This window comes from Rhinolophus ferrumequinum, chromosome X (genome assembly GCF_004115265.2).
Source record: "Rhinolophus ferrumequinum isolate MPI-CBG mRhiFer1 chromosome X, mRhiFer1_v1.p, whole genome shotgun sequence".
In the NCBI taxonomy this organism is placed as follows: domain Eukaryota; kingdom Metazoa; phylum Chordata; class Mammalia; order Chiroptera; family Rhinolophidae; genus Rhinolophus; species Rhinolophus ferrumequinum.
In genome coordinates this window covers 104,228,029-104,372,207 of record NC_046284.1, presented here as the reverse complement: position 1 = coordinate 104,372,207, position 144,179 = coordinate 104,228,029, and positions in this window count along the sequence as shown.

Below are 144,179 nucleotides of genomic sequence, written 5' to 3'. Positions count from 1 at the left end.
TCAATAAAAGGTGTTGGATCAACTGGGTGTACAGATAGGGGGAAAAATTACCCCTACCTCCCATCATTCATAAAATCAATTCCAGGCATATCATAATCATAAAAGTCAAAATTAAAACAATGGAGCTTCTAGAATATATTATGAGAAAACATCATCATGATTTTGGAATAGGCAATGGTTTCCTAAAAACCATTAAAAATACTAATCAAAAAGAAAAAATAATAATTGATAAATTGTTTCATTAAAATTGAGAACTTCTCATAAAAAGACTTTTTTTGTTGTTGAAAAGGCAAGCCACAGAATGGGAGAAGATATTTGCAATGTCAATCCAATATAGAACTCATATTCAGACATATAAATAACTTTTCCAAATCAACACAGAAACACTTGACAATGCAAATTGAAATTTAGATAAAATATGTAAGCAGGTACTTCATAAAGAAGAATATAATGAATTGGATGTTTGTGTCTCGCTCAATTCATATGCTGAAGGCTGAACCCCCCAAAATGACTGTATGTATGGAAATAAGGCCTATAGGGAGGTAATTAAGGTTAAATGAGGCCATAAGGGTGGGGCCCTAATCTGACAGAATTAGTGTCCTCATAAGAAGAAATATGAGAGAGCTCTCTTTCCACCATGTGAAGACATATTGAGAAGGCAGCCATTTGCAAGCCAGAAAGAAGGCCCTCACCAGAAACTGACTGTGCAGGCACCCTGATCTTGGACTTTCAGCCTCCAGAATGGTGAGAAAACAAACTTCTGCTGTTAAAGTATGCAGTCTGTGTTATTTTGTTAAAGCTGACCATGCACACTGATACAGAGGATATCCAAATGGCCCATAGCATATATAGAAAGGTGCTGGACACCATTAGTCATGAGCAAAATACAAATTAAAAACACAGTGAGATACCATTGCACACTGACAATAATGTGGGGGGAAAAATGACAATACAAAATGATGGAAAGGATGTGAAGCAACTATAATTCTTGACCACTGCTGGTGGGATTTTAAATTGGTTCAACAACTTTAGACAAGTGTTTTTCAGTATCTATTAAAGGTGAAAATATGTACCCAAGATAAATGAGTATGTCCATTAAAATACATGAAGCTTAAATGCAACATATTTTAAGAAAAACATGATTTACTTTCAAGGTAGTATTATGAAAATAGTGTATCCACTAAGAGGCAATTAGAATTCATTTGTCAGATGCCCGCTTTTCTTAATATAATGCCCATGTATTATGATTATCAAATGATAAGCATCAACCAGGTTTTACTAAATTTTATTCATTCATCAATTATATTTCTAGACCTTCAATACTATGATCCTGATTTCTGCAACTTACAGAATCATCTTAAAAATTGATGAATTTGAGCAACACATACACAAACAGATGGACATGGAAGAGTTAAATAACAACATACTTCAAAGCAAAAAGTAAGTGAAGGTATAGGTGAGATGTCACTGAGAAGAAGGTTTATGCTCACAAAATGAGAAGGTGCATAAGATGACTCAGAGAGGTCCATGTCACTCAGTGAAAGAAGCCCCAGGTGACATGAGCGGTTTAATCTCCTTGGTAGTTCTATCACCATTAAGAGGCTGTCTGGTTGTAGGCTAAGAAACCTAAGTTTTTGAGCATGCTGAGGGAAGCTCCACCCTCCGTTATCTATGGGGGCACATTCATATTTACAATGGTTACAAGACTAATATGTAAAATCCGAATTCTAATATATTAGCTTAAAACAAGTTATTATCACAGAAACTGAAATGCTCAAACATGCCAAGGGAAGCCATATTGTTGGCTAGATTGATTGAAACCAAAGTCATTTCATATAGCTGATGTTGAATGGCTCTAGCTAGGATACCCAGATGCATACAACTTACAACTGAAAAACACCTTGATGATGGAATAGAATTCTTAATCTCAATTGATATTTCTTTCTTTCCCCTCAGTGTACTACCAATAAAAGCCTCAGTATCTTTCTCTCACTCCCTCTTTTTTGTTTTAAATTAGTTTCAGGTGTACAAAACAATGTAATAGTTAGACAGTTATCATTTACATCCCTCACACAGTGATAAACCCTCTGCCCCAATCTACTACCCCTCTCACATTGCATACAGCCATTACATTCCCACTGTCTCTATTCCTAATGCTGTACTCCACTTCTTGTAACTATCTATTTATCTATCTATCTATCTATCTATCTATCTATCTATCTATCTATCTATCTATCTATCTATCTATCTATATGTATACACACACACACACACACACACGTATATATAATTATAGTTGACATTCATTATTGTTCAGCTTCAGCTTCAGGTGTACAGTGCAGTGATCAGGCATCTACATCATCCTGAGGTGTCTCTCACTCCCTCTTGCTCTCTCCCTTACCCCTCTCCTCCTCCCCCTCTTGCTCCCTCTCTCCCTCACCTCTTCCCCCTTCCTCTCCTGTTTTATACTTTCATATCTAACTAAATTCCCTTTGGAATGACTCTCTTTAAATACATTAATATACTGAAACGTGTTGAAGTCAAGTTTCAAGCTGGATGTGTCTGTTTCATTGAAGTGACTGGTCTGACCCATTCATTTTATGTTGATGTTGAAAATCATATTTGTCTACTTTTCAAATTTTTAAGGAACCCTCCTCAATATATTGACTATATTAACTAAAGTTTCTCAAAAATTAAGAATAGAATTACAATATGACCCAGCAATCCCTCTCTTGGGTCTCTACCCCAAAAATCTGAAAACATTTATCTGTAAAGATATATGTGCTCCGATATTCATTGCAGCTTTATTTATGGTGGCCAAGACATGGAAACAGCCAAAGTATCCATTGATAGATGATTGGATAAAGATGTGGTATATATACACAATGGAATACTATTCTGCCATAAGAAAAGATAAAACAGTGCCATGTGCAACAACATGGATGGATCTTGAGATTATAATGCTAAGTGAAATAAGTCAGACAGAAAAAGTTGAGAACCATATGATTTCACTGATATGTGGGATATAAAACTGAAAGCAACAAAGGAACAAGACAAACAAATAAACAAAAACTCATAGACATAGACAATAGTTTAGTGGTTACCAGAGGGTAAGGGGGGTGGGGGGTGGTAGATGAGGGTAAAGGGGATCAAATATATGGTGATGGAAGGAGAACTGACTCTGGGTGGTGAACACACAATGGGATTTATAGATGGTGTAATACAGAATTGTACACCTGAAACCTATGTAATTTTACTATCCACTGTCACCCCAATAAATTTTAATTAAAAAAATTTTTTAAATGAACTTCAAACTTCTGAAAATTTGTTTGATAGTTTGTGGATTGCGCAATGATCTTGTTTACATTTAAGTCCTATTTGTTGGTAATAATAACCCTTGATACCACGTTTGTTTGTATTTATGACACAAGTATCAATGCCCTCTAGCTAAAGACCACCAGGAACATAACCATAGTGGAACAAATTGATTTTATTACTGATTGTAGTGAGGGAAAATATACACCATGGGGCATGTGTGATGTCTCAGTAAGAGGGTGTTAGAAAAGACTTACTATAGTATTTGGGTTTTGGTTAGGAAATCTTGGGGAAAGTCATAGGAAATAGAGACTTGTTGCTGTCAGTAAGCCAGGACAATTCTATGATTGGGTATCTCAAATATCTTATGTATAAGGAGGAAAGACTGGAGAGGGGATGAAACAAAGATTCAATAGTCACTCATATTAGCCTAGAGGGGGAGATGTTTGGTATTCTGTGGTTGACATAGTGACCTTGTTTATCTCACTAATCCATGGTCTCAGAGTGACCTTGTGTGACATTGGTGTTCTGTGAGGTTGTTTATGTCCAGCAAGAGAACAACATGACCTAGCAGTGAGCCTCTGGCCAGCTTGTAATAACATGGAGGCCGATATCATTCTAGTTCCCAGATGCTAGACTGCTGGTGCTTCCTGCCCCTTTCCCATCTGTGGAACTTGTTAAAAATGAAGAATTCCAGATCCACCCCACAATCAGAAACGCAAGGAAATCACATATTTATCAATGTTAAATACTTGCTTCTTTGTGATTACTGTCTTTAGTAATGGTTTTCTGAGATTTAAATTTTTTTCATTGATAATTCACAAACTCTGGGCAAACTTATATTTATGCGTGACCCTTTGTTAGATATTCCTTGAGAATGGCTGAGCGGTGTCTTCACAAAAACCAAAAATCGAGGTGCATTTTTAAGTAGTTTTAAACTAGGCACTAATGATGCTTGTGTGGATTTCACATCTATAGTTCAATCTTTTTCTTTCATGATTTGCTCTTATGTTGAGTGGGTATCACCTGAAATCAGCACTGCGAGAAGCAGCAGGATTGAACAACCGTTCCTGTTTGGGTTCTGAATGCACACTTTCCCATCATCTCTCTGCATCATCTTCCTGTTGACAGGCTTTCCCGTGTGCTTTAAACCTGAAACCACATAAGCCTTACAACCTCACTCTGATGAACATGCCCTTTAAAAGCTAAGCTAAAGGTGCTTTCCTAGTCCCCACATGACATTGTGAGGAATGCGGAGCCTACAGGATGGAATCTGTGCCTTCAAAATAGTACCCATGAGATTCATGCCTTCTTTGTTCTTTCTTCCTTTTCTTTCCTTTCTTTTCTTTCTTCCTTCCTTCCTTCCTTCCCTCCTTCTTTCCTTCCCTCCCTCCCTCCCTCCCTCCCTCCTTCCTTCCTTCTTCCTTCCTTCCTTTCTTCCTTCCTTCCTTCCTTCCTTCCTTCCTTCCTTCCTTCCTTCCTTCTTTCCTTCCTTTTCTTTCTTTGCAACAATATAAACAGGAAGACAAAGTTAAAAGCAAATGTACTCTCTTCACTACAATCTAAACAACTATTAATATTAACTCTAAAATATGGCTCCAGGTCTTCAAAGTACATTTTTCTGAAACAGTAATAATTTCAACATCATACCTTAAATATGTTTGTATGTTTATAGGTAATTTTAGAAAAATGAATGTTTACAGAGAACATGCTAAAGCTCAACATAAATTAAGGAAGATAAGAAAGTTAGATATATAAAGTGTGTATTTAGCCATAATTTATTGCAACTTGTAATTCCAGAAGAAAATCAGAATTTAATAGGCATGCTGGAAGAGTGGCAGTGAAAGATTGCTGCATTCTAAAGTGTCAGTGAAGTGTCCCATACTACTAGTGTTTTTCAAATATTCTCAGCAAAGGACCTGTATTTTATTTATTCATTGACTTTTTGAATATCATGACCAGTTTCTCCCAGATGGGTAATTTTAATGGAGTAAAAGATTTATAAAAAAATAATTGAAAAGAAACATACAAACTACAAACCTGTCCTTAAATTATTATTAGATCCACAAGCACATAATTACTCTGTCAAATTGCTAAAGAAATTTCTAAAAGTTTAGTGTCAATTTCTGTACTTCATTGTGTATCAGTAAAAAACACACTCACAGATCTCCACACTTTGAGTGCTACTGTCTGATATTATATTTAAGCACTGAATTTTTCATGTTTATAGTATAATAATTTGTTGAAGCTATAAGGGAGCTTAAGTTAAGAAATTTAACCCCAGATTTATTTTGATGACACCATTGAAAGAAGTGAGAATGACATTATTGTTCAGGGACTTGGCAGGTCCCAAAGCAAAGAGAGCCAGTTAATGAATGAATAGGAGAGGCTAATGGGCAAGAAGGAATGAATATTATTTAGTTTATTTTGTATATTTAAAAAAAATAAAGATGAGAGAGTGGTGCTATTTATAATTTTTGAATGATAGTAGGAATGAGTTAATTGCCGAAAAGATTCATTTGAGTTTTTGATATACCAAATGTAGAGGTTAGCAACAAAGCTAAACAGAACTGTGATCCATTTTTACTTCTTCGCAGAATACTATTCTTGCTACTGTGACTGAGCTCATTCTCCATTTGTCTTTTCCTTCCCCTCCCACTTCCACTGGGTCATCAAGTCCCACTGAGATGGCTGTCTAATGATACTTCAGATCTGTAATCATCTCTGCTTTATCCCTGGGACCTTCAATGGTGCCTGACACATAGTAAGTGTTGAGGAAATACCAGTCAAAAGATCAAATGAATGTATGTTCCCCAATACATGCCACGATACCATGTTTTTCTTTTTGTGATTTTGAACATGGGTTTCTCTTCGTATATAGTGTTCTTTTCTAAAATCGTGAAGACAGTCTCCATCCACATGGCACAACTTCTCTGAACTACTCCCCCAAAATCCCCAGAAATAGACCTCCTTAACTCTGCTCTGAGCCTTGATGTATTATTTCATTGCAATCATCTTTTTTTAAAGATTTTATTGGGGAGGGGGAACAGGACTTTACCAGGGAACAGTGTGTACCTCCAGGACTTTTTTCCAAGTCAAGTTGTTTTCCCTTCAATCTTAGTTGTGGAGGGCGCCGTCCAGCCCCAAGTTGTTTTCCCTTCAGTCTTAGTTGTGGAGGGCACAGCTCAGCTCCAGGTCCAATTGCCATTGCTAGTTGCAGGGGGGGCAGCCCACCATCCCTTGCAGGAGTCGAACTGGCAACCTTGTGGTTGAGAGGACACGCTCCAACCAACTGAGCCATCCGGGAGCTCAGCGGGAGCTCAGCTCAAGGTGCCTATTCAATCTTAGTTGCAGGGGGCGCTGCCCACCATCCCTTGCGGGACTCAAGGAATTGAACAGGCAACCTTGTGGTTGAGAGCCCACTGGCCCATGTGGGAATTGAACTGGCAGCCTTTGGAGTTAGGAGCACAGAGCTCCCATCGCCTGAGCCACCGGGCTGGCCCTCATTGCAATCATTTGCTTGTATATCTCCTCCACAATCAACTAAATTATCTTGAGTATAGAAATTATATCATTTTTCTAATTATCTTCCTCTGTGCCCAAGAACAGAGCCTGGAAATCCTATGTAATCAATAAAAATGCTATGGATGAGTAAGTGTATTAGTAAGATCAAGAGAAACTATAAATGGCTTTAGCTCTATTTATAGAATTTTTGTATTTTGCTTCTCTACTTTGTATAAAGCTTCTTACTCCTAAAGTCTAACAGTTATAATTTTCAATTTGATTGATAACAAGTTTACAGAATCCTCTACCTCAATCCTTTTGTGTTGTTTATTTGTTTGCTTACTTTTCAGAAACAGGAAGAATTTAACCAAATACACATGACATACTTTAATTAATATTCTAAAATATACAATCCACTCTCCTGGAAATAATTATGGAGGATGCACTATCTACTTTGATGTTTTCTATGGCCTGGGATACTTTTCTAAACCAAAGATTTCTTGCTTGTGCATTGACCCCAATTTTATCAGAAGTTTATAATTGGGGGCACACTCAACTGATCCCTAATCTATGTCAAGGTTACTTCCCTTAGGTTAATTACCCTGTACTTAACTCTTGCATTTGACCTTCATACAAGAGGATTTCAACCTGTCTGAAGTAATGGATTGCATCTTTTCATAATTCTCCACTAGTTGGATAAAGTAATTTGCAACAAAATCTAATCCCTTGTCAACTTTATCTAATTCTTTGCAATGTCAACAGATAAAACTTCTTTGAAGATGACTTATATAACGTCACACCTTTTGTGGCAATCAGTTTCACTAATTTATAGTCCTAATTCCCTTACTTCTATTTTAGCTTCTGCTGAATGAATACAAAAGGAACAAAATCACAGTACTCTGATTTACTCCAGCTCTTTGACTGTGAAAGTTAGGAGGTGGGAAAGGAAAAACCACCAATAAAACAAAAAGGGATCCTAATGAATGGGAGAAGATATTTGCCAATGACATATCTGATAAGGGGTTACTATCCAAAATTTATTTAAAAAAAAAAAAAAAAACTCACTCAACTCCAAAAAAACAAACAACCCAATTGAAAAATGGGCAGAGGACGTCATCAAAACAGCGGCATGAGGTGAGCCTCTGGAAATCTCCCCTGGAATTTACAACACATTGGAAAACTGTAACTCCACAAAGGACTCCCTGCATAGCAGACAGGCAAGACGGAGAGTCTCACTACTGAATTCACCTAAAGGTGAGCAAATTGTGCGACCAGGGGAGGAAGAAAGGGAGAAATGTGGAGACGGAGCCACAGGGGTGCAGGATGCAGACCTAGCTCAGTGCTCCGAGCTCGCTGCATCCTGGAACTACCGCAGCTGCGGGAGAGGGAGGAACTCGGACTGCTAGGGCTCCATTTCTGGCCCACAGGGCTGAGGGGACACCATATAACACAGCTGAACCCAACACTAATGGCAGAGACCTCAGAGCAAAGACTGAGGGAAGAAGGCTGATAACGGTGTTTAAAGACCTCACTGCAGCAGAGAACAGAAGCCTTAGGCACTGAGACTAGCCGCCCCCTCCCTACCCTCCCAGAGCTTGCCCCGCCCCCACATGCCTGGTGCTAGAAGCAGAACAGTAGCAGTGTCATATCAAAAGAAGAGAATATTTGCTGTTCTGAGACTGTGGACCGCAGACACAGATTCGCAGCCCAACTAGTTCCGGCAAAGGGGAGGGAGCTGTGGAAGCAGGACCGGCTGTGGTGGTGGTCACTGACATTGCTCTGGACCACCTCTCACAACTCACTCCGCCCCTGTCCCCACCTATCTGGGCGGATCCCTGCAGGAGTAAACAGAACTGCTGAAACATACGGCTACTGAATCTGGTGCAGGAAGAGCTCTGGAACTTCAAAATCTCTCCGCATCCCCAAAGGGACGCAGTACACTATGACCCAGGTGAACTGTTAACACAGCAGAAGCCCGCCTCCAGGGAATGCCCCCACTGTGTAAGAAGCTAGAATAGTGCAGAGAAAACATAACACTACAGTGTGAGAGAGAAAAAATGGCTGCAGTAGGAGAGCAAATAAAACATTCTATAAACACGTACTGGAAAACAAAAGAAAGAACTCTTCCTATCAACCTGTTGCAGAAGCCACTCCTGTAGATGTCTAGAAGAGAAATAATAAATCAGTAATTGCCATGAATAACCAAGGCAACAAGACAGCTCAGAAAGAAAGTGAAAAGTCTCCAGAAAATGAACTTAAAGATATGAAAATATGTCACTTCAATGACAGAGAATTCAAGATTGCAGTTCTGAAAAAAATTCAACGAGATGCAAGAAAGGCAGTTTAGTGAACTCAGAAACACAATCAAAGAACAACATGAACATTTTACCAAAGAGATTGAAATTTTAAAAAAGAACCAAATAGAATTTCTGGAGATTAAGAACTCAATTGAAGAAATTAAGAATGAAATAGCCATCTTAGGAAGTAGAGTTGAGCAGATGGAGGAAAGAATCAGTGACATCGAAGACAGAAACCTGGAAATTACACAGATGGAAGAAGAAAGAGACTTGAGACTTAAAAGAAATGAAAGAACTCTACAAGAACTTTCTGACTCCATCGGAAAAAGCAATATAAGAATAATGGGCATACCAGAAGGAAAAGAAACAGAGAAGGGAACAGAGAGTGTATTCAAACAAATAGTCGATGAGAACTTCCCAAACTTATGGACAGAACTGGATCCTCGAATCCAAGAAGGAAATAGAACACCTAATTATCTCAACCCCAATAGGCCTTCTCCAAGGCACATTGTATTGAAGCTGTCAAAAATCAACGACAAAGAAAGAATCCTCAAGGCAGCCAGGGAAAAGAAGACAGTAACCTACAAAGGAAAGCCCATTAGATTATCACCAGATTTCTCAGCTGAAACTCTACAAGCCAGGAGGGAGTGGAACCAAATATTCAAACTATTGAAAGAGAAAAATTATGAGCCAAGAATAATATACCCAGCAAAGATATCCTTTAGATATGAAGGAGGATTAAAGACCTTTCCAGACATACAGAAGATGAGGGAATTTTCTAATACACGACCTGCACTACAAGAAATACTAAAGGAGGCTGTTCGACCACCATCAACAGGGACAATTTGTGGCAACCAAAACATAAAAAGGGGGTGAGTAAAGGCCTGAACCGGAATATGGGAATGGAGAAAGTAGGCATGCTGAAGAAATTGGAATACTCTAAATATCAAATTTTCTTTTACATGAACTTAAGGGTAACCACTCAAAAAAAAATCCAGAACTGAAGTATATACTGTAATAAAAGAAGAAACAGAGGGAAACATCATAGAATACCACCACACGGAAATAATAGGGAACAACAAAAAGTCAAAGAAACAATGGAGACACAGTCTTACCAGAAAACTAAAGATAGAATGATAGGAAATCCTCACATATCAATAATCACCCTAAATGTAAATGGACTGAACTCACCAATAAAAAGGCACAGTGTAGCACATTGGATCAAAAAACTAATCCCAACCATATGCTGTTTCCAAGAGACGAATCTCAGTTACAAGGACAAGCATAGACTCAAAGTGAAAGGGTGGAAATTGACACTCCAAGCAAATGATATCCACCTGTGTAGCTATACTGATATCAGATGAAACAGACTTCAGGGTGAAAAAGGTAACACGAGACAAAGATGGACATTTCATAATGATAAAGGGGACTATACAACAAGAAGACATAACAGTCATCAATATCTATGCCCCCAATCAGAGAGCACTGAATTATACCAAGCAACTACTAACAGAACTAAAGGGAGAAATTGACCAAAACACAATTACACCAGGGGACCTAAATACATCATTGACAGCTATGAACAGGTCATCCAAACAGAAAATAAATAATGAAATAGCAGCCCTAAATGACACATTAGATGAAATGGACATAAATGACATATATAGAGCACTTCATCCTAAAACATCAGACTATACATTTTTTTCTAGTGTACATGGAACATTCTCAAGGATAGACCATATATTGGGACATAAAACTAACCTCAGCAAATTTAAGAAGACTGAAATCATACCAAGCATATTCTCTGATCACAAGGCTTTGAAATTGGATATCAAATGCAAAAAGAAAGCAGGAAAAACCACAAATATATGGAGATTAAACAACATACTTTTAAAGAACGACAGGGTCAAATAAGAAATTACAAGGAGAGATCAAAAGATACATAGAAACAAATGACAATGAAAATACATCCTACCAAAATTTTTGGAATGCAGCGAAAGCAGTTTCAAGAGGGAAATTTATATCATTACAGGCCTATCTCAAGAAACAAGAAAAATCCCAAATAAGTAACCTCACGTTACACCTTAAAGAACTAGAAAAAGAAGAACAAATGAAACCCAAGGTCAGCAGAAGAAAGGAAATAATAAAAATCAGAGCAGAACTAAATGAAATGGAGAACAAAAATACAATAGAAAAAGTTAATGTGACAAAGAGCTGGTTCTTTGAAAAGATTAACAAAATTGACCAACCCTTGGCTAGGCTCACTAAGATAAAAAGAGAGAAGACACTAATAAACAAAATCAGAAACGAAAGGGGTAGTTATCACGGATGCCACACAAATACAAAGGATCATCCAAGAATACTATGAAGGACTATATGCCACCAAATTCAATAACCTAGAAGAAACGGACAAGTTCTTGGAAACATACAACTTTCCTAGGTTGAACCATGAAGAACTGGAAAATCTAAACAGACCGATCACCAGTAAGGAAATTGAATCAGTTATCCAAAACCTTCCCAAAAGCAAAAGTCCTGGACCAGATGGCTTCACTAGTGAATTCTACCAAAACTTCAAAGAGGATCTAATACCAATACTGCTCAAACTCTTCCAAAAAACTGAAGAAGAGACAGTATTCCCTAACTCATTTTATGAGGCCAACATTACCCTGATACCAAAACCTGGTAAGGACAACACAAAAAAAGAAAACTACAGACGAGTATCTCTGAGGAATACAGATGCAAAAATCCTAAACAAAATTCTAGCAAATCGAATGCATCGATGCATTAAAAAGATTATTCATCACGACCAAGTGGGGTTCATCCCAGGGGCACAAGGATGGTTCAACATATGCAAATCCATCGATGTGATATATCACATAAACAAAATAAAGGACAAAAATCATATGATGATATCAATTGATGCAGAAAAAGCATTTGACAAGATACAACATCCATTTATGATTAAAACACTTAATAAAATAGGTATAGAAGGAAAATACCTTAACATAATAAAGGCAATATATGACAAAATCTCAGCTAATCTCATAATTAACTGTGAAAAACTGAAGCCCTTTGTTCTACATTCAGGAACACAACAGGGCTCTCCCCTATCACCTCTGCTTTTCAACATAGTGTTTGAAGTCCTCTCCAGAGCAATCAGGCAAGAGAAAGAAATAAAAGGCATCCTTATTGAGAATCAAGAAGTTAAATTGTCACTCTTTGCAGATGACATGATGCTATATATAGAAAACCCTAAAGACTCCACCAAAAAGCTATTAGAAACAATCAACGAATACAGTAAAGTTGCTGGCTACAAAATCAACGTACAAAAGTCCATTGCATTCCTATATACTAATAATGAAATCTCAGAAAAAGAAATACAAAAAAAAATTCCTTTTGCAATTGCAGCAAAAAGAATAAAATACCTAGGAATAAACTTCACCAAGGATGTGAAGGACCTATATGCTGAAAACTATAAGACATTTTTGAAAGAAACTGAAGAAGACACAAAGAAACTGAAAGACATTCCATGCTCATGCATTGTAACAATCAACATAGTTTAAATGGCCATATTACCTATTTTATACAGATTTAATGCAATCCCCATGAAAATCCCAATGGCATTTTTTAAAGAAATAGAACATAAATCATCAGATTTGTTTGGAAGCACAAAAGACCCCGAATAGCCCAAGCAATATTAAGAAAAAAGAACAATGCTGGAGGTATCACACTCCCTGACTTTAGCTTGTACTACAGGGCATCAAAACAGCATGGTATTGGCAGAAGAACAGACACGTAGACCAATGGAATAGAATTGAGAACCCAGAAATAAAACCACATAAATATGGACAGATAATTTTTGACAAAGAAGCCAAAAACATACAATGGAGAAAAGACAGCATCTTCAATAAATGGTGCTGGGAGAATTGGAAAGCCACATGCAAAAGAATGAAACTGGACTGCTATCTGTCACCATGTACCAAAATTAATTCAAAATGGATCAAAGACTTAAGCATAAGACCTGACACAACAAACTGCATAGAAAACATAGGTACTAAACTTATGGACCTTGGGTTCAAAGAGCATTTTATGAATTTCACTCCAAAGGCAAGGGAAGTAAAAGCTAAAATAAATGAATGGGACTGTATCAAACTTAAAAGCTTCTGCATAGCAAAAGAAACCATCAACAAAATAAAGAGGCAACCAACTGAATGGGAGAAGATTTTTCAAACAGTGCCTCCGATAAGGGGCTAATATCCAAAATATAAAAGGAACTCATGCAACTCAACAACAGAAAAACAAACAACCCAATTGAAAAATGGGCAGACGATCTGAAGAGACATTTCTCTGAAGAGGACATACAAATGACAAATAGATATATGAAAAACTGCTCAACATCACCAATAATCAGAGAAATGCAAATGAAAACCACAAAGAGATATCACCTCACCCCAGTCAGAATGGCTATCATCAACAAGACAAATAGTAACAAGTGTTGGAGAGGCTGTGGAGAAAAAGGAACCCTCATACACTGTTGGTGGGAATGCAGACTGGTGCAGCCGCTATGGAAGGCAGTGTGGAGGTTCCTCAAAAATTATGAATAGAATTACCATATGACCCAGCAATCCCTCTCCTGGGTATCTACCCCAAAAATCTGAATACATTTATACATAAAGACACGTGTGCTCCAATGTTCATTGCTGCTTTATTTATGGCCAAGACATAGAAACAACTAAAATGTCCTTCGATAGATGAATGGATAAAGAAGTTGTGATACATATACACAATGGAATACTATTCAGCGGTAAGAAAAGATGAAATAGGACCATTTGTGACAACATGGATGGATTGAGCTTATAATGCTAAGTGAAATAAGTCAGACAGAAAAAGCAGAGAACCGTATGATTTCACTGATATGTGGTATATAAACCAAAAAGAACAAAAGAACAAGACAAATAAATGAAAAACAAAAACTCATAGAAACAATAGTTTAGTGGTTACCAGAGGGTAAGGGGGAAAAGGGTGATAGATGAGGATAAAGGGGATCAAATATATGGTGATGGAAGGAGAACTGACTCTGGGTGGTGAACACACAATGGGATTTACAGATGATGTAATACAGAATTGTACACCTGAAATCTATGTAATTTTACTAACAATTATCAACCCGATAAACTGTAATTTGAAAAAAAAGGGGCAGAGGACATGAAGAGACATTTTTCTAAAGAGGACACACAGATGGCAAACAGATATATGAAAAATGCTCAACCTATGCTCACTAATCATTAGAGAAATGCAAATAAAAACCTCAATGAGATACCACCTCACCCCAGTCAAAATGGCTATCATCAATAAATCAACAAACAACAAGTGCTGGCGCGGATGTGGAGAAAAGGGAATCCTCGTGTACTATTGGTGGGATTGCAGATTGGTGCAGCCACTATGGAAAACAGTATGGAGATATCTCAAAAATCTGAAAATGGAACTACCTTATGACCCAGCAATTCCACTCCTAGGTATCTATCCGGAGAAATCCAAAACAGTAATTCAAAAAAATGTATGCACCCCGATGTTTACTGCAGCACTATACACAATAGCCAAGAAATGGAAACAACCAAGATGCCCATCGGTAGATGACTGGATTAAGAAACTGTGGTACATTTATACAATGGGGTATTACTCGGCCATAAAGAAGAATGAAATCTTACCATTTGCAACAACATGGATGGACCTAGAGAACATTATGCTAAGTGAAATAAGTCAGACAGAGAAAGACAAATACCATATGATCTCACTTATATGTGGAATCTAAAGAAAAGAATAAATGAACGAACTAATCAGAAACAGTCTCAGAGACATAGAGGAAAAACTGAGGGTTGCTAGATGGGGGTGGGAATAAGGGGGAAGGTGAGGGGACTAGAAAGCACAGTCAGTAAGCACAAGATGGCCACAGGGTTACGAAAATCAATTTGGGGAATCTAATCAATAATGTTGTAAAGATTTTGTAGGGCATCCGATGGACACTTGTCTCATTAGGGAGACCACCTCAGGGAAGATGTAGATGCCTGATCACTGCACTGTACATCTGAAGCTGAAGCTGAACAATAATGAATGTCAACTACAATTTTATATATATATATATATATTTTATATATATATTTTATATATATATTATATATATATTTTATATATATATATTTATATATTTATATATATATAAATATTTATATATATAATATATATTTATATATATATTATATATATATTTATATATTATATATATATATATTTTATATATATATATATATATATATATATATATATATATATATATATAAAATAGTGCCAGGTGGGTACTAGACTAGTAAGGGGGATCACTTCTTAAATTATACAAATGTGTAATCACTATGCTGTACACCTGAAATTAATACAAAATAATACTGAATGCTAAGTGTAATTGAAAAATTAGAAAGGGGGGCAGAAAGTTGAGGGGAAATAAGAGGTCCAAATTTCCAGGTATAAAACAAATAAGTCATGGGTATGTAACATACAGCACAGGGAATATAGTCAGTAATATTGTGATAACGTGGTACGGTGTGAGATGGTTGCTGGACTTATGGTGATCACTTCTTTAGGTATATAAATGTTGAACAATGATGGTGTACACCTGAAACTGATATAATATTGTATGTGAGCTATATTTTTAATGAAAATCTTTAAATAAATAAATAAATAAATAAATAAATAAATAAATAGGCAAAAAAATAAAGAAAGGGGAATTCCCTTTATTTCAAATAAAGGGGAATAAAATAAAGGGGAATTCCCTTTATTTTATAATATATTGCTAGGCCACCAGTATCATCAAGTCACACACTTGAAGTTTTCGGTTTAATTTACCCTTAGAGAGTACTCTTCCAAAGTAATGTGGAAGCAGCTCAAACTATTTGAACAGATGAACAAAACACAAAATGCAAATTATCAATTTAACTATAGCTCTTACACTCATTTATTAATGTACCTATCCAGCAACTACCAACTTACTATGGAACAGGCTCTGCTTTTAGTCTGGGGGTTCAGTGTGGAGAAAAACACACACGTTTCCCACATTGGATCTTTTATTCTAGTAGTTAAAGATAGATTTTTAAAAAGTGCAAAACTGCATAAACAAGATAATGGCTCACCATTATGTATTATGTAGCATATACAGGGAGACTGGACATTTCCTTTATACAGGGTGTTTGGCGAAGGCATGTCTGAAGAGGTGGGCTTTGATCTGATGCTTGAGGGATGAGAACAGGCAACTGCAGACAAAGAAAAAAAATCTTCCAAGTAGAGGAACCCTGCAAATGCAAAGGCTCTAAGGAAGGGACGCCCTTGGCATTCAAGGTACTTCAAGGTCAATGTGGCTAGGATATAGCAAGCAGGGTCGGCAGGGAAAAGAGTATATGAGTTGCTATCTAGGGTTAGGCAAGCATCAGACCACACAGAGACTTAAGAGTGGAAAAGGAAGCCATAGAATGATGTTAAGCAAGGAGATGACACAGTTGGTCTATTTATGGTTTTTAAAATTTGCTCATACTGCTGTAAGGAGAATGGATTTTAGATGGTGGCAGCAAGAATCCCAGATAGCAGATTATGGCAATAGTCCTGGAATGAGATGATGGTCACCTAGACTAGCAAAGATTGGACTGATTTAAGAGAAATGCTCGAAGTAAAACAGACAACATTTGCAGATGGATTAATTTACTGGGTGGATAAAACATAAGAATAAAAAAAGACTGCTAAAGTTTTTACTTGAGCAATTAATTAAAGAACCCTGTCTCTTACATACACATGTACTTGGGGGAATATAAAACATAACTTATTTTTTTCCTGTTCAGCTTTCATTCATACTTCCAAATATAGCATCCTGATTTTTCATTGGGAATTCTCCCTCCTCCTACTCAGTCATATTGTTTGTGTGAGACTTCCTCCAATTCCTAACTTAAATATGGGTATAAAATGCAAGCTTGGCTGATACACATTTTCAGCCCCATGCCCGAAGCCAAATCAACTCTGGGACCATTCCGTTAACCATCCCAAAAAATTAGCTTTCACATACTTGGGACAATTTGAGTTGTTTTTCTTTCCCATGTGACCAAGAGTTCTTATTAATACAGGTGAGAAATTTGTTTTAGGCATATTAAAATTGAAATTCCTATTGAGGTTTACAAGATTAACAAATGGGATGCTCAGCTAAATTGGAATTATTTCAAATAAATGATAATGAATTTTTTAGTATACGTGTGCCAAATATTGCTAATTCTGGGGAGCCTATGTCTATTAGACATCCAAATGGAGATGTCAAATGGTCCATTGCGTCTACAGGCCTGGCACTCAGGAGGGAGCTCAGGGATTTTGATGACTATGTGGAAGTTGTCACAATGGTGATAGCATTCAGAGCCATGGGACTAGAGAATTACATCTTGAGAAACCAGGCAGATCGAGTTGAGAAAGTATTCAGGCCTAAACCTGAGGGCAACCCTTTTTATCGAAGTCTAACAGAACAGGGAGAAATTTTGAAAGATTGAGAAGAAGGTGTAAATAGAATGTCAAGGAAAGCAAGAAATAAATGAGTTTCAAGACTGGAAACCCAACAAAGGTTAGCAAACTTCCCTGTCAAAACAATGAGCGCCCTTTCCTCCTTTCACTTAACTACTGAACCCTCTCATAACATTTCCATCATGTCCTGTACCTATTCAGATGTTCAGGCCCCTTTCGCCATTGTTGGACACGTCTAGAAACTCACCCCTTTCTTAGTGGGGCAGAGATGTGCCTTCTCTGCTACCTTTGATATTTTTGGTCTTAAAAATCCCTTTTCTGTTGCTGTGAAACAACTTGAGACTTTAAAGTTTTAAAGATAAAGGAGAGTTATAACAGATACGTACAATAACTAATTAGTAACTCAGAGTACTCTATGCAGGGATGCAAACAGGGAAACAGATAGCTCTACTGAACAATTCCTCATGGCCAGAGTGTAACCAACATGGCAGAACCTACTGACTTATTTTTTCATCAACCGCACTAAATCTGGCTTGACTTTCATCTTCACTCTATCCAGCTGTCCTTATAGGGCCATCAGTCACGCTCTCTGTCTCGCCCCAGTACCTTCATTTCCTTCCTTTAACTTCTCCCCTAATTAACTGGGGAATAGAAGTATATTGTGGGAGGAGTTTTTCTTTGTTTCGTTATTCTCTTTATTTTTAACCAACTGGCTATAAAGTAATAAAAACTTACACAAAAAGAATTAAAATAGTGCATATAAAGGACAAAAATTGAGAACTGAAAGTCCCCTTTTTTCTTTCTACCACCCCATGTCCTTGAGATAATTATTAACACTTTTTATCTATCTATCTATCTATCTATCTATCTATCTATCTATCTATCTATCTATCTATCTATCTATCTATCCATCTCATCTATCTAATTACTTACACTTATTGAGTGCTCACTATGTGCCAGAAACTATTAAAATGCTTCAAATACACTAATTTATGTAGTCCTCACAAAAGCCCTTTGGCAAATAAGGAAAATGAGCTACAGAAAATAGATAACTTCTCCAAAGTCACAAATCTAGTGAGTGTATAATATACATGCTTTAATATGCATGATGTAAAATATTCTTTGGCTAAAGTAAAATGTGTAGATGTTTGCAGTGAAATCTATTTGGAAAACATGCCTTTTTAGACATACTGTTTATTGATACCAACACTAATACAACTTTTGGGTCTGCAGAATTTCTTTTGTAGCTTTGGACTCCACATCTCTCTTTCTCGTCTGTGAGCTCAACTTCCACTAAAGTTATCCTTCTACAGACGTTTTCCTCCTTGTGTGATCTGTGTGGGAATCTTCTCTATGGGAGTAGTTTGAAATACCTCGAAATTTAATTTTTAATATTCAGTCCAGGGTTTCCATACAAGTGGGCAGCACTTGTTGGGCCACACCCAGAACATTGTCAACAAGCTTAGGATGCCCATCTTTCAAAGATAACTTTTTCCACCCCACCCATGATCTGGAGCAGACAGCTTGTGACTGGCAAACAAGCCACTCAGCTAGCTGGCAGATATTTGCAGGTTTCTTCTCAGGAGCAAGAAGCATAGTTCAGGCTTCTGGCTTACTTCAGGGAATTCTGTTCTGGCTTCCATCAGCACTGGGTCTGGTGGTCTCCATTCTGTCATGAAGCAGGCATGAACACCACAGCTTCCAATTTCTGTTTTGTGTTACCTTGTTATTTCCAGCACTCTGAAAATTCTTATTGTTGCTTATGCATTCGTCTATATATTTTTATTTAATATTCCCTGAATACTGTATACAGCATTTTTAATGTATTTGGATTTACAGATAAATTAATACAGAGGCTGCCAAAAAATATATACAAATTTTAAGAAAGGAAAAAAATTATCAAAGTTGTAATACTCAATATATACTGATAACAAAAGATGAATACAAGTCACGTGTGACTTCTGCAATTACAAGAGGTGCTCAAAGTGGTTCCCATCAGCGTCCAGACACTTCTGATTATGGCGAACTACTGCTTGAGCAACACTGACCTAAGTATTCACTTGTATACATTTTTTGGCATCCCCAGTACATGTGCTCAGTCATCCACTTTGACTCAAAAGTTTTAGTACCACTTTTATCTTGGAGACACATAAATCTTAAAAGAATGTGATCCACTCAATCTTTTTTAATTACTCCTTGATTTGATAAGTTATCCTGTATTTGATAAGTTTCAAAAATTGTTTCACAAACCCCTTCCGTTTTTGCCATCCAGCTCCATTCACAACCTCTCAACTTAATGTTTTAACTTAAGCAAAACTGGGAAGACTTAAACAAAAGGGCTGATTTCTTTGACTTCATTTTGTTTATAAGTATGATTACGGTTTTGGTTATGCAAAAAATATCTGTCTATGGCAGGACTGCATATATTTCCTCATTTCTTTAACTAGGAAGAGAACTAAAACTGAAGAAAGTCTGCTTACATTGAGAGAATGTAGCAAGTAACATATTTCAGAATGAAATAGCACATAGAAAGATTTTGCATGCTTCAGAAATCTTGCTATGCTTTCAAGGTCAAATGAATTTCTAATACAACTTAAAAGTTCTTGTCCATGAAGAATAGGGGATATAATTGTTTGCTTGTGTTGAGCAATGAGAGAGAAGCATAAACCTCACGGAAGACACGCTTGATAAACTTTCTACAGGCAGACATCTGATTTTAAGTTGGGCAAGTTGATTGCATAGCACCATGGTCAGGTGGCATTAACGTATTTGTTTTTAAACTAGCTTTACCAACTGTGACATTTCACTTGAGTCTCTCAAAACTTAATTTGTTTGAGAGACTATGAGGGCAAAGTCAGAATTTTGGTCACTCTTATTTAATACCTAATGTTTTCGCATGATGATAAAGAAAAAAGATATTTTTGAGTCTAATGCCTTCAACAGTTAAAAACATTGGCTGAGTGCTTACTACAGGAAAAGACATTAAGTAATTTCAATTTCTTTCTTACTAGCCTTTCCTATTTTGAATTTGCCTTTGATCCAGGATTTTTGCTTCTTAAAGATTGTGACTTTCAATAAATGCCTCCTTACCACTTTCTCGGTTGTGGCAAATGATTTTATCAACACTAATTTTCTATAGGTACAAACCAGATCCCTACTTGCTGTGATATCAGAAAACCAACAAAAAAAAAGGGAAAAGTCAGTGGTCCTAAAATGGAGCTAGAGAGAAGCAGTGAAAAGAACCACAGTGATTCACAATTATAAAGCATGTCAAATAATTTTACTGACAAATTTCCTAGAAGTGGACTCCTTAGTTAGGCAAATTTCATTTTTTTAGGGGGGAAAAAGAGAGCTGTATGTGTTTTGAGACCATGAAGCCTTGGCATTCATTGTGAGAGACTTCCAAAAACTTCCACACAAAGACATACAGGTTGTCCAAAAAAGCCTCTTATTGACCTTAAGATTTACTCATGATATATCTTTTGATTTGTTTTGAAAAATTAAGCACCTTCCTGTGCTAAAGCAAATATTGAACAATACATATCTGATTTGATTTTTTTGTGTCCAGCTAAACTTAGTAAGTCAATAATGTTTTTAACTTTTGTGCATATAATTTCAATATTTACACGGTTTTATTGTGTCCTAGAAGTTCTCGAATGGTTATTAGGTGGTATTTTTATAATAATGTTTTCCAGGGATTTTGATTGCTTCTACAGTGAGCAAACAAATATGTACTTTCGTTTGAATTGATGAATACTACTGTGGGACTTGGCCTTTTCTATATTTCACAGACTTTCCTATCCTTTTCTTACAATTGCAATTTTTGATGATTCTTTACTAAGATTGTCCTTCATTCTAACATAACACTAAGGTAAAAACACATACAGTGTTCCAAAGTCTAAGTGTCATAGTTCTCCAGGATGACTTGATTCCTGTTCCTAAATATTTCCATTCATTTCAGGACTCAGGAAAATTGCCACAAATAATGGCTGCAATTATTACAGTACATTTGTTCCGTAAATCGACTTTAGGGAGAAAATGTTACGCTGTTATTTTTAGCGATGATATAAACTAGGCTGTTGAACTGAGGGATCACTTCCGAACTGACCTGGAAAGGAGACACAGCTACTGCTGCTTCAATTACATTAATATGGAATACCCAACTATTTTAAGACCTATTTAGTCTTCTACTTTTGGACTAGGAATCACAAAATCGCCACTCCTTCAGCAATTTAAATGCCCAAATGTAGAAGGAAATATGATTTATTTATTTTATATTTTTCTTATTTTTCTTATTTTAACATAACCCATTTTAATTGTTTATTAATGTGGAAATTTTCTTTGAACTTTTGCAGACATAAAACTAAGTGAATTTGGGATTTAAGTCATGGAATTAAGGTGTGGTATTTTTTTTTAGAGATTATTTTGTAGTGATAAAATCAAGCCCTTCTAAAATCAACTGAAATTGTGTATCTCTTTCAGTGACGTTCCAAACTAATAGTTTTATTGGCTGTGTCAACCCCTGGAAGAGTCAACCCAAGAAAAAGCGTGATAATAATTGGACTTTAAAATTGACTTTAGTATATTCTTGATTATAATCTTAAATTTCTATTTCCCAATGGACTAGTGTATCTAAGTTAAAACATAATATGAGTGGTGTTTACATATAAATCACCTTTAAAGTTTTCTTTCAATTTTGCTTTTGTCACCCTTCCTTTCAATTGCTATTTTTTGAGGAACAATTTTTTGTTTGTGTGTTTGGCTGATTGTTTTGTTCCTCTCCTCTCCCCAAATGATGTGTATGAAACTGAATTATCTAGCTTAGTGGCTACAAGTCAGTTTTCCATTTTTGAAAGAGAGTATTTTCAGAAACATAATAAAAGCCTAAATTAAAAAAAAAAAAAGGATAATACCAAAATGGAAGTGGAATAGTGATTTCTGTGGTCACACTAGTAAATAGCAACAACAATAAAAATAATAGTATTCCTTAGTGCCATTTATACAGCATTTATCATGAGGTCTATACCGTGCTAAGTGCTTCACGTTATCCTCACAACAGTGGGAAAAATAAAGACAAAAAAAGATCGAATGATTTGTTAAAGGTCACAATGGCAAGGTCACAAAGGAAAAATGGAAAAGTCCAGATGAAACCAGAAGATTTAAATAAAACAAATTTCAGGAATGTGCAGCTACTGAGAAATGTAGGAATGAAAAATTATAAAAATCCTGAGATATCAGGGGAAAAAATTATCTAATTTTCAAGGATTTGAATGAAAAAGAATGATCATATCATAAATTGCTAGAAGTAAATCAAATTAACCTGTCAATGGATCTTATATTGAAAGACCTGATTTTTGAGACTCAATTTTGATCCCATGTTAGCTAGTTTCATTGGGCAATTCATGTTATAAGTCTAGGCCTGGATATCTTTCACTGTACCAAAAGGATTTGATGAATTTCTAAAGACTCGTCCCTTCAGATCAAATAGAAGTTTATGTAATACTTTACCAGTCATGGATTTTTTGGCCGAAAACAATTTTAAGAGCAGGGTTGCCTAAGCATAATGCATTGGAATGAAATTGAAGAATTCATAGTCTTGAAGGGAGAGGCAAAGAACCAGGTGTGGTCCAGACTGGAACCTGGCAGCTTTAGAAGACTGATAATGTTTTTTATGGCAATCCCACCATCTTTCACCACCAGACCCAATGAATCCTAAAGGTTTCTGAAAACCTTGGATCACACACACTCTAGGACTAGGAAAGAGTCATGTTGGCCAAGGGTTTGTCCTGTATCCTGATAATGAGAATACCGAAGCAGTTAGAGAAAATAACATGGTGGAAGGAGTCATATATAGAAGAAAGGCAGGTTCATCCAATGGAAGAGAGGCAATCCTTTTGTCTACTATGGTTTAATAACTATGGGTGTTACAGGACTCCTACAATACATTTTTTTAAATGTGGGGCTTTAACATGTAGGTCTTATTTTCCCTTGAGATAATATCTAAATTGGGACAAATATATTGATAATGAAAAAGATGCTACGAATATCCTATATTTTTACCACTACAGAGTTGTATAGAAAGATTTTAAAACAGACAAGCAGTGTCTCTTAAAAAACGTCCCCTTCAATTTTTAAGTCTAAGCATATAATTATTTATGCAAACTTTTAAGAAAGTTTTTAATCTTACAACTGACAGGCAGAACATAATTACTGATTTCTTCCCTGAATTTATATCTTTGATAAATTTATAAGAGCTTTTCCCCCCTCAATAGACAGATACCTGATTGAAAAATCACAGAAAAAAAAATACATTTTTAAAAGATGAAGATAATATCACAGTGGGAAAATGATAAACTTTAATTGAGAATTTTTATATTATTACAAAGTAAGTGAATGATTAAAAATGCCAGGGAACAGAAGATTATTTCATATGGCTCTCCGTTCGATGTGGATTGCCAATGTGGGAGAAAATCCTTGTAAATCTTAGCATTGCTCCCACACAACCACCTACACAGATGATCGCTTGACTTTCATGCTAACAATAGATGTGTTAGAACTCTCACCATCTGCAAACTGAAGTGCACTTAAAAAAAAGTAGCTGCAGCAGACAGTAGTAATTGCTTATATATTGTGATTAGCATTTTCTATTTACATTTAAAAGGTAAGAATTTAAGCAGTGATGACTCCCAGTTTAAATAAGGTCAGTCCTAGATACCAGATACATTTATGTTAGAAGACTTGATTTTGAATTTCTTTCTACTTAAAATTTATCTGTATCCAAGAATGCAGAATAAAATGTAAATCAAATGAATTCTGATATACTCATTTCTCCTCCAGTAATAGTACTTAGAATCATGTACACTAGTTATAAACCTCTTTACAAAGCCTAATTGTCACAATTGTCCAAAATTTTTAGTAGAATTCCTTCAAAGGCACATTTATTTGGGTTTCCCTACTCATATCTCTTATCAGTGCAGAATGAGTATTACAGAAAATAAGCTTTTTATATCATTGGAAAATACAGTTTTGGGCCTCTTCTCCCTTATTGATTTTTTGTCAAGTATGGAAGGGTCCGTGACTCCATTACCGGGATTTAGTGGAGAATTTTAAGGCAAAGTGTTAGGAAATGAATTATCTGGATTCTTCATAGGGAACAGAGCAGTTTAAAGACTCGTGTGTAGGCCCTGTTCATACTTAGAAGGCTGGATGTGACAGAGAAGAGAGCAGACACACGGCTGATGAAAGGTGGGAAGAGACCCACTTTTCTCAACCCAACACAAACAGGTACAATACCAGTTTGTAGCGGCAAAATTCCCGTGTGTTTCCAACCCATGCGTTGCTAACATTTGGCTTCAATAATCTTGTTTTTTCGTATAGATTACAGACACAGTGTACATGAGCTATGAGAGCTACTGTAACCTCAAAATATCATCCTAAATACCATTACCTAAAATTCTATGATGAAATATTCATTTCTTTATGATAAACATGGCCTTTTCGAAGCCGACTTTAATGCAGATTATTTTATTTTTTATTTTTTGAGAGAACTAAGCAGGATTACTTTTATTATTATTATTTTAACATTTTTTATTAGTTTCAGGTGTACAAAACAATGTAATAGTTAGACATTTATCATTTATATCCCTCACACGGTGATAACCCCCCTCCCCCCATCCACTACCCCTCTGACATCGCACACAGCCGTTACATTTCCACTGTCTCCGTTCATAATGCTGTACTCCGCTTCTTGTAACAATATATATATTCAGCTTCAGCTTTAGGTGTATGGTAAAGTGATCAGAATGCAGATTATTTTAGAAAGAACAGTACTTTAAGGCAATAATAACGTAGTATGATTTAGTTTTATCTAATTTATTCTCTTAAATCAATTATAGTTTTATAAATTTAATATTAGAAGGAAATTTAGGATTAGGAAAATAGAACATCTAGTCAAAACACTTCATTTTACAGATGATAAAACCGAGGCTCAGTAAAGGCTCACACACCTAGTTAAGCACAAATCCAGAACGAAGCCCTAAGACTCCTGACTCTGTTCCAGTGCTTTTTCCGTTACGCTATCATAAAACATTAAGACAACAGTGGTCCCTTGGGGTTAGGATGAGGGGGTGCTAGAAAGGAATAGAAAGCAGAAGAAGAGTAGAGAAAAGGAGGTATGCTGATCCCATGCAGTTTTTTTTCTATGGTTGATTCACATAACAGAATCATTATGAGGATTGAATTTAATTAAATCCATGTTAGACATGTAGGTCAGTTACCCCACATCTCAATGGTACCTTTTTGCTAAAGTTTAGCACTAAGAAAGTATCGTGTCAGGGCTGGAGAAATTTGTGCTTGCATCATTCCCATCTAAAAAGCTGTGAACTTAGAATAAGATAGAAGCAGTTGTTCAAATATCTTGTGTATTAGCCAGTTCTGCTGCAAAAGTAAATTGCTTAGGATTGGGAAGTATATAAAAAGATATTTTCTAAGATTGGATTAGGGTTAATATTTCTCTTCTAAGTCAGAAAATAAATAAATATAAAGAATCAGGCTCAAAGGTATACAATATAACCAAAAAAATTAAGTTCTTATAAGTACATACTTTATTCATTTTTTAAAAAATCTATATAGTAAGTTCAATGAATAAGAATAGCCAGAAAACTTGAAGCATGCAATAACTAATCTATATCATATATTTGGTAAGCCTTAATACATTTGAAGTGACAAAATATCTTTTTTTCAACTCATATTTTTCATGTTGTATTATTCTGTTAATCAATTTTTATTCTGACACATGAGGTGGACCCATGGGACTTTAGGAAATTAATTTCATCTTCAGTGGTTAGTTTCAGTTGTACACTATGTATGTGATGAAAAATACACTCATAAATTGAGTAAAACCAGTTAATCAAAACTGCATTGTTGGTAATAGGTAATTAATAAAGACTTCTTAGGTAAAATGTACTTGAAAGTTGAAAGGAAATTTACTTTTTCTAACAGTTTTTTTTTCCTTTTCCTAATTAGAAATCATATTTCTAATTGATTTTCTGCTTAGGAAATTGACTTCTAATAAGATAATGGAATCAGAATCAGAATAGTCTAGGCTAAGACAACAATTTCAAAATCTCAGTGGCCCAACTTTAGCCAGGAAGGTGTGTGTCATTGGAGTTCAAGGGGGAAGCTGACCTATACCCATCTGTAATGAGGCACTGTGAGGCAATGCCCCACTTTTGTCAGGGTGGTGTCAGTGGGGTTCAGTGAGAAATTGAACATACACACCGACCCCACCCTCATGCTACACATCAACAGGAAACTGTTTACGTGAAAAATAAAATTAAATAGAATCCAAAGCATCATAATATAGTATCTCAGATGTCCAGAGTGCAATAAAAATACCACTCATTATACCGAGAACCTTGACAGCCACAACTTGACTGAGAAAAAACATCAACAGATTCCAGCACTAAGATGAATCAGATATTGGAATTATTTAACAAGGAATTTACAACAGCCATTATAAAACTGTTTCATTGAGAATACCACTTGATCATCTTAGTAGATGAAGAAAAAGCATTTGACAAAGTTCAACATCCATTGATCCATATGATTAAAACTGAAAACACAGATATATAAGGAACTTATCTCAACACGATAAAGGCCATATATGAAAATCCCACAGCTAACATTATAATCAATGGTGAAAAACTGAAAGCTTTCTTTCTGAGATATGATACAAAGCAAAGATGCCCACTGTCACAACTTCTATTCAACACAGTACTGAAAGTCTTAACCAGAGAAATTAGACAAGAAAAAGAGAAAAAATGCATCCAACTCAGAAAGGAAGAAGTGAAATTATCTCTGTTTGCAGATGTCATGATCATATATGTATAAAATTCTAAAGATTCAACAACAAAAAACTGTTAAAACTAATAATTGAATTCAGTAAAGTTGCAGAGTACATAATCAACATAAAACAGTAACATTTCTTTACACAAATAACAAACTATTCAAAAAGGAAATTAAGAAAACCCCATTCACAATAGCAACAAAAAACAATAAAATACTTGGTAATAAACTTAATTAAAGAGTTGAAATACTTGAGAACTGAAAAGTATAAAACATGGATGAAAAAATTTAAAGATATAGATAACAGAAAGTTAGTACATGTTTATGGATTGAAAAAAAATAATATTAAAATGTCACTACCCAAAATGATCTACAGATTAATGCAATCTCTATCAAAACCCAGTGGTATTCTTCACAGAATTTTTTTAACCCTAAAATTCATATAGAACCACAAAAGATGCTGAATAGCCAAAGCAATCTTTAACAAGAAGAACAAAGCTGGAGGAATAACTGATTTCAAAATATATTAAAAAGCTACAGTAATGAAAACAGTATGATACTGACAGAAAGACAGACATATAGACTGATGGAACAGAATAGAGAGCCTAGAAATAATCCACACATCTATGTTTAATTGATCTTCAAAAAGGGTGCCAAGAACACATGTGGGGAAAGAATAGTCTCTTCATTAAATGAACTCATAAAAGAGTGGAATGGTAGTTGCAAGGGACTTTGGGGAGAGAGAAAAGGGGAAAACTGGTGAAAGGGTACAATTATTTAGTTGTGCAGGATGAGTAGGTTCTGGAGATCTACTGTGCAGCATGGTGACCACAGTTAATAAGACTAGGTTGTATATTTGAAATTTCCTAAGAGAACTGATCTTAAGCATTCTTACTCCCACCACACACACACACACACACACACACACACACACACACACACACACACAATCATAACTATGTGAAGTGTTGGATATGTTAATTAGCTTGACTGTGGTAATCATTTCACTATATCAAAACACATTATACCCTTCAAATATATAAAAAATTTTTATATCAACACTACTTCATTAAAGCTGGGGGGAAGCTGCTTCAACAAGCAATTCCAACTTCTCTTTATAGAAATAAAACATCCTAGCCTAGAAATAGAAGTTATAAAAGAGAACCAAATGGAAATTATAGAACTGAAAAGTATAACTGAAATGAAAACTAAATCAATGTAATTTACTTAATCTGAATAACAGATAAAATAGACTAAAAAGAAAAAAAAGAACAGAATTAAAGTGACCGGTGGGACAATAAGACAAGAGAGAACATTTGAATCATCAGAATCCCAGAGGAGATAAGAGATAGAGAGACACAGACAGACAGACAGACTGATTGATACTCCGAAAAAGTACTCAAAGAAATAATGGCTGAAACTTCCCCCGTGTTTAGAAAAGACAAACTTACAGATTCAGGAAGCTGAGAGAATTCCAATAGGATAAACAAACAAACAAAAACTAACTTCAAGCCACATTAGAGTCAGACTTCTGAAAACTAAAAACAAAAAATAATCATGAAAGCAAGACAGAGAAAAATGACACATTATTTATACAGGGAACATCAATTCAAATGACAGTAGATTTCTCATTGGTCTACATCTACACCTAATCACGTGTTTCCGCGACAATAAGCCCCAGTTAAGATCGCCAGCCAGACAAAAATAAGACATCCCCTGAAAATACGCCCAAATGCGTCTTTTGGAACAAAAATTAATATAAGACTCGGTCTTATTTTCGGGGAAATGTGATATAAGATCCAGTCTTATTCTCAGGGAAACACGTTCTTATATAGACAGAGATCAAGCATCCTATCTTATGTTAAGAAAGAGAGAGAGAATATTTGTGTCCATCCTAATAATGACCACAGATTACTAGAGAGCAGCATTTTCCAAGAGAAATAAAATGTGAGCCATACAAGCAAGCCATATATGTAATTTTAGATTTTCTAGTAGCCACATTTTAAAAAGTAAACAGAAACAGGTGAATGTAGTTATAATAATTATTCTATTTAAGCCAATACGACTAGAATCTTATTTCAACATTTAATAAATATAAAAAAGTTAATGACCTATTTAACATTATTTTTCATACTAAGTCTTCAAAATAGGATGTTTTACACTGACAGCACATCTTAATTCAGACTAGCACTTGCACCTGACTTTGCTTTCCCCAGGCATTCAGATAATGATCCCTTCTTCACTTTCCTTTGACCTAGAAATGTGATTTAAAAAAAAAAAAAAAAAGGCAACTTCTCTCGTTGGGTATTTGGGCTGGATTCTTGGCAAAATAGAAAAGAAAGAAAAGAAAAAAAACTATACTCAAGGAAATGCACACTCCACTACGGAAATCTGACATCCTGTGTCTATTCCAGAAGGGGCAGTTACCATTCTATCAGAGGACTGAACCTTAAAGAAAGTAGTAAATTATGGTGGTGACAATTTTTTATACATATTACAAATATTTTCTTAGGTTTTCAAGGCAGTGTGGGTTGTTGACGATTACCAAGTTATATTTGAAATAGCCCTGTAGTTGAACCAAGAAGATTAGATTCCAAACACTCACTAGCTATATAACCTTAAACAAAACAAATCAACTATTTGATCTTCATTTTATTCTCCAGCAAAATGAGGATACCAAATTACAAGATTTCAATAGGATAATACTTATGTGAATATGACACATGTGTTGTTGGCACTGAACAAATCTAGTTGAATATAAATCAGAGAATTTAATATTAGTGCTCATTTTTCATGTTAGGGGAAAAAAATTCAAGGACTGTATTGGAAATTAGCAAACTAATAAAAAGAAATTGAAACAAAATTATTTCAAATGAGCTGAAACTGCCCAAACACTCCTGCTAAATCTTACTAAACACTCACCTAGGGCAAACACTTTATCAGGTCACTGCCAGTGATCTTAGTCCTGAAGTCAAGAGACTGAGTTTGCCTGTTATTGTGTATTTGTTAGGAAAGATGCTTCAATTCAAAGCGTATTTTCATCCATGCAAAACTGACCACAAGGAACTCTTTCTCTTTGAACATAAATAGCAGTAAATATCTAACATGGAAAAAAAAACATCAGAATTTTAAGCACAGAAGAGAAATCAAGAAATAAGTTATTCTGTTACATTAAAAAATGAATAACTACTGTGTGACCTGGAACTCTTGACATTATGCTTTGTAAAGTGGCAACATTAACTTGCGTGATCTCCAAGTTTCCATTCTGTTAATAATCAATTAGATCATAATATCTGCAATGTATGTTTATTGAGTGTGCACATTGATCAGAGAACTACAAGGTCACACAGTTCGTGAGTGGTAGAGACAGAATTTAAACTCTTAACCATTGTGATATGATGACTGGGGAAATGTTTGTTGATAACTATTTTTATTTTATAACAATTTTTACATAGTTAATGTGTTTATAATTCTAAAAGCACTCTTAAACAACTTTCTAATATTCTCCAACACCATGGAAACTTTTGGCTCCTCCATCCCTCCCTGTTTGACCTGGCTGCCACCAACCACACAACTGGTTTGAAGTGATAAGCCCTATTCATGCTGGGTCTTGCATCAGTCCCCTTTAAACCACTTTGACCAGCATTCTCAATGTAGTCACTTCTTCGTTTCTTCCTTGTACGTGCCCTTCTAAATTTCACCACTATATCAATCATAACTCTAAATATTTGCTTTCTTTACTATTGCTCCAGGACTGCCAAGCTTTATGAAGATAAAACATCATGTAATTGCTCATTGGCACCACTAAACCCACGATTTCCTGTCTTTTCTGGCTCTTCAACACCACTTAACAATAATTTCATTTGACCCTAAACAATTGCTTCCACTTTCCTTGTGTTGACTGTGCCACGCCTTTGCCACCTTCCTCAGGCCTCTTTTTCTTAAGTAAATGGTTTGCTACTTCAGAAAGACATCAATTTACTGAACATTTTACATTGATATGGTCTACCACCAAAAATATCTATAAGAATACTCTTACCTATTTCCATCTGTTCTGGAAAATATGTCTGTTCTCCTCACCAAAGCCAAATGTTCTACCTGCATTCCATTCACTCTTGCCTCTTGGCGCCATGGGTTATCACTTTTTTCTTTAGCATATCAAACACCTCCTTTCTCCATTCAGTCCTACACTACAAAATGCCACTGTGTATCTTCCAGGAACCAATACCTCAAAATATATGTGACTAGGTTCACTACATTTATTTCCAATTTGTCTTGCTTCTGTGAATATTTAGACTACCTTGTTTAGAGACTTCGTTTCAACTTAGTCTCCCAAAACAGAAAACTTGGCCTAATCCTTCTATCTTCCTCCTTCTCCTCACCACAAGGTGAGTTCTAAGAAGGTCGGGAAATTGTCTGTTCTACTTACCACTGTATCCCCATAGCCTGGAACAGTGCTTGCCATTTAGTTGGTGCTCAACAAATACCGGGGGTTTGGGGGGCAAAAAAATGTATACAAGTGGACACTTTGGTCAATGTTGCTCAAGCTGTAGTTCGCTGTAATTGGAAGTGTCTGGATGCTGATGGTAACCACTGCGAGGACCTCTTGTAATTGCAGAAGTCAAACGTGACTTGTATTCATCTTTTGTTATCAGTATATCTTGAGTATTACAATTTTAATACACTTTTTCTTTCTTAAAATGTGTATACTTTTTTTGGCACTCTCTGTATTTGTTGAATGGATCTAAACTTTCTTCCAAAGGAGCCCTCTACATGAAATAGTTATGTCAACTCTATTCCCACAATTTCTCAAATGTTTTCCCTTTATAACCGTTCTCTACCTTTTGTGATCAGGTCTTAACCATCTGTCATGTGGATTATCCACTAGCCTACAAACAAGGCAACTGCCTCAGGTTTTTTTCACTTCTGCCATCTCTCCAGAGTTGGTTTTTGAAAGCACGAATATGACTACATTCCTCAATACCAAGAAATATAGTCAATGATTTTATACATCTTTTTCCTTCTATCCAAAATGGGTTTTTCCTTCCTCTAGAAAGATCAAAATCTCAAAGTTTTTTAGATAATTGTATGAATCTAGAGTTTCCTTAGTGAATATTTTTACCCTCTGAATTCATTTACTTTTGCTAACATTTACCATACTTTTACAAAGTTTTAATTAATGTGCGTATTTTATTTTGTCTCCAGCTTTTTAATTTTTACCTTAACATTATTTTATGTGCATTACCAACATAGCTCGCTTATGGCTCAATATTCTATCCCATTAACCTTCTAAAACATTTCAGAAAGAGATTATTATCAGAGTCAAATAATATCATTGTGTAATACAAATATATATTTTAGACTAAAAGGTAATTTGCAACCACTGGCAATGTGAATTGAGATAAATCACCAGGGAAATAGTTGATCAGCATTGGGACTACAGATGTTCTTCAATTTACAATGGGGTTACTTCCCAAAAAGCCCACCATAAGTTGAAAATATCTTAAGTTGAAAATACATTTAATGCACCTAACCTACTAAGCATCATAGCTTAGCCCAGCCTACCTTAAACATGCTCAAAACACTTACATTAGCCTGCAGTTGGGCAAAATTATTTTGCTGTCGCTGCCCGGCACCATAAAAGTGTATTATACTGTGCATCACTAGACTGGAAAAAGATCAAAATTCAAAGTACAGTTTCTATTGAATGCGTATCGCTTTCACACCATCGTAAAGTCAAAAATTCATAAGTCAACCATTGTGAGTCGGGGACCGTCTGTGCATGCTTAATCAACAGAATCAGTCCATGAAATAAAATAATTCCCTTACTTTGGAGCACTATATTGTGGTTTTTATACGTCATTTGACTAAATTAAGAATTTTTCAACTGTGTTTTCCTACTGTGCAGATGTCACCTAATTCATTTACAGCATTAAAGCCACAATCTTTTACAAATGGAGACAATACATATAAAGAGACGATAATTCGAACTCTTTGTGCTTTCAATTGCAGCCAATAGTCTTTTTATTTTCCATATGGTATAGACTAGCCTTTAACAGTACAATATTGTTTTGCATTATTTTTTTGGTGGTTGCCCTCCGGATTAAAATGTGCATAGTATTAGCGTCATAATTTAAAACAACCTAATTCAGATTAATACTAACTTAATTTCAATAGTATTCAGAAACTCTTCTCCAATAGAGCTCCACTCCCTCCTCCTCCTTCATGCTATTACTGTCATACAAGTTATACATATTATTCACATATTCTTTGTCATACACATTATTCATATATATTTACTGTACATTATACTTACTATACCTTATAAACCCATCAACACAATTTTATAATTACTGCTTTATGCCATTGTCTTTTAAATAATATAGGAGAAGAAAAGAGTTACTAAGAAAAAGACACGTATACTGTCTTTTATATTTACTTACATAATTACCTTTACTTGTGCTCTTATCTTTTTTATTTAGGCATGACTGACATACAAAAAACACTGTACATATTTAATGTATACATCTTGATGAGTTTGAAGATAATTATACACCCATGAAGCCATCACTTTATACCACACCATTAACTGAACCATAATCTCTAAAAGTTTCCACCCTTTTTCTCTCTCTTTATTTTTTAATAAAGATAAATGAACTATGTACTCTGACCAACACATCATGTGGATTTGAGTTACTGTCTAGTGTTCTTTCATTTAAGCCTGAAGAACTCTTTAGTATTTCCTGTAGGTGAGATCTGCTAGTGATGAATTCTCTCATTTTTTGTTACCTGAAAATGTCATAATCTCTCCTTCATTTCTGAAGAATAATTTTACCAAATATAGGACTCTTGGTTGACAGTCTTTTTCTTTTGGCACTTTGAATATGTAACCCCGCTATCTCCTGGCCTTCATGGTCTCCAAGATTTTTGACAAGGCTTGACAATCACTCTTTTAAAGATAGAACTGGTATGAAATCATTGCCCTACAGTGGGAAGCATGCCTGACTGCTGGGAGATTAAGTCCAGGGCATCAGGTAGTAATCTTCAGATGTGATTTATGCAAACTGTAGTCTAACGTCAAGTAGAAGGGTGTTCCTTCAGGTATTCAACTCTACCTGAATATGTCAGAGAACATTCCCAAAGCAATGAAATATTTTGAAATGAGAAGGCATTCACCAAGGAGACACGTTAGGGGTAAAAGAAAACCAAGGTGGTGTCAGAGTCCAGGAAGGCCATGGTCTAATTAAGAAATTCAGCTACCATGCGGGAGGACTGCAGGAGTAGGAGAACATGGTGAGAGGTTGGTGGTGACCACATTATAGGGGGCTGTTCTAATAAACCCACAGGAAGTGGACAGAATACTGATGTACATGGCAAAAGATACAAATCAGATTTGGTTTCCAGGTACGTGTTAAAGTAAGGGAATTAGGGACACCTTTGCAGGTCCTGTTATCAGCACTATGGACTCAATCCTAAATCAACCTAAGGAGAGCCTGAGGAAAGACATGAGGGATGTATACAAACTCAGGACTCACACGGGTAAGCACATATTTGTCCAAGAAATGGGACAGGATTTGGTCTCCTTGTGGGAAAGCAGCAGAGCAGTGAACCCACACAATGAGGAAGACTTATGTAGAGGAAAGAGTTCCCATGTTTTGTCTCATCATTGACACTACAAGTTACCGGATTAGGGAAATAGAACTGAGCTAAAATTTTAAATGAAGGTGAGATAACTATAGATTTGAGGAAGATGGTCATAAAGGGAGGCTACAGAGTAACAAACCCTTGTGGGGAAGGAATCAGCTTTGAGATCAGATTGGACTGATTTTTTACCATGGTACTTTGTCACTTTATTAACTTCCTCATAGGGGTGAGGATTAAATTATTTTTAAAATAGTACTTGTGGATAACACATAATGCTATGTTTGAATCGTAGACACTCAATAAATTATTATTGTGATCATTCTTCAATCTTGATTGTCTCATTGGAATAAGGAATGAAGTAAAAGTTTTGCTCAAACAAATTATTTTTCTCCAGCATTTATTTCTAGAACCTACAAGGGACTTTCTGCTGAATGATGAACAGAAACTCCTGCAGGAATCAATGTTGGTGAGTCACCACACAATTAAATTCAGAATCGTGGTGGGAAAGGAAGTCAAAGGAATACATAATACAATTACTGAGTATACAAATGTAACTCTGACAAAAGGTAATAGTAAGTCAAATTTTGAAGATAAAAGGTAAAAGTCAATAACCCACAGGAAACCAGTAGAGACTTTAAAACCATCTTATTAAAAATTTGAGACAAATGTTTTTAAAAGCAAAGCAACCAGCCATTCAAGATAGCTTTCTGGATCCTTCATCTCTTTCTATTATTATGTTTGATACCCTAGTACAAGATCTTATTCTTCTCACATGAACTATGGCAATAGTAACCAAACAATTCTTGTCATCAAATCCCTCCCCACCCCAGACTATCCACCACCCTGCTGCATCTATCTTCCTTTTCATCCATCCATTCAAATATTTATCCATCCACTAGGTGCTGTGTTCAATATTGAGGATTGATTTAAAAACAGATCTATTAAAAACAAACAAATACCTCTAAAGTTCTTTATTCTCAATACTCAGTCGTGTGAGAAGGGCACATAAGTCATAATTATAATATAATATAAATAACCACTTCTAGGGGTTGCTTGAATGAATTATAGTACACCTGTACATTGAATTACTCTGCAGCTATGCATGTTAGTAAACGATAAGGGAGGTAACAAAACAAAAAATAACGTTGATAGCATATGATGTTGATATCAACATATGTCTATTTGTATATGAATTAAACAAACATATTTTAGATAACTTTCTGTATGTATATACCATGTTTCCTTGAAAATAAGACCTAGCCAGACCATTAGTTCTAATGCATCTTTTGGAGCAAAAATTAATATAAGACCTGGTCTTATATTATATTAGACCCAGTATTATATTATATTATATTATGTTATGTTATGTTATGTTATATTATATCATATTATGATCCGGTCTTATATTAAAATAAGACTGGGTCTTATATTAATTTTTGCTCCAAAAGATGCATTAGAGCTGATTGCCCGGCTAGGTCTTATTTTTGGGGAAACACGGTATGTGCATGAAAACATCAGGAGTGATGTTCTTCCTAGTGCTAACAGTTTTCTGCTGAACTGTCAGAATTGGAGGAATTTTCACCTAGCTCTTCACTCTTTTGCACATTGTTTGAATTTTTTACAATAAGCATGTATTGCATGTGTAACTAGATTTATAATTTGAAAGATGTGCTAGAGACAGTATCAACTTGTAATTGACTTGAGGTTGAAGTGAATCTCAGCCCCACCTCTTCCTAGATATGTTACCTAACCTATCTCTGCCTCACTGCTTCATCTGAAAAATGGAAGAAATTATGGTGACTTCTTCCTAGAGTTGTTGTTAGTATGAGATAATATAATCCAGTTAAAGTCACATCCAGTGGTCTATGGCAAAGAGTTAGTGTTAAAAATAATTTGGTGATAGAAGGAGTAAGAGAAGGAGAAGAAGAAAAATTAATTCGTTTAAAATCCCTCCTACCATAAACCTGTCTCAATAAGGAGTCTCACAGTCAAAAAAGCAATAGACTAGAAGGACTTATCCTCTCTTTTGAGCTAGATTAAGTGTTTTCTCAGATTTGCCAGGTGGAAGGCTCTGTTGCTTTATTAGCACCATTTAGGTAGTTCTCATGATTGTTCCCTGTGAACCAAGACCAAACCTAGCCCAGGGAAAGAATGGAGCAATAGAAAATGGATAACAGGAGTTACAAGAGCTGTCTCACATCATAGGGCCCCATAGGTCAACCACCAGCTTTACACATGAATGGAAGTAGGTGTGCATGGAATACATTCCCAGTAAGATGCCCTGCTTTGAAGTCTGGTACCAGTGGATGTTCATTGTGTGGGCTCTTAAAGCTCCTGAGGGTAACCAAGTGTTCTATTTTAGCCAATGAAAGCAGTATATCTGGAGTATGAGGACAATGGGGAAATAACGAGAACAGGGTCAGAGCTGTAGTGAAAGGGGACTGTGAAAGTCAGTGTTGCAGTGTGACTCATTTTAGTTAGATTTGCTATGAAGACTCAGAGGAAACAGTAATGCTGTTGAAAGCAAAATAACACACACATATTCTCAACCCTATTGATATGGTTTTCCGATCTTTGTGGAAGTTGAAGCATGCTTTCGAAATTTGAAATACATTCTTGAGAAAAGATGTGCACCAAACATGGAAAGAAGGCAGAAGAATTTTTTGACCTGAGGCAGCTTGTGGAGTCAGGACATGAGCATCTCAAAGGTAAACTATGTGGAGAGAGGAGGCTGATTATATCTTGTTGTCATGTAAGACCCCAAGGCTATTGAACATTTCTGTTGGGGGAATGGCTGAGACTGAATATTCCAACAGTGATGAGATGGAGACTTAACTAGGAGTTACAATTTTGTTGATGCAAAAGATATTAAGGAATTTCCTATTTTTTTAATGCCCCTGAGTTTGTGGATTGAGACTCCTGTACATCACATATGGGAACCTCAGTCAGGCTTACTAAGAGCTCTTATACAGTAGTCCCTCCTTGTCCGCGATTTTGCTTTCTGCAGTTTCAGTTAGCTGTGGTCAACCACAGTTCAAAAATATTAAATGGGAAATTTCAGAAATAAACAATTCATAAGTTTTCAAATGCATACCATGAAGAATCTGGCACCATCCTGCTCCATCCACCCGAGCCGTGAATCATTTCTTTTTCCAGCTTGTCCACACTGTATAAGCTACCCTCCCACGAGTCACTTAGTAGCCATCTCAGTTATCACATCAACTGTCGTGGTATCGCAGTGCTTGTGTTCAAGTCACCCTTATTTTACGTATTTATTTAATAATGGTCCCAAAGCTCAAGAGTAGTAATACTGGCAATTTGGATATGCCAAAGAAAAGCAGAAATGTGCTTCCTTTAAGTAAAAAGCTATGTATGTATGTATATACATATATATGTATGTGTGTATAGGAAAATACATAGTATATATAGGGTTCGGTACAATTCACAGTTTCAGGCATCTACTGGGAGACTTGGAACGTATCCCCCATGGATAAATGGGGACTACTGTATGGCACTTGTATGCAACATGGACCAATTTCAACGCCCTAGCATTGGAACTTACTCATTTTGAGACAATAATCATGATCATGTTTTTTAAATGGTACATAGAAATAACTACAGTCATCCCTCAGTATCCACAGTGAATTGGTTTTAGGACCCTCCGCGGATCTCAAAATCCACTAATGCTTAGTGCTTTATATAAAATGGCATAGGACAATGCATACAGTCAGCCCTCCACATCAGTGAATTCTCAACCACGGATCGAAAATACTGTTATTGATCCACGATTGGTTCAATCGTGGATGCAAAATCTGCAGATACAGTGGCCTAACTATAAACTCTCAGAAATCCTTTTAAAAGTGTATGATAACAAGAACCCCGATGAGAATACGTTTGAAAGGATACTAAATATTTCTTTAGAACCTCTGATAACATATAATATAATTGTCACAAGGAAGATAGAGAGGGGAAATGAAGCTTTGTTTGAATCTTTGGAAGAAATTCATTTCTCCATGATTCCCAGATGATATCTAGAGATGGAGTCACCTTAAGAGATGGTAAAACTTAAGATGCCTATTTTAAATTAATAAAAAACAAAACAAAAATAACAAGACCTGTTTCTAGAGCTGGGGAGTTACAGAGTGGACAATACTACCATAGTAGTACTAAGACATCAAAATAACCTCAATAAGCCAAGGCATGGCTAAAATGATAAAACAGAATATAGGTAAATCTATTTTTCCAGTGATGGAAATGATGACCCATCGAAATTTAAAGGTGTTTTCTACTGATGATAAACCTCCTCCAGAAAACACATTTGAATTTTGTTCGAAACAATATAATCGATGGTGCCAAATAGCAGGTACCTGGGACATCCAAATATTTGCAGATAATGGACATTAGTAATCTCAAAGCAAACAGTACTACAGGAACTATGAATTGTTGAACATCAGTGTTAGAACAGGATAACAGCCATTCACATCAGAGAACATACTTAGTAAATTTGTTAGATTTTCCAGGAGGCCAGAGTACAGTTGTACAGAAATGGAAGATTTGGGCTCAAAAGATACTAGTCTTTGGGAACTTAAGACGCAGAAATCCTGGATCTGGCCCTTTTAGAACATATCCAGGCAAGCACGAAATTGAACTTGACTACCTGCAAGCTTTTCCCAAATAATAATGCTATATTATAGGAAGAGGAGAAGGTTAAGGTAATTGCTCGCCTCCATAGATCCAGATAGGCCAAGCATGGAAAGTAGATTTCAGTGATACAATATCTCCTTGAGGCACCCTCTGCCTCAAGGAGAAGCAGGGTCTGCTTTATGGGTGTATAACCTGTGCAGTTGCATGGGGCACTGCTCTGAGAAGCGCCCCATACTTTGTTTCACTCTCTGCTATCACTACCTTGAAATTCTTAATAATATTCTAACAAGGGGCCTTGCATTTTCATTTTGTGCTAGGCCCTACCAACTGTGCGATCTACTTTGAGGGGGGTTTTATGTTCCAGGGGCTAAAGAGGGTTTCTAGCGAGATAGTTCTCTTCCTGGTGCATAGCACAGAAACAACAGAGCTTCACGACTAAAGGGACCACATTGGTTGGGACAACAGACATCACGTTGGTGTTAAATGTGGCAGGCATTGATGGTTTGGGACAGTGTAAGGCTCTAGAAATTTTTATGAAAGCCTGACCAGGATGAAGGAATTGGATTTCAGACATTACTGAATTTGCCACATCCCAGAAGGATGGGGACAGAGTCATAAATAATTGATTTAAGGAAGTAAAAAATCTTACTCTCTTTTGCCTAACTGACTTTGTAGACTGAGATTCAATGCCATTATAAGACAGTGAAAAGGCTTTTGCAGTAGGAATCCTGAACGCAACACCACATAGTAACTGTACAGACTTGAACAAACCACTTACAAATTTCATGCATCAGTTTGAAAGCAGGATTTGATCTGCATGTCAGAACTCACTCACTTCATTTTAGAGTGTAATGAAATATATTGTAAATGTGCTTTATAAATTATAAATAATGATATAAAAATAAGGTGGTGGTTTGTTATCATTAGTCTGATTCTTACTGCCACACTTGAAAGATAAAACTAGTGAACATTAAATTGCTAGAAGGGCAGTGCTGTAATAAAGTTAAATTAAAACACCTTATTTTGGAAAGACAGACTAAAAGGATGTGCTCTGAAGTCTATAACATCATAAAAATAATGACATAAAAATAATGTGATTTATTCATTACATTCTTGAGTGATAGAGCAACGAAGCATTCTTTGAAGCATGCCAGAGGTAAAGATTGTACAAATGGAGAGAAACAGTAGACAGTAATTCAAACAGTAGACAGTAATTTATGGAATTCACCAATCCTAGCAGATGTAAAGCTGAAAGATGAAAAAGATTAAAACTGATAGAAGGTGAGTGGTGATAAACTACTAATAATACTATAGAGACCCCAGAATATTTAGGTGTATATTTTTAAACCATGAAGATAACATACGAAAGGAAAATCATTGGCTTCTGCTAATTTTGCCTAGCACTTAACAGAGAGAATACTTGCCAAAAGAGCTATAGGCATGTTTGATAATTCTTAAACTCTTAATTTGTGCTCCCTCAGAATAAAGGTATGCTCAGTAAACTCGATTTCAACCCAGCTATGAACACTTATCTGCCCCATATTTAATTTTAAGCAGAAAGTAGTTTTTCATCCTAAAGGAGCCAGGGATACAATCATCAAAACAAGAAGCTCAGGATTAGAATTTCTAATCCAACAGTAAGTGATATTTATACATTGAGTGTTAGTATGTAGCAATATCTTATAATCTGTATAACCCAGACAAACATGGCAATATGTTTTCATTCTTTTTACAGAAAAAGAAAACAAAGCTCAGAAAAGGTTAACTTATTTTCTCAAGCAACTTGTGCCTTCTGACTCAGAGCCAAGTACTCTAAAGTGCTCATTAAAACCTATAAAATGGGTTTTATCAACCAGTTGAGTAGAAATTACATTGTCACTTTTAGTGGCCTTGTTTTAGTCTTTTCAGCCCCTTTTCTGCTCCTCCCCCATCTTCTAGGAAGAGGCCTTGCCTTCCTTAGTGGACGCTATGCTATTCTTCTGTCCAGATCCCTATCCCTCTCCCCTCCAGAAATGGAGAGCCCATTCATTGCCCCCAGCTCATGGGAGTGTTGACAGCTGACCACTCAGAGCTGAGTAACCCTCCAGAGTATCCTAGCTGAGGAAAACCACAGCCTAAGGCCACACCCTTCCCCAGGAGCAACACTTAACTAAAGATTAGTGGATCCAGGGGTAAAGAGCTCTGGGTCCGTCCTCCAGTTCAGAATAACTCTACCGAGACATCCCCCCTCCTTGCTCTCTCTCCAAATGGATGAGGTTTTTGTTGTGATCGCAGCCCCCAAATGCCTCCCCCCATTGTCTCCTGTAGCGTGATCCCTTCTAAACTCTCTCACAGGTACTGATTTTCAGAGCACTTTTGAATAAACTGCCTGCATGCAAATCTCTATCTCAGAGCCTGCTTCCCAGGTAACCCAACAGGAAACAACACTCTTACAAGAATGACCGCAGACTCAGGCCAGTTCCAATCATGGTGTCTCTGGCACCTATGCCAGCATATGACTGAGATGAAGCCAATGGGAGTTTCTCTTAGAGAAGTTTTTCAAATTTGGGCAGGTAAAAGGCATCCTTATCCCTCCGACACAGCCTCTGAGGGAGGGTGTGGGACTCGATCTGCATATACTATGCCTACGCCCACTGCCCTGTAGTCTGAGGGAATCAAAGAAGCAGAGAGAAGGGACAGAAGGAATTCTGCACCCTGCCCTTTTATCAGAGAGGCTAACTGAGCCCATGCAGTAGTCTTTATCTTAACCTTTTCACTGCATTAATTGATTTCAAATTTGTTCTCCAAAATGTGTCAAAATCCACAGAAAATAATTACAGTATTTATATTTTTAAGTGAATAGTTAAGGTGCTACATTTTACTAACATAAATGATTACTTTAAAGTAGAAAATTTCCTATTGTTACTCATTCTTGAAAAACACAAAAATACAGAAAAATGTACATTTGCTTTCTCCTAAACTTCCTTTCTGGAACACTGAGCTGGTGGGGTAAAGTCGAACACAGCAGTCAGTGGAATGGAAATATCATTTGACTATAGACGAATGTCGCAGCGAAAATGTTAGGTTAAATCAGTTGAATTTCTGCACATAAAATCAAAGGACTCTGATCACTGAATACTGTATCTTCAATATTTATAAAATAATAAAAGATGACTCATTTATTAAGGTGGTTGGAAAATTTTAGGTTTCTTCATATATTCACCATTTGAAGGAAAGGAAATAGCTCTCGTTCTCTAGAAACTATTAGAAAAAGTTCCAGAATGAATTGATTTCAGACTTCGGAAAGCTGGAAACACATGGTTGTAATATGAAGGAATGAATATAAGCTGCAGGCAGATGAGATAATTAGGCCCTTTCTCTTCTGGTTGGGGATTTATCTTAGTATTCATTTGAGTAGTAGCTGTTGCGCAAATGATTATCTCTTTGCAAATGTATGTAAACCTTTATCAAATCCCTTTTAAAAATCAAATTTCCTTTCCATGAAAGGCTTTCCACCTATGAACTAATAGAAACATATGCCTCTGAAACATTAGCCATTTTTGTGTGCTTGATACAAAAGAGATTTTGGTGTTTGGGGCATTTGATATTCTTTCATTCTTCTCTGTAAATCTCACAGACATTTTCTCTGGCTGAAATCTAAATCATTGTGTGTATCAAAGTCATATTGGATCAGGGGATAGGAAGACACCAAGGAATATGCAAACATGCCTCTTTTAGGCTGTACTTTTTGTCCCTATGCTTTCAATCCCAGAGCTTTCCAGTTCCTCAGCACTCTTTCTCTATCAACAATTGCTACCTTGGTTTACATTAGTTTAGCAAGTATTTACAGAGATTATTTATGGATATGTCAGAGATTGTGGTAACTCCTATATAGCATTTAGCATCTCCCAGACTTTTTATCCCCCCTCTAATGTGAGTCTTTTTGTGACAAATCGTCTATGGCTTTTTTAAAATGCCTGATGATATATTTATTACCCTCTCACATATGAATGCCAACTTGACTGGTTACATATATCAGGATGAAAAAGTCTTTTCCTTCAGTGCTTTAAAAACGTCATTCCCTTGTCTTCTTGCATCCAAAGATATATTGGTGTCAACCTGATTCTTGTTTCTTTGAAGTTCATCTGCACTCTCTGGAATTTCTTATCTTTTTTTTTTTTTTTTTTTGTTTTTTTTTTTTTTTTGGCCTTTTATATGCCTTTTCAATATTCCACCTTTAATTTGGCAATTTTATCTTTATTATTTCTCAAATCTCTCTTTACCTCCTTCTCTCTCCCTCATTTCCTTCCTCCCCTCCTCCTTCTCCTCTCCTTTCGTCTCTTTCTCTCTCAGAACTTTGCTCTGCTTCTCTAAGTATGTGTTGCTACTATTCTGTATTCTATATTTGTAAGTTTTTCTGTTACACATGTTCCCTATTGTTTCTCTCTGCTTTCAGGAAGGGTAATTCCATTTGTTGTTCCACCTCACAAACACACCTATTGTGTTCCTTATTCCAATGATCATAGGTTTTATACCCTAATACTTTTACTGAATTCATGATTGTTTTTCTTGTTTCATATTGTTAATATCTTTACTCATTTACAATTAATTTACATGACCCCTTTTTGCAAGTTTTTAGGGTTTTGTCTTTCTCCTAGAATTCTGAACATTCCCAATGATTTGACATGATGTAGGTAACTTTTATTCATGTTCTAGGTTCCTGGTAGGTCATTTTTTAAAATTACCTTCAGGTGTACAAAATGACATAGTGATTAGACATTTATGTACCTCAGAAAGTGATAACCCCAATAAGTCTATTACCCATCTGACACTGTACATAGTTATTAGAATATTATTCACTATATTCCCTATGTTGTATTATATACCGGGGGTGCCAAAAAATGTGTATATATGACTTGTATTCATCTTTTGTTATCGGTATATATTATTACAATTTTAATCCAGTGTTTTCCTTTCTTAACGTGTGTATACATTTTTTTATTAGTTTCAGGTGTACAAAACAATGTAATAGTTAGACCTTTACACACCTGACAAAGTAATAATCCCCCTCCGCCAATCTACTACCCCTATGACATCGTATATAGCTGTTAAAATTCCATTGATTCTGTTCCTTATATCATTGGCACCCTCTGTATATATCCCTGTGACCCTTTCTTTAAGATTATAGTTGGCATTCAATATCATTTTTATTAGTTTCAGGTGTACAACGTAGTGGCTGAACATTTATATAATTTATGAAGTGATTCCCCTGATAAGCCTAGTACCCATCTGACATTATAGTTTTCACACTATTATTGACAGTATCCCCCATACTGTACTTTACATCCCCATGACTCTTTTTTAACTACCAATTTGTACTTCTAAATTCTTTCACCTTTCTCACCCAGCCCCGAACCTCTTGGTAGGCCATTTCAGTCTGGAGATTTATCATTCAGTTTGAGAAATTCTTTGATAATTTACTTCCATTTGTTTTCTCTACTCTCTCTTTCTGGTACTCAATTAGTCATCAGATGTTGGCATTAGTCAATTGTTTACCCATTTTTCTTAATTTTAGTCTCTTATTTTCCATCTCTTTATTTTATTCTACTTTTTGTGAGATTTTTCTCAACTTTATCTTTAATCCCATCAGTTGAATTTTCAATTCTGAATATCTTATTATCAAGAACTCTCTGACGTTCCCTAAATTTTTTTCTATTTTAATACAGATTTCCCCCTTAGCCATGGTTTCGCTTATTGTGGTTTCAATTACCTGAGGGCAACCATGGTCCAAAATATTAAGTGGAAATTTTTCGGAAATAAATAATTTATAAGCTTTAAATTGTGTACCGTTCTGAGTAGTGTGATGAAATCTTGCTCCATCCCACTCTGTCCCACCAGGGATGTGAATCATCCCTTTGTCCACTGTATTCATGCTGTATATGCTCCTCACCCATTAGTCACTTAGTAGCAGTCTTGGTTATCAGATCGACTGTCATGGTATGGCAGTGCTGTGTTCAAGTCACCCTTATTTTACTTAATAATGGCTCCAAAGCTCAAGAGTAGTGATGCTGGCAATTCAGATATGCCAAAGAAAAATGTAAAGTGCTTCCTTTAAGCGAAAAAGTGTAGATATATAGGAAAAAACATGGTACAATAGGGTTCAGTGCTATCCACGGTTTCAGGTAGCCACTGGGGGTCTTGGAATGTATTCCCAATGGAAAAGTGGGACTACTGTAGAATTCTGTTTTTATTTCTTGGATGAAATATCTGCTCTTTTGCTCTGTAGGTATTAATGGTTTCAATTTTCTTTTACTGTATATCTTGTCTGTGTTTCCTTCAGTTTCCTCTTTGTTTCAAGTTTGAGGCTCATCAAATGCCTACTAACTTGGGACTGTCCTTTTAAATTAAGAATGAGACACTGCAAAAGCCTCTCTTCTGGTTGTTGTAACTCTAGGGTGATCAGATGTCAAATACAGCTTTTACTAATGGATCTCCTAAGTATCAGTTTTAGGACACTTTTTTCTCTGAGGACATTAAGAAAATAATCTTCCACTCTCCTGCCTGGTGAATATATGCCTAAGTGCTCACGTTCTGGGAACATGAAAGAAGAAGGAGGCTGAGAATACCCATAGTTCCACGTGTAGACTTAGACTTAATTCTGCAATTATCAGCCCTGTATCTCAACCATGAACCGTGTTCTCCACTGAGACTAATGTCCCCAACCAGACCCTCTCTGGTCCAACTTCTCCAGAGACTAATCCTCCCTGACCCCCAGTTGGCAACGGGGAATAATAATAGTCAACTGATTTTGCAAGATGGAGAAGGGACACAGGAAGGAAATCCAGTACCTCTGGATCCAGGATTTCCAAATATCCTCATAATACCAGGGATGTTTATCAGTCCCACCTGCCAACATATGTCATTTCCAATTGCTGAGCCACTCGGGATTCCACAGGAAGACATGGCCTCCTTTGACCCATGAAGTTCCATTGTCATTTCTTTTGCTCTGCTTAAGCCAAGTACCCTTCTTCTATCTTTTTGCCTTCCAACATCTTTGAAATTGCTTCTGTGCTATATACAGTCATGTTGTCAGTGATCTTGTTTGTTAATAATACCTTTTTACCAAAATTAATTCACTGCCAGTTTGGTGCAACTTTTCAAGGAAGAGGACATATACACATCCAGTAAGACCAACAAGATTAATTAGAATTTTATATTTGTCAGCCTGTTGCATGCTTCATGATTGTAAGCTTCTTTGATATTTATTTCTGTTTCATTTTTCCTCTGCTCTTTAAAAAATATACACAGAGGGTGCCAAAAAACGTATACACATTTTAAGAAAGGAAAAACTGTATTGAAATTGTAATACTCAATATATACGAATAACAAAAGCTGAATACAAGTCATGTTTGACTTCTGCAATTACAAGAGGTGCTCAAAGTGGTTCCCATCAGCTTAATTTTAATAGTTTTTTCTTTCCTAAAATGTGTATACATTTTTTTGGCACCTTGTGTATACTGACCAAATGTTCCTTACTATGAGATTGTGGAAATCAGTTGTTTGTATTCTGCTATTAGAATGTCTATTTTTCTACCAATACCTATAAAGTATCCATATTCTACCCCTCAGTAGGAGGAGACAAAGCATAATTTTACTACCTGCGACCCCTTCATTTGATTGAAATAATCTTATTTTTGAAAAGGAGACTTTTTAAAAAAATCTTTTCACATTATTAATTTGTTTCTTACAAAAGACGTTTGAATTACATGTATGAGCCTATTACGGCCCTTATTTAGACGTGTGTTATTTAGTTTTAACAAATGAATAGTTACTGCCACTTATTCCATCTTCCTCGTGCTTGAAATATTTAGCTGTAGCCATTATTCAACTGGCTGAAGCACTTCTATGATTTCTTTTTTCTTTTGGAAGGGGTACATAGATTGGTTAATTCTTAATTGCTGATGAGATGGTTTCTCATTGCCCTCACATATAAACATAGCTTTCCTGCAAGGTAGATTCATTGACAATCTACACCTTAAAATTCTGTGTGAATTGAGCTCTCCTGGACCATCTAGGATATGTAAATGGACTTCAAGGAGTTTGTGAGCCAACTCCTTGGATGAATGAGTATATGCGCATTTTTCCAGGGAAAGGGTCCATAATCAGATTGTTGAAGATAGCCAACTCTCCAAAACCTTATTTATAGACTTTGTACCAGTGTATAGTGCTATTTAGTACTATCAACCTATTTTTTTTCCCTCTGTTGATAACTTGACTGGAAGTTTATAGGAATTTTACTTAATGTTTTAATTACAGAAATTTCACCCTAATCTGTCTACGTGTTTTTCTTTTTCCATTAATTTTGCGAGGTATTTGAAGACTTCCTTTAGTTTGAAAGCTAGGCTTGTATAAATCTGGGAATTTTTAAAAATCCTATTATTTCTTTATATAGTGCATTCTTGCCATCATCTTTATTCTTCTGACATTTTTGTAACGCATATAAAGCATCTTTCCTTCTCTTTCTCCCTCTAATAACCCTTCCTTTTTGCAACATATTTAACCACTGTACCCTTTACCTCAAGCTTTTGAAAACAGTGGAGGTGTTAAGGTAATTCTCTGTTAAAGCCAGGTGGGTTTTTTGTTTCCTTTTCTTTGTATTTACTTATTTATTATTACCTTACTTAAATATTATTTATCCATTCTCAGCCAGCCAGCAATCCATTCCCTACTTGTTTCTTTTTAAAAATAATATTCTCCTAATCTTGTAGCGGGCTGAATTTAACTGGAACAATACACACTCTATCAGGCACAACTACATGCCTCGGAATTGTGCTACTTTCATAACAGTACCCATTTTCTAACAAAGCCAAATATTCTAAGGGAAAGAAAAATAGGGCCAGTTTTAAAGGTGAGTTCATTGTGGTAGAATTATGATGGCCTGCAATGGTATAAAACACATTCTTTCCCCTTCTCGATTCAGCCCATCCATTGACAGTCCACTGTTTTGGCAATGGAGTAATTCCCTCTGGTTTATTTATCTCTGTACATAACAGGAATCCAAGGACTGAGTGGATTTGCAGATACCTTGTTTTAGCCTTACTGGATGCATAGACTGGCCCTCTAGTTCCCTATTCTTAGAGGTCAGGGATTTTCCCAGACTTTATTGTCACACACTTGCTGGAAGTTTACCACTGTTTTTCTGTTACTGAATTGGAGACTGATTCACCATGATTATTCTTCACAGATTCAGATACCATCAGATTCAATTAAAAAAAATTCTGAAGACTTTCTATTTCCATTTCTATTTCTATTTCACTTTTAACATGATTATGGATTGTCCATGGTAGGATTAGGAAGGAATTAGGAAGGATTAGGCTAAGATTATAGCCTAAGGGTTAAGAAGTAAATACTTGGGCTCAATTCACCACCTCAAAATTTAAATCTAAAGCCACTTTCTAAAATGCTGTTTATTGGAATAATAATTCACTCTTACTCCAAACCCTCTGCCATATCCTAATTTTTACAGTGGTCAAAAACTTTTAATGGCTCTGCATTTTCCCCCATATTATAAAATACAAGAAACTTTGCATTTAATAGATCCCTAAATCTAGCTACTACCCATTTTTCCAACAAAGAAATCATCTATGTCTTTCAACCAAATAAACCTGTTGTTTCCCAGATAGCACTGTCTCTTATACTTTAGTTGGAGTAACCTCAGGTCCAGCATGCCCTCTTCTATTTACACCTGTATAAATATTAAAGAACTGATTAGACACCCAGGATGCTACTTTAAGATCTAGGTCAAGGAAGGAGTTGATAAAATGATGTCTCTTGCATTTGATTTGCAGTCCAACCTTGATGGAATTAGAGGTTTGGAGAGGAAGTAAAAGAAGTTCTTACCCTTCAAAGCTGTCAATAAATTTCAAGAACACAAAGGACTTTATCAATACCTAGGGACTATTTAGATAGACACAAAGCCTAGAACTTGGAGTTTTAGCAGCATAAACTGATACAATTATTAACATCTCCTTGATCACATGGATGGCCCAAGAAGCAACAAACAAAAACCCCAGAACTCATGTAGCTAAATTCCCACGAGCTTAGACAAAATTCCACTGGATAGAACTCATTTCTACATTAAAAAAAAACCTGCTAACACTATAGTTTTTATCTAATTTACCTAAAAGCAAGCAAGCAAACATAACCAAACACTGTTTTTGTTTTTTTTAAGGTGCCATAATTAAAGTGCTTGTAGCAAACTGCAAAATTATCATTCTTTTCCTCTAGCAAAATTCCAAATTAATCTATGCAAGTTCCCCTGGGATCCTTGATGATAAAACTCTAATGGAATATGGTAAGAAAGGAACATGTGGAAAATTACAAGTATACTACTCTTTATCGAATCTACAGTGCCATCAATTTTAGAAATATTTAAAAGGAAAATAAATATGGCAATGGTAAGATGGTATCTACCGTGTTTCCCTGAAAATAAGACCTAAGTGGAAAATAAGCTCTAGCATGATTTTTCAGGATGCTTGCAATATAAAATAAGCCCTATGGTATTTCCCCGAAAATAAGACCGGGTCTTATATTAATTTTTGCTCCAAAAGATGCATTAAGGCTTATTTTATAGTACAAGCATCCTGAAAAATCCTGCTAGGGCTTATTTTCCACTTAGGTCTTATTTTCAGGGAAACACGGTATTATAAGATAATTTCCTACTTCTGAAACATTACAATCTGGGAAAAAATGAATTTTATAGAGTTAATGAAATACAAGGGTGTTCCAGGTGTCACCAAGGAGCACTGTTGTGTCAGAGCTTTCAAAAACATTCTTTGTTGAATGCCCCTTTCCAATGAAATACCTAGAATTGATATTCCCGTATGTACTCATTTTTTTTTTTTTGAAAACTACCTTAGCTGCTTCTGATCACTTTGATCTGAACTAAAAGAAATTGGAGTATAAATTTTATGTAATATTATATCAAACATCTGCTAAACCATTTGGAATTTCTTTCCAAACAGGATATAGTTGTGGTTACAGCTGCTATTTACTAAATAAAGGTACAAATAAGATTAATATTGCTATACATTTGACACTACCATCAAAAGAAAAACATCTGCCATCATATCTGAAGTGTATCTAATGTTAGATAGGAATTATCTATGACTATTGTGCTTATTAGAGCATTCGGGTAACTCAGAATTTAAATAAAACCCAAGGTACCAAATTTGGAAAAAGCACTGCATGGTACGATATAATGTTTGGTAGGCTATAATGTTCGAGGTACTTTATAAATTATTATTTTTAATTAGCTTCTTTGTATTTTTTTGGTGTGGTATATAACTTTACTTTTTTTCCCATTTCTTAAACTTCGTTGAGGAATAATTGACAAATATAATTTTATATTTTTCAAGTCTACAATGTGATGATTTGATACACATGTACATTGTAGAATGATTGAGGTTATGGATGCATGAATTATCTAGCTTTGGTTTTGATCTACAAAAGATATACGTGACATTAGTAAATCTTATTGTAAGCTAAAACGAATGAATCATTGAGACATGCTTAAAAATTAAAATTTTTCATACAACAGTGAAATAAGACTTTTAAAAAATCAGTTGCAACAAAGGTATATACAAATTCAGTGAAAAAATAAAATCTGCTAAGCTGTAATTATTTTAGTCAGTGGCATGGAAGATATTAATAATTGTTAGCAGTGACAATCAGAATTGATAGACAAATCAAATTAAAATGAAAAGAATCATGATTTTAATGTGATGACTTTAAACACAGTATTTAAGTTAGGAACTTGAGATGTCACATAGAACATGATTCGGTAATTTTAAATAGGTTACTCAAAATATTTTGGAGAAAGAAAAATTTTTTGCCCAAAATGTCAATGAACTTAATTCCAAATGTATTTTGTTGCTTCTGAGATAAGTTTATATCTCTCCATTCTTCATATCACCCTTGGGTCTTAACCTCCTGCTCCCTCATTTATCTTTACTCTTCACTGAGCATTTTTTTATTATAACTAATATTATAACTAATATAACTAATATTATAACTAATATAACTATATATTATAACATATAACTAATATGATGAATTTTTTTATTTTACTTTAAAAGCATTTTCCAGTTTTATTGAGCAATAACTGACATATATCACTGTATAAGATAAACAGCATGATGGTTTGATTTACATGTATTGTGAATTGATAGCTACAATAGTTAACATCCATCATCTCATACAGATACAATAAAAAGAAAAAAATTTCCTTTTGCTGAGAGATCTTAGGATCTACTCTCTTAACTTTCCTTTATATGATATATCAGTGTTAACTATAGTCATCACGTTGTACATTACAACTCCAGTACGTATTTATCTTATAACTGGAATTTTGTACATTTTGACCACCTCATCTCTACCCCCTGCTCTGGTAACCACAAATCTGATCTCTTTTTCTATGAATTTGGTGGTTTTATTTTACTATTTTTTGTTGTTTTTTATTAGATCACACGTATAAGTGAGATCATACAACATTTGTCTTTCTCTGATTTACAAGTATATAGCAGGAGGATTGAGGACAAATATGTCTATTCCATCTTTCTAGGAATGCAAGTCCAGATTTCTTCCTGACTTTTTTATCTTCCAAATTTTGCTATTTGTGATTATGTCACGGTTTTTGTACTTTATCAACATCTTGCTATATTTAGTCTCTCATTTTCTGTTTATCATTCATTAGTTCTGTCAGAATGTTGGTTTGCATTGCCATTTTGTTCTTATCACAGAAGTCCATCATTTTATCGTCTTTTTTGTGTGTGTTTTTATTGTCTTTTTTCACTGAATGCACTCATTTAAATTCCTCTGTATCTTGCCTATTGTGAATGATACTGAAATTAATATTGGAGGGCAGATATCTCTTCAAGATACAGAAACAACCTAAAGAAAATGTGATACACACACACACACACACACACACACACACACACACACACACATTATTCAGCCATAAAAAAGAAGGATATCCTGCCATTTGCAGCAACACGGAGAAACCTGAAGGGCATTATGCCAAGTGAAATAAGCCAGACAGAGAAAGACAAATACTGCATGGTATCAATTATATGTGGAATCTAAAAAAAGAAAGAAAGAAAGAAAGAAGAAAGAAAGAAAGAAGGAAAGAAGGAAAGAAGGAAAGAAGGAAAGAAGAAGGAAAGAAGAAGGAAAGAAGAAGGAAAGAAGAAGGAAAGAAGAAGGAAAGAAGGAAAGGAAAGGAAAGGAAAGGAAAGGAAAGGAAAGGAAAGGAAAGGAAAGGAAAGGAAAGGAAAGGAAAGGAAAGGAAAGGAAAGGAAAGGAGGAAGGAAAGAAAAGGAAAGGAGGAAGGAAGGAAAGGAAGGAAGGAAGGAAGGAAGGAAGGAAGGAAGGAAAAAAGAAAGAAAGAGAGAGAGAGAGAGAGAGAGAGAGAGAGAGAGAGAGAGAGAGAGAGAGAGAGAGAGAGAAAGAAAGAAAGAAAGAAAGAAAGAAAGAAAGAAAGAAAGAAAGAAAGAAAGAAAGAAAGAAAGAAAGAAAGAAAGAAAGAAAGAAAGAAAGAAAGAAAGAAAGAAAGAAACAGAGTAAAATGATTGTCAGGGGCTAGGGGTGGGGGAAATGGAGAGATATTGATCAAAGGGTACAAACTTGCAACTGGAAGATGAATATGTTCTGAGGATCTAATATACAGATGGTGACCATAGTTAATAATACTGTATTATATAAATTTTTTTAAATTAAAGTTTATTGGGGTGAAAATGGTTAGCAAAGTTACATAGGTTTCAGGTGCACAATTCTGTACTACATCATCTATATATCACATTGTGTGCTCACCACCCTGAGTCAGTTCTCCTTCCATCACCATATATTTGATGCCTTTTACAGATCTTAAGCATTCACATACAAAAAAATGGGAACGTCTGAGGTAATGAATGTGTAATTAACATGATTGGTGTCAATATTTCACAAGATATTTATTCTGGGAATTTTGTTTGGTCGGTTGGTTATGTCATAATTTCTGTTTCTCTGTCTTTATTTTCCCCACTCTTTTTCAAATTATGCTCTTGTATTTCTGGGGGTTTTTTCCTGTGTGTTTTTGCCTATTTGTCATGATATTTCTTTTCACTCTATTCAGAAGTAAGGTGGAAAGGTCCATGAACACCATTTATTTGCTCTAGTTTAGTGTGTATTAATTATCTTTGAGTCTTTCCCAATATATCTGAGAACTGCTTGTCTCAGAGTTTCTATATGAGAGCTGTATACTAAGTGTAATATGCACATTTTGTTTTCTAATCCAATTATCTTTTAAAACAGGTAGTAGCCAGAAAAAGAGGGACAGAAGTTTCCACAAATTGATATATGTCCTGAGTGTATTTATCTTTTTCTAGATGGCCTTAGCAAGTAGTAGTATTTTGGGGGGTTGTGGGGAGGTTAATATTATAATGCAGATCATTTCTGAAGAAACATAATTTATGGGGTTGTATTATTTTTATTATTCTGGAGCTTTTATAGACATGATTTATTTCTTTATTTAACTTTCTTTAACTTAAAAGAGAGTAAGTCAATTAATAAGTGATTTAGCCTTCCTTTAATTAGCTCAGCCAATTGGTAGCTCTAACAACTGCTGTGTGAGGGGATTCCTCACAGGCTTTAAATGGTTCCTTCAAATCTATGTGGAACCTTAGGAACTTTGCTTTAGATAGAGACAGTGCTCTAAGTTCTTACGCCCCATGCTTCATAGATTCTCTCCTGAATTGTATTAACTCTCTCTCTCTCTATTTTTTTGTTGCTATTTCTTGCATCCTCACATGTGGGGTTTTTTTTTACATTAAAATGTATTGGGGTGACAATGGTTAGTAAAGTTACATAGGTTTCAGGTGTACAATTCTGTAACACGTCATCTATATATCACATTGTGTGTTCACCAGCCAGAGTCAGTTCTCCTTCCATCACCATATATTTGATCCCCCTTACCCTCATCTATTAACTCTTTTCTTAACCAGTGAAGGTAAATATAGGTGAAATCTGTCAGAAAAATTATCTGAAATTTGGAAATGGGAAGAAGATGTTACTGGGCTTGCCTTTCCATTGTCTGGGCTATTTTACGGTTTTGTAGGGCAGAGGTTAAATTGTAGATTTTTTTCACCCGGTAGAGATTAAAGTCATTTCTGTCCACTGAACAAATAACCCCTAAAGGTTTACGGCCCTTTTTGACATTGACCAGTTTTGTATCTCACCCAACAATCTAACTCTACCATTTCTTTGTTATATTGCCTATATACCTAACTCTTCAAATGATTTTTGGGCTTTTCTTTTTTTTTCTTTCTTTTTCCTATTGCTTTGTCTTTATGAACTAAATTACATTTGTTTCTTAAAGTGGCAATTTTACAACCTAGAATTTTATTGTTTCTAATTTTTTATAGAAATCAAAAATTCCCTTTACCTAAAAACTAATTTGTGTGTGTAACATTTCTGGGTTTGGTCATAAAATGTAACATAATGTTTTCCATTCCAGTAATATAATTTCTATATTTCCTGAGATTTCAAGCGACATGTATTTCAGTGTTTTGTACCCATATAAAATTGTTGTTTGCTGTGCCACTATGACTAAGCACCCATATAAATATAGTTTTCAGTGAAAGCTGCACACAGAACAACATCTTTTGGCACACTGTCATATTTTGCAAACAGAATTTGAGACATGTGATCTAACACGTACCAGTACCAGCGTACTTATGGAAGCAGTGGCTGGTATGTTTGATGGTAGATCTATATCCTCTGTATGCTTCTTGCAAAGCAAATGCTAGCATACTAGTAGTGGATGAGTAGTGGATGAGTATACACATATGGTCTGTGGATTTATATTGTCATTCATTCATTTATTCATGTCCCACCTGAGGGGGGTGCGTCATACCACTAGTCTATGCCACTAGTAGTAGCATAGACTAGTGGTGTGATGCCATGTGCTTGAATGAAACTCAGCTTCCTCTTCTGTAAGACTATTCTTAACATACAGCTCATATAAGCATTGTGAATATTAAACTAATACATGTAAAGCACCTGAAACAGTGTCAGGTATTTTGTCCTTACAAGTGTATTAATTGTTGATGTTAAATACTTTTCATCAAAGGAACATTGTTTATAAAAAATATATTAATCCAGAAATATTACCAGTGATACGTATATGTATATACATATACACAATACTATGAGGTTATATATTCTTATCATGTATTTTTACCTTTGCCTAACATTAATTTACAAACACTCATTTCTACTCTGTGTGTTGACTGACGCCACACTGTCTGACATCAAAAAGTCATTCTATGGCCTTTTTAAATACTCCATCATCCAAATAACATCCAAATAGTTGTTGGTTATCAAAACTGCCATGCTGAGGTGCTATGTAGATATTCTAGTGTAAAATCATTTCCCATTCCTCCCCCCACCAGGATACAGTCCTAGAAATGAAATAAGTGAGGCTTACAGGGTTCTTTTCTTCTGTATCTATAGTCATGGATTTTTGGATTTTTCTTTTTTCTTTTTTTTTTTTTTTGTCGATTCCACATAGAAGAGATAATGCAGAATTTTCTTTCTCTGTCTGACATATTACATTTAGCTTAATGCCCTTAAAGTCCATCCAAGTTTTCTCAAATGACAAGATTTCTTTTTATGGCTGAATAATATTCCACTGTAGATATATACACCGCATTTTATCAATTAATCCATTAATGTACGCTTAGGTTGTTTCCATGTCTTGGCTATTGTAAATAGTGCTGCAATCCACATGGGGATGCATATATCTTTTCGAGTTGCTGTTTCCATTTTCTTCAGATAGATACCCAGAAGTGGAATACCTGGACCCTATGGTAATTCTATTTTTTATTTTTTGAGGAACCTCCATACTGCCTACCATATTGGCTGCACCAATTACATTCAAACCAACAGTGCACAAGGGCTCCCCTTCTCCATGTCATCACTAACACTTGTTACTTCTTGATTTTTTGGTAATAGCCAATTGTGAGGTGATAGCTCACTGTGGTTTTGATATGCATTTCCCTGATGGTTAATGATATAGGACATGTTTTCATGCACCTATTGGTCACCTGTATGTCTTCTTTGGATAAACGTCTATTCAGATCTTCTGCCCATTTTTCAATCAGATTGGTTTTGGTCTTTCTTTGTTATTGAGTTGTATGAGTTCTTTATATATTTTGGATATTAGCCCCTTATTAGATATATGATTTTGCTATAAACTTTGCTCTTATTACTGCTTTTGCTGTATCCCAGAAATTTTGATATGTCATATTGTCACTCTCATTTGTCTCCGTGTATCTTTTGATCTCTTATTTCTTCTTTTACTCAGTTGTTGTTTAGTAGCATGTTATTTAATCTCCACATTTTGGTAGTTGTTTCGTCTTTCTTTTTGCAGTTGATTTCCAATTTCAAAGCATTTTCTTCAGAGAATATGCTTGGTATAATTGCAATCTTCTTAAATTTTTTGAAACTAGTTTTGTGCCCCAACATATCTGTCCTTGAGAATAGTCCATGTGGGCTAGAGAAGAATGTATATTCTGGTGTTCTGGGTTGAAAAGCTCTGTAAATATCGATTATGTTCATTTGCTCTAATGTGTCATTTAAGGCCTATATTTCCTTATTGAATTTCTGTTTGGATGATCTATCCATAGCTGTCAATGGCATGTTTACATCCCCTGCTATAATTGTGTTTCTGTCAGTTTCTTCCTTTAGCTCTGTTAGTAGTTGCTTTATATATTTTGGTGTTCTCAGGTTGGGTGCATATATATTAATACATGTTATGCCTTACTGATGTACTATTCCCTTTATCATTATAAAATGTTCATCTTTGTCTCTTGTTACCTTTTTATCTTGAAATCTGAAATCTGTTTTCTGATATAATTATGGCTATACCTGCTCTTTTCTGGATGCTATTGCTTGGAGTATCATTTTCCACCCCTTCACTTTGAGTCTATTTTGTTTTTACAGCTGAGATATGTCTCCTGAAGGCAGAGTATAGTTTTGTCTTTTTGATCCACCCCACTACTCGGTGCCTTTTAATTGGTGAGTTCAGTCCATTTACATGCAGGGCTTTTATTGACATATGAGGATTTTCTATAGTCATTTATCTTCTGTTTTCTGGTAGCTCTGTGCCTCCATTTTTCATTTTCTCTTGTGCTTCTCTCTGTTATTTTAGGTTGGTGGTATTCTTTTTTTCCCTCTGTTTTCTCTTTCTTTGTTTTATGTGTCTCAGTTCTAGATTATTTTTGGTGGTTACCATTAGGTTTATGCAAAAGAAAGTTTTATATATACAATAGTTCTTTTTTTTTTCCTGATTACATGTTATCTCCATTTACCTATGCAAGTTAAATCCTTTCCCTCCTCCCCTTTTATGTTTTTGTTGTCACAAATTATCCCTTTTTATGCTGTGCCTTCATTTCCAAATTACAGTAGCTATTGTCTTTTAATGTTTTTATCTCCTTTAACCTTTATGTTATATTTAAGTGTTTAATAACTTATTCTGAACAAGGGTTACAATTTCCTGCTTTTGTCTCTCTGTTAGTCATTCTACTTATAGTTTTGTATCCTTTTGTCTTTTTATTTCAGGTAGAAGAGCACCTTTTAGCATTTCTTATAATGCAAGTCTTCTGGTGGTAAATTCCCTCTTCTATATATCAGGAAAAGCCTTTATTTGTCCTTCCTATCTAAATGATAACTTTGCTGGATATATTATTCTTGGCTAGTGATTTCTCCCTTTCTATAATTTGAATATTTGATTCTACTCTCTCCTAGCTTGTAGGATTTCTGTTGAAAAGTCCAATGATAATCTAACGGGGTTTTCTTTATAAGTTATAGTCTTCTTTTCCCTGGCTGCCTTGATAATTCTTTGTCATTGCTTTTTGACAGTTGTAATATGATGTGCCTTGGAGTAGGCCTTTTTGGATTGAGATAATTAGGTGTTCTGTTGGCTTCTCGGATTCAAGGATCCATTTCTTTCCATAGGTTTTGGAAGTTTTTATTGATTATTTGTTTGAATAGGCTCTCTGTTCCCTTCTTCTGCTCTTCTCCTTCTGGTATACCAATTATTCTTACATTTCTCTTTCTAGTGAAGTCAGATAGTTCTTGTAGAGTTCTTTAATTTTTTGTTTAACTCTCAATTCTCTCTCTTCTTCCACCTGAGTCATTTCTAGATTTCTAACTTCTATGTCATTAATTCTTTCTTCCATCTTGTCTGCTCTATATCCTAAGCTCACTAGTTCATTCTTCCTCTCATTTATTGACTTGTTCCACTCCAGAATTTCTGTTTAGTTCTTTTTAGTTTCAGTCTCTTTGGTGAAGTACTCCTTTTTTCCACCGATTTTTATTTCTGAGCTAGTTGAATTACTTTTCTGAGTTTTCCTGTATCTTGAGTTATTTTCAAAGCTGCAATCTTGAATTCTGTCATTTAAATCACAGTATTCCGTGTCTTTAAGTTTATTTTCTGTATATTTTTCATTTTTTTTCTGAATTCCCTTGTTACCATGGTTAATGATTATGCTTGATGGATTATTTCTCTGCCTGGGCATTTGTGGGAAAGAAAACTTTTGCAAGTATTTGACACTTCAGTGTGTAGCAGGTTGATATGTAGAAGTCTTTTGTTGTTGTTGTTGTTTTCCAGTAGGTGGTGCTGAAGTGTAAGTTATTATTTTCTTTTACTTGCACTTCTGGAGCTTCTGAGATCTCTGTAGGGCAATATTCCCTGAGGAGGTGGGCTTCCCCTTTATAACCCAGTTGCCTGGGTCTGAGGAACCACTCCCATGGATTGGAGGTGGCCGGCTGTGGATGTCCTGTGTGTTCCCAGTGCCATTTTCCTGTCTTTAGGAGCTGCCCTGTCTGAGTTGAACAAGCTAGCTCTACCGGGCTGTGCTGTGATGGATGGGGGAGGGGCAGGTAGGGTGAGTGGTTTTGTAGTCTGTTCCTCTGTTCTCTCCAGTGGGTTTAGCCACAATGAATATAGACCACTTAGGTTGGAAAGTTGCAGGTTGTTTTTTTTTTATTTTTTTCAGCCCTTTCTGATGTACTTAGTGAAGATTTTACTGCAGGTCGGGCCACACAGAGATGGAATGGGTGGGTTCCCTCATCTGCAGAATCCCTTGTCATTGCTAGCAGGCTGTGGAATGCTGTGACCCTTTACATTGCTGCTTTGCCCCTGACCCTGGCCCAATTGCTGTCACTACCCCTCCGGTTTGCCCAGTGGGGGTTGCAGCCCTACCACACTGCTTGCTGCTTCCATCTCTGTCCTTCCCCCCCACCCCAATCTGTCTCCACTATTCACTCAGATACACACACCTTCAGATGTCTCAATGCATGGATCTCACACATGTTTGTGTGTTGAGCAGGGAATCTTTTGTTAAATTATAGCTTTCCAACTTGTAACTTCCAGGGGAGAGACCTGGAGGTCCTCTCATGCCACCATGCTGCTTATATCACTCCAGTTAGGATGTTTTAAAATGAGTTATTTTTAAAAAGAAAGAAGACACAAAGAATAGAAGAATGAAAGAAAGGGAAAAAGGGGGTGGTAGAGAGGGAGGGAAAACTATTTTATAAAATTAAGTAGTTGTATTATAATCTGTTCTTGCTTGACTGCACAAATAATATTGTAAAATACTAACTGCCATATTTATCAAGAGACGTTGAAAACCTGGAATGCATTCAGAGGTTAGTGACCCGGATGTCATACTCTTGAATTGATTGCCTTAAAACTATACCTAAATTTAAATCTTACAGTGTAGTTTAGTAGCCATTCTCCTGTGGATGGTGAAAACTAAAAGAACAAAATAATTTCCACACCTGAAAATTGTTGAATTTCAAGGGAGGATAAATCATCTACTTTTACTCATAGTCTATGGCTTTATATTTCATTTAATTGATCAGTCTTTCTGTGATTATTTATATGACACAGTACCAGTTCAGTGTTCCCCAAGATGTCACTATGCATCATGTAACAAAAGGTCCTCTGACTATAGGAATATTTTGAAACTCTAAGTAAGCTCAAACCTTCTTTACTGTATTATTTCTCCGGGTGTTTACTCTGTCTATACAGTGACACTCTAAGAAGAGGATGAGGTTTGCAGCATTTTCTGCATGGATATGACCATGGAACACTTAATTCTCTTGAAAGTTTGTTAAGTTTGGATTAGAGTCACTTCTCTAGTCCAATCTTAAAAGGATTTTTAGTTTGTTCACATTTTTTAATAACTCAGAATCCCTTGATTATTTTATTTACACATTTTCTTTATACTTTGCCAACATTTATCATTCCAATCTGATATATTCTTATCATGAGGTAATTTAAGTTCCTGGAAGTTGGAACTGCCAAATACAATTGAATTTTCTTAGAATGAAAAAACTAATTTTAGGGGCAGCCAGATGGCTCAGTTGGTTAGAGCGCGAGCTCTGAACAACAGGGTTACCGGTTCGATTCTCGAATGGGCCAGTGAGCTGCACCCTCCACAACTAGATTGAAGACAACGAGCTGCCGCTGAGCTTCCAGTGGGGAGGCTGGATGGCTTAGTTGGTTAGAGTGTGAGTTCTTAACAACAAGGTTGCCGGTTCAATTCCCACATGAGATGGTAGGCTGTGCCTTTTCAACTAAAGATTGAAAAAGGGTGACTGGACTTGGAGCTGAGCTGCACCCTCCACAATTAGATTGAAGGACAATGACTTGGAGCTGATGGGCCCTGGAGAAACACACTGTTCCCCAATATTCCCCAATAAAATAAAAAATTTTAAAAAAACAAAAAACTAATTTTACCTTGACTTTAAAATATAGCCTTGTATGTCATTTTTCCTACCACAGCCACTTTGCTCTGGGTAAAAGGAAGAAAGTGACCAGGTTTGACCAGGGACAGGGGCAGGGGAATTTCAATCATGGTCAGCAGTTTTACAGAGCAGTGAGCACAATCCCAATGGCCTCAGGGTTTTGATCTGTGGCCCAAACTCCCTTCATAAATGCTGTCACCAATCATCCCTATGCCACTATATTCAAGTGCTAATAAGAATGCTTCTTAGAGTGGAGTTCTCCACCACTATATATTCTCCACGACTATATAGGTGGAGAATAGAAGCCATACCTACCAGCTCCCACTCCTGTCAAACTTCTCCTCCAAAATGATCAGGTCAATACTTAATGGAATACCATGTTTCTCCAAAAATAAGACCTAACCAGAAAATAAACCCTAGCATGATTTTTCAGGATTACATCCCCTGAACATAAGCCGTAATGTGTCTTTTGGAGCAAACCTTAATATAAGACCCAGCCTTACTTTCGGGGAAACACGACGTCACATACAGAGCCTAGACTAACCTTGATTGCACCTAAGATGGAAAAGAGGGCCCTGAGCCAGGGAGTTCTCTTCTACAGTGAGAGAGTCTCAGCAGGTAGCTGATCAACTCACATACCTTAAAGCCTTTATCATCTCATTAGTTTCCAATTGTCTGCTCCTCAGTGCTCTCACACATCATTTAGCTAAAGCCTCAGCTGGTCTTTGTCAGCTCTCATCAGGAGATCTGCATCCTGGGGATATCAAATCGATTTTATATCACAATATAAGTCAATTGCAAGTTTGCTTGGCTAGCATCTATGAACTACTGTATAATAACTGAAATTCAGCATTTCTAAAACCTGTGTTTTGAAAATGCTGCCAGGTGAAGGCCCATAATGGACTTAGGAAGACCAATTAATTATGATACTGTTTCATCTGTCAGGATTGTTTAGCAGTATTCAAGTTAACAGCCTTTTGTTGCTTCCAGGTGTATTGCTCAATTTCCAAACTTTCTTCTTGGTATTTTTAGAAGATTTTAAAGTATCTCTCCTCAACCTTAGCTTCATATTAGAATCATCTAGGGAGCTTTAAAATATACTGATGCCTAGGCTCCATGTCCAGACATACTGATTTAACTGATCTGGGGTGAACCCCTCCATTGGCACTGTTTAAAAAGTTACCCAGCTGATTCTAGTTTGAAGACAGGGTAGAAAACCACTGCTTTGTAGTAACAGCAGTTGCTGGAACGTTTCTACGCTTCATAATAAACTTCTGCTAGGTCAATTAAAAAAATTTTCCATCAAGAAAAAAAGAAATTAATATTTAATTGAGTGCTTTAGTCTTTTTTTAATGAATATGTTTCTATACTGCCTCTAGAAAATTCATATTTGAATACTCTCTCTTAAGCCTAGACTGCTTTTTATCCTTGATAAAACAGATTATTTATTAACCTCTAAAGTGACATATACATTAAGTAACTGCTGATTATTTATTGAGCACCTACTATGAGTAAGTTACAATCTACGAAAAAATTAAGATATTTAAAACATGTATTAACTTCAAAACATTTTATCTGTGAAGGCATATTTATCTGAAATAATGACCCATAACACAAGAATTAAGTGATGCTTGTCAAATTAGAAGTAGAGACTGGTATTTACCAACCTAGCTAGCCAACAAACTATTGAAACTATTGCCTTGGGGGTGAGATAACTCTGGAAGGGATGAGGTGAGAGAAACCCCAATCTAAACTACTATAGATGAAGTGGGAAGGGATGTGATATGACAAAAATTGGCTTTATGTCCAAAGACCAGTGATTAGGGAACAGGTACAGACATAAATTATCGGTAGATTGCAAAACTAGCCCCAATTATTTCCTCTTCCTGTATCCACACGTTGTAATGCTGTTCTCCTTCAATGCTGAATTTGGCCTTATGACTTTCCAGCTGTCATTATGCCAGTTCTGAGTCTTCCATATTTCTGCTTGCCTCCTGGGCCTGTGTCATGCAGGGTGGCGTGAGGAGTCTCTGGTCCCGCTCCCCACGTAAGAACGCAAGACATGGTGAGGCCAAAAAGGAACACCCACGGAGCCATAGATAGGGGAGTCCTACCACTATATTCTCGCTGGTGGCTGGGTTGGAGACACAGGAAGCAGGAGCCACACCTGCTGTCCACTTCTCTCTGCCAACCAACCCCACTTGGTAGCTGCAATCCGCCGTGCTAACTGCAATCCACTCTTGCTAGCTCAGCCACCATCTTCTTGCTAGCCCCCATTTCCTGCTAGCGTAGCCACGGCAGTTATATTAGTGGCCAATGGCTCACTGGTTACAGCTGACGGCCAACTAGCCACAGCTGATGGCCATCCAATCACAGTTGATGGCCATCTACTACCTGAGCCAGCACCTTTCCACGTGAGGCCGAGCGCCTGGAACCTGCACTCCTGGCTCTGTGCCCACAGCCTGTTATCACCAAGGGAACCTGTTGAAGGATGAGGCATGTGGATAAGAACAGTTTCCCCAGTTAACAGTCAGCTGACTCCAGACATGGGAGTAAACACAGCCAAGTTCAACAGAGCCACCTAGCCAGGCTCCAGTGGACCCTGCACATGTGAGCAATGTGCTCAAAAAGAAGAGGAAGAATCCAGTAAGTGGAGTGGAGAATTGGTATGAATAAAAGCATATGTCTATGATGTTATTCATCTCTGGGTTTTTAAATGTGAAAAATCTCCAGAATAAAATTACTTTTCTAATTCCTACCTACACTGATAGTTACTTCACAAGTGGTTTTAGGAGTGTTGCTGAGTATTCTGTAGAAACCCATCTACCTTTGTATATTATCTGCCAGAGAACTACCTAAATCTTTTCAAAGACAAAGCCTTATATTGAAACACACACTTTAAATTTGCTTCATCACCCAGGAAAACGGAGGGAAGATGAAGTATCTGATTCCTCCTTAGTCTAGGAGTTTCACTTGGTGGGGGGGAAAAGGTAATAATACCTTCTAAACTTAATTTGATCTTTCCTCCTCCAGGGTTTGTAAACCATGCCCAGTTGCTCTTACAGACAGCTCAAAACATCCAGGTTTATTAAAGTGTTGATACTCTCAGGAATAGATCCACCCACACAGCCAGTAGATTTTTGCAGAAATTCGAAACCAAGTGATACTCAATGAACATTATGGAATTAATATGGAGAAAAGTATCAACAAAGAATTTAAGGAAGTACACAGTAAAGACACAGAACTACTTAATTCACTCCCAGTATTCTTTGAAGGTTGCCATTGGACTTTCTCTGTAGGCCTACTGCCTATAGTAATCATATGGGCTTCATACAGCAAATGCTTTTACTAGCTGATCACACAGGCATAGGACTGAGGATTAATCTCTTGGTTATAACACACCCTCATGGTTGGTCCAGGCATGACCCTCTTTTATTATTCACTTACTTAGATATGCATACGCTTGCATTTGTCTATCTATGTTCATAATATAATAAGAACCTGAGAAATCACCACTCAATATGAAAAACAGAATTTTGATAATAACTTAAATTAACATATGGGATCCTATACAAACCATTCTCCTGCCCACCCCTCACCTAATGGAATTGCCATGTGAATCCTGTGTTCATCATTTTCTTAGGTTAAATTGCATACAGTTTTAAATTATCTATATGTATTACTGAACAGTGTATGCAAAGATATATAGACATAGTTATAGATATATAAATATAGATATACAAGCTATATGTTATCTTTTGGGATTTTTTAACTTAAAAAAAATTTAACATAAACAGATACCATTATATCTTGCTACAATGTATTTATTTTAACTACTGCACAGTATTTCTTTGTGTGAATATACACAATTGTTGTTTCCAGGTTTTTGCTCTTAAGAAATGGTATTACTAGATATTCCTATAAATGTCTCTGAATGTAAATATATGAGTTTCTCTTGGGAGTGGAATTGTTGAGTAACAGGGAATGTATACGTACAACTTATGAGATAATACCAAATGTTTTCCAAAGTAGTTGTACCAATTTAGACTCTGACCTGCAATGCTATGGATCTATATTCTCTAATATATGGTATTATTAGATATTTTCATTTGACCCTTCACCAATCCAAAAAAAGAAAAATTAGAAAAATTATGCACCACTTGGAACTTGATTTGCATTTCATTTATCAGAACACGTATTTTCAAATTTATTAGCATGAAAATTTTTATCATCTGTCAAATGACTGTTCTTTCTTTCCACTCATTTTTCTATTAACTTGTTTCTGGGTCCCTTAGAAATGTATACAAGACTTTTACATATTCCTAATATTTACTAATTGCTATTTGTGTGACAACAAATATATATATATTTTTTTGCTTTTCCAAAATTTATTACATTTAATTTTTAAAAAATTTTTCAATTATAGTTGACATGCAATATTATATTAGTTTCAGGTGTAAAACAGTGATTAGAAATTTATATAACTTATGAAGTGATCACCTTGATAGTACTCATCAGACACCAATATATAGTTATTAAAATATTATTGACTATATTCCCTATGCTATACTTTACATCCCCATGACTGTTTTTATAACTGACAATTTGTACTTCTTAATCCCTTCACCTTTTTCACCCATCCCCCCCAACCCACTTTCAATCTGGCAACCGTCAATTTGTTCTCTGATACCTATGAGTTTGTTCCTGTTTTGTTTATTTTGTTTTTTAGATTTCACATATAAGTGAAGTTATATGCTATTTGTCTTTATCTGTCTGACGTATTTCACTTAGCATAATATCCTTTCGGTCCATCCATATTGTCAAAAATGGTTAAGATTCCATTCTTTTTTTACGACCAAGTAATATTCCATTGTGTGTATGTACTACCTCTTGTTTATTCAGTCATCTATTGATGGGCACTTAGGTTGCTTCCATATCTTGGCTATTGTAAATAATGCTGCAGTGAACATATGGGTGCATAATATATTTTTGAATTAGTGTTTTGGATTTCATCAAATACCCAGAAGTGGAATTACTGACACATAAGGTAGTTCCATGTTCAATTTTTTGAGGAACCTCCATACTGCCTACCATAGCGGCTGCACCAATTTGCAATCCCACCAACACTGCACGAGGCTTCCTTTTTCTCCACAGCCTCTCCAACACTTGCTGTTTGTTGCTGATAGTCATTCTGACAGGTGTGAGGTGATATCTCACTGTCGTTTTAGTTTGCATTTCTCTGATGATTAGTAACATTGAGCATCTTTTTATATGTCTATTGACTATCTCTATGTCCTCTTTGGAGAAATGTGTATTCAGGTCCTCTGCCCATTTTTTAATTGGAATTTTTTTGGTGTTGAGTTATATGAATTCCTTATATATTTTGGATCTTAACCCCTTATTGGATGTGTAATTGCAAATATCTTCTCCCATTCAGTAGGTTGTCTTTTAGTTGCATTGATGGTTTCCTTTGCTGTGCAAACAACTTTTTAGTTTGATGTAGTCCCATTTGTTGATTTTTCTTTTGTTTTCCTTGCCTGAGGAGAGATATCCAAAAAAATATATTACTAAGAGTAATGTCAGAGAGTTTACTTCCTATATATTCTTCTAGGAGTTTTATGGTTTTGGGTCTTACATTTAAGTCTTTAACCCATTTTGAGTTTATTCTTGTATATGTTGTAGGAAAGGGATCTAGTTTCATTTTTTAGAATGTATCTGTCAAATTTTCCTAACACCATTTATTGAAGAGACTGTCTTTACCCCATTTTATATTTTTGCCTCCTTTGTCAGATTAACTGACCATATAGGCTTGGGTTTATTTTGGGCTCTCTATTCTGTTATACTGATCTATATGTCTGCTTTTATGCCAGAACCATGCTGTTTTGATTACTATGGCCTTGTAGTATAGTTTGATATTAGGCAGCATGATACCTCCAATTTTGTTCTTCTTTCTCAAGACTGCTGTGGCTAATCAGGGTCTTTTGTGGTTCCATATAAATTTTAAGATTATTTGTTCTAGTTCTGTGAAAAATGCCATTGGTATTTTGATAAGGATTGTGTAAAATCTATAGATTGCTTTGGATAGTATGGACATTTTAATGATGTTAATTCTTCCTGTCCATATGCCTGGTATATGCTTCCATTTTTTTATATCTTCTTCAATGTCTTTCTTTAGTGTCTTATAGCTTTCTGAGTACAGGTCTTTTACCTCCTTGGTTAATTATTCCTAGTTGGTTATTTTTTGTTTGTTTGTTTGTTTTGGTGCAATTGTAAATGGGATTATTTTCTTAATTTCTCTTTTTGATAGTTCATTATTGGTATATAAAAATGCCACCAATTTCTGAATATTAATTTTGTATCCTGCTACTTTCTCGAATTCATTTCTCAGTTCTAATAGTTTTTTGGTGAAATCTTTAGGGTTCTCTATATATAGTATCATGTCATCTGCAAAATAATGACAGTTTTACTTCTTCCTTTCAAATTTGTATACCTTTTTTTCTTTTTCTTGTCTGATTGCTGTGGCTAGTACTTCCAATACTATGTTGAATAAAAGTGGTGAAAGTGCCCATTCTTGTCTTGTTCCTGATCTTAAGGAGAATTCTTTTAGCTTTTCCCCATTGAGTATGATGTTAGCTGTGGGTTTGTCATATATGGCCTTTATTATGTTAAGGAATGTTCTCTCTATTATCACTTTACTGAGAGTTTTTATCATAAATGATGCTGGATTTTGTTAGATGCTTTTTCTACATCTATTGACACATGATTTTAAACTTCATTTTGTTTATATAGTGTATCATGGTAACTAATATACTGATATTAAACCAACTTGCATCTCGGGAATAAATCCCACTTGATCATGTTATATGATCTTTTAATGTATTGCTGAATTCAGTTTGCTAATACTTTGTGAGGATTTTTGCATCTCTGTTCCTCAGGGATAATTGCCTATAATTTTTGAGCTGCTCTCCTTGCACTGGAGCCCAATGCGAGTGAGTTTGTGAGCAAGTCTGTGTGCGGGCCCCTCCAAAGGAATGACTGGGACTCCAGTCGCCCTCTGTCTTACTCTGATGCAATCCCTGCTGGTTTTCATGGCCAAAAACTATGAGGACTCCTTTTCCTGGCACTGGTGTCCCAAAGTGGGGAGACCAGTGTGAGGCTCAGAACCCCGCTTCTCTGGGGGTTTGTCTATAGCTGAGATATCCCTCCTGATTCCTAACAGGATTCCTAATTGCTGTGTTAACATATATGTTTATGTGCATATTATTATGCTAAACCACTTGAAAAAAAATTGTAGACACCATGATATTTTATTCTTAAGAGAATGGTGAAGCAGTTAAAGATAAGGACACTGTCCTATATAACTACAGCCTCATTACTAAATTTAAAATAAAAATATTTCTATATTATATAATATAGTGGCAATATTCTGATATCCCCAGTTGTCACGAAGTTGTCTGCTAGAGCTATCAAACATCTAAAATTCACAAATTTATTTTCATTTTTATGTCATTTTAATCTCAAACAGTTCTGCCATTTTGTTTTTCTAGTTGCTTGTTTTTTATTTACATGTTCCTATTTCTCATGGCATTAAGTTTTTGAAGAATCTGTTCTATCTTTTATAACATCCTCCATTCTGAATTTAGTAATTATTTCTTCATGATTAGAATTAGTTCAGACATTTTTCACATAAATGATTTATAGAGAATGTTTCTGCCTTCTTACTCTGTCAGAGAACTATAAAGTCTGGTTGTTCCACTGCTGGTGATGTTAAATTTGATCACCTAGTTAATGCAATGTTGACCATATAACTCCCTTGTAAAGATACAGTTTTTTCTTTGCCTATGTTAAGTAATCTGTGCAGTGGTACTTTAGTACAAAAGACCTGAATGGTTTTGACATCAATCTGTTCTTACAATTATTGCACTAGATGATGCAAATTGATTTCCTAATTGTATTATTCCTTCTAAATTTATTAACTACGAACTGCTGTTAAAAAGAATAGCTTTACCCAAACCACATTTTTAAAAGATATATATATATATATATCTTCATATGAATAAAGCTGATACACACATCCATGTGCAAGTTTTTGTGTAGACATAAGCTTTCAGCTCCTTTGGGTAAATACCAAGGAGCATAATAGATGGATCATATGGTATAATTATATTTAGCTTTGTAAGAAACTGCCAAACTGTTTTCCAAATTGGCTGTACCATTTTGTATTCTCAAAAGCAATGTGTGTGAGTTCCTCCTGGTCCATATCCTCACCAGCATTTTGTGTTGTCAGTGTTCCAGATTTTGGCCATTCTAGTAAGTTCACAGTGGTATCTCATTGTTGTTTTAATTTGCATTTCCCAGATGATATGTGATGTGTATTATCTTTTCATATGCTCATTTGCCATCTGTTTTTCTTTTCTAGTGAGGTGTGTCCCTTAAACTCTTTGGCCCATTTTTTAACAGGTTGCTTGTTTTCTTATTGCTGAGTCTTAAGAGTTCTTTGCATATTACAGATAACAGTCCTTTATCAGAAATATTTTACAAATATTTTCACCTATTGGGTGGCTTATTTTCTAATTCTCTTGATATTGTCTTTCCTAAAATAGAAGTTTTTAATTTTAATGAAGTCCAGCTTATCAATTTTTTCATCAATCTTGTCTATAGCGTTGTATTTAAAAAGGCATCACCATATCCAAGGTCATCTATGTTATCCTATGTTATCTTTTAGGAGTTTTATAACTTTGTGTTTTACATTTAGGACTATGATCCATTTGGAGTTAATTTTTGAAAAGTATAAGGATTGTGTGTCTATGTTCATTTTTTGCAAGTGGATATCCAGTTGTTTCAGTATCATTTGTAGAAAAGACTGTACTTGCTCCATTGTGTTGTCTTTGTTCTTTGTCAAAGATTAATTATATTAATGTGGGTCAATTTCTGGCTCTCTGTTTTTTCCGTTTAATCTACTTGTCTACCTTTTTTTTTTTTAACCAATACCACACTGTCTTGATTACTGTAAGTAATTCTTGAAGTCCAGTAGCGTCAGTTGAGCATGGAATCACTGTTCATTTATTTAGTTCTTTTTATATTTCATTCATCAGAATTTTGTAATTTTTTCCATATACATTTTGTATATAATTTGGTAGATTTATACCTAAGTGTTTCATTTGGGGGGATGCCAATGTAAATGGTCTTGTGTATGTAATTTCAAAAGTCATAGGTTCATTGTTGGTATATAGGAAAGCCATTGACTTTTGTATATTAACCTTCTATTCTACAACCTTGCTTTGAACTCTTATTAGTTCCAAGAGGTTTCTTTGTTGACTCTTTTCAGATTTCTACATATGACAATGTCATCACAAAGACAGTTTTATATACCTTTTATTTCCTTTTCTTGCCTTATTGCATTATTAGCAAGGGCTTCTAATGTGATGATGGAAAAAAGTGGCGAGAGGGGACATCTTTTCACCTAATCTTAGTGGGAAAGCTTCAAGTTTCCCATAAGTATGACATTAGCAGTAGGTGTTTTGTAGTATAATTTATCAAGTTGAGGAAGTTCCCCTCATACTATATATTATTGAGAGATTTATTATGAATGGATGGGTTTCTTCAGATTTTTTATGCATATATGTTGATATTATCATATGATTTTCTTTTTTAGTCTGTTGATATTATGGCTTACATTAATTGATTTTCAAATGCTGAACCAGCCTTGCATACCTGGAGTAAATCCCACTTAGTTGTCACATATAATTCTTATTATACCCCTTTGGATTTGATTTATTAATATTTTGTTGATTATTTTTGCTCCTATATTCAGAGAGATATTGGTCTCTTCTTGTAATGTCTTTGTCTAGTTTGGGTACTAGAGTAATGCTGTCCTCATAGAATGAGTTAGGAAGTATTTCCTCTGCCTAATATTCTGAAAGAGACTGTAGAGAATAGGCATAGTATCTTCCTTAAATGTTTGGTAGAATTCACCATTGAACCTGTCCAGGCCTGGTTCTTTCTGTTTTGGAAGGTTAATTATTGATTCCATACTTCTAATAGACATAGGCTTATTCATATTGTTTAGTTCTTGTGTGAACTTTGTCAGATTGTGTCTTTCAAGGAATTGATCCCTTCCATCTAGGTTATTAAATCTGAGGGCATGGAGTTGCTATTATTATTCCTTTATTATTCTTTTAACTTCCATGGAATATTTAGTGATGTGCCCTCTTTCATTACCGATAGAAGTAATTTGTGGCCTCTTTTTCTTATTTAACATGGTTAGCCTCTTATTTTTTTATCAATCTTTTCAAAGAACAAGCTTTTGGTTTTGTTGATTTTCTCTACTGATTTCCTGTTTTGTTTTTTAATTTTATTTATTTTTTAAAACTTTTTTTTATTAGTTTCAGGTGTTCAAAACAAGGTAATAGTTAGACATTTATCATTTACATCCCTCACACAGTGATAGCCCCTTCCCCCCATCTACTACCCTCTGACATTGCACACAGCCATTACATTTCCACTGTCTCTATTCCTAATCCTGTATTCCACTTCTTGTAACCACATATATATATGTAAAATTATAGTTGACATTCAGTATTGTTCAGCTTCAGCTTCAGGTGTACAGTGCAGTGATCAGGCATCTACATCATCCCTGAGGTGGTCTCCCTAATGGGACAAGTGTCCATCGGATACCCTACAAAATCTTTACAACATTATTGATTACATTCTCCAAATTGACTTTCATATCCCCATGGCAATCTTGTGGTTACTGATTGTGCTTTCTAATCCCCTCACCTTCCCCCTTATCCCCACCCCCCCTCCCATCTAGCAACCCTCAGTTCTTCCTCTATGTCTCTGAGACTGTCTCTGATTAGTTCATTCATTTATTCTTTTCTTTAGATTCCGTATATAAGTGAAATCATATGGTATTTGTCTTTCTCTGTCTGACTTATTTCACTTAACATAATGTTCTCTAGACCCATCCATATTGTTGCAAATGGTAAGATTTCATTCTTCTTTATGGTTGCGTAATACTCCATTGTGTAAATGTACCACAGTTTCTTAATCCAGTCGTCTTCCTGTTTTCAATTTCATTGATTTGTGCTCTAATTCTTCTTATTTTTTTCCTTCTGCATACATTGAATTTAATTTAGTCTCCTTTTCCTAGTTTCCTAAGGTGGAAATTTAGATTATTGATTTTAGATCTTTCTTCTTTTCTAATGAATTCTATAAATATAAATATAAATATAAATGCTATAAATTTCCCTCTAACAACTGCCTTCGCTGCATCCCATAAATTTTGTTTCATTTTCATTTAGTTCAAATACTTTTTAAATTTCTCTTGAGATTTATTCTTTCACTTGTGTTATTTAGAAGTGTATTGTTTAAATCTCTATGTATTTGGGGATTTTTTTCAGCTGCCTCTCTTACTGATTTATAATTTAAATGTATTGTGGTCCAAGAGCAGTCATTGTATGATTTCAATTCTTTCAAATTTGTTAAGGTATATTTTATGGCCCAGAATGTGCTCTATCTTGGTGAATGCTCCGTGTGAGCTTGAGAAAAACTGTGAATTCTGCTGTTGTTGGATGAGGTAGTCTATAGATGCCAATCATGTCCAGTTGATTGATGGTGTCATTAAGGTCAGCCATGTCCTTACTGATTTTTTGCCTGCTGGATCTACACATTTCTAATAGAGAGGTGTGCTGTCTCCAGCTTTTATAATAGGTTCATCTGTTTCTCCTTACAGTTCTATCAGTTTTTGCCTATGTAGTCTGACACTCTGTTGTTAGGTCAATAAATATACTTTTCAATTTTCAAATTGTTCCAAATTAAGTTAGTAGAAGCCCATCCAAATCACTGTGTGACTTTGACACAACTCCATTAGACGTTGAACATTTCTTTGCTTTTTGGCTAAAAAGGCATTCTAGGCGTATCTTACACTTCCTTGTTCAAGACCTATAAGAGCTCATTTCCCACAAAATTCCTGATTTCTTTACGTGGAGAATGGTATGTAGAAATCAAAATCTGGATATTAATTGTACTCTGTGCTACTTGGGGGTGCATTGCCCATGTACATTTCTGGACTATTTTTTCCCATTAGTCTTTCTATTCATGTACCAGTACCATGCTCTTTGATCATGTAGGCTTGTTATATTTTCATTATCTGTCACAGCAGTCCCTTATAATCTCTTCACTTGCAGAATTTTAACAATATATCTTAATTTTAACATATATTTGACATTTGTCAAATATATAGTTAGTAGTGTTTGCGGAAAACTACATTATTTTCACAAATACTCAACGCCCCTAAAGTGAAGGGATTATACACCATTATCCTGTTGAATTTACTCATTGCAATGTGATTTATTTTAGCCAACTGGGAGCAGAAATGACATTTGTCACTCCAGGCAGAATATTTAAGAAGCAGCATGGAATTAAATTAAACATGTTTTTTGTTTTCCTGCCCTTATCACCATGAAGTATTATTCTTTAAGATGAAGATTTGGTCAGTCTGGGTCCTTGACTAGTGAGTGCAGTTCTTTGGCTGCAATGGACACACAGTGTATTGTTTAAAGCCTAGTGTATGCTGATTGAAAAATCTTATTTTTATTGTTGTGGTGAACTATTTACAAACAGATCCTTTTCTTTACCAAGCTCTAATAAATTATATTTTACTAAGGGCTATAAAGTTTTATTTTGAACATTTAAATCCCTCATCTGTGTGGAACTGATTTTTCTTTCCTTTTTAATGGCCTTGATTTTTTAAAAGATTTTTACTAAAATGTATAGCTAACACAATATATATTCATTTCAGGTATATACTATAGTTATTCACATTTAAATACCTAAAAAGGTGATCACCGTGATGAGTCCAACAACCATATGACATCATATCATGCTATCAAAATATTATTGACTGTATTCCCTACGCTGTACATTACATCCCCATGACTTAATTGTTTTATACCTAGAAATTTGGACCTCTTATTCCCCTTCACATTTTTCTGCCCTTTTTAAATTTTTCAATTACAGTTGACATTCAGTATTTTATATTGATTTCAGGTGTACAGCATAGTGGTTAGACATTTACATAATTTAAGAAGTAATCCCCCTGACTAGTCTAGTACACACCTGGCACTATACATATTATTGACTATATTCCCTATGCTTTACTTTATATCCATCCCCATGACTATTTTGTAACTACCAATTTGTACTTCTTAATCCCTTCACGTTTCTAACCCTGCCCTCCCATCAACCTGATAAATCTAGTACCCATCTGACACCATACACAGTTATTACAATATTATTGACTATATGCCTTATGCTATACCCTACATCCCCATGACTACTTTGTAACAACCAATTTGTTCTTCTTAATCCCTTCCCCTTTTTTACCGACCCCAGTCCCCCTTCCAGGTGGCAACTATCAAAATGTTCTCTGTATCTATGAGTCTGTTTCATTTGTTTGTTCATTTTGTTCTTAAGATTCCACATGTAAGCAAAATCGTATTGCATCTGTCTTTCACTGTATGACATACTCCTCAGCACAATACCCTCCATGTCCATTCATGTTGCTGCAGATGGCAAGAACCCATTCCCTTCCATGGCTGAGCAATATTCCATTGTATGATTGTATATGTACCACCTCTTCTTTATCCATTCTACCATTGACACACACCCAGGCTGCCTCCACATCTTGGACATTGTAAACAATACTGCAATGAACATATGGATGCACACGTCCCCTCAAAGTAGTGATTTGGGTTTCTTCGGATAATTGCCCAGAAGTGGGATTCCTGGGTCCTTCTTTGTCTTGTTACAGCCTTTGTTTTAAAGTCTATTTTCTCTGGTATAAGTATTGCTACCACATATTTCTATTTTCGTTTCCATTTTCATGAAATATCTTTTTCCATCCCTTTACTTTCTGTCTGTGTGTGTCTTTTGATCTGACGTGAGCCTCTTGTAGACAGCATACGTAAGGGTCTTGCTTTCTTATTCATTCTGTGACCCTATGTTTTGATTGGAGCATTTAAGCCATTTACATTTAAAGTAATTGTTGAGAGATATGTAGTTATTGCCATTTTATTATTCATATTTTTTATCTTTTTTTCATCTTCAAGAAGTCCCTCTAAGATTCCTTGTAATACTGGTTTCGTGGTGATGAACTCCTTTAGCTTTTGCTTGTCTGGGAAGCTCTTTATGTGTCCTTCAATTCTAAATAGCTTTGTTGAGTTATCTTGGTTGTAGGTCCTTGCTTTTTATCACTTTGAATATTTCCTGCCAACCCTTTCTGGCCTGCAAAGTATCTATTGAGAAAGCAGTTGACTGTCTTATGGGAGCTCCCTTATATGTAACTAACTGCTTTACTCTTGATGCTTTTTAAGATTCTTTCTTTGTCTTTAACCTTTGGCATTTTAATTATGATGTGTCTTAGTGTGCGCCTCTTTGGGTTCATCTTGTTTGGGACTCTCTGCACTTCCTAGGCTTATATATCTATTTCCTTTTCCTGGTTAGGGAGGTTTTCCATCATTATTTCTTGAAATAGGTTTTCAATTCCTTGTTCTCTCTCTTCTCCTGCTGGTACCCCTATCATGCGAATGTTGATATGCTTGATGTTGTCCCAGAGTCCCCTTAAATTATCCTCATTTTCTTGGATTCCTTTTTCTTTTTACTATTCTGATTGGGTATTTTCTGCTACCTTATCTTCTAAATTTCTAATTCAATCTTCTGCTTCATCTAACCTACTGTTGATTCCCTCTAATGTACTCTTCATTTCAGTTATTGTATTCTTTATTTCTGACTGGTTCTTTTTTGTGTTTTCTATCTCCATTTTTATGTTTCCTATCTCTTTGTTGAAGTTATCTCTGAGATCACTGAGCATCCTTATAACCAGTGTTTTGAACTCTGCATCTGGTAGATTGCTTGTCTCCATTTTTTTTTTAGTACTTTTCTGGAGCTTTGTTCTGTTCTTTTATATGGGACATTTCTTTGTCTCCCCATTGTGGCTACCTTCCTATGTTTGTTTCTATGTATCATGTAGGGCTGCTATGTCTTCCAGTCTTAGTAGAGTGGCCTTATGTAGTATGTGTGCTGTGGGGTTCAATGGTGCAGTCGACCTGGTTCAATGGTGAATGTGTCTATCCCCATGCCAGTGATACACTTAGTATAGTTTTTCAATAGCTAATGATATGTAGAAGGATGTCCTTTCTTCCTTCTTCTTTTTCAGAAATGTCTTTTTCCATAAATATTATAATCAGGTTATTATATTCTGTGAAAATCTCTGAAAGAATTTATTTGAAATTGCTGGTAGGATATGGTGGGTATTCCACTGAATCTAGAGATCAAATTAAACTACAACTGTTTTTGTTAGTAACTTGTCTTCCTATTCATGAATACATCATACCTCTGCATTTATTTAGGTCTCATTTAATATCACTTAATAATAGTTTTATAATTATTTCCTGTAAAGGTTATGCACATCTCTTTTTGTTCTTCAATATGTGATATTCTATCAAACTAGTACACATTTTTGAATGTACATTTAAAAAATACATTTTTAATTATTTGGTTTTGCTATATAACAATGTGGTTAATTTCTATAAAGTAACCTTATAGCCTCCTAAACCGTCTCCTAAATTAACCTATTTCTAAATTGCCTGAAAATTTTTTTGAGGTTCTTTTTTTTTTTTGTAAATGATTATATTACTTCTAAATAATGACAGTTTTATTTCTTTCTCTCTAAGCCTTTTCTCTGTAATATATCTTGCTGACTACACTCTATGGCACAAGATTGAAATGATAATAGTGAGCACCCTTGTCTTATTTCTGGTTTTAAAAGGACTGTTCCCAAAATTGTCCCACTTAGATATTTTTTATCAGGTTATCGAAATTCCTTTCCATTCCTAATTTACTATGAGTTTTTATTAAAATTTAATGTTGATTTTTATCAAGTATATTTTTCTGCATCTATTTAAATGATCATAGTATTTTTTTTTCATTTTCAATCCATCAATAAACTGATTGTCCAAAATTAAACCACAAATATATATGTGAGGTAAAGCCAACTTGAACACATAGTATGTATATATTTTTATACACTGTTGGAATTGATTTGTTGTTTTATCTTTTAGGACTTTGCATAAGAAAAAGACCTAACAACATTTATTACTTGTAATACCTTTGTTTGGTTTTGGCATGAAGATTGTCCTCATTTTATAAAATTAGGTAGGGAGTAGTAATCTTCTACTCTCAAAATATTTTGTTTAAGATTGACATGAATTTGGTGTCAGATGGGTACTGGACTTATCAGGGGGATCACTTCATAGATTATATAAATGCCTAACCACTGTGCTGTACACCTGAAACTAATATAGAATATTGAATGCCATATATATATATATGTATGTGTGTGTATATATATATATATATTAAAACTATTATATATATAATATTATATATTATTATATTACTATATAATATATATATTACTATATATATTAAAACTATTAAAATTGTAATACTCAATATATACTGATAACAAAAGATGAATACAAGTCATGTGTATACATTTTTTTGGATATATATTACGAGAAGTCACGAGAAGTAAAGTACAGCATAGAGAATATAGTCAATGGTATTGTAATAGCTGTGTACAAGGTCAGAGGGGTAGTAGACTTGGGGGTGTTATCATTTTGTGAGGGGTATAAATGTCTAATCATTTATGTTGTTTTGTACACCTGAAACTAATTTTTAAAAAATAAAGTATTTAAAGTCAAAACTTAGAACAAAAAAATATATTGACATGAATTTGAAAGTTTTGTAAAATTTTCTTGTAATGCTAACTCTTTTTAATTATTATAGAACTAAGAATTTGTAAAATTTTTTCCAGTTTGTCTACATTTTTATAATTGACATATTGCAGTGAGAAGAATTCTATTAATATTTCAATTTCTACACTATCCATAATTATGTCTCCTTTTTCATCATAATAATGTTTCTTTGTGTCCCCTGTCTTCTCTTAATCAAACTTGTTAGAAGTCTGTTAGTTTTATTTTTAAAGAACTAAATTCAAGTTTTAAAAAACAATTTATCTATTTCTTTTAGTATTTCATTTAATTATTATCTTATAATTAACTGCTTTCTTTTATTTATTGTCAATTTTTCTGTGTTCTTAATTTGGACACTTGAGATCATTAATTTTGAGCCTCTATTTTCTTATGAGTATTCAAGTCTTTAAATGTCCCTCAATGCAGCACTGTTCACTGCCTTGTATAGTTTTGCTATGTAGTATTTTTATTGCCACTTACCTCTTATTCAGAATTTTCGTTGTGATTTTACCATTATTTAGCACTGTATTTCTAAATTTCTAATATTGGTGGATTTTATGCCATTTGGTTATTAATGTCTAAATTATATCGAGATCAGAATGCACAGAGAATATGCATAATCTTTGAAATTTGCTAAGTCTTGCTTTTCACATAATGAATCTCCAATTTAGAATATCTTCCACGGATTCTAAAAAGAAATGTGCTTTCTCATATTGTTTGATATAGAATTCTGTGTTTGTTCAACAGGCCAAGCTTGTTGTTAGCATGCTTCCAGATATTACATATGCTTCCTTTTTTTGTCCACTTGCCATATTAAAAGAAGTTATATGAAAATCTACAATCTCATTTACAATAATATCAAAAAGAATAAAACACTTAGGAATAAGTTTAACCAAGGGGGTGAAAGATCTGTACACTGAAAACTATAAAACACTGAGGAAAGAAATTGAAGAAGATACCTGTTTCCCTAAAAATAAGACTTAGCTGGACAATCAGCTCTAATGCATCTTTTGGAGCAAAAATGAATATAAGACCCTGTTTTACATTACATTATATTATATTATATTATATTATATTATATTATATTATATTATATTATATTATATTACAAAGACTTGGTCTTATAGTAAAATAAGACCGGGTCTTATAGTAATCTTTGCTCTGAAAGATGCATTAGAGCTGATTGTCCAGTTAGGTCTTATTTTTGGGGAAACATGGTACAAATAAATGGAAAGAGATCCCATCTTCATGGATTAGAAGAATTAATATTGCTAAAATGTCCATACTACCCAAAGCAATCTACAAATTTAATTTAATCTCTATAAACATTCCAATGGAATTTTTCACAGGTATAGAAAACACAATTGTTGCCACGCAGCAGCTTACCCATCTGTCTCCTCGTACCTGCCCCTAAAGAAAGGAGAGTCTGTGAGACAGATCCTTTCAGGGACTTTGCTTTACCTTTGTGCTTATACCTTATGTCTCTCTGTTTGGCCCCAGAAAAATGGCTGGCTAGTCAATGATGGGTAAGATTCCCCATGGAGGGGAAAAACCCAAGCCAGACACAGCCACGTGGGGACCATCTGGGGAATTCGCAGGGTCGATAGAAGTGGGCACAGCCCCCCACCTTCCCCCGGCTAAGGAGAGCCTCTGCCTCTGTGGCTGCATTTCTTCCCACAACCTGCAAGGGAAGAGATTCAATGATGTGCTCTCTATCTATTCATATGCATAAAGGTTTTGTCCCTTGGGGAAGTACTTGTGCTGAGACTTACGGTTCGGCTGCCTGCAGGCAAGGGTGATTGGCTTAAATCAGTTTCCTATTGTAATGTATGGGATTCACAGATCTTGAGATTGACAAGCTTTATCTCCTTTACTTCCTCACCTAACTAATAAAAGCTATGCGTTGGCCCCGATTCGGGGTTCAGCCCTTGAGGCTCGAGTCCCTTGGCCCCACTTGCACATATATTCTTGGCTACTGTATTTCTTAACCCTGCACCACCCTTCTCACTCCCCACAACTTTTGTCATGCAGGACGTGACACACAATCAGAAAATTTGTGTGGAACCAAAAACAACCCCACGCAATCAAATGAAATTGAGAAAGAAGAACAAAGTGAGAAGCATCACACTACCTGATTTAATATCATTACAAAGCTATAGTAATCAAAACAGTATGGTACTTGCATAAAAACAGACACATAGACCACAGGAACAGAATCCAGAACCCAGAAATAAACCCATGCATATATATGGTCAACTAATATTTCACAATGGAGACAAGAATACTCAGTGGAGAAAGGATAGTCTCTTCAATAAATGCTGTTGGGAAAACTGGATATCTACATGCAAAAGAATGAAATTGGATCTCTATTCTATGCCACTCACAAAAATTAACTCAAAATGGGTTAAAGACAAATGTAAGACCTAAAGCCATAAAACTCCTGGAAGAAAACATAGGGGAAAAGCTCCTTGACACTGATCTTGGGAATGGTATTTTTGATATGACAACAAAAGCAAAAATCAACAAGTGAGACTATTTCAAACTAAAGAGTTTCTGCCCAGCGAAGGAAACAATCAAAATTAAAAGGCAACATACAGAATGGGAGAAAGTATTTGCAAACCATATATCTGATGGGGGCTAATACAGTGGTACCTCGGTTTTCAAATGTCTCCATTGACGAACATTTCAGTTTACGAACACTGTTAATTTTATGGATCTATGGTATCATCAGATGGTAAAATTCATGCCAAATTTGCAGTTTTAGGGGTTGATTTTAAAGGACTGGAATGGATTAATCCATGTTGCATTACTTTCTATGGGGAAGCCTTGGTTTCTGAACATTTCAGAACTCAAATAGTCTTCCGGAATGGATTACGTTCGAAAACCAAGGTACCACTGTATTCAAAACATATAAGGAATTCATACAACTCAATAGCAAAAACAGCAAATGATCCAATTTTAAAATGGGCGGAGGCTCTGAATAGATATTTTTCCAAAGAAGACATACAAATAGCTAACAGGAACATGGAAAAGTGTTCATCACTGATCATCAGGGAAATGCAAATCAAACACACAATGAGATATTACATCACAGCTGTTAGAATGGCTATTATCAAAAAGACAAGAGATAACAAATGCTGTCAAGGATGTAGAGGAAAATGGAACGCTTGTGTGCTGCTGGTGGGAATATAAATTGGTACAGCCACTATGGAAAACAGTATAGAGATTCCTCAAAAACTAAAAATAGGACTACTATACAATCCAGCAATTCCACTTGAATATTTATCCTAAAACAAACAAAAACTAACTTGAAAGGATGTATGCACACCCATGTTCACTGTAACATTATTTACAATACTCAAGATATAACAACTTAAATGTCCATGGACAGATGAACGGATAAAGGAATTGTGATAGATAGCTATCTAGCTAGATAGCTAGATAGCTAGATAGCTAGATAAATAGATGTAAATATACAGAGGATGCCAAAAAATGTATACACACTTTAAGAAAGGAAAAAACTATATTAAAATTGTAATACCATTTTCCCCCAAAAAATAAGACCTAGATTGACAATCGGCTGTAATGTGTCTTTTGGAGCAAAAATTAATATAAGACCCAGTCTTACTTTACTATAAGATGTGGTCTTATATAATATAATAAAATATAATATAGGACCGGGTCTTATATTAATTTTTGCTCCAAAAGATGCATTACAGCTGATTGTCTGGCTAGGTCTTATTTTTGGGGAAACACAGTAAGTGTACTGAATCCTTGAGCAATCATTTCTCATAATTATTTAGTATTTTATCTGATGATGCTTATAAGTTTATAGGAATGTAAATACATACTCTGTTTCACTGAAAATAAGACCTAGCTAGACAATCAGCTCTAATGTATCTTTTGGAACAAAAATTAACAGAAGACACAGTATTATATTATATTATATTATATTATATTAGACCCATTCTTATATTATTGTAAAATACGACCGGGTCTTATATTAATTTTTGCTCCAAAAGACGCATTAGAGCTGATTGTCCAGCTAGGTCTTATTTTCAGGGAAACAGGGTAATATATGATAACAAAAGAGAAATGCAAGTTATGTGTATACACATTTTTTTGGCACCCAGGTAGATATCTAGATATAGATACACATACAATGGAATATTATTCAGCCATTAAAAAGAATGAAATCTTGCCATCTGTGACAAAATGGATGGACCTTGAGAGTATTATGCTAAGTGATATAAGTCAGACAGGGAAAGAAAAATATCATATAATCTCACTTACTATGTGGAATTCTCATGGATACAGAGAACAGATTGGTGGTTGCCATATGGGGCAGGTGGGGAGTAGAAAAAATGGGTGAAGGGATTTAAAAGGTGCAAACTTCCATTTATAAAATAAATAAGTCATGTGGACGTCACGTACAGCATGGCGACTATCGTTAATAGACTGTGTTGCATATATTAAAGTTGTTAAGAAAGTAAATCCTAAAAGTCCTTATCAGAATAAAAAAAAAATTGTAACTCTGTATCATGACAGATGTTATTAGGTTGGTGCAAAAGTAATTACGATTTTTGCAATTATTTTTAACCTTTCAAACCGCAGTTACTTTTGCACCAACCTAATAACTAGACTTATTGTTGATAATTTCCCATCATATATATTGAAACTAATATAATTTAATTATACCTCGAGTACATAGATTTCTAAAATAATTTTTTAGTATTAAGCTCTATCTTAAAATGCCTGTGTGTGTGATAATGATTCCACAAACCTATCAACCATCTGCCTCCATTCATTGCACCTTCATAACTGTCCACGAGAATTCATGAAAGCAGATAGAAACTGATGGGAGAATCTGAGTTCAAAATGTCAGTAGAAGGAAAGGAGCAGGATAGAGAGAAATACTCTTGGAAAATACAGTTGATGTAAATCAACTATAAACTGAAGGAGTCGCTATCCTTTAATTTCTAAAAGAAACATACAAATATTTAATGAACATTTATTTAATTATTAATTGATTAATCAGTGTAAGTACATAGGTCTTGAGTTGCAACAGATGTTAGTTATAGGATAATTCCATTTATTATTTGTATTAAATTTTTAGAATAGAATTTAAAGTTAGGGACCAGAATAACACCGAGACGTCAAAAAGGAAACAATGAAATTGAGCAAAGTTTCTATAAGCCCCTTGTTTTTATCAAGATAAATATGATGAAGCAATGCATATCTATCATTTATACAGAGTTTATTGAAAATGTTCACATAATTGCCAGGTCACATTTTGTGATTATTTACTATTGTGATTTTCTAGATAAAGGACAATACAGGGCATGGAAGCTGAATATAAGGTATGGACAAACTGAGATGATTCATCTCACATAGTAATTATCCATAAAGCAAGAGCTCCGCTGGGGTATTCCCTTCACAGCAGAAGGGTCATTTTATCTTAAGGTCATGCCTACCTAAATTTCCCCATTCCCTGATGTTAACATCAATAACCCATGCTGGGATTAACACAGCGTACCTTCCTAAAATAACCTTCTATTACAAGGTTGGATAGTTCTCAAAACCGCCTTCAATATCAATCTTATGTAATGATGAAAACACAAGGTTAGAAAGTATAGCTTTAATATGAATCTCTGAGATTCTTCTTCATAATAACATGGGATGATAATGACTCAAGATAATGGGAGAATCTATAGCTTGCTATTGATTTCTTCAAACTACAGATAAAATATGAAACTCACAAATTAGGCAAACTCTTCATGGACCAATAGCACAGAACTCAGCTTAATTACTGTGCTGGGGGTATAAGTGAGCCCGTCTCAGATAATGTATTGCTTTAAAATTTTATTTGACAGCATTGTAGAAATGGTTTACTTTATCCAATCTGTATAATTACTTTACACCTAATTTGGGAAAGATATACTACCAGTTATTGCACATATAACAGTGTTCCATAAACTAAGCTAGCATAGCAACACAATATAGTGCAAAGTGAATCACACTTGAGGTAAACACATTTGGGTTCAAATCCTGGCAAACTTTAGAAAATGTAATTGTCCGAGTAATTATAACCCCTTTGTAAAGGGTTATAATGATGTGTCTCTCACCTCTCACAGGATTGATGTGAGGATTCATTCAGTGAGATTACCTACACAAGTCACCAAACAGCTAATTGGTGCTCAAAAATCTTGTTATCTTTCAATTTCATCAGTAACACTGTATGAATTGTTTGAAAGGATAAATGTCATAACAGTTCAGAATTTAAGACAAGTTTATATTATAAACCAAATATACATTATGTATTATATAATCGTGAATATAGTATACATTGTTATCCACTGTATGGCACATAATTATATTACTGTATATCATATTATATTATCACAAATAAGAATATATTATGACATATGTTGTACATATTTATAATATATATTATCTATTGCAAGTTATATATACTGTATATTTTGAGTGTGTATATATAGATTTGTGTGTGTGTAAAACTATCACTTATTACAGTTGCTGCTCTTATTTTCCCCAATTAAAGGGGGATCCTTTATTGAGTGAGAAAGTATATTAATAGATTTTCAAAGATTTTTGTTATACTAGCAGCTGCCATGTGTTAGGAAAAATCAGTTGAACGTTTTTTAGAACTGGAAAGAATATCAGAACAGAATTAAGAAAATTAAAATATATTCTAGTGATATATATCAGTAGAAAAGGGTTTTTATTATTTGAAAACAGTGTGGTTCTACTTTATATCTGTCATTTATTTAATTTTTTTGTCTCTAATCCCAAATTTTATACTTGATTTTAAATAGGAGTGGTGGAGTAACAGCAAATCTGTCTATTGATCACAAATATTCTCCCTAGTTTATTTGAAGATTTCTTGTATTTGTATATCTGAAGTGATAACTATTGGCATCCTATTTGAATCATTTTAACATAACCAAGAACTCTCTGTGATTACACAACATCTAGATAAATTTAGTATTACAAACACAGACTTTGTGTTCCTAAAGCAGTGCGTAGTGATAAAGCACTTATATGTATGCTTTATTCCTAATTTATTGAACCATTAAAATCATACATTTTTGATATTATAATGTACAAATTTCATTGTATTATAACTCTCAAATACAATAAAAAACTTTCTCTTGCTGTTTCAGCATTGTATTTGCAGGCTTCCAGAACGACTGATTCCAAAAAGGGTCAAATGACCAGCTTTCTATAAAAAAGAAGACAATCTATTATGTTTAAAAATAATTCATATAATCAAGAAAAATGAAAAGCCAAAATAGTTCTTCCAAACTCCTGTAATTATCAGCTCACAAAGTTTTTCCCTTGGATCTCTGCAAAATCACAACTTATAGGAGGGGGAAGAGTGATGTGGGAGAAGCACAGGCTGAGGAGTCAAACGGCCAGGTGTTAGAATCTCATTCTGGCACTTAAGAACTATGTGACCTTGAGCAAGTTATATCATCTCCCTAAGCCTCGGGGCTGTATTTCTTTCTTTGTTCACTTGTTTTTCCGCAAAACTGAGATAATAATGACTACCTGAAGTATTTTATAGAGGCATAATATGTGCAAAATAGATAGCATAGAGCCAGGCCTATAATCTGCAATGCATAAATTACTGTCATACCCAGACTGCTTTGCAATAGCCTTCCCACTGGTCTCCTTGCCCCTAGTCTTCCTCAATAATCCATCCTTTGCTGAAACTCCTTACTCTATAGTGGATTTTTAATAAACTTGTACCAACCAGCCACAATCTTTCTAACTTTGTCTTGAAACATTCTTCCCCCCACAATAAACTTTTATGTTAAAGTGCATGAGACTGCTTACTTTTCATTAATTCATAGGCAGTCATGGCCCACACAATTCTGTTATAAATATTTAGAAATTTCCCAAAAGGAATTTATGAAAATGAACTCGATATACTAGCACTATGCTAGACACTGAAAAGTGATAAAGATACATCAGAAACAAATCCTATTTTTAGAAGCAGGGGGCTTTCTGTCTATGGAAGATATTTTTTTTTAGTACTCAATTTTGTTTTTAATTTGGATTATTTAGGACCAAACACCAAATACAGTTGAATGTTTTCCAAATATTGGTAATACTGTAGTTGTCCAGGTATCAGTTGTGTTCATCTTAATAATATTAAAAGCAAGAATGTCTGAAGGGTTGAACTGGATTGTCCCTTTAGTCTCAAAGCCAAAAAGCACAGAGAGTTTAACGTTTATTTCACAGTGACAACCCTTGTAAAGCACTAGCAATGATGAACTTTGCAGTACATGGTAATGTAAACAATATATGCATAAAGCTGTATGGATTCATAATGACACTGTAAAATGAGATTAAGCTCTTTATTAAGCCATTTGCTCCCTGTAGTCCAAAATATCAGAAATTTAAAAAAAAAATTAAAATCACAGACTTACTGTCCTCAACCCTGAGATACACATACAATGTGAAACACTACAAAGGGAATGTTATGTTGTTTTGTAAGCATGCACTATTTTTCAATGTGTCTCCAAAAATTCCCACGTGTGACCACATTTGCGTGCCATCCATGGCAGAGAGAAGGAAATCTGAGCACAGTGCAGAGGAAGTTTATATGTGTGTTATTTTGCATGTTGACAGTAAATACATTGAAAGGCCAGATTCATTCATTACAATATAGATAAATTATACAGGGAGGTTGGAAATTGGATTCCTAACTCTTGCCAAAAAAAAAAAAATGTAAAATGCATCCAGATTGCTGCAAATTAGCAACAAGATTTGTTGGAGATACTATATTGCCTTTCCATATGCTGAGGCTGCCCTCTTAGCAGCTCAACAGAAAGAGGAGGAGGCATAGCAGCAATAGGGTTAAAAGTAGCTGTTCCACTGGGTTCTGCTTTTTGCCTCACCATTTATTTGTCTTCCAGTGCTCTGAAATCACTTGAAAGACTGATATGCCTTCTCTGCTAATGGAATTCTTTCCTAATTCTTTATTCTCTCCTGGACCACGTAAAACCATTTTATAGGACCTTGGACATTGCCAAGTGCAGCTTTAGCTTTTACCACCTGTGGTCTCCAAACTCCATTAACTAGACAAGTAGCCTAAAGTGTACAAGAGAAGCAGCTCTCTGTCCCAAGGAATTTAGCGATCTATATGGATCATCAAGGCAAGCCTTTTAGACAAAGGGATTAAAAGTCTGAAGGGTCAGAAGAACTCATTTAGTCTAACCTCCCAACAAAACTAGCATCTCTATTTACAGATCCCAGGAAGATGATAAACCCACCAGTGATTGTAGCTTTACAGAGAGGACAAGTTCAGTTCTTAATTTCATTGCTGCTTATCTTTAGTTACTAGAAGATGTTAACTCATACTGAGCAGAAATTAGCCTTCCTGGAACTTCTTCTTTTGGGTACCCCCTTGTATGTCAAAGGATCATTTCCTTACTCTATATGAGATTCTCAAGTGTATATATTTATAAAAACAAGAGCATGTGCATTCACATTTCAAATGTTTAATGTCACGGAGTAATTTGGAATCAAAGTTACGTATATTAACTTCTAAGGAAATGTTTTTATATCAAATAGAAATTCAACATCTTAAACAGAGTATTCTGAACATAATTTATATTGTGCTCAGTGGTTGTAAGTTATCACCATTATTAAAAGAAATTATTGTATTGTGTTCTCATATGTTGATTCCTTCAGGGTTTGTGGGAGTTGCTAGAAAAATCTGCCCCCTGTATACTACATGATCTCAGGATGTTTACCTTTAGGGGTATGTATAACTTTTTCTGCAGATTTTTCCCTTTTGTTTCATAGTATCGGAATGTGTGATCTTCAGCCTGCCACTGTGCCTGCCTCTAGGTGAAACCCTGTGCTTCTAATTTTATGTGACTTCAGAAATTAGATAGCCAAACTCATTGCAAAGGTGTCTGAAAGTGCCTCTGAGTGTCAGCTTGTCATAAATAAAATACAGAAACTTAAATGCATGCTGCATGGACAGACTCTGAGGTGGCCCCCAAGCCTTCGTGCATTCCCTCCCTCTTGAACGTGAGCAGAACGTGACTTGCTTCTAAACAATAGAATATGGCAAAGGTGACAGAATGCCACCCCCTTGATTAGGCTACATTAATGGCACCATGAAGTGATTTTGTAGATGTAAGTAAGGATGGTAAGTGGGTTGATTTTGAGCGATCAAAAGAGAGATTATCCTGGACGGATCTGTCTTAATCAGGTGAAATCCCTTGTAAGAGGAACCAGACCATCCCTGAAGATAGAGATTCTCTCTCCAGTCCTGGCTTTGGAGAAGCAAGCTGCCACATTTGAGAGGACCTATAGTGAGGACCCTGTGGCAAGGAAGTGTGGACAGCCTCTAGGACCCAAATGCAGCTGACAGCCCGCAAAAACACTGGGGCTGTCAGTCTTCCAGCAGGGAGAAAATGAATTTTTCCAGCAACCTGAACGACCTTGGAAGCAGATCTTTCCTCACTCAACCCTGTGATGAAACCAAAACCCTGGCCAACACCGTGACTGAAGCCTTGCAAGACTCTGAGCATAGGACATAGCTAAGCCATGTCCAGACTACTGCCTCCTGAAACTGTTAGACAACAAATGGGTGTTAGTTTGAGTTGCTAAGTTGGTAGTAATGCATTTGGCACTAGATAACTAATACATATGTATTGCATGCCATTCATTTTGAGTGTACAGATTAACTTTTGGTCAATTTATTATCCTTTTCTGGGTTCAAGTTGGTTAAACTTATCTTCACTGATTAAATTGTTAAACAAAATATTTAATATACACATGTGTGTTATACAGATGAATGTATGCATGTTAAGTGCTTTTTTCAACCAACATAAGCGGCATGGAAACATAAGGATATTCTGAATGTGCTTTAATGACGTAAGGGATATACATTGATGGAGTGAAAACAAAGACACTCTTTTGAACACAAATGTACACAAGTACAAGGTAACTTACACAAAGGTACTCAGTCAGAGGACATAACATAAATCATGAAAGATCTGAATTTAGAACACATAGATTGTGTCACACATATAACTGCCTAACCATGCCAGCCATTTCACTTTGAGTGAACCTGGCCATAGAGTAAATAAGGAGTGGTGGAAACTGTGGTGAAAATGTCCCAGCCCAAAGAGGCAGCTAGTATTCTGCCCTTAGAAAGTAATTGTCTTATGGGTATGTAAACAGTACTGTCAGATACACGGTTTTTCAAAAGGTAAAAATTTGGGTGCTCCTGTGGTAGCTCCATATTACTAAAAGTTGTTTATAAATGCAAATTTTGAAAAAAATTAAAACTCCTGGCCAAATAAGACAGGAATGTCAGCTATATCTGGCTGCCAATTTGTGATTTGAATTAAAATTAATGACTTACAAGCAAGAATAATGGAGCATACATGTCTAATTTCCTTAGATCAGCAGTAATGAGCATGTCAGTGGGCTAGAGAAAGTCTACATGGGCTTGTCCTGACATCCTAATGAGGGATTACTATATCCTCTGCCTTTTGTTGTTCCCATTTGTGTTCTATATCCAGTAGAATGTTTGAATAAAGAGAGTCTGTATCTGTTAAAACTTTGTCCATTGTCGATTTAATATTTTGGTCACACTAAATGAGAGGGAGTGAAATTAGTAAGAGCAATGAGAAGAAAGATAATATTTCTAATTCAGTTCCAGAAAGTGATGGTCCACACCTGACTTTCCTTTTCCAATACATTTTTACACTAAATGGAACTGCAAATTAATGGATTTCAGACAGCGGTTTGCAAGGAGAGGATAACCTGTATTTCTTGAAATCACATTTGCCCAGGGCTTAAATGGTATCAGAATAACTGTGACTATTCATGTCTCTAAAACCCTGGCCACAAGCTATTATAGACATCCAGCATGCTACAAATTCCACTGTCTATCCCAACCCCAAGTGATATATGGGAGTTTCATATGGCTGTTTTATGTGATATCATGCAAATGCTGTTCAGCAACCACAGAATATCTTACAAGTCCTTCCCCTCTTGCTTCGATGGCATCTTGCCTTAGGTCCAATAAGCCTATTGTGTTACTTGAATACATGTAAGCCACAATTACCACTGTCATGTCCTAATGCGGGTGCTGAGACCAATTAATGTGACCTACAATTGCCATTGTGTCAATCACACAATGAGTTGAGTGTGGCTTGGGGCTCCTCCTGAGCCAGTGCTCCCCAAGGAGTGCTATCTTGTGCAAACCACAACTAGCGTTCAGCATTCTACTTGCCTTAGAACTCAACTTCTGATCCATGAAGGTTGGCTAAAGCCTCATCCCCAACAGCATCAACATTACCTAGGAGCGTGTTAGAAATGCAGAATCTCAGGCCATAATCTGAACTTACAGGCTCAGAACCCAAATTTTACAGGTAATTTATATGCATCTTAAAGCCTGGGCTAAAGGACTAATAATACCTGAGACAGATATACTGGCATCCTCTATATCTGTCATAAATATTAAGCTCCTCCTGCAATCTGTATTCCACCTACCCCTTTAGATCACTCTTATATCGTCCAGAACTTTGCAAACAACCTTTTGAAAAAAACTTGCATTTCATTTTTCACTATGCAAGGTTATACTAGAAGTGACTGAATTTTTCACCAGAATCATATCAAATATAAAATTGGACCTATTACCTCCCATTATAATTGCAAAACCATGTTTTATCTCTCTTTAAATCCCCATTAAGAAAATTTAAAATGTGCACACCTTTTAATCCAGCAATGACATATCAAGGAATTTATCCTGAAGATATGTTCACACAAATGTAAAAGGACATGTTCTAGGATGTTCACTGTAGCACATTGATAATAGCACTGACATCTAAATATATAAATGCCCATCAATCAGGAAATGGTTAAAAATAATTATACAAGGTGTGATCAAACAATACAGTGAATGTTTAAATAAATAAAAAATCTATTACAGTAAAAGACACACTGCCATTAATCCTCTTCAAAATGCTCCCTCTTGCTTCAAACACACTTATCCCATCATTCTTGCCACTTTCTGAAGCAGTTCTGGAAGTCCTCTTTCATAAGTGTCTTTTCTTCATCCTCCATCATGACAACGATCTGTTTCACATATCGCTTCTGGTATGTGGCAATTTCTGTCAAATAAAAACATTACCATGTGTCCTCATCCGCCTTATTCACCGGGTATGGCACCGTGCGACTTCTGATTCTTTCCCCAAAGTAAAAATGACCATGAAAGGTAAACATTTTGAATTGATTCAGGACATCGAGGCAGCCATGACAGCACAACTAAAGACACTCACGAAAGAATACTTCCAGAACTGCTTCAGAAAGTGGTAAAAAAGATGGGATAAATGTGTTTGAAGTGAGAGGTAGTATTTTGAGGGGGATTAATGGCAATGTGTCTTTTACTGTAATATTTTTTTAATTTAAGCATTCACTGTATCTTTTGATCACACCTCATATATCCATATAATCTGTGCCTTTACAAAATATGAAGAAAGTTTGTATGTGGCTGATAAGGAAATATGTTAAATAAATATTTAAGGGTACAAACCAAGTTATAAAGTTATATATCAATCCACTTTGTGCTTATTCTTGTATATGGTGTAAGAAAGTGGTACAGTTTCATTCTTTTGCATGTGAAATCTGGAAAAATAAACAAAACAGAAACAAACTCAGATACAGAGAACAAATTGATGGTTGCCAGATGGAAGGGGGGTTGGAGGGCTGCATGAAAAATGTGAAGGGATTAAGAAGTACAAATTGGATTCCACATGTAAGTGAGATCATATGGTAGTTATCTTTCTTAGTCTGACTTATTTCATTTAGCATAATACCCTCTAGTTCCACCCATGTTGCATAGGTGGAATCTAAAGAACAAAATAAATGAATAAACAAAACAGAAAGAGACTCATATATACAGAGGACAAACTGATGGTTGCCAGAGGGGAGAGGGTTGGGGATCTGGATGAGAAAGGGGAAGGGATTAAGAAATACAAATGGATAGTTACAAAATATTCATGGGGATGTAAAGCACAGCATAGAGAATATAGTCAATACTGTGGCAACAACTATATATAGTGTCAGGTGGGTACTAGACTAATCAGGGAATCATTGCATAAATTATATAAATGTCTAACCACTAATTAGTTTATATTTTAAACTAATATAAAATAATATTGAATGTCAATTGTAACAAAAAATAATTTTAAAAAAAGGAAAATAAAAGTAGTACAGATTGGTGCTTACAAAACAGTCATGGGGATGTAAAATACAGCATAGGGCATATACTCAATAATAATATAATAACTATTATGGTGTCAGGTGGGTACTAGACTTATCGTGGGATCACTTCATATGTTATATAAATGTCCAATCACCATGCTGTACATCTGAAACTAACATAATATTGAATGTTAACTGCAATTAAAAAATTATACAGTATATGCTATTATTTGAATAAGTTATATATTTAAATGTGTATATTTATATATGTATGTGTGTTTGTGTGTGTGTGTGTGTGTGTGTATGTTGTATAGTTGTGATTGTATGTTGGCTTATCTCACCTCATTTTCAACTCTCTTCTTTCCTACCTGCCTCTCTTGTGGAGGCTGTAAAAGATAAAAACTTGATTTCCCAGACTCCCTTGCAGCTATGGTTGAGCATGTGAAACTCGTATGGCTAATGATGTATAATCAGAAGTCTATCATTGCTGCCTCTTTCTCTTCTACCCTGACTAGAATGCCATTGTGTAGCCGGGAGGTGTACCAGCCATTTGGTGACCATTTGACAGTAAGCATGAGGACTACAACCAACAGAACAGAGTGAGAAAAAAATGTGTTTGAATCTCCCATGGCATCCCAGGGCAACAAAATTAGCACTGGGATATCTACCCATGTATTTTTTGCTATGAAAAATAATTAAATCCCTGGATATTTAAGCCACCATATACGGTATTTTTGGTTGTTGTTATTGTTATTATTATTACTACTACTGTTTTAATATTATTATTAGGGAAGCCATCCCTACCTGATATAAGTGTCAATGCTGGAGAGTGGGATGAGAGGCAGAGATGGTGTTTTCACTCCTTAAAATTTTTACTCTTTGTGATGTTTAAATTATGTAGTCAAAGAAATGACATTCACACACAAACATAAAACAAACTGATTTTAAAATGCAATTAAAGTCAGTGAGTTTATGCATAGATGTTTCAAGTCATGGCTTAAAAGAGAACTGTTTTTTCACAGAATTGTTCCTGGTATTTGTAATATTACTAATAACAGAAACAATTTAATATGTTATCTTATAACAGAGTAGTTGCTAAAAGGACAAATCAGATTAGTGATTATGCAACTTAATGGACAAATGGTTATCCTCATGGAGAGGAGGTGATTTCTCTTGTTTTGAAGATTAGTTAATCATCCCTGTTTATAGAAAAATTATAGTAATAGCGTTTCATAGAGTTGAATGATAATGCCTATTCCCTTTTTGTTCTTGCTTTTTAGTGTTAGAGAAAGATGAAAACAAAACTCAGAAGAATTAATGAGCTAAATATTTAGGGGATTCTTCTTCACAAAACTGTCTTTTTAAAGCAGTGGTCACAGGATGTGATGTGTTCCTGTGTAGAAATGGGCTGACTCAGTAGGTCTAGATTGCTCAAACTTTACATTCCCAAGAAAGGGCTGTTTTCAGGACTGGCCGTTGGCTGGCTCCTGGAAACCGAGTTCTGAGCTCTTGGAATGTTCTATCTTGTACAATTTTGACCCAATAGTTTATACTAACAATGTGATTTATGGTAAACACCTATTTTTGCTCTGGAGTATAGAGTCTGAGAGTATACAGCTGAGGTCAGAATGCCCCGATACAAACCCTGGACACCAAGGCTTAGGTGAGCTTCCCTGGTTGGCAAAATTTTGCACATATTGTCACATATTGTTGTTGGAGAAGTAAGTGCATCCCATGCAACTCCACGAGAGTAGGGGACACGAAGAACTTGGAAGCCTGCAACTGCTTTCTGTTGGATTTCACCTCATGAACGTTCTTCCTATTGCTGATTAGTATATGTATTACTTTCAATGTAATAAGCCATAATAAGCTGTCTGACTAACAGCTTCTGAGTTCTGTTAGTCTTCTAGTCAATCACCAAGCATGAGAATGATCTTGGAAAACCCTGACACAATTCCCTAAAGTTAAATAGCCAGAACTATAAATAAAAACTTGCTTGATGCCAAGTAATTGTGAAGCTATAAATATTCTCTCAAAATATCCTTTTATTCCAAATAATCAATTTAGGTATAAAGAATATTTTAATGAAATATATAAATAAATATGAGGTAGAAACAGGAGTCAGCAATTAATGATTACTAAGATTGATATCAATGATGTTTCTGAATATTTTGGCTTAACTCTTAATAATAACATTTAATTTGGTGTTAAAAATAACAATTGTGTGGAAAATACATGATTCCTTTACTCAGTCATGTCCGTGAGAAGTACTAGAAAGTCTATAGCCAAGGTAGTTAAGACCATTAACTTTTCCACAGAAGACATACAGATGGCCAAGCGATACATAGAAGATGCTCAGCATCACTAATCAGGGAAATATGAATCAAACCCACAATGAGGTATCACTGCACCCCTGTTACAATGGATATTATCAAAAAGATGAGGTAAATTTTGACAAGGATGTGGAGAAAAGGGAACCCTCATGCACTGTTGGTGGGAATGTAAATTGCTGCAGCCACTATGGAGAACAGTATGGAGGGTCATCTGAAAATTAAAAATAGAACTACCTTGTGACCCAGCAATCCCACTTCTGGGTATTTATCCTACGAAATCCAAAACACTAATTCAAAAAGATATATGTACCGCCATGTTTACTGCAGCATTATTTACAGTAGCCAAGATATGGAAACAACCTAAGTATCCATCGATGGATGACTAGAGAAAGAAAATATGGTATGTATGCACAATGGAATTTTATTCAGCCATAAAAAAAGAATGAAATCGACATCTGTAACAACATGGATGGACCTTGAGGGCATTATGCTAAGTGAAAGAAGTCAGAGAAAGACATGTACCATGTGATCTCATTTACATGAGGAATCTAAAACAAACAAACACCAAGCTCATAGAGAGAACAGATTGGGGATTGCCAGGGGTTGGGGGTAAGCAGTGTGTGAAATGAGTGAAAGGGGTCAAAAGGTACAAATATGCAGTTATAAAATAAGTCATGCGGATGTAATGTACAGCATGGTGAGTATAGTTAATAATACAGTACTGCATATTTGAAAGTTCCTTAGGGAATAGATCTTAAAAAGTCCTCATCAGAAGAAAAAAATTTGTAATTATGTATGGTGACGGGATGTTAACTAGACTTATTGTGGTGATTATTTTGCAATACATGCAAATATTAAATCATTATGTTGTACACCTGAAACTAATATAAAATGTGTCAATTATATGTCTAAGAAAAGAGACGAGACAAAAGTGAGAAACAATCTCAAGAGGTAAAACAGTGAGCTTAAATGGTAATAACTTCATAGTCTGAAAATGTTATGTGAATAAAAAGATTCAGATTTCATTTGATTTTGTAATTTTTTTTACCCTGCTGACAATCTCTTTGCTTTCTATTCATGGATTGACTATAGATACAGATATCAAGAGAAAATATGCATAAATATAAAATATGGAATAGTGTGAATATTAAGACTATCTTCCCCTTAAGCTTACTAAAATTATTTACTTGTTATTTTGTTTGTTTATTTACATTTCTATCTGGATTTATTCCAGAAAGTTTAGGATCTGGCTAAAATATTTGCAAAGAGGAAAATTCTATTTTTCCTTTGAAACTGGGAAAATGAGACATGTGATCCTTTAATGAGAAATATTAAAATTCCTGGAAAGTATATTACATTGTTGATTGTGAACTATAGAAACAAATAATTTTCCAGCATATTCTCAGAGGCTGGTATAGAACTGGCAGAAGCCTAGCAATAATTATCTTGGGGAATCAAAACATAAAGTAGTCAAGGCGTATGTGGACATGCATCAGCTCATTTAGTCAACGAATATTTCTTCAGTTCCCATTGTGTTCCAACCTTGCTCTAGCATTAAAGATACCAACAGCAAGATTTTCCTTCATGTAATTTACATCGTATAGGGGGAAACAGTCAATGAATAACTCTACAAGTAAAGCCTTTTATATATCAGATGATAGGAAGTACTATCTAGAAAAATAAAGCATGAAAGAGGTTTAGGGACATGTGATGTATTTTGCAAATTTAAATATTAATAATATCCAATAGGCTTGGTTATGATGATGTATATGTATATACTTGCTTGGGAAGGTTATCAGAAACTACAGTTATAGTCTCAGCTTAAAACAAATTTGCAAATTATAATATATACCGTGTTTCCTTGAAAATAAGACCTACCTGGACCATCAGCTCTAATGCATCTTTTGGAGCAAAAATTAATATAAGACCCAGTATTATATTATATTATATTATATTATATTATATTATATTATATTAGACTCGGTCTTAAATTACAGTAAAATAAGACTGGGTCTTACATTAATTTTTGCTCCAAAAGACACATTAGAGCTGATTGTCTGGCTAGGTCTTATTTTTGGGGAAACACAGTAGTAAGTTTGTATCGTGGGGCAGATCAAGTTTGGTATAATATGATTCACCAGTAGAATCTGTAATATGAGAATAAAGTTAAATAAACAGGTTTGTTGGAAGAGAGGCAGAGAAATATTGTTCATTAGAAATATAAATTCACTGGGGTTTTGTGTGTGTGATGATATGTACTGAAATAACATAAAAATATCTCTTTTTAAATCAGAGTAATCTCAGCACACACACAGCTAACTACATTACAACTGAGTCATTTGGGGGAAACAAGTAATTTCATTTAAATCAAATTCCAATAAATGGATCTACCTCGGTTGCTATTCTACTGACAAACAGGAAGCGGTGTCTGTGGTAGACTGCCTTCTAAAATGGTTCCTAATGGCTTCTCTCCCATCTCCTAGTGTTTATTCCCTTGTGTAATCCCTTCCGCGTGAATGTGGGCTGGACCTAGTGATTCACATCTAACAAGACAGCAAAAGTGATGGCATGTCACTTCTGAGATTAAGTTCTAAACTTGTGATTTCTATCTTGCTGGCATTCTCTTACTCTCATTTGCTCCTCCGTTTGATAAAGCAAGCTGACATGTTATGAGCTGTCCTGTGGAAAGGTCCATATGGCAAAGAATTGAGACCCTCAGCTCAATAGCTGCAAGGCAATGAGTACTGCCAACAACACTAAGTCAGCTCAGAAGAGGGTAATGAATGCCTCAGTTGTACCCTAAAATGACTAAGGCCCCAGATGACACCTTGATTGCAGCCCTGGGAGAGTCTGAGCTGGAGGACCCAGCTAAACTATACCCGAATTCACAACGCACAGAAATGAGATAATAAATGTCATTTTTAAATGACCGTTTGGAGGCGGGGGGTCATTTGTGAGGTAGCAATAAAAACTAAGATATTACTGCCCTCTTAGATTTCTGATTCTGAGGCAATATCTATTTTCTTACGTCTAGAAATTTAATATGTTATTTGTGCTGGCTATCACAATGATTCAAAAAATCATTGTCTCAAAAGCACTTAAGCCTGGTCAAGATTCTGGTATGTAAAACAGTTGGTAAATTGAAGCTTGCGGCTCCCACTAAGTGATCCAATCAAGATTGGAATATTAACAATTATGAAGTTTAGAATATTAAATCATAAGATTTTTATCATCAATTTTTATTAAATTCACACTACAAATTTGGAAATGAAGGAGAGATTAGCATAGGAATAGAGATGAATTGGCAGAAGCCTTTCACTCTGTAATGTCAAAAATAATAGTATCTGATAATTTATATTTTTAAATACATTGTATAAAGTATACATGAATATTCAGTTATTCTGAAGTAGACATACACTGAAAAAAATGGTAACTATGTGAGAAGATGATATGTTAATTAACTTGACGGTAGTAATCATTTCACTATGTATATCACATGTTGTATACCTTGAAAATATACAACTTTTATTTGAAAATAAAAATAATTCTTAAAGGCTTATCACCATTTCCAAGAAAGCAACCTATATTAAACATGCTTTTATTTTATTTTTTATTTTCAGGAATTGTCATCAGTTGTCTAAAATAAGTGGACGTGATGAGCTCCTACGTGGATGCATGAAAATTTATACCATCAACTATATTAATTTTCTATGGCTGCCATAATAAATTACCACAAACTTGGTGGCTTAAAACAACAGAAATTTATCCTGTCACAGTTCCGGAGTCTAGAAGTCCAAAATCACCATCACTAAGAAGAAATCAAGATGTTGATGGGGTCACAGGCTCTCCCTCAGACTCTAGGGGAGAATCCGTTCCTTGCCTGTTCAGCTTCTCATGGCTGCCGGAATTCTTTGGGCATTTCTGGGCTTGCAACTACATCACTCGAATCTCGGCCTTCACAGTCACAATGCTGTCTTCTTTTCTCTGTCAAATCTCCTTCTGCCTTTCCTCATAAGGATACTTTTGATTGCATTTAGGTTCTACCTGGATAAACCAAGATAATCTCCCCCAATCTCGACATCCTTAATCGCATATGCAAAGACTCCTTTTCCATATTCACAGGTTCCAGAAATCAAGACTTGATATCTTTAAGAGTCATTATTCAACCTACCATATCAGCCAACTTCAAATTATAAAATGGTATTCTTTAACAATCTCATCCACTGCACACTTATATCAAAGATGAATAGGATGGAGTTGGAGGCTACATGCTTTAAAATAGATCTGGCTTTCATCAACTCAGGAGAGAAAAATGAATTCCATAAATGGAAACACTTCATGGGAAACACCTGATATTGAAGGTCAATCATTATCAACTTAAATACCACAGTTACTTCAACTGCTGAATCAGTACCAATGAGACAGATAAACTGGAATGCACCCAAGATTATGAGCTGAATTGCTAAACTAAGATCATCAACTTTTATCAGAATGCGGAAGCAAACAGGTAGTTTCTTCACTCTTAGAAAACTCAAAGTGACAAAACAGTGATTAGATGTAATCATCTATATATTAAAAGGTAGCTGTTTACATTTCACCTTTTAGTGAGTCAAATAATGATTCACCACACTCTTTAAATGATAAATTCCATTTATTTTATTCTTGGTCATTGTAGTAATATATTATTGACTTTTTATGAGAAATTATCAGTGATAAAGTTGGTGTCTCCTCCCATGTTGAAAAATGTTTAAAAATGTTTTATGTTTAAATTATATTTTCCTGTGTACCAAGTTTTAATTTTAAGATACTTTCCTGCAGAATTATTAAAACAGTTTTCCATTGTCTTCTAAATTTTTAAATGTTTTGCGTCCAAATGTATAAATGAAACTAGTCTATTATGATTTTACTGACACTACTTTGGTAGATTTTTGTATAAAAATTACCCTTGCTTCATAAAACTGAGAGATTTCCAACCATTCTATGTTATGCAATTTTTAAATGATACCTGAATAATCTATTTTTTCAAGGTAAGTTAATAACTGATATGATGCCCAGTGTTCTTTCAAATAATGTATTTCTAATAAATTTTCAATGCCTTCCATGACAACTGGTTTAAACAATTTTGATACTTCATATTCTGTTAAAATATTACCTCATTTTGGTTGTCAAATTTGTCAGTTGTATGTAACATCCTTCTATAATTATTTTAAACTCTTCAGTACAACTAATATTTCCTTTCATGTATATATATTTTTTTCTTAATTAGGCTCATGAGGTGTTTATCTACTCTGTGTGGTAAAGACAAATTGGAGTTCATCTTGCTAAAGCAGAAGTATCTGGGTAAAATCCCAGACTTATGAGATATCTGAAGAACTACATTCCAGAAGAAATAGTAGCAAAGTGGAAGACCAACTCTCCCAAAGTATGAAATACAGACTCAGATTATCTCAGATCCATTATATCATAGCAATAGGCCCACATTTACCTTCTTCTCAAAAGAAAAGTAAATCATCTCAGTAGAAAGACAATATCATCTAGGGCTTCTAGGAGTTGTTATACATTATGTCTAGCATTTGATCAAAATTATCAGGCATGTATATTCATATAATGGAATACTTACTATTCATTGGAAAGAAATGAGCTATCAAGCCATTAAAGACATGGAGGGAGTGATACTACCTAGATGACGACATAGGTTATTCCAGAATGAGCTCCCCCTCACAAGAAGAACAACCACTGAAGAACAAAACACCACTGAGAGGATCATAGAACATGGGAGTGAGGCCAAAGCACTCCCTGTACCACAGACCCAAGACAGACTGCAGTAATAGAATAAGAGAAGGGGCTACACACTGACCACATTGCCCCTCCCCCAGGCCAGTGCAGCACCACATGGAGAGGTCTTCCTTGAGTCTGTGGTTCCTCTAGTAGGAAAAGAGCACCCAGGGGGGACAACCAGCACACCCCAGAATTGTGGGTCACTTCATCATGGTAGTCCCTACTCTGGTCTAATCCCATGGGGACAGCAGGGGTATCTGCAGGGCTCAACCACTGGGAATCTGACTGTGACAGAGAAGGAAGGGAGAGGCTTGCAACAACGAGCATTTGGATCTTGACTGACCAAGTTCATACTGCAGTGCCCAAGAAGTAATCCCAACCAACAACTTCACTCATAGCAAAAGTAAGCGGGCATTGCACTCTGACCAGGAAACTTGTTGGGGTACAGATCTGCCTGATTTAGGTCCTCAAAGGAGGAGTTTTGCCAACAGTAATGCCTGGTTTACCCACACCCACACAAGGAGCTGAGTTATGCCCCACCCACTATGGAAAGTGTCTCCCAGACACAGATGACCAGAGGGGCTGGCAGAAATACCGGAAGCCCAGCAACACTGGAGCTGAGAGGTGGGTGGGCAGAGCTGATCACCTTGTAAGCAGAGCCAGTACCAGGCATGGAGAGATCCTCTGCTATGCACAGGCAGGAGGAGATTAATTCATGGCCAAGCCTGGCCTCCCCCAACCAGAAAGCCTGTTTGGGAAATTGAGAGTTGCTACCAATAGCCCCTCCCCTTCCCATCCAGGCAAGGAAGCTGAGACATAGCACAACATGCTATGACTAGCAGCCCAATCTGACCAGAAGCCCTGGTGAGAACACCTAGAAGCTGTGTAGCCAAGCGGTGCTTGAGCCAAGAGAAGGGCAGAACAAAGCCAGGAGATCTGTTTGGTGAGGGAACATGGGGTGCAGGTCAGACAACAAACAAAGCTTTAGCGGAATTAGAGCTTCTCCCTCTGCACCCAGGCAGTGAAATTACTTTGTAGCCCGTGAATACAACTTTCAGCCAGCCTGACCAGGGAGCCTAATGAGAGCACACAGGAAGCTGCATAGCCCTTCCAACTGCCCTGTTTACAATGGCGCTTCAACAGAGAGCACAGGCTGTGACTTTGCCCTACTGCAGAGCAAAACTGGTGGCCTCACCTCACCAGGAAATTCAGTGCACATTCTTGCCTGATTCGGGTCCCTAAACAATAAGCCATCCAGGCTCTGGGTCCTGTCCTGCCAGGGCAGGGAAGCTAATTCATAGCCCCATTCCCTACTAGACCATCTAGTAATTCTGACCAGAGAATCCAGAGAAACACAGAGCCCATCCTAGAGCCTCACTTGGGTAGGGAACCAAGATGGTAAACAGTCCTATCCAAATTTCTCAGCCCGTCGCATACCCCTCCCCCATTCCTGACTGCAGAGGTTGAACACTTTCCTCACTCCTAAGTAGACCATAATAGACCCCACCTACCAAAGGACATTACAGCAGACATGCCCAGAAATCTAAGCTGATGGTGAAGGACTGTCTCTGCCAAAGCAAACCTGTAAAGTCTGGAAGAGGAACCCAATTACTTAAATGAACAGATATCAATGTAAGAAATCAAGGATCACAAGGGAAAAAAAAAAAAGTAAATATGACACCACCAAAGGAAATGAATAAAGCTCTAATAACTGAAACTAAAGAAATGGAGAAATATGAACTGTCAGACAAAGAATTCAGAATAATCGTCTTACAGAAGTTCAATGAACTACAAGAACAGACAACTAAACGAAATTAGGAAAACAACGCATGAATAAAATGAGTTCAACAAAGCAACTGAAACCATAAAAAAAAAAAAAAAAACTCAGAAATCCTAGAGTTGAAAAATATAATAACTGAACTGACAAGTTCAATAAAGAGTTCCAAAAGCAGACTTGACCATGCAGAACAAAGAATCAGTAACCTGGAGGATAATTAGAAATTATCCAGTCAGAGGAGCAAAAAGAAAAAAGAATGAAAAAGAGTGAAGAAATCATCTAAGACTTATGGGGGCTAACATGCGAGGCAGAGGAGAAGTAAAAGTATAAAGTTTAGAAATTCCATGGAAGTTAAGTTGTTACCAACTTAAAATAGGGTGTTACAATTTTAATATATTTTATATAAACCTTATTTTAACCACAAGGGAAAAACCAATAGCAACTACACAAATAAACATGATAAAGAAGTTACAGCATACTGATACCAAAAGACATCACAACATGAAAAAAGACAGCCGGATGAGATACAAGAAACAATGGATCCACAACGAACAAGAAAACAGTTAACAAAATAGTTATAGTATCAACAAGTCCTTTAAACATAAAGAGATTAAATTCTCCAATCAAAAGACATAGAATGGCTGACTGGATAAATAGACAAGATGCAACAATATGGCCATCATCAAAAAGACAAGAGATAACAAATGCTGTTGTGGAGGGAAAGGAACCCTTGTGCACTGTTGGTGGGAATGCAAATTGGTACAGCCACTACGGAAAACAGTATGGAGGTTCCTCAAAAAATTAAAAATAGAACTACCATATGATCCAACAATTTCAGTTCTCGGAATATAATCAAAGAAAACACTAACTCAAAAAGATATCTGCACCCCCATGTTCATTGCAGCATTATTTACAATAGCCATGACATGGAAACAACCTAAGTGTCCATCAATAGATGAATAGATAAAGAAGTTGTGGTATATATACACAATAGACTATTATTCAGGCATAATAAAACAAGGAAATCCTAACATTTGTGACAACACGGATGGATATTTAAGGCATTATACTAAGTGAAATAAGTCAGATAGAGAAAAGCAAACACCTTGTGATCTCACTTATATGTGGAATCTAAAAAATAAATAAATAAAATAAATGAGTAAAGAAAACAAAACAAAAAGACCCACAGATATAGAGAACAAGGTGATAGTTGCCAAAGGGCAAGAGGTGGGGGATGGGAATAAAAATATTATAATAATAAAAAGCAAATACCAATCTCATAGAAAAAGAGTTCAAATTTGTAGTTACCAGAGGCAGGTGTTGTGGGAAGGGAGAATTGGAGGAAGGTGATCAAAAGGTACAACTTCCAGTTATAAGACAAATAAGTACTAGGGATGTAATGTACAACATAATGACTATATTTAACACTGCTCTATAATGTATAATAAAGTTGTTAAGAAAATAGGTCCTAAGAGTTTTTATCACAAAAAGAACTTTATTCTTTTCTTTTTATTGTATCTTTGTAAAATGATGTATGCTAGCTGAATCTATTGTAATCATTTCACAATCTATTAATAGTAAATCAAACCATCATGCTGCACATCTTAAACTTATACAGTGAAGTATGTCAATTATTCCTCAACAAAACTGGAAAAAAAACATGGAAGTATTTTAAATGCATATTGTTAAGGGACTGAAGCCAGTCTAAAAGGCTACCTACTGTGTGATTCTAACTATAGACATTCCAGAAAAGGTAAAACTATAGAGACAGTAAAAACATCACTGGTTGCCAGAGGTTCAGGGGAAGAAAGGGAGAATGGATAGCTGGAGCACAGGGGATTTTTAGGGCAGTAAAACTATTTTGATACTATAATGGTGGACACATGACATTATGCATTTGTCAAAACCCATGGAACTTGACTACACAAAGAGTGAACCCTAATGTAAACTATGGACTTTAGTTATTAATAATATTATCAATGTGCATTCATCAATTTTAACAAATATTCCACACCGAGGCAAGATGTATTTATTAGGGGAAATTGTGTGGGGTGTAGGGGTGGGGCAGGGAAGAGTTCATGGGAACTCTCTACACTTTCTGCTCAATTTTTTTGCAAATCTAATACTGCTCTATAATGTCTATTAGTTATAAAATAATTACCAGACACGCAAAGAGATAGGATCAAAGGACAGAACATTGAGGGATATAATATTAAAAAATAAAATAGGTCCACAGGTGATCTAGATATTAGTGTTTTCAGACACAGGCATTAAAATAAATAGGATTAACATGCACAAGAAAATAGATGAAAAGATGGGTAATTTTGCTAGATAACTGGTACCTGTAAATGGAATTAAATGGACATTATAAAAATAAAAAGGATAAAAATAAATGAAGTATAATATGCGTAGTAGTATTAAGAGTGGATTACACACAACAGAGGAAAAGAATAGTTAAGTGAACATACATCAGTAGAACATATCCCAACTGAAGCAAGGAAAAGATATAAAATACATAGGAGTGTAAGGTATAGATATAAATAGACAGACATAGATACACATCTTGAGAGAGAGAGTCCCAAAGGAGAAGTGTGATAAAATGGTGCAGAAGCAATATTCCAAGAGCTACTGACAAAAAAAGTTTCCAAACTTACTAAAGACAACCCGTCTCTGGATACAAATTATCTATAACCTCAAAGTAGGAAAAAATACAAACAATACCACTCCTATGCATCATAGTGAATCTTGAAGGGAAATACTGAAAACAACAACAAAAAAGAGCATCAACGAGGCTGACAGTTTACTGTTCAACAAAAACAGAAAAATAGTAGTGGGAATAAACTTGAGTGAGCTTCTTAAAATCCTGAAAGTAGATAACAGCTAAACTTAAATGGTATAACCTGCAAATAATTCCTCCAGAAAAAGCAAAATGAAGTAAATTTATTTTGAAAGACAGTTTACGATTTTGAGAGGCCTGGGGGTCAGGAGACCTGCATTAAAAGATACACTAAATTGTATTCTTTTGGCAGGAGAAAACTGATTACAAGTGAAAGTACAGTCATGCAGAAAGGAATGTAGTGCTTCAGAGAAGGAAAAAATAAAGGGAAATTTGAATGAACATCATGATTTCAAAAAACAGAACTGTATTTCTCAGTTGTATTAAAAAAGTATATACCATGTACGAACTCCAAGGCTGGTAGGCAGCTCCATGAATCCACCACCCTTATCTTTTCTGGCCCATGACAACCACATTTCACAAACTTTAAGATGGATGAATCAGCCATTCATGTTCCAGCCAAGAGAAAGGAGGGATGCAAAACATGCTTCTTCTGCCTGGATCTAATTGGAACAGGGCATGAGCCTGTCCTAATTGCAACAAACTATTCCTAGTGACCTCCCATTGACCAGTACTGGGTTACGTAGACACAGCTGACTGTTAAGCAAGCTGGGAAATGTAGTCTCTATTCTGGGCAGCCATGTCCCCCCACTAAATCAGGGGTTCTATTATTAAATCAGAAATTGAGAAGGGGTGGATTTGGGGAACACCCAGCAGACTTGCAACCCCACTATCCAAGAATAATTTTTTTCTTATATAAAATCAAATCAAACTATTGCCAAGAGATCCCACTCCAATGTACCACTCAGTTACTGCATCTCAAACTCCGAGCTCTGTTGGTGATAACCATCGTCGCCCTCAGGTTCATATATGGTACTTGTTTTCCAGACACATTTTATGACCTCTGATTATGTAATATTAAATGATGGAGTATTAATAGAACAACCAAAATGAAGCTTCCATGCAAAGAAATGAAAATATGAAAAACACATAGCAGTCACCAATTTTTAGCCATTATTAAACCCTGCAGGGCAGGAACTGCGAAAATTCCGTATCATAGCAATGCAGTAATCGGAAGCCCCTCTGGTTGTGTCTTCCGGGAGGATTTTTTTTTTCTTTATTTTCTTCGAGGGTGCCTGTCTTTGCCCTTTGGGAGTCTTTTTCTTTCCTTTTCCATTATCTTCCATGGCCACATTTGAAGTATAGTGGCAGAATTTGCAACTGGCTTCATGCTGGTACAGCTTCAGAGGCCTGGCAATAGCTTCATGAGTTAAACAGTTACAGGATTTCACAGTCTTAACTTGTGTTTTGCATTTGTTTGTTTTCTTTGGGATTTTTTTTGGGTAAAAAATCTTTACTTCAATAACTTAATTGATTTCTGGCCTATTTGCTGCAGGCCAGTTCTATATCTAGATATGTATTTAAGCCTTAAGACTCTAGTCTTTCATTTATCGGCCTCTAGGTTATAAGCAACCCTTGTCTCTCAGCTTAATAGCAGCTCCTTGTGGCCATTTGAAACCCTAGACTTTGATGAGAAGGAAATACCCTTAATCCTTTCCTTGATTAAAAACTTCTCTACTCTTTTGGGGCAGAATGTCCTGGTAAAGCTATCCCTTGGAAATACCACTTATATAGAAGGTCATTTTTCACATAGAAAATTAAATTCTAGAAATAAATAAACTTAGAGCTTCATCAATTTCAGGTATTCCAGCACTTCCTATCTTGTAACTCCATCAAACCCAAGGTGTGGCTTCCAACTCATGATCTCAAATAATTGCTGAGCTCTTTCAGAGCTCCATCACATCTGCATCCCAGCCAGAACAGAGGACGAGGACGTTGCTGAAAATTTAACCTTTAAGCCAGGCAGTCATTAAGAATGCTATCACTTAAAAAAAATTAATAAATAATAAAAGTTCAGTTGGCATTGGGGGAAAACTAGCAGTCTTTCCGAAGTTATCCTTCACTCTACCTTTTGTTTTTTCAATTAATAAAATTTCTCCATTTTAATTCTCCCTCATCACTGGTAAATCCTTCATCAATACGGTGTTTAATATATATTGTTTTTCTAATTTCCTATGATTTTAAACTTAACATGGTTATGTATTTTTGAGCATTCTTCTTTACCAATAAAGGCATTTGATATATAAGTGCAGTTTTTGCTGTTATTCATATATTTTGGTAGGAAGTGTGCTCTTTTACATAATTTTACAGGAAATTAGTAATTTCCCTTCTGATTTTCTTAAATCATATTAATTTTCTAGTATAATACTGTGTTTCCCTGAAAATAAGACCTGGCCGGACCATCAGCTATAATGCGTCTTTTGGAGCAAAAATTAATATAAGACCGGGTCTTATAGTAAAATAAGACCCGGTCTATAATATAATATAATATAATATAATATAATATAATATAATATAATATAATATAATATAATATAAAAGACTAGGTCTTATGTAATATAAGACCGGGTCTTATATTAATTTTTGCTCCAAAAGACGCATCAGAGCTGAAGGTCCAGCTAGGTCTTATTTTCGGGGAAACACGGTAGTATATGTCTTTATTTCAAAGTTGATAAGAATTCTGGTAAACCACTTTATATAATTATGTCTACTTTTACTGATTTATTAAAATTAGTTAAGGAATTCCCTGAGGCAAAAGACAAGATAAATTCTTAAGTGACTCTGGGCATAGTTTTTTAGAGAAACTGCATGTACCTTATATGACATGTGTAAGACTCTGTGTACTTGCCTGTATTTATATAAAATCAAGAGTTTGATTGAAATATTTATTCCTCGGTAGCACAATGTACCTTTTTCAACAAGATCTATCTGATTCTCAGAGCTGTGTTGACATTAGCCATGACAATTTTATTTTGCTTAATGTAGTTCTTATTAGCTTCATTGTTTCTTACATGTTATTTTACAGAAGAAAACTCTGTTGCAGATTTGTTATCTATATTTTTACATAAAAAAAATAATTTTCCCTCCCTTGGAGGTTTTTTAGGATTTTCTTATCTATGCAGGACAAAGATTTCATCAGGATAATTCTTTGGCTTTTTTTAATTCAACTTTTTATTTTGAGATAATTGTAGATTCACATGCAATTGTAAAAAATAATATAGAGAGTTTCCTTGTACTCTTGACCCAGTTTCCCCCAATGGTCACATCTCACAAATCTGTTGTACAATATCACATTCAGGAAATTGACATTGATACAGTCAAGATACAGAACATTTCCATCATCACAAAGATTCCTCATGTTGTCCTTTTGTTCCCACGCATACTTCCCTTCTCCCCACCCCACCCATCTCTAGTCCCTGGCAACTAGTCAGTTCTCCACTTCAGTAATTTTGTCATTTCAAGAATGTTATGTAAACGGACAATTATCGTATGCAATCTTAGGGACTGACTTTTTTCATTGAACTACTTCCATGAAGATCTATCCAAACTATTGCATGTATCAATTTTCTGTTCCTTTTAATTGCTGAATTAGAGTTCATGATATAGATTTACCATAGCTTGTTTAACCGTTCACTCATTGAAAGATATCTAGGTTGTTTCAATTCTTGGGCTATTATGAACAAAGCTTGTCTAAACATTTGTGTACATATTTTTGTCTGAATATAAGTTTTTACTTCTCTGGAATAAATGCCCAAGAGTACAATTGATGAGTCACATGATGGTTGCATATTTAATTGTATAAGAAATTACCAAACTGTTTTCCAGAGGGGCTGTTCCACTTTACTTCTCCACAAGTAAAACATAAGTGATCCAGTTTCTCAGCATACTTGTCAGTATTTGGTGCTGTCACTGTTTTTGTTTTCCGTGTTTTGTTTTTTTAACAATTCTGATTGGTATGTAGTGAAATCTCATTGTGAATTTAATTTGCATTTTCTTAATAGCTATGATGTTGAACAGTTTTTTTGCCATCTGTATATCCTCTTTCTCTTTAGTGAAGTGTCTCTTTATGTCTTCTTCCCTGTTTCTAATTGGTTTCTTTTTAAGCCTGCAAGTTTTGAAACTTGTTCACATATTCTAGATACTAGTTCTTTGTCAGATATGTGGTTTGCAAATGTTTTCTTCCCATGTAAAGCTTGTGTTTTCACTTTCTTAACAGGGTCTTTCACAGAACAAATATTTTTAATTTTGGTGAGCCCCAATTTATAAATTTTACTTTTATTGATGGTGCATTTGGTGTCAAGTCTGAGAACTTGTTACCTACCCCAAGATCCAGATTTTCTTCATTTTATTCTAAAAATTTAAGTTTTATGTTTTACATTCATGTCTTTGATTTGTTTAATTTTTTTATAAGGTGTGACATTTAGGTCAGGGTTATTATTATTGTTATATTTTGGCCTATGGGTGTCCAATTGCTCCTACATCATTTGCTGAAAAGGCTATCCTACCTTTCGCACTTTTGTCAAAAATCAGTTGGTCGTACCTGTGAGGGGATATTTCTGGATTCTGAATTCTTTTCAATTGAGTTATGGGTCTATCTCTCTGCCAATGCCACACTGTCTTGCTTTTTAGAGCTATAGAGCAAGGCTTAATATCACTTAAGTTTCCTCCCACATACTGCAGTATTAAGTCTAGTCACCATGTTCTACATTAGATCCCTGGCACTTATTTATCTTATAATTAAAGTTTGTACATTTTGACCACCTTCCTCCAATTCTCTCTCCCCACAACACCTGTCTCTGGTAACCACAAATCAGATCTCTTTTTCTGTGAGTTTTATGTTTGTTTGTTTGTTCTCAGATTCCACATATAAGTGAGATCATATAATATTTGTCTTTTTCTGTCTGACATTTCACTTAGCATGATGCCCTCAAGTTTCATCCATGTTGTCACCAATGATAGGATGCTCTCATTTTTTATGGCTGAGTAATATTCCATTGTGCATATATACCTCCACTTCTTTATCCACTCATCCATCAATGGACACTTAGGTTTTTTCCATGTCTTGGCTATTGTAAATAATGCTGCTATGAACATGGGGGTGCAAATATCTTTTGGAGTTTGTGTTTTTGTTTCCTTTGGATGTATTCAGAGTTCGAATTGCTGAATCGTATGGTAGTTCTATTTTTAATTTTTTGAGGATCCTCCATACTGCTTTCCATAGAGGCTGTACCAATTTACAATCCCACCAAGAGTATACAAGGGTTTCTTTTTCTTCACATCCATGCCAGAAACTGAAACTACATAACATGATATACAAGGCCCTTCACAGCCTGGAATCATCAATGTTTTCTCCTTTCTGCCATCTACCCTTACCAAATGATTCATCCTTCTCTGATCAAGATGTACTTCATCATAATCTTCCTTTTGCTCTGTCATCATTTCTTCCTAGAGCGGTGTTGTTTTTGCCGCCCCGCCCCCCAGCCCCAACCCCCTTTCATACTCATCTTTCAAAACCTATTCAAATGTATTACCCTTTCAGTAAAAGACCTCTGGGGAGTAACAGACAGTTCTCTTATTCTCTCTGCTCCCATAGCATTTTCCACATTATTTTTATAATTACTACTTTGTACTGAAATGGTTTATTTGTATGACACTTAACAGACGGAGGGCTAGGGACTTGTCTTTATTTATCTGTGTATATTCAGGGTATAGTTGTTCAATGCTTGATATATATTCAGAATGCAACAATTAATTACTTAATTAATTAACAATCAATCAAACTACATAGTGCCTCAGCCCTCATTTTGAATGTTCAGCTCATAAAACAACCACATTTGTAAAAATGTGGAATAAATTTAACTGAATCTCTTTTCCCGATTTTTTTTTCAATCAGCAATGGCAAATGAAGTTAGAATTTTTTCTACCTCTGTAGGACAGCTAGTGCCTCTCCACAGTGCTGCCTGAAGGTGCCACATCTTAATGCGGAGAAGGTGAAAAGTACTTTGTTTAATCAGTGATAAGTGTTATGGGTATGAGGAAGTTGTCAATTGGATTTGCGCCATTTGCTATCCCCAGTCTTGTCTTCCTAAATTTGTGATATCAATTTCTTTCAAGGCATTTTTGAGGAAGCCAAATGCAAGGGACAACAAAGAAGTACAGCTCAGAATTTCTGATCAAATGTTTAAATTGAATTTTGCTAATGTGTAAACTCTGCATATGTTGTAAAACATGCACAAAATGTGCAGTTTCCAATCAAATTATGCTGTAGTGATTTCTGTTTTTATATGATCCATCGCTTTAACATCACAAAATTCGGACTGATTTGTTACCAAGCATGGTTTGTGAAAGCAGAAAAGTATATTAAAATAATAATTCCTTATGTTCTTACTTTTCAAAAGTAAAGGGAGGAAAAGGAAATCAAGAAACTGACATGAAAAGAAAAAGCATGACATGTCCATAGATCAGTAACTTTTTATAGTCATTTAAATGCCAGGATGAATTATTTATAAGTACTCAAAAAATCCCTTATCTGGAGTTTTCTCAGTTTATACTCCCTTGATTCACTGCCTAAAGGGATTCTGATAGCAAAAGAGTAAAATCCCTGGATCTCCAGTCACACAGTAGTTCACACAGATAACCTGTGCACTCCTTATGGCTAATACCGACATCAATCGAAGTCTCGAAAGACGTCCTCTTTGTGAGTGTATTCTGATTTCCATCCACTTACTTCACAATCTAAGTTGACAACAAAACGTTATCTCCACAGAAATATTTAGAATGTATCCTTACATTTAACATTTGCTTTTCTTTCTTGCTTTTAGTGTACAACTATAGAAAATGGAGACGATCTTAAAAAGCAAGGATTCTAGTTATCAAAAAGTGAATGGAAGGGCATTTGACAACATTCATCAATTCAGACTAAACATTAAAAGGATATGCATTCTAAGTGAAGAAATATTTGTAATAGAAAGACTAAATGAGGCTCTGTCTCTCATATCCCCAAGTAAAATATTAATTTTGAAACACATCCAACTCTCAATCACATAGTGTTTATTAACCATGTATTAAGCACCAATACTGTTCATAGTACTATTCTAATTAGTTGATGTTTAAAGAAATTACAGATACATAAACAATGTAAAGATTAGCTGTATTTATAATTGGTACTCACTTAAACATCCTCCACATATCCAAAATCCTGATGGAAAGCTACAAAGTAAAGATGTTTACAACCTGCTGACCTCAGGATCTCTGCTTATTCTGAAGTCTTAGGCACGAACTTCATTGAGGTTTGAAATTTTTAATAATAAAATCACTACTTCTGCCAAAATAAACATCAGAAGGATACTGCATTTCATCATATTTAAATAATTCAGGATGACATAATAGACTGAACCTGGCTATAATTCCTCCTCCATAAATATATTAACACAACCTCATGGGTTATTTTATTGGGCTCTCCAGTTGTGACCTTGGAAATTAGAGGAAGTGACCCCAAACTGATCATATCCAAAGGTAATAATTTTTTATGGTAAGAGGAGGATAAAGCAATGGATTATGCCTTTGAAAAGCAATTCAAGTAGGATTATTTACAGAGGCTTTGTGTGGTCCTGTTTTAAAAAGTAGATTAGATAACTATCACTATCGCAAAAGAAAATTTGCATATGTTTGCAAATTTTGCATATTTGCATACATTTGCCTACATGCCTTTCAGTTTGCATTTTATAAGCTGAAAAGTGACCATGGTAGTTCTACAGTGTGGAAATTAGGTCTATACTTCATTTAATATCAAACCTCATAGGATCTCCCAACAGGGATAAGCACTTCACATTTTTCTCTCAAAGTCTCCTATTTCACACATGAGAAAATTATCTTAACATTGCCCTTATCCCCACAAAGGCCCATTATTTTCAGTTGTTACAGACATCCTTTAGCAGATACAAAATATGGAAAGAGAAGCATGAAAATTCCCTAGTCTAAATAAATATGCTTTAAAAATGAACATTTCCATAACATAAGAGGTATTGAAAACCATCTAATTGAAAGCATTTCTCATTTATTATCAATTAAACAAACATTCTTTGCGATTGAATGTTTACTATGTGCCAGGCATGGTGTTAACTTCTTGAGATGTCATTTGATTAAATTAGTTTCTTCCATCATTAAGCTCATAATTTAGAAAGAAAAATAAACTTGTATCTACTTATGATTTTTTAAAGTGCTACAAGAATTCAGAGAATATAGCATTTAATTTCATAAAATATATTTGGCAAATTTGTATTGCTTTATGATGTGCAAAAATCTTTCACATACATATACTCATGAAATTCTCACAGCTCTGTGAGGTTGATACTAGTATAATTGCAAGAATAATACAGATAACCAAGATATGATTTAAGAATACAAACGTATGTAATTAAGACCATACTTGTGTCAAGAAAATAATGTACATTTAATAGAAAAAGTATTTAATTTCCAAGAAGTTTATATTGTTAAAAGTTTAATTAATCTTATACCATATAAATTATTTCAATAGTTTAGAAGGCTATCTTCTATTAAAAGAAACAAGTTTCAACATTTATCAAGGCATTTTTATTGCATTCTAGGAAATGGTGACAGAATGGGGTTTTAGTTAAACTGAATTTACCATTTAACTTAGAATTCCCTATGTGTTAAATCGAACAGCCTAAGGCAAGGACACTGATGCATAAAATATGGGAACATGTAGCCCAAAAACCTCTCATGAGTGGACAATTATATTGTTTGCTCCCACAAGTTATTTCTTTTTAGAAATATAGCCCTTACCAACCACAAATCTTTAATATAGTGAACATAGCATCAACCACAAAGTTGAAAGAGAGGTCAGAAATCATAAAGTTTAAGTTATTGCTTCTGACACTCTAGCAGACTAAGTAACCTGAACAACTGTCAATGGGGGAAAAAAACAGCAAGAAAAATGCTGGACAAAATATTTAAAAATATTTTAACTGAATCCAAGAGCCGAAAAATTGGTAAAGAAACACTCAGAGGCCAATATAATAAATGTAAACTGAAACCCAGAGGAAAAATAAGTTGAGGGATGGCTTTCAACTTGATAACACTTGACAAAAAGGTGAACTTGAATTTTGGTTTTCAGACCCTCTGAAGATCCAGAGGAGAATAGGCAAAGCCCAGGAGTCAGCCAAGTTGGGGTATCTAACAGGAAATACCCCCAATATAAAGCTGGGGTCCCAAGGAACTATACCTTCAAATTAATAATACACTAGAAGCAAGTCTGCCTTCCTACCTCCAGAATAAAACAAGGAAAAATGTCAAATTGAACTTTCGTATTGAATGCAGGGGGAGAAAAATTAATTCTCCTTGAAAATTTGTAGCCAAAATACACCCCATATGTGCATTTACAGCCTGAATTGCCACTAGATGAGTAGCCTAAAAAATCTCTAGCCAAGAATTCAAAGTGTCCAGAGCTGGTAAAACCTCCTGATAGCCTGCAGAAGAAAATTAAAATACTCTCTGGAGAAACCCACCTAAAACTCAGCTTCAAAGGATTACCAGAGGTAACATTTCCAAAATTATGAATTCAAATTCAAAAATTACAAAACACAAAATGAAATAAAGTATTATATATGAAATCCAGCAAAAGCATCAGACAGTAAAATAAGACCTGCAGATTCTCTATATATTTGAATTATTAGAAAAAGAACATAAAAATAATTATGATAGATTTAAAAAATAAAAATGATTAAATATGAGAAAATAAGGAAATATAAATAAGAACAAACAGATGTAAAAGTATCTATATTGGACTTGAAGAATTAAACAATATAACATTGGATATTAAGAGCTCAATAGGTGAGGAAAACATGTTTGATAAAATTTACTATCAATTTTTTTACATATGTATTTAATTATAATTGACATTCAATATTATTCTACTTCAGCTTCAGGTATATAGCACAGTGGTCAGTAATCTACACAGTCTATGAAATGACCCCCCTGATAAGTCCAGTGTCCATCTGGTACCCTATACAATCTTTACAACATTATTGATGATTTTCCCTGTACTATATTTCATATCCCTGTGACTATACTGTGACTACTAATTTGCACTTTCTAATCCCTTTAACTTCTACCCCATCCCCTCCCTGCTCCCATCTAGCAACCATCAAATTTTTTCACTGTATCTTTAAGCCTATTTCTTTTTTGTTTGCTCATTTATTCTGTTCTTTAGATTCTACATATAAGTGAGATCATATGGTATTTGTCTTTCTCAGTCTGACTTATTTCACTTAGTGTAATATTCTCTAGGTCCATCCACGTTATTGCAAATGGTTAGATTTCATTCTTTTTTATGGCCGAGTAATACTCCATTGTATAAATGTACCAGAGTTTCTTTATCCAATCGTCTATCAATGGGCATTTTGGTTGTTTCCATATCTTGGATATTGTGAATAGCACTGCAATAAACATAGGGGTGCACACATTTTTTCAAATTAGTGTTTTGGATTTCTTTGGACAGATATCCAGGTATGGAATTGCTGGGCACTTTGAATTTTTTGAGGTACCTCCATACTGTTTTCCATAGTGGCTGCACCAATTTGCAATCCCACCAACCACTAGTGCACAAGGGTTCCCTTTTCTCCACATCCTAGCCAACACTTACTGTTTGTTGATTTATTGATGATAGCCGTTCTGACCATAGTGAAGTGCATTTTTATTTGCATTTCTCTAATGGTTAGTGACGCTGAGCATCTTTTCATATGTCTACTAGCCATCTGTACATCCTCTTTAGAGAAGTGTCTCTTCATGTCCTCTGCCCATTTTTTAATTGGGTTGTTTGTTTTTGTGGTGTTGAGTTGTATGAGTTTTTTATAAATTTTGTATATTAACCCCTTATCAGATATATCACTTGCAAACATTTTCTCCCATTCAGTAGGATGTCTTTTTGTTTTATTGATGGTTTCCTTTGCTGTAAAAAACCTTTTTAGTTTGATGTAACCCCACATGTTTATTTATTCTTTTGTTTCCTTTGTCTGAAGGGATATATCAGTAAAAATATTACTAAGGGTAATGTCTGCAAATTTACTTCCTATATTTTCTTCTAGGAGTTTTATGGTTTCAGTTCTTATGTAAGTCTTTAATTAATCCATTTTGAATTTATTCTTGTATATGGTATAAGAAGGTGATCCAGTTTCATTTTTTTGCATGTTTCTGTCCAGTTTTCCCAGTATCATTTATTAAATAGATTGTGTTTGCCCCGAGGTAAATTCTAGCTTCCATTGTTATAGATGAAATGACTAGATAGACATGGATTTATTTCTGAGCTCTCTATTCTATTCCATTGATCTATGTGTCTGTTTCTATGCCAATACCATACTATTTGATTACTACAGCCTTGTAGTATGATTTGATGTCAGGCAGTGTGATACCTCCCACTTGGTTTTTATTTCTCAAGATTGCCATGGTTATTCGGGGTCTTTTATGGTTCCATATAAATTTTAGGATTATTTGTTCTAGTACTGTGAAAAATGTCATTGGTAATTTCATAGGGATTGCATTGAATCTATATTGCCTTAGATGGTATGGATATTTTAATTATATTAATTCTTCATATCCATGAGCATGGTATATGTTTCCATTTATTTGTATCTTCTTTAATTTCTCTCTTCAAAGTCTTACAATTTTCTGAGTATAGGTCCTTCACTTCCTTGGTTAAATTTATTCCTAAGTATTTTATTGTTTTTGAAGCAATTGTAAATGAGACTGTTTTCTTAATTTCTCCTTCTGATAGTTTGTTATTGGTGTATACAAATGCAACTGACTTCTGAATATTAATTTTGTATCCTGTTACTTTACTAAATTTATTTATCAGTTCTAATAGTTTTTTGGTGGAGCCTTTGGGGTTCTCCAGATATAGTATCATATTATCTGCATATAATGAAAATTTTACTTTCTCCTTTCCAATTTTGATGCCTTTTATTTCTTTTTCTTGTCTGATTTATGTAGGTAGAACTTCCAGTTGAATAAAAGTGGAGAAAGGGGGCATCTTTGTCTTGTTCCTGATCTTAAGGGGAATGGTTTCAGCTTTTCCCCATTGAGTATGATGTTAGCTGTGGGTTTGTCATATATGGACTTTATTATGTTCATATATGATCCCTTTATTCTCACTTTGCTAAAAGTTTCTATCATAAATGGATGCTGGATTTTGTCAAATGCTTGTTCTGCATCTATTTATATGACCATATGATTTTTATTTTTCATTTTGTTAATGTGATGTACCATGTTAATTGATTTGTGGATATTGAACCAACCTAGCATACCAGGAATGAATCCCACTTGATTGCGGTGTATGATCTTTTTAATGTATTGCTGAATTTGGTTTGCTAATATTTTGTTGAGGATTTTTGCATCTATGTTCATTAGGGACATCAGCCTATAGCTTTCTTTTTTTTAAAATATCTTTGTCTGAATTGGGGATCAGGGTAATAGCACCCTCATAAAATGTGCTTGGGAGCCTTCCCTCCTTCTGGATTTTTCGGAATAGTTTGAGGAAAATAGGTGACAATTCTGTTTTGAATGTTTGGTAAAATCCACCTGTGAAGCCCTCTGGTCCAGGACTTTTGTTTGTTTGGAGCTTGTTGATTACTGATTCAATTTTGTTGGTAGTAATGGGTCTGTTCAGATTTTCTGTTTCTTCTTGATTCAGCCTTGGGAGATTGTATACTTGTAGGAATTTACCCATTTCTTCCAGATTGTCTAATTTGTTGGCTGATAGTTGCTCATAGTATTTTCTTAAAACATTTTGTATTTCTGTGGTGTCTGTTGTCACTTCTCTTTCATTTGTGATTTTGTTAATTTTGGTACTCTCTCTTTTTCTTGATGAGTCTGGCTAAAGGTTTGTCCACTTTATTTAGCTTTTCAAAAAAATAGCTCTTGGTTTCATTGATTTTTGTATTTTTTTTTGGTCTCTATATGGTATATTTTCACTGTGATCTTCATTATTTTCTTCCTTGTGTTCCCTTTGGATTATTTTTCTGTTCTTTTTCCAAGTCCCTTAGGTGTAAAGATAGACTGCTGATTTGAGATTTTTCTTGTGTCTTTTGGTAGGCTTGCATTGCTGTGAATTTCCCTCTTAGGTCTACTTTTACTGCATCCCATAGATTTTGGGTCATTGTGTTTCAAGGTATCTTTTGAGTTCTTCCTTAATCTCATTATTGACTCATTCATTATTTAGTAGCCTGTTGTTCAGCCTCCATCTGTTTGTGTGTTTTCCAGTTTTCCTCTTGTAATTGATTTCTAGTTGCATAGCACTATGGTCAGAGAAGACGCTTAATATGATTTCAATCTTCTTAAGTTTCTTGAGACTTGTTTTGTGGCCTAGCATGTGGTCTATCTTGGAAAATGTTCCGTGTGCACTTGAAAAGAATGTATATTCTGCTGTTTTCAGGTGAAATGCTCTAAAAATATCTATTAAATTCAATTTGACTAATGTGTCATTTAAGTCCACTGTTTCCATATTGATTTTCTGTCTAGAGGATCTGTCCATTGGTGTTAGTGGGGTACTGATGTCCTCTACTACGATTGTGTTACTGTTGATCCCTGTCTTTATGTCGGTCAATATCTGTTTTATATATGTAGGTGTTCCTATGTTCAGTGCATAGATGTTTACTAGGGTCCTCCTTTAATATCAATTTTTAATTTAAAAAATAATTTCAAAAAAAGCAATAAAAGGAAACTCCCTTGGTTTGATAAAAGATAGCTTCACTGGGTGGCCGAATGGCTCCGTTGGTTAGAGCATGAGCTCTGAACAAGTTTGTGGGTTCAATTCCCACATGGGCCGGTGAGCTGCGCCCTCCACAACTAGAATGAAGACAATGAGCTTCCACTGAGCTGCCGGAGGGGCAGCCAAATGGCTCAGGTGGTTGGAGCGTGAGCTCTTAACAAGGTTGCTGGTTCAATTTCTGCATGGGATGGTGGGCTGCTCCCCCTGCAATTAAAGACTGAAAAACAATGACTGGACTTGGAGCTGAGCTGTGCCCTCCACAACTACTATGTTTCCCTGAAAATAAGATCTAACCAGACAATCAGCTCTAATGCATCTTTTGGAACAAAAATTAATACAAGACCCAGTATTATATTATATTATATTATATTATATTATATTATATTATATTATATTATATTATATTATATCATATAAGACCGGGTCTTATATTAATTTTTGCTCCAAAAGACGCATTAGATCTGATTGTCAGGCTAGGTCTTATTTTCGGGGAAACAGGGTAGATTGAAGGACAACAACTCGGAGCTGATGGGCCCTGGAGAAACACACTGTTCCCCAATATTCCCCGATAAAAAATAAATAAAATAAAATAATTTTTTTAAAAAAAGATAGCTCCACAAATCCTACAATAAAAATCACAATTTAATAAAAAATCCTGAAGAATGTTCCCTTTAAGTCCAGGAACATACGACTTTTATTTAACATTATACTGAAGTTGAAAGCCAGAACAATAAGAAAAATAAGTCAAATGATTGGAAAGGGAGTAAAAAGATTGTCATTTTGTTCAGATAACACTACTGTGTTTTAAAAATTCACCATCTACAAATTATTTAATTACAGATGAGAAAGTTTTTTAAAGTTGCTTGACAAAAACAATCAACGTACAAAAATCAGTTACATTTCTAATCAATAGTAGCAAGCAGATGGAAAGTGTAACTTTTTCAAATTTATATTCAGAGTAGGGCATACATCTATATTAACAGTTAAACTAATTTTAATGGAGTGCAGAACCATGTAACCAATGTCTAGTCACAAACTAGTATATTGTCAGCACTGCAGCAATCCCCTACTCACTCCTCCTTAATCATAACTACTGCTTCCTCCCAAAATGTCAACAGTATCCTGCTTTGGGAGATAATAATTCCCTTACTTTTACTGCTAGTGTTAACACATATGTAGGCATGTACAGACAATACAAATTAGTTTTGCTTGCTTTTCATATTTATATAAACATAATCATATTCAACATGTTTTACATCTTTTGTGAAAATACCAATAAGAAAACAAATAATTCAATAGAAAAAAAAACAAGCAACCTACTTGAATAGGGACTTTGCAGAAGAAGGAACCCAGGTAATTAATGAACATGTAAATAATCAGTTTCGTTACTATCAAGAAAATACAAATCAAAGCCACAATGAGATGCCACTCATACCCAACAGATTGGGGGAAAATTTTTAAATATCAACATATATGGGAATATGAAGTAATTAGAACCATTATAGACTGTGGTGAGAATGTGATGTTGTACAACCACTTTGGAAAATGGCTTTATAAAGTCCAACTGGAAATACACATATTCTATGTTCTAACTATCCACTCTCAGATAAATAACCTAGAGAAATTCTTGCTTAATGAATCAGGAATACTCCTATAAACAGTTATGAACAGCACTGTTTTTAGAGCAAAACATGGAAACAGCTCAAATGCACATCAACAGTAAAAGAGATAATTGAAATAATATATGAATCACAATACTACTATGTTTCCCCGAAAATAAGACCTAGCCAGACAATCAGCTCTAATGTGTCTTTTGGAGAAAAAATTAATATAAGACATGGTATTATATTATATTATATTATATTATATTATATTATATTATATTATATTATATTATATTACATTATATACGACCGGGTCTTATATTATAGTAAAACAAGACTGGGTCTTATATTATTTTTTTGCTCCAAAAGACAAATTAGAGCTGATTGTCTGGCTAGGCCTTATTTTCGGGGAAATACGGTATAAAAATACTATAGCATATAATACTATACAAACAGAAAATTGATGGATCTTAGTTACAAATGATGAGGGTGAATACAAAATACTAACATTTCTCGACTTCAGATTCCTTGTCTATAAAATTAGGGGTTTTTCCAAAAGAGGATTTTGTACTTTCCCCTATAAGCAAACTGAAAAAGAAAAAACCTCTAAGAACATATTGTCAGTGCTAAAAATAATCAGATTATTCAATGTAGGATAATTCAGGATGTACTATGCAGAACTTTGGTGATTTTATTTAGGTAGTTTTTCACTTAACTTTTTTTTTTCCAATTAATGAGATCTTCTGTCTATAGAAGAGGGAAAGTGTCTGTAATGCAAGGTTTTGCCCAGGCAGAACTTTTGGACAAGGTTGGTTAAAATGTTGCTAGTCACAAGATTTTACCAAGAAATATTAATCGTCAAGAAAACAGGTTAAAGAAGCGCCTTGTCAGGAGGGAAAATGTAAGTCCAAAGCTGACTAGAACAAAGTCCAGAGAGCAGAGAGAGAGAGGCAGTTGGTAAGTAACATCTGAAGAAGGTAAGCTACAAACACAGTGGACGTTTGTGTCAAAAACCACTGAAGAGGAGGCTCAAAGTATGAGTAGGGTGGTCCTATTATTTCTGGTTGGAGTGTTTTCTTACGTTGGCAGAACAACACTGGACATCTTAAATGGCTCTATAAAAAGAAAATCAGGATCAGAGGAAATCAGGTGCATTCATGGTGGTGTGGCAATCTTGAGAGTATTATGCTAAGAGAGATAAGTCAGGCAGAAAGGGACAAAAACCATGATTTAACTCATATGTGGGATATAAAACAAAAAGCAACAAATGAACAAACAAAACAAAAAAACAAAACTCATAGACACTATGGTGGTTACCAGAGCGGAAAGGGAGTCGGGTAGGAGGAAGACGGTAAAGGGGGTCAAATGCATGGTGATGGAGGAAGGCTAGACTTTGGGTGCGGAGCACATAATAGAGTACATGGATGTCATATTATAAAGTTGTACACCTGAAATGTATGTTATTAACCTATATAACTCCAGTAAATTTAATTTTAAAAAAAGGAAATCAACCAATTCATTTGAGAGGTTGGGGTGGGTTAGGGGGATTACCAGCATTACAAATTGAAAATTAATTTCCAATTACTTATCCATTTTTGAGAAATTGATGACATAATAGTAGCAGAGGGCAGGTACTAGAATGACATAGTAACGTGGAGATTATATTTAAACAAGGGAACACGGATCACTGCAGTCAAGTGTCTACCTTCTCCTTCATGACTTTTTAAAACGTATTATTTTTAAGTATAGTTGGCATACAGTAGTATTATTTTAGTTTCAGGTACAATATAGTGATTCAACATTTATACACCTTACAATGTGATCAACACACTAAGTCTAGTAACCATTTGTCACTGTGCAAATTTATCACAATATTAAGAATGTTCCCCTCCCTGCTTTTCACACATCTCCCTCTTCCTCTCCCCCTGGTAGCCATCAGTTTGATCTGTTTCTATGAGTCTGTTTTTGTTTTGGTTTTTTTTTGGTCTTATTATTAATGAAAAATCAACAACTGGACATTCAGATCAATTTGATTCTGTCTACCAGGAGATAGGGATCTCTGGAGTTTTACACTCTGAGAATTCCAAATTGTGTTTCTCAGCTTTTGGCTGTTGGATTACCAAGCCGTACTTTTATTGCTTTGCACCTACAACCACCTTTGCCCTTCACTACTGTGACTACCTTTGGTTTCTCTACCTTTTTCACTCTCCCTCTCATTTCTGCATCTGGACCAAAGAGGTTGGCTTCAAGCTCACCATTCTGAACCATTTTTGTAAACGGATGATGGTTGGATCAAATTATTCAAAATCATGCACCAGACACTGTGATGGTGATTCTAATTTACTATTATCCTTGTCCTAGGTAGGTGGTAAAAGCATAGTAATTCAGTATCTTCATCTTTGCAATAAACCATTGGAAAATAAAAGCCAAACTCAAGTGAGAAATAATGTAATATCTGGTTTCGGGAGTGTAGAGTTGGTTTCCCTAAAGGCAAAGACTGGGATGGGGATTCTTGAACAAGCAATTTATTGAGGGAATGTTCTCAGGGAAAAAGGAAGTGAAGGAAGCAGAGACAGCAGATGAAAAAAGTCAAGGAAGAATGTATTGTAAACAGTTTAGTGGTTACCAGAGGGGAAGGGGGACGGGGGTGCGGGGGGCGGAGTGGTAGATGAGGGTAAAGGGATCAAATATATGGTGATGGAAAGAGAACTGACTCTGGGTGGTGAACACACACTGTGATACCGTGTTTCCCCGAAAATAAGACCTAGCCGGACCATCAGCTTTAATGCGTCTTTTGGAGCAAAAATTAATATAAGACCCAGTATATTGTATTATATAGACCGGGTCTTATACTAATTTTTGCTCCAAAAGATGCATTAAAGTTGATGGTCCGGCTAGGTCTTATTTTCAGGGAAACACGGTATATAGATGATGTATTATAAAAATGTATACTTGAAACCTATATAACTTTACTAACCAATAAGTGTACTAACCCCACTAACCCCATTAAGTGTAATAACAAAGACAGAAAATGTAGTCTAACTTGGAGTCTAGATTGAGCTTGACCCTACAGGGAGCTTTGGAGCATGAATTGCACCACACAGTAGTTACTGTTCTTAGTACACCTATACTAGTCAGTCATTGGCCAGTGGTTGCACCCAGGAATGGTGGTGGCATTAATGGGGGTGGAGGGTATTTCCCAGGCAAGATAAGGGCAATTTTCTGGAGAGGGGCGACCTACCGTGTTTCCCTGAAAATAAGACCTAGCCGGACCATCAGCTCAAATGCGCCTTTTGGAGCAAAAATTAATCTAAGACTCGATCTTATTTTACTATAATATAAGACTGGGTTTTATAATATAATATCATATAATGTAACATAATGTAATGTAATGTAATATAATATAACACCAGGTCTTATATTAATTTTTGCTCCAAAAGACACCTTAGAGCTGATAGTCCAGCTAGGTCTCATTTTCAGAGAAACAAGGTATGAATGTTAGCAGCCAAAACTCACAGCAGCTAAAGGATAGAAGTACATAGCCAGGTAAAGAGGATCTTGGGATGGAGCCAAAAAGACCTACTAGAAGCAGAAAGAAATTTTCTAGAAATACTTTCAGTGTTTATTGGACCATGGAATTGGTATAATAAAAGTTGCCGAGTTTGAATTCTGTGCAATATATTGCTTGATACTTCACAAGCATTTTTCAATTTAGTAGAACAAAAGAGAGTGGGTTTTTAGAATAACTTTGGTTTAAAATGAGACAAGATCTGCACTTTTAGGGCATAACTACTAATAAGATTTCACTGAGCAACAATACTTACAAACTGAATCACTGATGATTGTCAACGGGAAGAAACTATACCAATACAAATTGCAACATTTTGAAACAGTTGACAGAATAATGAGGATTGGGGGTATTTCGAGACTTTCATATAATCTTTGAAATATTATATGTACAAAATAAAAATCACATTTATCTGACCAAAAAAAGGGAAAACTTTATAAAGAGAGATATTTCCCCAGAGTTATTTCTGAGCAGAAACATACAGCTTTTCCCTTGGAAAAAAAAATCTAAACTCAGCATTTATTATCCACCCCAAATCAGATATAATTTTTTAAATACCTACTGCTAATAAGTTTTATGATCACTTATAGGCAGAAGAGAGCACTAATTATTGTAATTGGTATCCATTAGCCTAAAGCCAATCAAGATCGTAACCTACAGCTAAGGCTCCAGCTGCTACCCAGTCTCAGTACAAAGACCTTAAGTCTTAACAGCTTTCCCTTCCTCCCACCTGTAAATGAGAGGGGCCATCCTTCCATATCACATAATGTAGGATCTGGGAGCTTCACACTTCTGCTATTTCTGATGACACACTAAACACTGCTCTGCTCCACTGCGCGCATTTCCACTCATTATTGAATGCAGTAGTAATTTCTTTGCAAGGGGAACATGGAGGCTTTCAATATTTGTTGAGTATCTTTTAGAAAACAGAAAATTTACTGTGTTTTACTAATGTAGTAAATTTCACATCTATGATCTTTTAAAATAAACTTATAAAATATTTATGCTCATTTGAAAGCCAAGGAAACTCGAGTCAAAAGAAGCTAAATAACTTGCCAGAAGTCTCACAAAAAATACATAACTGGACAAATAGTTGAGCCCAAAGATTGGCCTTTTAAAGAATTTTGTACCCTTTCTATTAGACCAATTGTTTCCCAAGTGTGGTTCCTGTACCTACAGCATCAGCGTCACCTCCAAACTTGTTGAAAGTACAAATTCTTGTACTTCATTCCAGATCTACAATATCAAGAGAGTAGGAAAACCAGCCATAGACTGGGAGACAATAGTTGCAAAACTACATCTGATAAAGGACTGTTATTTAAAATATACAAAGAACTTTTAAAACTCAATAACAAGAAAACAAACAACCTGATTAAAATATGGGCCAAAGACCTTAATAGACCCCTCACCAAAGAAGATACACAGACAGCAAATAAGCATATGAAAAGTTGCTCCATATCATGTATCATGAGGGTAATGGAACTTAAAACAATGAGATACCACTATGCAACTATCAGAATGGCAAAATATGAAAAACTGGCACCACCACATGCTGGTGAGTATGTTGAGCAGCAAAAAGCTTCATTCATGGCTGGTGGGAACGCAGAATGATTCAGCCACTTTGGGAGAGAGTTTAATGGTTTCTTAACAAAATTCAACATTCCCTTAACATACAATCTAGCAATTGCACTCCTTGGTATTTACCTGAAGTAGGTGAAAATTTATGTCCACGTAAAAACCCAGATATATATGTTTATAGCAGCTTTATTCATAATTGCCAAAACTCGGAAATAGCCAAGATGTCCTTCGGTAGGCAAATGGATAAATAAACTGTGGTACATCCAGATAATGGAATATCTTCAGTGTTAAAAATAAATGAGCTGCCCAGCCATGAAAAGACATGGAAGAACATTATATTACTGAGTGAAAGAAGCCAATCTGAAAAGAGTACATACTGTGTGATTCCAACTATATGACATTCTGGAAAAGGGAAAACTATGGAAATGATGAAAAGATTAGTGGTTGCCAGGGGACGGGTAATGGGGAGGGATGAATAGGCAGAATATAGAGGATTTTTATGGTGGTGAAAATACTCTGTATGATACAATAATAATGGACATATGTCATTGTACATTTGTCCAAAGTCATAGAATGTACAACACCAAGAGTGAACCCTAAGGTAAACTATAGACTTTGCGTGATTATGATGTAGGTTGATCCTTGGTTAAAAAAAAAAAAAAGTGTACCATTTCTGGTGAGTGATGCAATGGGGGAGGATAATGTATGTGTGTGGCCAGGGGAAATCTCCATGTTTTTTAAAATTTTAATGCAAAACTAAAACTGCTCTAAAAAATAAAACTGAAAGCAACAAATGAACAAAACTTCATAGACACAGACAAAACAGTTTAGTGGTTACCAGAGGGAAAAAGTGGAGGGGGGGGTAGAAAAGGGTAAAGGGGGTCAAATATATGGTGATGGAAGGAGAACTGACTCTGGGTGGTGAACACACAATGCAATATACAGATGATGTATTACAGAATCGTACACTTGAAACCTATATAATTTTATTAACCAATGTTACCCCTAATGAATTTAATTAAAAAAATTAAAAATTCCATTTAAAAAGCAAGTTAAGTCCCTTAAAAAAAAAAAAATCAGTTTCTTCCTTAGCATTTCTTTCGCCAATGTGAGGTGTGGAAAGAGAAGTTGTTTTTCTAAAAGGCTTCTAAATGATATTTTCTTCTAGCTACAGATTCTGAAAAGCATTTAAAAACCATTTCACAGAGTCTCTCCTGGATGAAATCTTTCCTTTGATGCAAAAGAGTGACATTTTAGAAGTATTCTTTAAATAGTTGTGCTCCCCAAGTCAAAGGTACCTCACTCTAATGTCTTTTGAGCCTCGTGCCCCTCTTCCCCCTCCATTATTTTTCAAGTCTCTCAGCACTACTGATACAATTTCCCAATATTTTATTAAGTGACTGGACCAAATGAAGTGTTTTATTCTATCTTGCCATCCATTTTGAAATCGTAAAGAAAAATATTCTAGGTAATAGGACTCAATTTTTGACTGGGTTTAATTTCTATTACACATTCTAATTTACTCAACCACTCTTTTTCTGATTTTCTTTTTTTAGTAGAAGAAACATGAAAAGCTCAAATCTATGTGGTTAGAAGTAGAAATATAAAGAATAAAAATTGACTTGCTTTAAGTGCTCAACAATTAAAAATAAAGAATATAAACAGCATCCTGCAGTTTTACTGCAACACCCACAGTAGCAGGAGAGGGGTGTTATATTTCCTATGCTCTTTCTTGATATTTGACCAAACTATATTATGTAAATTGAATTTTCCGTGCCTTGTTAATAATGCATAAACCTCATATTTATATAAAAACTTCCTTTTGTTTGAATCTCCTTCATAACATTTTCTCTAACCATGTCAATATTCTACTTGGAAGACTTATTTATTTTCTTTCCTATGCTACTGTCATGCAGGGACTCAGCTCCTGCTCCCCACACAAGAAAGCAGGATATGGCGAGGCCAAAAGGGAACAACAACGGAGCCATAGATAGGTTAGTCATACCACTATATTCTTGATGGCGGTTGGTCAAGACACAAAAGCAAACATCTGCCAGTACCCCAACGAGGGGTCTTCCTGCACCTGTCTCACTGGCAGCCAGGCAAGACACAGGAAGTACGATCAACACAATCTGCAATCCACAATCTGCTTGCTAACCGCACTTGCTAGCTGCAATCCATGCTTGCTAGGGTAGCCACAGCAGTTATATTAGTGGCTAATGCCTAACTGGTTACAGCTGATGGCCAACTAGTCACAGCTGATGGCCATCTGATCACAGCTGATGAACATCTACTACCCGAGCCAGCACCTTTCCACGTGAGATCGAGAGCCTGGAAACTGCTCTCTGGGACTCCGTCCCTATAGCTACAAATGAGAAAATGAGACATAAAGACTCAGGATATCTGACATGCATTCATACATTTGAGAAATTGTTGAATCAAAACAATGATGCATCTCTTAAGTTCCAAACTAATTATCAATTCAGCTTTGATTCTTTCCTAGGTTAAAAGTAAACATTTATTCTGTAGCACACAAAACACTCTTCTATCCATGACCAGATTTACTTTCCTGTGTGAAACAACTAAATACAAGACAAAATATGGATTAAAAATGGTTTAGACACTGAACATCAGGTAGCACAGAACAATCCCTCAGATAAGGAAAACAAATGGGATGAGCCTATGATAGTACCAGCTTACTGTCTAGAGAGAGTTCCCAGGCCCTACCATGGGGATGGAAAGCCTAGGCAGAACCTAGAGGTCACCCTGATTTGAGGAGATAAAGCCAGAATCTGGGGACACCACGGCAGCTATAGGTTTCAGGGCAGTATACCAAACAGGAGCATGCTGCCCAAAGAGAGAACTCCAGAGATCTGCAGAGGGTCCCCAAGTCTTCTCCTAAGTATAAATCAAAGCACATATGTAAGGAATTACCTGATGTCAGGGGAAGAATTATTCACAGAGAGCTCTCTATGGGTCTGCATTAGTCCACGAAAGCTTCCATAACAAAATACCATAGACTGGGTGACTTAAACAACAGAAATTTATTTTCTCACAGTTCTAGCAGCTGGAAGTCCAAGATCAAGGTGCTGTCAGGGTTTGTTTCTCCTGAGGGCTCTCTCCTGACTTGCAGATGGCCGCCTTCTGTGTCCTCCCATGGTCTTTTTACTGTGAGTGTACATGCGGGGTGTCTCTTCCTCTTCTTATAAAGACATAAGTCATATTAGATTAGAGCCCCACCCATATGACCTTTTTTAATCTTTACTACTTCTTTAAAGGCCGTGTCTTCAGATATACTCACATTGGGGATTAGGGCCTCAACATATGCATTTTGGTGGGTCAGTCCATAATAGTCTCTTTTGTTTCTGTATGTCTTATAAGCAGATTCAATAACTGCCTTTTTTCTGGTATACCTTTTCAAGGATGTTATATGGTGAACTACCTAGATATAATGTCTCCCTTGGAAGCCAAGGACAGGAATGTTTACTCTCCAGTAGCAAAGATCTAGATTCACTAACCTTAGAGTTCCCCTCCTATAACATAACCTACTGCATGTGCAGGAGTCACCTGGTCCTCTTTACATTGTTCTGGGAGAATTGGGGCTCACAGAACTTGTGAACTCTGTCCAGAGTCTTGTTTCTTCTCAGCATCTCTGCTACTATAGCAGCTAAATACTGTGTTTCCTGGAAAATAAGACCTAGCCAGACAGTCAGCTGTAATGCATCTTTTGGCGCAAAAATTAATATAAGACCGGGTCTTACTTTACTATAATATAAGACTCGGTCTTATATTAACTTTTGCGCCAAAAGACGCATTAGAGCTGATTATCCGGCTAGGTCTCATTTTCGAGGAAACACGGTAGTTATCTTCCAAGTAGAGCAAAAGCTCAAACTCTTCATCGATCATCAAAAGAGCCACCCAAAAGAATTAGAACAATCACTGTATCTCCCACATGGCCAGCAACATTTCACGGTCCCACCAATCAAAATGGAAAACCTAGTAAGTCACAAGGTATAGGGGAGAAGACTCAGAATAACATTGCTCTAGCGACAGAGAAAATTTAGCCCTAGACTGAAGGCCGCTCTAGTCCCATCTAGTAAAGTTTAAAAGCAAGCCTCAAAAGAATCAAAGTATTTCAAAGTAATTTAACTGTAACTCAGAAGAAAGTTCAAGAATATTTAGGGCCTAAAAAGGTTATTTGGTATTTCTGGCATTTAATTAAAAATAAATGACTAGACTTACCAAGAAGCAGGAAAATTTTACCCATACTATGGACAAAAACAAATAAATAGGAACAGACCCAGAAATTATGCAAATATTAGAATTAGTAGATAAGGACTTTAAAACCATTATCATAACGGTATTCGATATGTTCAAGAAGGTAGAAGAAAGATTGAGAACATTAACCAGAGACAAACTCATAGAAATCAAAAATACAATGAGGAGTGAACAGAAAAAAAATATTTGAAGAAACAATGGCCAAAATTTTTCTTAATTTGATTAAAACTATAAACCCAACATTCACAAAGCTCAGCAACCCACAAGCACAAGAAACATGAAGAAAATATACCATGGCACATCATAATCGAACTATTTAAAACCAGTGATAAACAGAAAAATCTTAAAAGGAGCCAGAGATAAAGACTCGTTATACACAGGAAAACAAAGGTAAGAATTATAGCCACTTCTCATTGGATTCAATGCAAGTGAGAAGACACTGAAACAGCATCTTTAAAGCAACGATAAAAAAGAAAAAAGAAAAAAATAAACTAAATAAAAGGAAAGAAAGAAAAGAAATTATAAACCTTGAATTATAGTATACCCAGTGAAAATATCTTTGAAAACAAAAATGAAGTAAAGATTTTTTCAAACTTACAAAAGCTGAAATAATTCCTCACCAAGACTTAAATTACAAAAAAGAAAAAAGGGAAAAAACGTTAAAAGAATTCTTCAGGTAGGATAAAAACAATACTAGATGAAAATCAAGATTTTCACAAAGGAATGAAGAGCACCAGAAATGCCAATACAAAGACTTTTAAAATTATTTTTAATACTCTTTAAAAATTAATTGTCAGTTTAAAGCCAAAAGAATAATAATGCAGTGTGTGCCACATAGCATACATAGAAGTATGATGTATGATGACCGTAGCCCAAGGGCTGAGACGGGGGAAATGGTTGTAAGGTTCCTATACTACTATAGTTGAAGTAGTATATAATTAACTTAAAGACTATGATAAGTTAAATTCAGAGGGTGCCAAAAAAAGTATATAAATTTTAAGAAAGGAAAAAACTGTATTAAAATTACGCTGATGGTAACCACTTTGAGCACCTCTTGTAATTGCAGACGTCAAGCGTGACTTGTATTCATCTTTTGTTATCAGTTTACATTAGTATTACAATTTTAATATAGTTTTTTCCTTACTTAAAATATGTGTACAGTTTTTGGCACTCTATATGTCCTATATACCCTAATCACTTAAAAAGAATTATAGCTAATTAGCCAACAAAGGAAATAAAATTAAATCATAAAAAATACTCCTTTCAAAAACAGACAGAATAACAGGGAAAAAAAATTGATGTATTTATTAGATACAAATAGGCAGGTGGTATATTTAAATCCAACCATATCGATAATCACTTTTAAGTGGTCTAACTATCCTAATAAAAGGTAGAAATTGTCAGATTGAATAATACAAAAAGGAAGACTGAACTATAGGCCAAACCAAGAAACCTACTTTGAATATGAATATAAAAATAGATTAAAAGTAAAAAGAATGAGAAAAGATAAAGCACACTAACACTAATCAAAAGAAGGCCATAGCAGCTATATTCATATCAGGAAAGGTAGATTTCAGAACTAAGAATATTCTTTAGGGTGATGAAGAGGCTACTCTGAATAACATAACTCCTGAAGAACAATAAAATATGGTGAGTTCATAACTTAAATGTTAATTCTAGTCACTATCCATCTTTTTTCTTTTCTGAGCTTTACTTTTTTCTCAGATATGTGATCAGGAATTTGGACTCAAAGATTCTTAATTCTTGAACATTATTCAATGTCTAGATTTTAGTAAGTTTTCTATCACTGAAAATTGTCACACTATTTGACAACTCATGGGCAATGCTTTTGATGGTATTCATGAATGGTGTAAAATGTGGCCATTACCATCATCAAGTTTCTTATAAAACTGGAATTATAGGGTTTTATTTCAATATCGGTAACCAGGTATTTTACAAAAGTTCGTGAATCATTGTATAAAATAAAAATCTCACAACAATTCAATGGGAGTTTTATTGGTGAGTCCAAAATTGTTTTTTCCTTGAAAGTCCAATTAAACATTTAAAAAAGAGTGTTCACTTTTAAATTTCTACATTGGTAGGTAGAACTACAGGGAAATGAGGAAAACTTGATTCAAGGCTAAGCAACAGATGGCAGATAAAAGGTACACCTTCAGCGAGGCAGGATAAATAGTTAAAATATATTTTAGCAGCTGCTAAAGCAAATACAGATACAGAGGAGCTAAAACAAATAAACAAAGAATTTCAAATGATCCTAGGGAGACTAATTAAGGAATTGTGCAATTTTAAAGCCATATATCTCTGTAAATTCCAGCTTTGTCTAAGTTCTTCATTGTTCTCTTTAGACTTTTAACACATCTGAGAACTGTTATCCTGTGTCCTAGTGCCCTGTCCGTTTTAAAGAATTACCCAAAATTCCACAGCCATGTCCTGAGGGAAAGTGAAACTCAAAGTTAACCAAGTCCAGGTCAGTTTCTAGCTAGACAACTGACTCCTCTCAATACTGAAATACATATCCTAATTGATCCTGGAATTGACTTGGCAGGTCATAACGTTTGAAATCACAGAACAACAAAGTGGAGAACTGAGAAGAAAAATGGTCCAGGAGTCAGGAGACAAGTTTTTGTTATGGGAGCCCTGATAAGTTATTCAGCGTCTCTTAGGTCAATTTCCTTATTTACACACAGGGGAAATCATTCCTGCGCTGTCGATCCCAGAGGACTGTAATGTGGATTAAGTTATATAAATGATATAAAACATTTGCTAACAGTAAATAGAAAAAAGAGGAAATGGACAATAACTAGGGGAAATTATTTATGAATCATTTTATATCTTTTGAAAGTTTGTGGTACTTAATATTTTATAAATTTGAGGTATATTTTATCATTTTATATACTTTCATTGTTGTACCATTTTATTATTTTATCATTTATCATTTTATTGAAACTATCCATTGAATTATTTAAGGAAATATTCCTAGCTTTCAAAAAAAGAAACTGAAAAGGGGGTTGCCCAAGTTCAAAATTTAATTCATAATATAGTCATCGACCTATCTTTTGTGTAAGGAAGGCTTTTTACAACAACTTGAGCTGCCCAGAAAATCAAATAATCTGTCTTCTAGAGTAATGAGTTGTACTTTTGTAGATATTATAAGAAGTATTATTCCTGTATTGAAAGGAATGAGATAAATGAATATTAAATGAACCCTAGGCTGTCAAAAGGGTCCGTGTCACAAAAAATGCTGAAGAACCCAAGGACGTAGTGATTCTCCTACATAATGGGGGAGTGGCCTTGATGTGTGGGCAAACGCAAGACTTGAACCAACTGTGGGAGCTCCAGGAGAGGGAGGCTTGCTCAAACTGAGTAGTTCTACAGAGTACGAAAAAACAATGTGTTGCACCATCCTCGGGATGTGCTCTGTGAACAGTTGTTATTTCCCCCAGTTGACAATAGCAGTGGATGCTGTGGTGTCCAGTTTAAAAAAATCAAATAAGCAGCCACTGCTCTGGAACATTAATCAAGCTTGGTCAAATTCTGGTTAGATGCACTACTGGAAGACTTAAGGTCAACATAACACATATACACATACACACACTCCTTTCATATTTTGCCAAGGTAATAATGGTTCCCATTGCACTGCATTTAAAATATTAAATTGTTTGCTTTGCAGGATGAAAAGCATTCTGGAGATGAATGGTGGTGATGGTTGCATACCCGCGTGAATGTGCTTCATACCACTGAACTGTGTACCTAAAAAATGGTTAAAATGTTAAATTTTATGTTATGTGTATTTTACAACAATAAAAAATAAAATATTAAATTGTACATATTTCAATGTCAGTATGTAGCTATAATTAATAATAAAATGTAAATCCCACCACCTGTGCATAACCCAATGAAACAGACATGAGTTTACCTATAAGATACTTGTGTTCATTGAAGAAAACAATTTTTCAGCAATTATATTTTGGAAGAAAAGCAAATGTTCCCTAGAGGTAAATATCCCAGTATTTTCTATAGTTTTAAATAGCAGTTTAAAATGTAAAAATTGGTGTCAAAGCACTGTTTTCCACCAAGTTTCTAAGAAAGACATTTCTAAGATAGATAGTACGATATTAATGCTAATAAAGATATTAATGAGAAAGATAATAATATATTAAACAATTACTAATCCTCACAAGAACCCTATGAAGTAGGCATGACTTTATCTCCATTTCAAAATAGGAGTTTGAGATTTAAAGAGATTAAAGTACTTGGCCAAGGTCAGAAAAGCGGAGAAACCTGGATTTGAACTACTGTATTTTGCTATGTATAATGTGCACTTTTCTGCCCAAATTTTTGAGGGAAAAATAAGGATGTGCATTATACGTGGGAGTACTAATTTTATATCTATATAAATGTTTTTAATTCTTTTACTTATGCTTATGAGTTAAAAGTGTAACTCTAGAAATCAATAACGATATCCGTATGCAAAATAATACCTTGAATATGATAATCAGTTGTGTTGAATTTACAATGAACTTGCAGCTACAAAGAGTTCTTGGCCTTCTATGATGTGTAAATATCGTAAATTTGTTACCAGTACATAAAATTTCTTGTACCTTGTATCTGCTCTTGTGTTTTATAATTATGTTACATAAAGTTTCTTGTACCATAATATGTTAAAAAAACAAATGCTAAAATTCCTTTATAAGACAAAAAACAAATACCTAAATGTAAAAATATAAAAATTTGAATTAAAAATTGAAACCAAAGATTTTTTTCCCCTGAAAATTTGGGCCTAAAAAGTGGGTGTGGGTTATACAGAGCAAAATACAGTAATTCATTTTGAATTAGATCACAGCTGTATGTGGTGGCTGTACAGCAGGAACCATGGCAAGGAACTTGCTTCCATTGTTCCATCTAATCCTCTTTACCCCCATTAATTATTCAGTATTATGATGATCCTCTTTACAGATGGGCAAACTGAGATTAGTGAGATCTGTAGCCTCCCAGGTAGGACACCACAAATACGGGATTCTCCCCCAGGCAGTCTGATTCCAAAGCCAAAGTGTGAATTCCTTCACTCCAATGCTTTTGCAAAGTAAAAGAGGTACTTAAAATACCTTGTGCACAGAAATGCTATGATCCTCTTATCTTTTATCACAATGCAGGAACATAAATCCTCCCAATTCTTCAAACTTTATTCTATTTTATATTTGTATTGAGTTACTTTCTTAGGAATGTGAAACACATTAAGAATTTAAGAACATTCACTCGCTTGAGCATGACGTCATGTTGGGTTAGGCAGACGTAAGGTCTTTCAATATAGAGTACAATAATACCCTTTTAAATAGCAAACTCGACGATGTTAAATACAGCCACACAGTAAATGCCTCTCATGTTTAAAGGGAAGAGAGCTCAACTACTTAGAGAACTAAAAGGTAAGAAAATCGTAGAAATGAAGTTTTGCAATATTAATTATCCTTATTTCACTTTCTCAAAAACAAGGAGGGGCCTTTATTAGGCAACATTTCCTGAAAACCACAAACAACAGTCTATCTAGTAACTGCTTCTTCTAAAATGTACATCATACAAATCACTTTTGTGGGATTTCTGCCAAAAATGCATAACCAGAAACTAATCATGAGGAAACACCAGACTAACTTAAATTGAGGGACAGTTTACAAAATGACTGCCCCGGTACTCCTCCAAAATGTCAATCATGAAAGGCAAATCTGAGGAACGGTTCCAGGTTAAAGAAGACTAAAGAAATATGACAATTTAACACAATGTAGATCTTGGACAACAGACCCAGGAGATTTTTTTTTTTTTTTTTTCTAAAAAGGATATTACTGGGCAGCCAGTTGGCTCAGCGATTGGAGCACGTTGCTCATAACACCAAGGTCGCGGGTTGGAGTCTCACATGGACCAGTGAGAAACAATGGCTTGAGCTTGGAGCTGGGCTCCTGGTGCTGGGCCGGTTGGTTCAGTGGTTAGAGCCGATGTGCTCATAACACCAAAGTCGCTGGTTCGAGTCCCACATGGGCCACTGAGCTGTGCCCTCCACAACTAGATTGAAAACAACGACTTGACATCCTGGAAAAACACACTATTCCCTAATTTAAAAAAAAAAAAAAAGTATATTATTGGGACAATTGGAAAAATTTGAATGATATCTATGGATTAGCTGATAGTATTATATCAGAGTTAATTTCTTGATTTTAATAATTGTTCTGTGGTGGTGTAAGAGCATATCTTTGAGGAAATAATTAGAGGTAAAGGGACATTATTTTTGCAATTCTCTAATATGTCAGAAAAAAATATATCACTCCACTGTTTTTATGAAACCAACTTTGCATGCATCAACCCTTTATTAAAGTATACATGGATTCACTGGATGCCAAGAGCCATTTGTTAGTTTTGAAGAAGCGGACATGCATTAGCATTTTAGAAGACATAGATACAATATTGGCAATGACGTTTCCTATATTCACTTTATTAAAATCTGGCTTTGGGTGATTAATTCTCTATAAGCCATATCTGTAGTTCGTAACCCTGTTACACCCTAGAAGTTGGCTTGGCTTCTCCAAGCAATGTGAGAAAGGTGGGGTCCGATGACATTCGGTCGACACAATTTACATCCCAGCTCTCATTCTAGTCAAGTCTAACCCCCAGTTTCACTGGTCATTTCCTAGTCAGCCCTGATTATCCTTGAAAGCCCATGAGATGGGCTTTGATCCCTGGATGATTTAGACACTGTCAATATACTAATGTTGATGTACCTTCTCCTTTATTGTGAGTCTCAAATTCTTGAAAATCTCTGAGTATGGCCTCAAAGTAACCCATGGCATATTGTTTCCAGGAATATATGGATCCCCAGATTAAAAGAGGCATACTCATGCTCCCAACCCTTCACACTTTTGTCTAGTTTTAAAATAAAAATGAAAAATTCCCACTTTTATACTTTTCAAATGCTAGATTAAGCCCTAAATTCTGACAATTTCTGAGGGATAACTTTTTGAAAGAAATATAGACTATTTGGTCAAATTAATTGTCGTTTTATATAAGAATAAGTGGATCTTTACTGATTCTCCCTCGGGGATTGAAATCGTTTCTTAAAGTGATCCTCAGATACGTTCACTATGAATATGATTCCCCATATAATGTGAGTATATATAAAAAAAGAACTTTAAATACTTCCTGCCTTGTCTTTTGGGGAAAGAATTCCATTGTACAATATGCTATGGACTATAAAACCCTTAACTGCCCTTTGAAGAATTGAGATATGGTCATCTTAACTCTTGGTTGATAAGGACAACCAAAAGACCATCAACTAAAGCAAACAATAAAATCCCCAAACACACAAGTTCCATTGAAACACCTCAAAAACACAGTAATTTTTTTTTAATTTAGTAAAAAACTTTACTGTTTGTAAAAGTTTTCACCAGTGTTTTCTAAGACACAGATCAGAGGTAGATTGCAGCCCCCAAACCACTCCAGCCTCAACACCAGGACACCCCTCTTTTCATTCCCTCATAGTTTCTTAGCATCTTATATCTTGTATACTTTCATACCTAATAAATTTTGCTTATTTTGGCACCCCTCATTCTGAAATTCCCTCATCAATTACAACCTCCCAACTTCTTGGTTTCTGCAAAATTCTTATCTATCCTTCAAGCATCAAGTAAAATATCTCCTTCTCACTCACTACACTCTCACCCAAGGTAAAATTAAATGTTGTCTCATGGGCATCCCCCAGCACTTTCACATAAACAGACTATGGAATATTTCACATGGCCTTTATTAATCTTGGGTAGGTGTGATGGTTAATTTTGTGTGTCAACTTGGCTAGGCCTTGATACCCAGATATTTGATCAAACATTATTATAAATGTTTCCGTGAAGGCATTTTTATAGGAGATTAATATCTAAACCAGCACTCTTGGAGTAAACCAGATTACCCTCCATAATGTAGGTGGGCCTCACCTAATCAGTTGAAGGCCTTAATAGAAAAAGACTGACCTCCCCTTAAGAAGAGAGAATTCTGCCAGTAGGCTGACTTCAGACTTACACTGCCTCATAAACTCTTCCTTGGGTCTCTAGCTCGCTGGCCCAACATGCAGATTTTGGACTTGCCAGCCTCCACAATTTCTTGAGCCAATTCCTTAAAATCTCTCTAGATAGATAGATATCCACCTATCTATATCTATAGCCATAGCCATGTCTATATGCACACATCCTATTACTTCTGTTTCTTTGGAGAACCCTGACTAAACTAATACAGTGAAGGATACTGGAATGTCTGACTTTGTATTTTTCTGTATCTTCAAAGTTTTCCATAATTAAGATCCTACTAGAATTTGAATACAAAAAAAATGCAAAAAGCTTGTTTGTTAAATTGGATGCACAAACACAAAATGCTAACAATTGTTATCTTAGGGTGACTTTCATACTTTCTTTGCTTTAGTCTCCACTTTCAAAGTATGCTATAAAAAACCATATTGCTTATGTCAAACAGAAAGAAAAAAAGCCCCATCTTCTGACAAAAGCATCAGAAATGCCTTTAAATTAGTTGGAGATTCCATTTATCCCCAAAAGTACTTGAACCCTGGTTTGAAGGCAGGTGAATAAATGCTTGAGGTAGGCCATGTTGGAAGGTCAGTAGGAAATTAAACAACAACAACAACAACAACAACAAATACCTATGGTGAACTGGAGAATGTGGAATGTGTAGCCCATCAATTAATGGCAATGGCTATGGGTCCAATAGGTCACAGTTTTAAAGTTTTAAAAATATGTCAGACTTTTCTTTTGTTTGAAATATAACAATTTTTAAATGACGGCAACTAACTGAAAAAAGGAAAATTAACCACTTTGCTTTCCAAACAAACAAATCACTGAGGACTCTGGTTTATGGCTTCAGGCTGATACCCTTTAAAAATGATTTAACTTCTTAAAAAGAAATTGATTTCGCATACCCCATTGAGGTATCTTCTTTCAGAGGGGTATGCATGCTTCTGCAAGTTGTCACTAGGGTTTGGATTTCAGAGGCAGAATTAAAGAAATGCAAATATCCATTGATGAATAACAATGTATTTCACTTGAAGCACAGTGGTTCTATGATAATCTTCATCTGTCTCTCTTAGTCAACTGAAGGGATCTCCCAAACTAAAAATTACTCATTCACATAACTCTAGGCTATTTTTAAAATATACATGAATAAGAAGCTTAAGAAGTCTCAAGGAGATCTCTTGCTGACAGAGTTGTTTGGATCAGTGGTTTTCTAAGGGGGTTGGTACCACTTATTCCAGGGGAAGATTTTAAGTTACCAAAGTGTTGGCAGTGGAGACCTAGTACTAGAATGAATTAGGCAGAGGTCCAGAAATGCTCCAAACTGTCCCAAACATAAAGAACTATCCTGCCCCCCGATGGTTTGTAAACATCCCCAGTGAATGTTCATAAACAGGAAAAAAGCCTCTTCATCTGTGAGGATAGTTTCATTCCATTTCACACAGAAATTCAAAGCATGTTTGTAAAATTTTAAAATAAACTGAATTTTTTAGATAGGCAACTTCCATGAAGATTGAGGAAAGTTATGCTTTACTCTCTTCAGAAATTTACCAAGAATTGCTCGCTCTTCCAAAAAATTATGCCAATGAAGTCAATGCTACCCATGGTATTTGAGTAACCCACACTACACAGCTATATTGGTCAGTATTTACGACTATAGTAGCTATCACAAGTCCAGTGATTCTACGGAGAGCTTCAAGCATCTGACTACCTCATTATGTCTTCTAGGATGGTCATGCCTAAGCATTTAAAAACTGAAATGCCTTTCTTAAAAAAAAAATAAAGCGCTTAACATTTATGTCTCATTTATATTAGAGTATTATAGTGCTTTTAAAAATTTATGTTTGTCAGTAGATTCTATTATCTATAATTTTTATTTCAGAATATTAAATGAGGCATTTAAATATTTATTATGAAAAGAGATTGTTAGGTCCAATTGAGTGGATAAACGATAACTTAGAATCCATCCTGACTGATGAGCCTAACCCATATTCCTGTCCTCAAGGTTAGAATGCAGTGCAGTCATTCCATCTCTGAAATGAAATGTTTCATTTTTGCCAAACTATGGACTTAATCATAGTCGAAGCATCATTTCTGGAAACTTTATGAATGCTTTCTTGTCTAAAACTTCAAGGACTTGATTTCCCACCTAATTTTTTTTTCATAATCATCAAACGGGATTCAGTTATACTTATTCTACCAACCTTCACTGCTACGGCTTTTGCTATCTCAAAGAAGAAATAGTTACAACATCTTTAGTGTATTCATTAAGCATTGATAAACTTTGATTGATGCGCACACCTTTACTAGAGAACCTGAGTTATTAATGACGCTCTGAAGACTGTTACAGTCTATTGCCAAAATCAGAGCCCTATGAGTGACGCTGGCATCCTCTAATTTATACGTTGTGGGTAAAGCACTTGATACACCAAGCTTAAAATGTGAGACTCTCATTGAGATTTAACTCAATAATTCCATTCTGGGGAAACTAACCAGTCTTTGTTATTAATGACTTCAGACAGCTTAAATTCTCCTTTAAATTGACCTTCAGAACTTTTTGGAAGTTCTACCTGGAAGTCAGATTCAACTGTATGCTTATCAAAATCATTTAAGTAAGTGATCTTCTTAAATGAAGTGTGAAACTTCAGAAAGAAAACAAGAGGAATGGTAAATATAGGAAGGGGCCACCCACCTGGCCAATTAGATGAGCTAAATTAATTCTGGATGAATAAATAGGTTGAGGCAGCTATAACCCAATTTCATCTGCCAGAAATATCTTCCCATAATGTCACCTGAACCCACCTAAGCTATTCAAGTTTGCAGCAGGCATTTTCCTCATTGTGTGGTTTTGGACTCTTGAAAACCTAATTAGAACACAACATAATAAACAAACAACAAGTAAATGAATTTTTAAAATTCTCCCTCCAACCTTTGCTTTCACAGTGCCATTATCACCATTGCTCTAATAATTGGAGAGCATAGTATAAATTTCATTTCTTCCTCACCATTTCACATAACATCGACCCCATTCCTATTTTCATTAATTATTTAAACAAAACAGAACAAAAAGCCCCATCCCATTTTATCCCTTTAAATTTATCCTCTTACATCTCCAAATAAATCTCACTTTGTGTCACTTTTCTGGCACCTGCAGAGTCAAATCTCTGAATCAGACTTTATGGAACAAGTTGGATTCAGTGAGTTGACATCCTGAAACAGCTTTATTTAATTCACACTGCTTTTTTTTATAGCTTTATTGAAATATAAGCCACATACCATACTCGTACAATTCATTTAAAGCATACAATTCAACCCTAAAAGAGACTTCATACTCCAAAGCAGTCAATCCAAATCCTCCCTCCCCCACCCCAGCCTTAAGCAATACCATTCTACTTTCTGTCTGTATAAATTTGCCTATTCTGAACATTTCCTATAAAGTCTATCATACAATATGTGGTCTTTTGCGACTGAGTTCTTTTAAAAAGCATAATGTTTTCAAGATTCATCCATGTTGTAACATATATTGGTACTTCATTCTTTTTTTATAGATCAATAATATTCGATTGTATGGACATACCACACTCTGCTTATCCATTTATTAGCTAGTGGACATTTGGGTTGTTTCCACTTTGGCTCTTATAATGCTCCTATGAACATTCATGTACAAGTTTGTGTGGGGCTATATGTTTTCATTTCTCTTGACGATATGCCTAGGATATATTGCTAAGTCATAGGGTAATTATGTTTAATCATTTGAGAAACCACCATCAAGTTTTCCAAAGTAGCTGCACCATTTTACATTCTCACCAGCAATGTACAAGGATGCCAATTTCTATGGAGCTATGCCAAATCTTATTACTGTCCATCTTTTCTATTATAGTGATCCTATAGGCATGAAGTGGTGTTTCATTGTGGTTTTGATTTACATTTCCCTAATGACTAAGGATGTTGAGCCTCTTTCCATGTTTTTATTGGCCATGTGTACATCTTCATTGGAGAAATATCTATTCAAATCCTTTCTCACATTTTAATTGGGTTATTTGTCTAATTGCAGGAGGTGTTTAAATATTCCAGATACCAGTCCCTTATCAGATATATGACTTATAAATATTTTCTCCCATTCCGTGGATTTTCTTTTCATGTCCTTTATGGTGTCCTTTGAAGCAGAAAAGTTTTTAATTTTGATGTAGTCCAATTTATCTATTTTTTCTTTTGTCATTTGTGCATTTGATATTATATCTGAGAAACCGTCATCTACCCTAAGCTCACAAAGAGCTTTTCCTATGTTTTCTTCTCTGAGTTTTACAGTTTTAGCTCTTACATTTAGGTACATGATCTAATTTGGCTTAATTTTTATATGCCTTATTTAAAATTGGTCATACCTCCTTCAGGGTAGAAAAGATGTAACAGGAAATGTAGCATCCCTTAATAAGTGCTAATCATGGTATGTCACCATTCGATGTTTGCATTAAGAACCTAAATTCAGAGATCCCGGTTTGACTGCCACATATACTTTTAGGAATCATGATAATGGCCACTAAGTTCCACATTCTTTCTGAGGCACATTAAGAGGAACCACTGGATATCTAAATGACATTGGACAAGTCATTCTTTGGACTTCAATTTCCTTGTTAGTAAAATGTTGATATAGTAGGGTTGTTAAAGGGCTGTAATAGAAAATAAGTCATATAAATTTTAAAAAAGAAAAAAATAAACTCTAAAAAATTAAAAAAGAAAAGAAGTCATTAAATGCATGTAAAGTGCATGCATTGGTCTGATAATAAAGTTCGCGAACTCACCCTAGAAAAAGTGCTACATACTTCATTGCTGAATATCACTTCAGTCACCTTCGAAGTACTCCCCTTGGGAAGCTATGTACTGATGCCAGAGCCTAGTTCACCCTTCAAACCAGTTTTGGAACTCTTTTTCTGGAATGGGCATCAGAGCTGTCGTCGTATTATCCTTGATGTCCTGAATGTCATCTAAATGTCTTCCTTTCAGTATTTCCTTTATCTTCGGGTAAAGAAAGAAGTCATTGGGGGCCAGATCAGGTGAGTAGGGAGGGTGTTCCAATACAGTGATTTGTTTTCTGGCTAAAATCTCTCTCACAGACAGTGCCGTGTGAGCTGGTGCATTGTCATGATGCAAGAGCTATGAATTGTTGGCGAAAAGTTCAGGTTGTTTTCATCTAACTTTTTCACACAGCCTTTTCAGCACTTCCAAATAGTAAGCTTGGCTAACTGCTTGCCCCATTGGTACAAATTCAAAATGAATAATCCCTCAGATATCAAAAAAGGTTAGCAACATCGTTGCAACAAGTTCATGAACTTAATTGTCAGAACTCATAGTACTTGGCACAGTAAGCATATTACATGTCTTTAATAACAACATTCTTATTATTTGTATTAATATTATTATTACTATCTCATTTAATCTCCATAACAATCTCTTTTGCAGCCAGGTTGTATCAGTCAGGAAAACAAATATTTAAATAGAGGTAATTTAATAACAGGGAACTCGGTGCAGCGGTATTAGAGAGGCTGACACAAGGGCAGGGTGAGGGAACCCAGAGAATAAAAACTATAGAAAGCTCTTGCCAAGCATGAAGCTGGAGGAAGAAAAAGAAGAAATAATTTTAGTTTACCTCAGAAGACAGGGTTGCCAAGAGAGCTTGGAAACTTGAAATAGGTGATGTCTGAGAGGCTATCCAAGCAAGACCTGGAAACCTGGAGGAGGGGGCACCCATGGAGGGGAGGGCCCAGGTGGAACTGGGACCAGAGCAAGGAAAACGCCCAGCAGAAGTTTAAACAACAGGAGATATGAAGGGCTCTGCTGGTGCTGCCACCCAAAGCAGAGAAAGAGGGAAGAGATACTCTGGTTTCTCCCCTACTCTTGTCTTCCTGTGTCCTGTCAGTGCTACCCAGTAGCTAAACCTAACCACAAGCAAGGTTGCATTGGAAAGGTAGT